This window comes from Ursus americanus, chromosome 24 (assembly GCF_024610735.1).
Source record: "Ursus americanus isolate L20-20 chromosome 24, mUrsAme1.1.p, whole genome shotgun sequence".
NCBI classification, from domain to species: Eukaryota; Metazoa; Chordata; class Mammalia; order Carnivora; family Ursidae; genus Ursus; species Ursus americanus.
Genome location: NC_142150.1, coordinates 46091286 through 46226780, shown reverse-complemented (window position 1 = coordinate 46226780; position 135495 = coordinate 46091286). Strand labels below are relative to the sequence as shown.

Genomic DNA, 135495 nt, shown 5'->3' with positions numbered 1-135495 from the left:
GGTGAGGCTCATGAAGGCTTTAAGGGGCGAGAAGGATGGGGATGGGATGGAAGGACAGCTTGAGCCAGACCAGCGGGAGCAAAGCCCCGTGCGTGCAGGGAGGTGGCCAGGAGGCCATGCTGTCCCCACAGGAGTCACAAGCTGCGTCTGCACGGTGGCAGGAGGGAGCGTCCCACGGCACGTGCCTGGGACAGAGAGTCCACTTAGGAAGGACGCCCGGCTCCCTTTCCTGGGAAAAAAAGCCTTAACACTAGAGAGGGATTTCCCCGCTAGGCCACCCCAGACGGAGCAGGGGTGGACCCAGGAAGCTGTGGGCCGGAAGGCAGCCCTGGAGGCAGCCCCAGGCCAGGAGGGCTGCAGGAGCGTCCCAGGGCCTGGAGAGTCGCCCGGGGCTACCTGCCTGCTCCGGGTTCTCCGGTGTGCTTTCTGGCAGCTGGACTGCGGGCTGGGTCCTGTGGGGCTGGCGGCGCCACCTGGTGGCTGCGTGTCCGCCTGCACCTGCACCACCGCGGGGACCTGGAGGTCCCGAGGGACCCTGTGCCTACCCCCAGGCCTGCGGGGCCCCGCAGCGCTTGTGGCCGGCATCCCCAGCATCCTGTGGCCCTCCGGGGCCAGCCTCCAGACACGTCCTGTGGTCTCGGGGTCGGCCTTCTCTTGGATGGCCCGGAACTCTGCCAGGTCTGCAGCCCCAAACCCCCGCGACTCCGTGCCTGGCCCTGTCCCCGGCTGGGGGGCACACGCACGCACAGGCACACACACACATGCGCACACAGTTTCCGTTCTGACATTGCACCTGGAATTCTCAACCATAGAAAGTCTTCAATGATCGACTTCAATTCCAGCAGTCACACGGGCTCTGGCTTTCCAGAAAGTCAACGTTGACTTTCAGTTCCATGGGGGAGCAGGGGGCTCTGGGTTTGGCCTCCGGAGTCCGGCTCCAGGAACCCTGCAGGACCTCCAGGAGCCCTCAGGCCGTCCGCTGCCCCCGGGGTCCTCCGCCAGCCGGAGCCGGAGCAGGCCCGGAGCATCCTGCGGACAGAGGGCCTGGAGGCCTGTGGGCTCCCCTGAGCACCCGCACTCCGTGGCAGTGGCTCACCCAAAGGGAACCCCCCAGAATCGGCTCCGTAATTTGCAGGGCCCATGCAGAAAGCGTGCAGCCTTTGGTTCAAAATGGTTAGAATTTCAAGACAGCAATGGTGGGCGTTCTGCCAGGCCCGGGGCCCTTCCCTCTGAGTGCTTTCCTCCCGGGTGGGGGCCCACCTCCTCATCCCTTCTTGTTGCTGCGGCTCCCTGGCCCTCTGCTTCTCTCTCAGCTGTCACCGTCTCATCTGCACAAGGCCCCACAGGCACAGTGCACACTCAGTCCCTTGATGGTGACACAGCCGGCCTGGGAGGCGGGACACTGGGGCCTGGGCGCTCCCTGAGCGGAAACTCCCTCCACGGAACTCTGAAGGGTCAGGATGGTTCTGGGAGCGGGGAGGCCTCTGCCCAGCCTGCTGGGGAGGGGGCATCGGGGCCGTGCACGTGGGTGTCATCTGTGGAATCAGGCTGGGTCTCCTTTCTGTCTCTCCCCATGCGGGGTGCAGAAGGGAGGGGATCCCGCCCCGCTGCCTGGTTATTCCTGGAGGGAGTGGCCTGGACCGAGCCCCTGGGTCAAGGGGTAGCAGGCTTTTGTGGAGGAAGAGGAGGAGCCCCTGGCTGGAGGAACCGTGACTCTGGGTGCCAGTGCTCCCCAGAGGAGGGGAGGCCAGGAGGAGCTGAGCCACGGGAGTGCCCGTGGGTCTGGGGTCCCAGCGTGCCCCACTGTGGTATCCGGCCCTCTGCTCTGAATCCCCAGTCCCTGATGTGGGTGGGAGCAGCCAGCCCGGGCTGGCCAGGTGTGCTCCCGCCCCGGGCCCCAGGCAGGTAGGCTGCGCCAGGCCCACCTTCCCTCCCACCAGCAAGAAGGGTGGCAAGTCGGCAGGTGGGCAGGTCTGGGCAGCGGCTGCTGAGTCAGTCTACAAGGAATGTTCGGGCCGCTCCCAGCTTCACCCTGTCCCTGCCTGCCCCCACCTCGCCCTGCTCCCCAGGCGCTGCTGGCATGGCGCCCATGCCGGGAACGCATCCTCAGCCCAGGCTTGCTTGGACAAGCTCCCCCCAGCAGCCGACCCCCACTCCTCCCCCTGAGTGCCCCCATGACCCCGGCAGAGCCCCCATCTCCACGGTCCCCGATCGCTCCCGGGCTGGCCTACGTGTGTGAACAGGGCTCCACCTGTGTGACCGACAAACCAGGGAGGGCCTAAGGTCAGGGCCAGGGATGAGTCGGGACCCCAACAACAGCCCCCAGGCGGGGCCCAGAGCCCAGGGGAGAGAGGCCTGGAAGGAGGGGGCTTCCTGGAAGAGGAGGCTGCGTACGAGGAGGCCTGGCCTGCTTGGCTGGGGCTGGGGCTGGGGGCTGGGGAGGTGGCCAGGAGGCTGGGCCTGTGGCAGCCAAGCCGGCACTTCGGCCAGAGCCCAGCGCCTCCCTCCCCTTGGCTCCACTCAGAGCCCTCGCCCCTGGCCACCCCAGGAGGCCTCCCTGCCCAGGCAGACCCTGGGCCCGCTGCTGCTGGGCAGGTGGGGCAGTGGGCCGGGGACGGAGGGGTCATCCCCAGAGGTGAGCCGGCCATCCCAGCTGTCTGCTCCCAGCCAGCAGGGAGGGAAGATGGGGCACCCCCCGGAGCCCCACAGTGCCCCGGCCCTGGCGGGCACCACAGCTGTGCCTGGGCTCATTCCGGACCTCATCCCCAGGATCCCCTGTGAGTTGTGGGACCCTGGGAGGGGCGTGGGGACGGCGGGCCCGATGGGGGCAGCTGCTGTCCACGGAGGCATCTCACCTCCGTTTCTGCGCCCACCCCCAGGGCCCTGCTGGGCGATTGTCACTATTGCTGTGGCTGCTGGCGTGCTCACGGTTTCCTGACTCCTCTGTGCTCTCTGCTGCTGCCTCCGCTGTCACCATGGCCGTAGGAGGAAGCCCAGGGACAGGGAGGCTCTGGGCCTGGGTGATTCTCAAGGGACCACCACCAGCACCCACCTGGTGAGGAGCGGGCAGCAGCGCTCCCCGGGGCCCAGCTCTGGCTGGGCCGTCCCCGAGGTCAGCTCATGCCCAGCGTCAGCCCCCCACGATGGTCTCGTCGGCCTGGAGCAGAGGCAGGGAGGGCCCTCCTGGCAGGGAAGTGAGGAGCAAAGGTGAGAGGGAGGCAGTAGACAGGGAGGCAGGTGGGACTCAGGCCTGGAGGCGCTGCGTGCCAGCCACAGAGCTTGGTCCACGGGTCACGGGAGCCGCAGGCGTTCTTGAGGAAGGCAGCGGTGCTGGAGATGTGCTTGGGGGAGACGTGTCAGGTCAGCCCCGTCTCACAGAGCTGAGCTGAGGATGTGAGCCCTTGTGTGGCCGCCCGGGCGTCCCAGCAGCACCTATCACCTTTCCCTACCTACCCCTGGTACAACCGGACATGGATAACTCAGACAAGGCCCCGGGGGGGCCCCAGCACTGGGGGCGCCTGCAGCTCTCCCTGGAGTATGACTTTGGAAGGCAGGAGGTGCGGGGCCCCCTTTGCAGGCCCAGAAGGTCTGTGGGTTCAGGGAGGGGTTGGGTGCCGGGCAGGCCCTGTGCGCGGGGCTGACCAGGGAGGGCCTGGGGCTGAGCCAGCCCTGACTCCCAGATCAAGGTGGGCCTCAAGCAGGCTGTGGACCTGAGGGCCTGTGGCCCGGGCGGCACGGCAGACCCCTACGCCCGCGTCAGCCTCTCCGCCCAGGCAGGGTGCAGGCACGAGATGAAGGTGCACCGCGGCACACTCTGCCCCACGTTCCAGGAGACCTGCTACTTCCACGTGCATCTGGGCTGGGTGGGCCGGGGGCCCAGCCCGGGTGCGGGTGAAGCCCAGCTCACACCCTTGCCCGCAGGTGCCGCAGGAAGCGCTGCCTCGGACCGCCCTGCAGGTGTGCGTGCTGGGCTTCGAGCGCTTCTCTGCCCACGAGCCGTTGGCCGAGCTCCACCTGCCGCTGGGCGCCGTCAACCGGCAGCACGTCCTGGAGCAGTGGTACCAGCTGGGCCCGCCGGGCACCGTGGAGGTGAGGCCGCGTACTGCCGGGCTCCAGCCTGGCCCTGCTCTGGGTGTCGCAGGGGAGGCCGAGGGCCCTCTCACTGCCTGCAGGCCGAGCTGGCAGGAGAGCTGTGTTTCTCGCTCCGGTACGTACCCAGCTCGGGCTGGCTGACCGTGGTCGTGCTGGAGGCGCGAGGCCTGAGCCTGGGCCTGGCAGGTGAGAGCCGTACCTGCCCCTCTGCATGGCCCTGTGCTCGGCCCTCAGACCTGGGACACCTCTGATCCCTTTCGCCTGCCCAGACCCCCACGTGAAGGTCCAGCTCATGCTGAACCAGAGAAAGTGGAGGAAGAGAAAGATGTCCACTCGGAAGGGCACAGCCTCCCCCTACTTCAACAAGGCCTCCACCTTCCTCGAGCCGTTCAGACAGATCCAGGTGGGCTGCCTGGAGGAAGGGGTGGGCGGGACCACCCCTGGGGCCAAACCAACCTCTGTCTTTCTCTTCCCCCATGCACCTCCGCCTGTCTCCGCCCAGAACGTGGATCTGGTGCTGGCTGTCTGGGCCCCGGGGCCCACAGTTTCGGGCTGAGCCCATGGGCAAGGTGCTGTTCGGCGCCCGGGCCTCTGGTCAGCCCCTGCAGCACTGGGCAGACATGCTGGCCCATGCCCGGCGGCCTGTTGCCCAGTGGCATCACCTGCGGCCTGCCAGGGAGGTGGACCGAGCTCTGGCCCTGAAGCCCCACCTGCGCATGCCCTAGCCCGGCCTGGGAAAGCATCCCCGTGCCTCGGGCTCCCGGGACTGAGGTGTGGCTGCTGTTCAGGCTGCCCTGGGTGACCACTGCAGTAAATGCCTCCTCTTATTGTGGCTCAGTGTCTTTCCTGAGCCCGTGGGGACACGGTGGGGTCAGGGGCTCCCCCATCCCTGCTGTGGGGAGAGGACTCTCTCCAGGCTCCACCGGGCCCTGAAGCCTCTGGCCAGTGGTTGGCCCCTCAGCAGGTGAAGGGGTCCCCTCCAGGCCCGACAGTGTGGAGAGGTAGGCGGCCCTCCCTGTCCGTGAGGCTGCAGGGTCGGGGAGGGAGGCTGCTGCCGGTCCCATGGGGACACGGGGTCATCAGGAGGCATTTGGGGGGTGGTGACAGTGGAAGGAAAGGACCCCAACCCAAGGGGCCGCTTTAGCCCTCCCCCCGTCATTTTCCAACGGCGGCTGCGGCGGGACGTCCTCTTCGAGACGGCAGGGGGCAGTAGATGTCTTCGGAAGCGAACCGGGGCCTAGGGGGCTCAGCCCTGGCCAGGAATGTGGCTCTAATCCCCACACATCTGGACGGCTTTAGCTCCCCCTGACCCTCCCCACGGCCCTGTGAGGCCGGCAGGGCTGGGGCCACGCACCCCCAGCTCAGAGGGTGCCAAGTCATGGTCCTCCGGATGTCTCTGCGGGGTGGGGACCCGGGCGGGGGGCGCAGGCCCGGGGCCAGGGTGAGAAGGGCAGCAGTGCGGGCCTGCCCAGGCAGCCAGGCGGGCCCCAGGCCCCTCGGGTCAGGGAGAGTTTCCCAGGCGGGTGGTGCCACCATCCTTGGGTTGAAGGACGAGTTCTGAGTGAGCCAGGAACCGCCCCAGGGCAGGGCATTCCGGCCCGCTGCACGTCCAGGCGCCCTCCCTCCTGATCCCAGAGGACAGGATCCAGCAGAGCGGGGGGGCAGGAGCCCCCACTCAGAGGGCCCGGGCCATTGCCGTGGGCCACATTTGGGGATCCAGGCCTTGCCCCCGAGCTGGAGCCAGCCCGGAGGAAGAAGGGATGTGGCCGGCTCATGCCTGGGTGCCTGGGACACCTGGCCCAGCTCAAAGGCCGCGGTGAGCTGCAGGGGAGCTGCTCCACCCCAGGAAGCCGGCCCCCTTGGGGAAGCAGAGGGGAAACCGAGGTGTGGACCCTGGCTTAGGACCGGAGTGACCCCTCAGCTGACCCCTCAGCTGTGCCCTGCGGTGACCCAACAAAGCCACGTACAGCTGACCAGAGGCTCCTTGCAAGAACAAGGGAGGCTTCTCGAACTTGTCACTGAGCTCTAAATAGAGCAACCCAACCTCGGCATCCCCCCCTCCACCCACACCAAGACTTCTTGGACTGGACGACAACACGCGGCTGGGCCGGGCCAGGCGGCCTGGGCAGGTGGGGAGGCCCCTGTGCCCCCATTGGTCTGAGGAGGGCTCCATGCCCTTTCTGAGCAGGGGCCCAGCCTGGGGGAGGCCATTTATACCCCTCCCCCTGGGCCCACCAGCCCAACTTGCCGCTACCAGCCTGACCTCGCTCCCGGCGCTGCTGCCCAGACGCTAGGTGAGGCCAGCCCGGCCAGCTCAGGCCGAGGACAGGCACTTCTTGAGCTAGCTTGCAGGACAACGTCCCAGGGTGGGGGTCCTGGGGGCTGGGGGCCGCCTCCAGCAGCCCTCTCTGGGGGGCTTCCATGGAGCTGGGAGCCAGACAGAGATAAATTGGGAGGCGGCTGGGGGCAGGGGTCGTGGACAGCCCCCTGATCACAGGGCCTCACTTCTGGGTGGGACACAAGGAGGAGATTCGACGGGCCAAGGGACCCCAGGCTGAGGTGGGGAGCCGTTTCTTGCATGCACTTGGGCCCGAAGCCGAAGGAACAGAACTAAAAATAGCTGGATGGCTCTGGTGGCCACCTGTGCTGGCCTATCCCCCCCCCCCCCCGGGACAGCTGCACCAACCCAGGCCCTGCCCGGGACATTTCAGGAACACTTTCTCCTCTTCTCACCCTGGGAATCTCAAGACAGTGCCTCCAAGGAGCTCCAAGGAGGTTGGAGCTGGGGGCAGGTCAACAGGGGGCAGGGTTGGTGTGAGGGCTGCCCCCCCAACCTGGGTGGCTGGTGTCACGGCAGAACGGGGACCGTGGCCCTCATGCCCAGGCCTTTTCTCTCCCGCAGGCTCTAAGCCCAGGACTTCAGGATGGGGGAGTAAGTGGAGCCCCCAGCCCAGGCCCCTGACACTCCCACCCTCCCCCACCAGGGTGGGGGTCTCTGCAGCTCCCCAGCCTGCTCTGGTCACCTCCCGCCCCCACCCACCCCATCACACTGCCCCATCCATGTCCCTAACCTCTCTCTTCTCTCCCCACTACCCCACCTGCCCCCTCCCTGGGACAGTGAGGAGGTGAGTACCTGCTTGGGGTGGGAGGGGGCCTGGGGGCATGAAACACAGAGGGGACAGGACCCCCTCTTGGGATAGGTCAGAGGTCGGAGCTCAAGGGAAGCTGGCCAGCCCTCCCCTGTGACAGTGCCCCACCCAGACACCGAGAGACACTGACGAAACAGAGGAAGTGGCCTCCGAGCCCCACGGGGCAGGGGAAGTGGGGCTGTGGGCAGGTCACCAGAATCGCTTCTTCTTTCCGACTGCTCCCCCCACCTCCTGGGCCCTGCCGGGATCCCCCGCCCCTCCCACTGCCCCTGAGGCACGGCCCCTTCCCCACACCCCTGAGCCTTCAGACCTCACCTGCCAGCTGGGCACGGGTATCCTGGGCCCGGCCCCCCAGCAGGGCCTCAGGAGCCCCAGGTCCAGCTGCCCCCCAGGCAGGGCCCACTGGCCTGGGTGGGAGAACGTGGAGGGATGTGGGGGTCCCGGGGACCCAGATGGGCCCTGACTCTGCTTGCTCCCCCCAACCCCGCAGAAACGCAACAGAGCCATCACGGCCCGGAGACAACACCTGAAGGTAGGTGCTGCCCCCGAGGTGGCCGTCCTGGGGTGTGTGCGGGGCTACGCGCCCACCATCCCTCACTGGCCCGCCCCCCGCCCCCACAGAGCGTCATGCTCCAGATCGCCGCCACGGAGCTGGAGAAGGATAAGAGTCGCCGTGAGTCGGAGAAGCAGAACTACCTGTCCGAGCACTGCCCCCCACTGCACCTGCCTGGCTCCATGTCTGAAGTGCAGGTACCCTCCCCAAGCCACGCTCCTGCCCGCTGCCTCATGTCCCCATTGGTGAAGAAGGTGGTCAGGGCAGGCGGAGGGCAGGCGGACCGCTGCCCACCCCCCACCTCTTGCCCCCACCCCCAGGAGCTCTGCAAACAGCTTCACGCCAAGATCGACGCGGCCGAGGAGGAGAAGTATGACATGGAAGTGAGGGTCCAGAAGAGCACCAAGGAGGTGAGCGGGCGAGGGGCGGGACCAGGGGTGCGGCGAGGGGCGCTCCGAGCCGGCGGGGGGCCCGGCCACGGCTGGCCCCCACCCAGCGCACGCCCCCCCCCACACAGCTGGAGGACATGAACCAGAAGCTGTTCGACCTGAGAGGCAAGTTCAAGAGGCCCCCGCTGAGAAGGGTGCGCATGTCGGCCGACGCCATGCTCAAGGCGCTGCTGGGCTCCAAGCACAAGGTGTGCATGGACCTCCGGGCCAACCTGAAGCAGGTCAAGAAGGAGGACACAGAGAAGGTAGGCCGTGGTCCCGTCCGCCTCGCAGGGCCACCCAGCACCACCGGCCAGCTCCTCCCTCTGGAGGGGGGGAAACTGAGGCTGGGGTGGTCTGCAGCCTCTTCCTAAGCTCTGCACCACCCTGTCCCCAGGAACGGGACCTGCGCGACGTGGGCGACTGGCGGAAGAACATCGAGGAGAAGTCTGGCATGGAGGGTAGGAAGAAGATGTTTGAGACCGAGTCCTAGGCCGCCCGCCACCCCCGCGCCCAGCCTGGTGCCCCCCCGCCCAGAGTGAGAGGGGACACGGCTCCCTCAGTGGTCAATAAAGGATTCCAATCCCCATGACTCGTCTGGTCTGGTCCTGCCCAGCCTCACTGCCCGCAGACTGCCTCCGGGCACCCCGCAAACTGCCACAGGCCGGGGAAGCCCGGGACGGCCCTCGGACAGCGCGCACAGCAGGCGGAGCTGGGGCTGGGGCGCTTGCCGGGCTGGAATCCACCCAGCCTGCACCCTGGGGCTGTGCGGTGTGGTCACCCCCGGGTGTTCCCCAGGCTTGCCCTGGACACGCCCGACCCGCGGGCCTGGAGGTGGCTGGCCTGAGTCCCGCCTGCGCCAGAGCTAAGACGGAGCATTTGCACACTGCACGGTCATCCCGAGGGGACCCGCCTGGCCCAGAGACCCTATCCACGCGGCATGATTCCCGCCCGGGGGCCACGCAGGCATGCCCTCCCCATGAAACGTGGGCAGCCCCCATTCCTCCCCTGGGGCACACGGCCCAGTCCGCAGTCAGACGGCTCTCAGGGTGGCTTGTGCCCGCAGAGCAGGGACACACCGAGCTGCGGTCCTCACTCCCGCCTGGGGACCAATGACAGGCCACCCTGGCCCCACAGCAGGCCCAGGGGGAGGGCTTACATTGCCTTCTGCTCTTCCCCAAGGCCATGGCCCTCCTCACACATGAAGGGACGATGTCCCAGACAGGCCCTGACAAGGACCGTCACAGCAAGGCCACCTCTGTCCCACCTCCTATGTGGGGAATGACACGGTGACCCGCCAAGGTCCCTGCACTCAGATCTTTGGAGGGGTGCCCAGGGAGGCCAGGCTGCCCGCTGTGCCCTTGCCCTCTGGACATCCCAGCGGCTGGACACGGGAAGGGTATGCCGTCGGCCTTGGGCCACCTCAAGGGACCACGTCAGCTGCCCTGTGGCCTTGCCTGAGCTCTGCTGCCGGGCCCCACAGCAGCCCAGGAATCCGGCCGTCCTTCGAGGGGCTCCCTGAAGGCCCTCCTTGCAGATCCTGCAGCTTGGGACCCAGTCTAGTCGACCCCGGGGCCCATGCGCCCGCAGGTGGGGTGGGGAGGACCCCGGTGTGTTCTGAGCATCCACGTAGAGCTGAGCGTGGGGATTCAAGGAGCGGGTTTTGGTGGCTGGAGAGACAACAGAGGCAGTGCCCCACCACCGACCAACAGAGTGACCCGGGCAGCCGCCCAGGGGCCGTGCCTGCCAGGAGAGGGAGGCAGGGACACTGGGGACCCGGCTCCCACAAGACTCAGGTCCCTGGGTTTGGGAAGACTCACTGTGTGGTGAAATGAGTTTTTTTTAAAGTCAAGGAAATGTGAAAACAAAGTTCTGGGTAACGATCCCCCCAGGGCGAGGGTCCGAGACAGGACAGATAGAAGGGAAGCACCTCGATCCCGGTAGGTTTGGGGGAATGTTGGAAGTCTTGGACTGGGAAGTGGATCTGCGGGTGTTTGTTACACTCTCTAATGACCACGTGAGTGAGTGAATGAGGCAGGGAGGACACGGCAAACCAGACCAACAAGCAAACGTCAAGACTGGCTCTGCACTGGCCTTCCGTGCCTCCCTGCCCCCCCTCCCCCGGCTGTCCTGGTGCCCAGGGCAAAGGGCCTGCAGACACATGGCCTCGGGCGGGATTTCTGCCAAGCGTGTGACCCAGCACCTAGCATGTGGGGAGGGCTCTGCACTGTAGAAAGATCTCCAGGGGGTAGAAAACAGGGGCTGGAGTGGCAGAGGGTGTAGGAACCACGGCCACCTCCTGGGAGGGCAGGGGCCCATGGGGAGATACATAAGAGGCAGAGTCCCTGGACTTGGTGGAGAAGGCAGGTGGGATGGCAGGCCCGTGCTGAGGAGAATGGCTGGGGGCTGCTCTCCAGGGAGGGGTTCAGAATAGGTGGAGGGGCCGGCTCTCGGCTGTGGGTTTGCTGGATGCAGGGGTCTGGCCTGGAGATGGGGGTCTGCGCGTCCTCAGAAGTGAGGGCCAGGGGATGCCCCGATGATGGGCAGGCAGGGGAGGGGAGGAGAACGCTGCTCCTGGAGGTCCGAGCCACACGCTGCCCAGGAAGGGCCCCCGAAGGGCAGAGGAGGGCAGCAAAGGTGCAGGTGACACAGCCTGCCCCGTGGGGGACGCTGGAGGTCAGGGTGGACTCGCAGCCCCAGGAAGCCCCGGGGGGACCTGAGCTGGGCTGTGGCCGGGAAGGGTGAGCTGTCTGGAATGGAAGTGCTGGAGGTCAAGGACAGGAGGGCCTGGGTGGGCGAGGTTGGCCTGTGTGCAGGTGGGCAAAGGTGCCCCTGTGTGGGGCGGGTTTGTGCCCACAGCCCTTCCCTGTCTGCCGGCCATGAGGCTGAGAGGCAAGGAGCACCCCAGTGCCCAGGACTTGGTCCCCAGCAGCATCCTGCACACAAGGCCTCGGGGAGGAGGGGCTGAGCGCTGAGCTGGGGGAGCAGTGACCTAAGTGAGGAAGCCGGTGACAAGGACACGGTGCGGCAGGTGCAACGGAAGTGGGGTTTTGTGCTGAAAGGACTGCACCCAGGTCTGCGCCGTGGGCGGGCAGGACACCTACGCCTGGTCTCCAGGCAGCAGGCCATGCAGACCTCGGGCGCCGAGGAGCCAGGGCGGACGGGAAGGCAGCCGGGTGAGTCAGGTAGGTGATGTGCTGGTCTTCTCTGCATTCTTCTTCTTTCTAAAAATATTTTATTTATTTGTCAGACAGAGAGTGTGAGCACAAGCAGGGGGTGCGGCAGGCAGAGGGAGAAGCAGGCTCCCCGCGGAGCAGGGACCCTGATGCTGGACTCGATCCCGGGACCCGGGATCATGACCTGAGCGGAAGGCAGACGCCTCACCGACTGGGCCTCCCAGGCGCCCCTTCTTCGTCTTATTCTTACTCTTGAAACTTTTCTGTAAATTTGAAATAATGTCTCCGATGTGAAACTTTTCTTTGCCCACTGAAACACTGAAATTCTTGAGCAACGATGAAAACAGGTGATGTGGGACGTGGGAACGTGGGTGTGGCCAGGCCAGGCAAGCACCGGGGGAGGACCACAGGGCCGGCAGGCAGAGACTCCGCACCCCTCCCTGGAAGAGGTGGCGGGGAGGGGGTTGAGTGGAGGCGGGCCCAGGAGGCAGGGCAGGGGGGCCAGGCCACCTTGGAGCTGGGAGGACTGGAGTGGGCGCGGCACAGGGACTTCCCAGTACAGGGCAGGACTCAGAGGGGCTTCCCCACCCCCCTCACCTCCACCCCTGCCAGCCCAGGGGAAGTCCGAGTGGGGCCCTGGAGCCAGAGGTCCCCTGTGAGCAAGCATCCGCCTACCACTGCCCAGCCCTCTCCCCAGCCAGCCTCACCCCTGCAACCTGTCCTCTCCTTGGTCCCTGAGCACTGCTCTGTCTGGGCCCAGACCTGCCTTTGCCCCTCATAGGGCCTCCCTGTCCCCCACTGTCTCCCGGTCCTGTTTCTGCCTCTCTGACTCCTCCTGACGGGCTGCTGGGTCTCAGTTTCCCCCACCACGAAACTGGAGAATGGAGCATCTGCCTCACTGGGTGGCCAGGTGGGGGAACCGGAGGCTCACCCCCAGCCTCACAGATGCCACACCTGCCTCAGCACTGGGCCCGGAAGCATCTCTGAGCGTTCCCTTGGCCACCCCCACCCCACCTTCGATGTCATCCCCTCCAAGAAGGCTTCCATGAGCCCTCAGCCCCGAGGGCCTGGAGGACCAACACTGGAAGGGAGGTAGGCCCTCTGGTGGGGCAGGAGTCTGGGCGTCCACTGTCCAAGCAGGCTTCCAGGGGTTACGCACATCTGCTCACCTGGCTCCAGTCCCCGACAGTCACATGGGCCACCTGCCTCCCCCCAGCTCCCAACCACCCCCATCACCAGCATCCTTGCTGGACGCAAAGCCTTTGTCCTGGGAGGAGGCCCAGCTCACAGGAAGACCCTCCAGACAGCTTCTGCCCCCGTGCCCACCCACGGTCCCCTGGGACCCTCTACCTCTGAGTCTCTCAAGGCCAGCCTTGGGGAGGGGCCCTCCTGCCCTGCTCCGGAGGGGATTTCTGGCACCTCCAGGCACAGACAGGTACCAGCCCACCCCCCTGCTGACCCCTATGTCCGCCCCAGCAGGCCCCTCTAGGACCCTTTCACGCACCAGTGACCTGAGCCCACGTCCTCCAAATCAGAGGCCACAGAGCAGACCCTGACACCTGCCACCCCTTCCCACAAGCGCCCACACCCCAGGAGCCGCACCCCAGGGACCCTCCTCTGCTCGGCGGTCTCTTCCATGCTCACCTGGCCCCAGGGGCTCCAGCCGTGGGCTCTCACCTCCCCTGACTGGCCCTCCCCAACTGTAAAATGGAGGAAGAGAACACGTGCCTCCCTGAACGACCAGGCGAGGGGGGACATCCGCTCGGCGTCCCCAACCTGTCCGTCCCTGGCTCCCTGTCAGGATTCCTGTCCCCAGCCATCCCCTGGCCTCCTCCTCACGCTCCTCACACCCGACTCCAGGACCCAGCTGTCAGTGATGGAGGGAGGGGGCCAGAGCTGCCCCAGCTACCCCACAGCAAACCCGCCAAGTGTCTGTGGATGCCTGCGGAGTGATCGGCCCCCAGGACGCTGGAGCGGGGGAAAGACGTCCTCTCCACCCCTGCCTGTGGGAGCTCAGCTCGTCCACACCACCGCCCCTGGACACCTTGGCTTTCCCTTGTGCCTCCAGCCTGGGATATCCTCGTCTGGAATCATCTCCCACCCAGACATTCCCTGCTTCGTGCCTGAGCTTGCTGACCGCACCTCCTGGACCCCCAGTGCACCCTGGGCACCCTGACTTCTCGTTGCTTCCCCCCGTGTCTCATAGGGGCTGAGGCCCGAGCTGGCTGGCTGGCTCCGCTGCTGCCCTCTCCCTCCCGGGCCCGTGCCTGGGGGGCCACTGAGGCCTGGACCCTGAGCTCTCACTGGTGTGTGTGTCCAGGCTGGCCCCTGGACCCCCCAGCCTTCCTCACGGTCTCCCTGTCCCTCCTCTGCTAGCTGGGGACTCTGAGGTCCTCAGGAAGCAGAAGCCTGGGGTCCTAGAACAGTGGCAGAGCCCCCTCCCCACCCACAGCGGCCCCAGGGTTGGACTGGAGTGAGGACGGAGCCCCCGAGCTCCCCCTTCCCTGAGTAACAGATCCCAGCGTCAGTGCCCTGGGGCGGTGTAAGGAAGGACCACAGACCGGGTGGCTCAAACTCAGACGCTCCCTATCCCCCGGTCCTGGAGCCTGGAAGCCCGATGTCCAGGCACGGGCAGGGTGAGCTCCTCCTGAGGCCTCTCTCCTCGTGTGTGGATGGCTCTGCTCTCCCTGTGTCCTCGCGGGGTCGTCTGTGTGTGTCTGTGTCCTGATTCCTTCTTCTTATAAGGAACCCGGTCCCATGGGATCAGGGCGCAGGGACCCCATGTTACCTCAATCACCTGCAAAGCCCCCAGCTCCCGTGCGGCCAGCTGTGCCCCCCAGCCCTGAACTCGTGGGGGCACAGCTGAGCCCCCGACACTCCGCACACGGTCATCTTTCTTCCCATGCTCAGTGCTCTCTCCTGAACCCTCAGAACTCCCTTCCTGTTGCCCCACGCTCCCACCGTGGTGCCCCACTCGCCCCCGATCCCACTGCCCAGCCTTTCCAGATGGCCCGTGGTGGGACTTCAGCACGCCCCCAGCCCTGGACGCTGGCACGTGCTGACGCTCCCTCCACCTGTGGCAGCTTGAGCTCAGGTGTCCTCGGGCCTCGTCACGCCCCCGTGCTCTGCCAAGTCACCGACTCTGACCCACCTGTCATCCTTCTCTGGTCTGACCTGTTCTGTGTATTGACCACTTCCCCGTTCTTGACCTCCCATCACTCACTCTGTCCACCCTCCCTCCCCCTCCCTACTGAGCGCATGGTCCTAACACCTCCTTCCCTGGGGAGCCCATCCCACTTGGGCCTTAGAGGCCACCTTGCCCATGGACCCAGCTGCCCCTGGATAGTGGCCTTGGTGACCCCCAACAGCGTGGAGTCAGTGCACCCAGTCCTTCTGCGCTGCCCGTCCCGCACAGACCTCCTCCCAGCCCGGCTCTCAGAGCCCCGCGCCCCTCGGCTCCACAGAAGCCCCCCTGGAGCCCACTGGCCGCTGGCAGAGCTCGCTCCGGCCTGGCCGTGGATCACCTGCGGCTTCATCGACCCCTCACTGCGTCCCCAGACGTCACACCAGGCTTGGAGGGTTTGGAGGCGTGGGGACAGGCAAGACGAGGCCTCTGCCCTCTTCACGCCACCCTCTTGTGCTTTGAACGATGCCAAGGGGACAAGTGATGGAGTGTCTCTGTCTCGGGCAGACTCCCCAGAAGAGGGTGCGGGCGGTCCTGCCGTCTGGATGGATGCTGGTCCCCTGGGATGCTGCTCGCCACGTCCACGCCTGACGGTCCCGGCCGAGTGGAGACGAGGGACAGGGCAGCCTGTGAAGGGAGGTGCGGGACACACAGCGGCCAGAGCCAGATGGCCCGGGGCATTCTCGGCTTTCTTTTTTTAAAGCCTGGGGAGATCTGAGTGTGTGTCTGTGACAGGGCGCTGGCCGGGGAAGAGGGTGGAGGGCAGCAGGATGACCCGGGGGCCGGGCGGCTGCTGAGCAGGGGGCAGAGCAGACAGAGCTTGGGGCCGGAGCTGGAGCTCGGGATGCTGGGCCAGCTGGGATGCACTGACTTCCATGTCCTCTGAGAAGTGGTGCGGTGACAAGGAGGGAGGCCCAGGTGACCCTGGGGAGGTGGGGGGGGTGGTGGCAGCATCTGAGCCCCTCCCTTCCAGACGCCTCACTGGATGGCCAGGTGCACCCTGTGTCCCCCCAGGCCCCGCAGAGCGTCCTTGGGTTTTGTGGCCCCACCTGGCACCCCCGGAGAAAGGTCCTACCTCCTGCCCTTTGGGCCCAGCAGGTGTTGGGGAGGCAGGGGGTGGGCGGCTCTCACAGAGTCCCCCACCAGAGCAGCTTAGACAGCAGAAATGCATTGTCCCTCCCAGTCCCGGAGGCTGGAAGGCCCAGCTCCAGGGGTGGGCAGGGGGGTCCCTGCTGAGGCTGGGAGGGAGAGTCCGTTCTGGGTCCACCCCCCCTGCTGCTGGTGGTTTCCTGCCTTCTTTGAAGTTCCCTGGCTTGTAGACACCCCCGCCCCCGCTGGCCTCCGCCTCTGTGCGAGTCCGACTCAAGTTTCCCCTTTTCATAAGGATACAGTCACATCAGATGAGGGGCCTACCCTAATGACCTCACCTGCTAGGGCCCTGTCCCCAAATCGGGTCCTGTTCTGAGGTCCTGGGGGTCAGGGAGTCCCCCTAGGGATCTGGAGGGGACACAGTTTAACCCCCACCAGGAGGGATAGGGCTGCCGCTGGGCCTTTGGGGCTGGGGGTAGGCAGAGGGGGAGGGCAGCGCAGTCCAGAGGGCCCTGGGGTCTGGGGAACACAGGTGCCAGGTTCTGAGAGGAGATTAAACAGGTGGGCCAGGCAGGTCAGGCCAGGCCTGGGAGGCTGATCAAGGCAGAGCTGGCCTCGTGGGCCTGGGGGGAGGGGGGGCTGCACTTGGTTTCAAGCACCACTGTTTCCCTTTTGAGATTCTTAATAGTTTTTGACTCAGAGGCCCCGCATTTTCTCTTCGCCCCGGGCCCCTCGCGTCAGGGCACCGGCCCAGCCTTCAGGCAGCAAACAGCACAGTAGGGCTGCCGTGCGTCAGGGGCGCCCGGGCTCCATCTGCCCTCACCCATCCTGGCAAGACCCCTACAGTTAACAGCCGTGATGTTGGGCCCAACCTCACTGCAGGCCAGAGGAAGGGGCCCCAATGGTGGGTTGACCCAGGGTCACAGCCACTGACAAGGTGCTGGAGTGGCCTGTGCCTCTGGGGATGCTGGGGCCCAGCCCCCACTCGGATGGATGCCCAGCCCCCGAATCCTTGTCCGGAGTTGGACAGCGAGTGACCACAGGAAACCACAGAGGGGACAGGAGAAGCCTCAGGCTGAGGGGTCCCCGGGGACCCTGTGGGTTCCCAGTGCAGCCCTGGGCCTGGCCTTGCTCAGGCCCTGCCCCATAACCCCTAGTGCGGGACCCCTTCCTGCGTCACGGCGTTTAAGTGCGGGCTCGTGGCCTCCCCATCGGCTTGTCCCTCGGGTGGGCCCCACCTCTGGCTGAGCACTCTGGGGGCCCTGTCACCGACCTGCCTCTCTCGGCCTTGGGGTCCTCTATGGGTCCTCCCCAGCTGGGTTTCTCAGGCCCACGGCTGCCCAGGGTGTGGCAAGATGGCCGGGCACTCCCTCCTTCCCTCCTCGGGGCCCGGGGCTCAGCCTAGCTTGCCAGGGAAGCCGCGAATGCCTCCAGGCCAATTCTGGGTCTGGCCCCCACAGCTACCCTCCACCCCTCACTGATTTCTGAGTCCCTGGTCTGGCGACTCCCAGCAGCCAAGGACCATGAAAGGTGGATGTGGCCTCAGTCCATCCCCTTGTCCTGCCAGTGCCTCCCGGGGGAGCCCCTGAGCCCCCTGCCTCCAGAGCCTGGTGGCACTGACCAGGTGTGGTCAGCTCCAAACTCCCTGAGTATGGGGGTGAAGGGGCCGTGGGAAGGGCAGCACAGAGAGTGGGGAGCCCAGCAGTTCAGGAAAGTAAAGGAGGTGCAGGAAGATGTGGGGTGTGCAGCAGGGGGCATTTCCTGCAGGGCCCCAGCTGTCAGCCGCCTCAAGAGCTCAGGCCGGTCAGCGGGCCTCGGAGCAGGGCCTTGAGGCTCGAGGCCCGTGGCTCAGAGGACAGGCGCACCCGTGCTCCGCTCTGTGAGCAGCCAGGAGGGTTCCACCTAGAGAGGCCAGGATGCTTCACCTGGAGGCCCGGGGTGCTCCCGGAGGGCCAGCCAAGAACAAAGAGACTTCGAGGCCAGGACTGCGGGGGATTCACGAGGAGCATGGGGGGCTCCTGGGCAGGCGTGCGGACGCTGTCCCAGCCCCCACACCCACCGCCACCTTCCCAGGGCCCCTCTCTGTCACCCCTGCCCTTGCAACTTGCTTAACACTTCCTGATGGCTGGTTTTTTCTCTCCTCTTGCATCAACAGATTCAAAAACAACACCCCAACCCCAGCCCCAATATGTTTCAAACCTCAACCTGCAGCGGAAGGGGGAAGTGAAACCTGGCTGGGGGTGGGGGCTCTGGGGCCAGCCGTCTGAGGAAGCACCCAGAGCCACAGCACAGACGCACGGCCTGGAGCGGCCCAAGCCAGCCCGATGGCGGAGGCTCCCAGCCCCCCCAGCTCCGAGGAGCAGGAAGGGCTGCTGGCGGAAAAAGATGCCGGGTAAGGGCGTGTTCGAGCGCGCACGGGTCTCTGCACTTACACGGGGGTGGGGGGCGGCGGTGCTTAACCTGGGGGTGGACAGTGCCATGGGGGCCTTGGGGCAGCACCGGGCGGCAGGGCGCTTTCCTGGGACCCCGTCTCACCCCTCGGCGCGTGGACGCCTCGCTAGCTGGGCTTCGGGGGGCGAGGTGGACACCTGATGCAGGGACTCAGACGCGGCCCAGACAGCCTGGGAGTAGAGGGGCCTGGGACGGGCGGGCCAGAGCTTGGAGGGCAGGAGGTGGGGGTGGGGGTGGGGGTGGCGGCGGGGAGGGGCCTGGGCCAGCACTGACCTAGAGGGGCTGTGTGGCCTCAAGGCCTGTGCGTGAGGCCAGGCTGAGCCCCCACCCCCGGGCTGCCCCCCGGCCTCGCGGTGATGGAGGAGGCCGAGGATGCTGGCTGGTGCCCGTTCTGAGGTTGGAGATGGGACATGAGGGGGACATGTGTAAAAAGATCCCCCGCACCACCACAGCCAGAGCCGGGCAGAGAGCCCGCGGAGCTGCTGGGTGCCAGCCCGCGTGGGGAGAAAGGGGCAGGGCTGTCGGGGGCAGGCCTCCGGGCTGAGCCGGGCTGTGGGGACTGACGGGTCCAGGGCACAGACACCGGCAGAAACGAGAGTCAGGGCTTCGGGGATGCTGGGCCTTCCAGGGGCAGACCCATGTTCTGACAGGCCAGGGAGGGACAGCCATTGGGCACGGAGGCCCCTGGCGCAGGAGGAGGACCGTGGGTGGGGGCTGCTGCCCTGTCGAGTGGAAGGGAAGGAGCAGGTGCCCCAGGCCAGAGGGTGAGGCGGCGAGACACCCAGAGCCACAAGCACGGAGACCAGGGCGTCGCCAGGGCCACGGTCACCGGCCCCAGAGCAGCTGCTGGGTGGGGCTGGGCGAGGCCCCCAGACCCAGGCCTCAGCAGCCCCAGGGCCGACTTGCCAAGTGGATTCTGATGCCTGCTCTCCTCCTGGAGGCTGGCGGCTGGACACCTGATCCTGTGACAATGCCTTTATTCATAATGAGGGAGATGAGCAAAATGTCTGCCATGAGTGTGTGCGCACGTGTGCCTGCATGAGGGAGGGGGAGGTCGCCTTCTCCTTGCACCGTCCTACCGGGGGCCTTAGTTCGGGGGCTTCGGGGACCACAGCACTGGGCCAAGGTGGGAGGCTGAGCAGCGTCTGGAAAGAGCGGTCAGGGAGAAGGTGCACGTGCCAGGCTGGGGCTGTGGGGGCCACACTGCCCCTCGAAGGTCTCTAGGGGACCCTGTCGCCAGGGGTGGGGCAGTGTCCTTCCACCCTGAGGCGACCGGCAAACAGCTGTGTCCCGCTCAGAAATGGCTCCTCGCGTCAGCGCTGTCCCCATGTTCCTCCGGCCCCCGCATGACCATAGAAGGGCACAGCTCGAGCAGCCTGGCCGCAGCACCCCCGCCTCCCTCCTTGGCCCCATCCTTGGCCCCCCCTCCCAGCTGTCCCTCAGCAGAGGAAAGGGAGGACAGCCGGGACCGGACGAGGCCTGGGCGGGCAGGAGGCGGGGCCGCACCTGTGCCGCAGGAGCTCCGGCGGGAGAACGGGCTGGCCGCCCCCTGCCCCTAGAGACTGGGATCCCCCCCCAAGGTGGTGTCAGAATGAAACCGAGACCCAGCGTGAGGCAGGGTTCTCATTTCACAAGGTGACTAAGAGAACTGGGGATCTTCCTGTCCGGGGTGATGAGAAGTCCTGGCGCCCAGGCTAGGGATGTGTGGCCCGGGAAGCCCCCACACGGGAGCCCCCAGGAGGGCCAAGCCTGGGCAGGGTCTGCTGGGGCTGGGGCACTGCAGACAAGACCTGCCTCCAGGCCCCCCCCGCCCCCCACTGCCTGCACCAGGACACCATTCCTCCTGCCCGGCCAGGTCAGGCCGCACCCCTCCAACTGGGCAATAGACTGCCTCCTCAGATGCTCCAGGACGGGGCCACCCTCCTCTCAGACTGTCCCAGGATGGGGACACCCCCACTCAGATGCCCCAGGATGGGGCCACCCCCCTCGGATGCCCCAGGATGGACCCCCCACTCAGAACCTCACTGGGGCCCAGGACTGGGTTGATGCCAGTAGCAAGCCCAGGCAGGGCGTTGGCCCCTCCTCTGTCTCACCTGTAGTCCAGGTCAAGGTGCTCTCTCCTTGCTCTGGCTGCTCAGCTGTGGGGTCCCACGGAGCTGGCCAGCACCTCGGGGCTTTAGCGTGGCTCTGCGGGGCCTCCCTGGTGAGGCTGAGGTATGGCCATGTACCCCGCCCTGTGGGGAGTGAGAGACCCGGGACCCTGAGGAAGACAGGCCTGGGGCCTCCTTACAGGTGCCTGGAGAGAGGGCTTTCGGTTTGACAAGTCCAAATCCTGGAACCCCGACCCCTTGGAGGCCCTGTGTGCACCCCAAACTTCCCCAGGGCCATGCTGTACTGGGTCCTCCTGTGTCCACATGGCAGAAGAGCTGACCCCTCCCTGCAGACAGGCCTCACCCCTGCCACAGCCCAGCCCACTCCCCAGCTTGGCAAGGTGCCCTTTCCTGGTGGTTTCCAGGCCTTTGTCCACCACGCTCTTTCTCCACGAAGCCACTGGACCCCACGTGTGGAACCGTTCACCACGGGGCAGCAAACTCCATGCCTCTGGGCAGCCACAGCAGGCCTTCCCCGGTCACGCCGCCCTCACTTCCCCTCCAAGGTCTGGCACTCCCAGCACTTCCCAGTTCCAATAGGTGCCAGATCATTGCTGGCTTTGCGTGGTTCCTTCCTAGCGCTACCAGGCGGTCCGGCCCCCTCTCCGGCTTTGCAATGCTCGTCCGGCTCACCTCCATGACCACGGCCCCAGGTTCCTGACGTCTGCCATTGCCTGTGGTTGGGGCCAGCTGGGAGCCCTGGTCTTGCCAGGAGCCCTGGTTCTGTTCTGGGAACCCTGGTTCTGTCCTGGGAACGCTTCTGTTCTGGGAACCCTGGTTCTGTCCCAGGAGCCCTGGCTCTGTTCCGGGAACCCTGGTTCTCTCCTGGGAACCCTGGTTCTGTTCCGGGAACCCTGGTTCTGTTCTGGGAGCCCTGGTTCTGTCCCAGGAGCCCTGGTTGTGTCCTAGGAGCCCTGGTTCCGTCCTGGGAGCCCTGGTCCTGCCAGGAGCCCTGGTTCTGTTCTGGGAACCCTGGTTCTGTCCTGGGAACCCTGGTTCTGTTCTGGGAACCCTGGTTCTCTCCTGGGAACCCTGGTTCTCTCCTGGGAGTCCTGGTTCTGTCCTGGGAACCCTGGTCCTGCCTGGGAGCCCTATTCTGACCTCCCCACGCCCGAGGCTTGCTGCGCTGCCTGGACGACCCTGATGGGGGCAGCAATTGGGTGAACAGTTGTCTCCCTACCTCCTAGGCTTCTGACCCCCACTGCCCTTTGGGCAAGTCCCAGCTCCTGGTCCCAGGTGATTCTGGAGTGCTGCCTCCTTCACTTCTCCCTGCGCCGACCTAAGAGGAGGCAGAGGGCAGACACCACCTTCACGGCCACCCTGGGCAGAGCCCCTTTCCGGACTATCTGTCCCTGCAGGCTCTTTTGGCCTTTACCTCTGGGCTCCGGGGTCTTCAAGAGAGAGGCCACAGGTGCCCTCTGAGCTACAGGTGGCCGCAGCTGCGGGAAAGGGTTGAGCTGGCCTGGAGGCCAGGAATACCCTGGACTTCATCTTCCTGTCCAGCTCATGGAGCCAGGGTGGGAGGGGGCCTGTGGCATCGGAGGGTCAGGACCCCACAGGTCAGATCCCCTCATGTGGCCAGACACGCCGGTGGCCCTTCCACCCACTTGCCCTCCCAGGGAGGCTGGATACCCCTTGGTAGAGCCAAGATGCTTGGCTCTGGAGCAGCAGGCAGCGCCAAAGGCCACTAAGGAGGGCGGGTGGGACCATGATCTGCCTTGGTGGCAAGCTGAAGGGTGGGTGAATTGGGGGTGGCACCCTGGGGCTCCTTCCCCAGCCCTGACCAGGGTCCGGACCAGAGGATGGCAGTCAGAGCTAGGTCAGGTCAGGCCTAGGGACGCCCAGATGGGCCTCCTTTCCTCCTCCCTCCGGGACAGGGGTCTCAGGAGCCTGGAAGTTTCCTGGGGAGGGGGAGGCTGAGCTCAGCCCAGATGATGGATGCCTCCTCCTGTTGCGGGGTTGGCGGAGGTCACTGGCTTCCTCCTGCTTTCCATCTGGGCCCTGTCACATTCCTTCCCTAGGTGGGGGACAGGGAGAGGACACCATACCATACTTGGGGACATTGCAGGCCCCCAGCCCTGCTGATTCAGGAAGCCGGAAATCCTCCCCTGCATCCTGGCCCCCTCCCCTGGTCCCCCATCTGCCTTCTCATAAAAACAACCCTGGAGCCACATGGGGGCAGTGCCAAGAGGGTCTCAGGGAGCAGAATGGGGCAGCCCCAGATGGGGTGGCACTGCGGACCCCACCGGCCTAACCCTGCCTCAGTTTCCCTGGGAGGGTGTCAGAGCAGCAGGTGAGCCCTCGGTCAGAAGATGAAAGTTCCAGCGCCTTGGCCGAGAGCTTGGGCTCTGCTCTCCTGGGGTCTGAGTTCCCAGTGCCCGGGGGGGGGGGGGCGGGGGAGAACGGGCACAGGGTCCCAGAGGCATCTCCAGCACCTCTTTCTGGAACCAGTAAGCCTCGCCCCCTAAGGCCTTAGTTTCCCATGTGCCAACCTCCATAAAGCTCTTCAAACATTTCATGGCTAGTGAGGTACTTCACAGGGAGAAACCAAGGCTTAAAAGGACTGAGAGTGTTGTCAAGAGATATTGTCCGGAACCTGGAGGGACACCGGCTGGTCCTAGCCTGGAGGCATGGATGCTGCCTGACAGGGACCCTCTCTGGGGAGCCTGTGCCCCCTGCGGGCTCACGGTTGGGATGCTGGGGACCTGACAAGACCTCAGGGGACCCAGGGTGTCTGGGTTGCCCCTTGGAGGCGCTTGCTAACCCCGTGCAGCACTGCCGGATGGCTCTGCACCTGCAGGTTCCCGTCGGGGCGAGGGTGGTGCTTCCTGGGGCCCATCCAGAATAGGGCATAGCTAAGAATACATGACCAGAGACCTCCCCAAAGGCAAAAATGGGATGCGGCACTGTCAGAACAAGCTGATTCTTTCTAGAGGCATTTCTCCCAGGACCCAGCCTACCAAAGTCTTTCTAGGAGCTTCTAATACCTTCTTGGAGATTGGGGATCCAGGGCAACCAGCAAAGGGAGTTCTTAAACCTCTCCTAGTGGGTGGGAGTACACAGCCACAGGCCCCCAGCCCCTGCCCCTGCCCCACACCCACAAGGCTGGAGAGAGGGGCTGGGGGCCTGTATGGGGTATGGGGTGGCCAGGACATTAAGGAATTGAAGAAATCAGACCTCCTAACTCTGCTGGCCAGCACAGTCCTGTGGTGCCAGCCACAGGCAGATAAGGCAGGTGGGGAAGGCAAGAGGTGGGGAAGAAAGCCCCTTGCCCTTTCCTGGGGCCAGGCCAGTCCTGCCCAAATTCCATCTGCTAACTGCCTCTAGGCTGGGAAGTTGGGAGTTGGGGGGTGGGGAGAGACCACTATCTGGTCCTACCAGCTGGCAGGGAGGGGCTGTCTGGGAACCCAGAGCCCATCTATGATCCCCTACGGAGAGCCCACCTTCCCCGAGCAGGAGTGGGAGAGACTTGGGCCTTGGAGCCTGCAGCAGTGTGGATGTGCAGAAGGCAGCAGGGGTGTGGGGTGTGACAGTAGTGGGGGGTGGGAGGGGCAGGTTCTGCACCCATTCCCCCCCCCCCAGGAGCCTCAGCTTCCTCAGCTGCACACGGGCTGTGTGGGAGGATGGGGAAGGGTCACTGCCCTGCTCTGTGCCTGGCAGGAGGGATCTCAGATGCTGCTCCTTCACTGCTTCCCACAGGTGTCTGTACCCCTCCCTGAACGTAACTGGCTATTTTGATGGTTTTGCTTCTGAGGCAACCCAAAGCTATCTTCTTCTCCTCCTCCCCCAGCTACCTCCCCTCAAAAGAGAAATGGGACTCAGGACAGATGGATCTAGCCAGTTGATTCTGGAGGAACCTAGGAAGGAACCTTCAGTCTTCATCTTGGTCCCATCCCCAAACCAATCCCAGCTTCCTCACGACACCCACACACCCCACCTTGGCCCCTCTCCCTTCGCTGGGCTGACCCACATGAGACAGATAAGGGCTCAGGACATTTGGAGGCTGCCTTCTCTGTAAGTCAGAACATTTCTCTATCCAGGGTCACCCAGGAGCCATGGAGGTCACCCCTTTACCCCTTCTCCCCACCCTCACCTGGGACCCACTGCCTGTTGCACATTTCATTGGAATACCACTCTGTGAGTGCATGCGTGCATGCATGTGTGGGTGTATGTGTTGAGAATGTTTGAACAAGAGGACAGATTCCTACTTCTCCAGCCCCTATTTAGGTTCTGCTGTAATGCTCAGCCTACTGGGCCATGAGGGTCTTCTCTTTTATCTTCTTGAGCGACAAGCTTACAAACCATGAAGAAAGGAAAGACTAAAGACTTAAAAGGAAACTAAAAGACTTAATGAGGGAGAAAAGTATGAATGAAAGAAAAGTGAATGAAGAAATGTAGGAAACAGGAACAGCCAGATGGATGGATGATGGATGGATGATGGATGGATGGATGGATGAGTGGATGGATGAGTGATGGATGGAGAGATAGATAAATGGGTGGATGGGTAGATGGGTGGATGAATGGATAGATGGATGATGAATAGATGGATGGATGTGTGGATGGATGGGTAGAGATGGATGAATGGGTGGGTGGGCTGATGGGTGGATGAATGGATAGATTATTGATGGATGGGTAGGTGTGTGGATGGATGGATGTGTGGTTGGATGGATGGTTGGAAATATGGATGGATGATGGATGAATGGGTGGGTGTGTAGATGGATAGATGTGTGGATGGATGGGTGTGTGGATGGATGGTGGATGTATGGATGGATGAGTATGTATGTATGTATGGACTGGTGAATGGACACATGGAATGGAAGTATGGGCAGGTTGATGGGCTAATGAATGGAATGCTGACAGATAAATGATTGGATAGACTAATAGAAGGTTATCAAGACATATGGATAGATATGGATAATGGCTTGATTTTTAGATGGACAGATTGGGAAATATAGGAAGTGATAGATGAATGGAAAGATAGATAGTGCATGAATAGACATATGGTTGATGCTGGATAAACTATCAAAGATAGACTGATGAACCAAAGCACCTAAGTAAGGAAATTTGCACTCACTGTTTTCTTTCTAGAACACTTTTTCCCACCAATGTATGTAGCCATCTCTAATCTTTCTCAAGTCTCTTTTCAAATAAGGAAAAGATCATTCCTTCCTCGGAGGTTTTCTTTGACTATAATATATAAAATATCAATTTCCTCCAAGACTCCATATCCTCCCACCCTGAATTTTATTTTCTATAGCATTTACCACCGTTTGATATATTACAGTATATACTTACTGTTTATTTTTGTTGTTGTTGCTCCAGCTAAAATGTCAGCCTTGTGAGAACATGGGCTTTGTTAATGCCAAATCCCCAGTACCTAAAAAGTGGATACAGTAAGTGTTTAATAAGTTTGTGGGAAAATATATGGATAGATGAACAAATAGCTGAGGATAAATGGAGTTATGAATAAATCAATCGTTGGTTGGATGAGACATGGATGACTGGATGTACGGATGAAAAGAGTAGCCTTTATGGAATGTTTACCAGGTTGCAGCAACTATTTTAAGTTTTAACTCACTTGGATGGCTTAATGGGCAAAGTAATGGGCAAATACGTATATGGAGATATAAACATGTACTTACTTATGTACATATGCATGGCTTACTAGATGGGAATATGGGTGAACATATTGGACAGATATATACATGAATGGGTGTATAAATGAGATTGATCAATAGTAAAATGTTTGGAGAGATGAATGAAAGTAAGAACAGAAAATATTTGGAGAGATCAAAGGATGTATTAAAGAATGAACAGACAGCTCACCAGTTGGGTAGCTGGTCAAATAGATATTCAAACTGATGGTTGAGGATATACATAATAGTAATTAACATATATTGAGTGGCTATTACATTCCAAGTGGATGGATGGCTAGCTGAGTATTTCTTCTAAGTGTTTTATATGTATTATGACATTTAGATAAATGGTTGGATGGGTGGGTGTTGGGGGCAGAGGGATGAATGGAGGGATGGATGAGTGTGTGGATGGATAGATGAATGGATGCTTGCTCAATAAAGAAATGTAAAGAGAGATGAATAGACACAGATATATATATATATATATATATATATATATATATATATATATATATATATTGATAAATGCTTGAATGGATCAATGGAAGGATATATTGTGTTTATACGGATAATTGAATGGATAGATATCCTTAGAAGTTGATGGATTGATAATGATGCATGGAAAGACAGAAAACTATATAAAGACGATGGATGGATGAATGGATGGATGGATGGATGGGTGGATGGGTGGAAGGGTGGGTGGATGGATGGGTGAATGGATGGGTGGATGGATGGATAGATGGATGGATGGATGGATGATGGATGGGTGGGTGGATGGATGGGTGGGCGGATGGGTGGATGAATGGATAGATGGAGGATAGATGGATGATGGATGGATGGGTGGTTAATGGGTGGATGGATGGGTGAATATTTGGATGGGTGAATGGGTAGATGGATGGATGGTGGGTGGACAGATGGATGGATGAGTGGATAGATGGGTGGATAGATGGATGGGTGGATGGGTGAATGAGTGGAAGTTTGGATGTATGGGTGAATGGGTGGATGGGTGGATGTATAGATGGATGATCGAGGGATGATGGATGGATGGGTGGTTATTGGGTGGCTGGATGGATGGGTGAATGGGTGGATGGATGGATATGGATGGATGGATGGATGGATGGATGGATGGATGGATGGATGATGAATGGGTGAATGGATGGATAGATGGGCTGATGGGTGGGTGGAGGGATAGATGAATGGATGATAGATGGTTGATGGATGGATGGGTGGTTAATGGGTGGATGGATGGATGAATGGACGGATGTGGATGGATGATGGATAGGTCAAGGATAGATGATAGGTCAAGGATAGATGATGAATCATTGAATGAATGGATGGATGGATGGATGGTTGGATAGATGATAGATGGGTGATGGATGGATGGGTCATTGATGGGTGGGTGGATGGACGTGTGAATGGGTGGATGGGTGGATGTGGATGGATGGATGAATGGATGGTTCGATAGATGATGAATGGGTGAATGGATGGATGGATCAGTGGATAGATGGGTGGATGGATGGATGAATGGATGATGGTTGATGGATGGATGGGTGGTTAATGGGTGGATGGGTGGCTAATTGGTGGGTGGATGGATGGGTGGATGGATGATGGATGGATGGGTGGTTAATGGGTAGATAGATGGTTGGATGGATGGTGGGTGGACAGATGGATGGATGGATGGACAGGTGGATGAGAGATGGATGATGGATGGATGGGTGAGTGAATGGATGGATGGATGGATACATGGTGGATGTGTGAATGAGTGAATGGATGGATGGATGGATGATAGATGGATGATGGATGGATGGGTGATTAATGGGTGGATGGACGGGTAGGTAGGTGGATGGATGGGTAGATGGATGGATGAATGGGTGGATGATAGATGGAAAATGGATGGGTGGATGGATGGGTGATCAATGGTAGAATGGATGAATAACAGATGAGTGGTGGATGGTTGAATGGATAAATGCATGGACAAATAACAGTAGAGTTGATGTCAAATACTCTGCCCTATCGTTCCTATTAGGACATGCCCTAGTAACTATGGATGTTGGCCACTGCATTAAAGATCTATTCTTGCCACCTCCCATCCATCAGCATTTCTGATAGATAATCAAGTAATCATATTTTAAGTTCTTAGTGACAAAGAACTCCTGCCATTCCAAGGCAGCCTTCTCCCCATGGGAGTATTTTTCCTTCTTTTGAACCAAAATATGTCTTGGCACATTTCCTTCCTGGCTCTCTGTGACTGGGATTCCAGAACCAAGAGCAGAAGGCAAGGGGGAGATGTGTAGGTTGAGGTGGAAATGAGGCACAGGCTCACGTCCCCTGGGCAATCTGGATCAACCCGAGGACCAACCCTGCTCCCCTTTCCCTCCTTCATGTTCCTCTAGAATCTTGAGGCATCTGCAGCTCTGGCTGGATGCTGGGGATGGATGGTGGGCACAGCTGCTTCTGGGGCACACCCCACATTCTCTGGCTCCCCCGGCATTGTGGGAGGGGAGAGCTGTGAGCTCCCTTCCAGGGCTGGCCACAGGACCCAGCCTGGTGTTGGTGGTGGTGGGGGGGGGACAAATCAGAGCCAGACTTTATGACACCCGCGAGGTCTGCACCTGCCAGCCACCACCTGAGTCACCGCAGACCAGAACAATGGGCTGTGTGGCTGCCACTCTGACACACAGGGCCTTCACAGTAACTTGCTCACATGTGCACCCCTCGCCGGTCTGATCTTAGCCGCACCCTTGTGCAGACTCGCATCCCCCAGGTGCTCTCGGCCCTGGCCCCCTGGCCCAGCCCGAGGCCAGGCTAGCTGGAGAAGTGAGAGGGACTGTTCCTCGGCACTGCGAGAACGGAGGGCAGCAGGGGCAGGCAGGCAGTACACTGGCTCGTGGTTCTGGCTCTGCTGGCCCCAGCTCTGCAATCTCGGATACCAGTCTGAGCCTCGGTTTCCCCATGTGGGCCCTGGGTGCAGTGGCCGTGAGGCTTGGCGAGCCAGGCAAGCTGCTAGATGTGACCGCTGGGCACTGAGCTGGGCTCGGTGACGCCCCGCGGACATCAGTCCAGTACCCGCCTTGTCCGGTCACTCGCCCGCGAGCGTTCTCAAGTGAGTCACGGCGACTAAGCCCAACCAGAGGAACAGTGGGCTGGGCTGCACCTCCCCAGGCCTTGGCCAGAGCACGGGGGGCAGGGGGCCCGCCGGCCAGGGCACCGCGCTGACCTTGTGCCCACCGGCCACCCTGGGAGCGTGCTCTCTGCTACCAAGCGGGGCGGGCCGTGTTTGTCTCTGCCTCGGGGTCTCCCTGCTCTGACCTTCCAGGGCATGCGGTGGGTGCTGGGGAGGGCAGTAGCCTCCCCATTTGGGGAGCAGAGAGGATTCCCCCTCGAGGTGATAAGTGGAGCAGAGAGCTGGGCATAAACAAGGGGAAAACTGGAGAACCAGGAGGGAGGGGAGGGAGGGAGGGGGAGGGAGGGAGGGGAGAGAGGGAGAAGAGGAAGGGAGGGGAGAGGAAGGGAGGGGGAGGGAGGGGGAGGGAGGGGAACAGAGATAGGGGCAGAGAGAGACACAGAGGGAGAGGAGAGGAGACAGGGTCTGAGTGTGGGAGCAGGGAGGGCTGGGGGCTGGCGGGGAAGGAGCAGAGGGCCCAGGCCGGGAGGGGGCAGGGCAGGGGAGAGGGGCAGGGCAGGGGGGCTTGACCCAAGAGATGAGCACAAGAGGAGGGCCAGAGGGTTGGCCAGGCCAGGCCCAGGGCGAGGGGAGAGGCACGGAGGGATGGAGAGGCAGTTGGGGGGGCTGGTTGCCCCACGAGTGGTGAGGATGAGCTGGAGGAGAGCAGAGTGTGGCTGGAGTGGCCGCCAAGGTGGCCGAGGGGAGACCATGCCCATCCCAGGCCGCTGAGGTCCTGCTGAGCCCCAGGGCTGCTGGGCTGGAGGGTTTTCTCTCTGACATTTTTACTAGTCTCGGAAGGAGGGGGAGGGGGAGGAGGCCGAGGGGGGAGAAGGGGGCTGGGGGGAACAAAAGGGAAGCAGCTGCTTAACGTCCTGAAGGAGAGACCCACAGAGTCCGTGAGGCCGCACAGACGGGGACAGACAGACGGGCACCCAGATGCCTGGGGGCAGCTAGCGGGGAGCTGGTCCAGGAGACCCCCAGGGCCAGAGGGCCCAGGGCGGACAGACACAGGCCACAGACAAGGAGACAGGGCGAGCAGACGGGGACGGGGTGTCAGGGCCAGAGAGCCCAGACGGCCAGCCAGACAGCGAGACAGCTCGGATTGAGGGACAGGGACAAGGGAGGGAAGGAGGGGACGGGAGAAAGAAAGGAGAGAGGAGGGGGGCGAGGGATCCAAGTGGCAGGAGGAGGAGCGGGGGAGGGCAGCAGACAGAGGCCAGCGGCCTTTGAAGAAGGAGCAGCAGCGTCCCCAGGGCTGGGGTCAGGCCAGGTCGCCGGCCCGCGGGGCGGCCGCCAACAGCATGAGCAGCTCGTCCCTCCTGAGGAGGACTTCCAGCAAACGGGGCCTGGACAAGCTGGTGAGGTAGGTGCCCCCCGGCCCAGGCTGGGGCAGGGTGGGCATGGCTGGGCAGCTGGGCTAGGAGCCCGGGCACCCAGGGTGGGGTGAGGGCTGCGCACGTGCACCGGGTGTGTGCACATGGCTGCTTCCTCCTCTCGGCCGCGGCTGTGCGGGCTCTTCCTCACCTGCACGCCCGCTTGGCCTTGGCAGGACCGCGCTCTTTCCAGACACCTTCCCCCAGCCCTGGGGCCTCTGGCCCGGCCTGCTGCTCCCAGTGCGAAAAGGGTATCCTCGGTGCGCTTCCAAGGCCTCGCCTGTGCTCCTGCTGGCCCCTGGGGACCACCCTGTCACCCTTGCTTTACAGATGATGAAGCTGGAATGTGCGACCACACTCACCAACCCCCCCTAGCGCACCAGCCCTGCGTGGGAGGTGCCACAGGGCCTTGGTGAGTGCCTGGGCCTCAGTTTCCTCCTTTGTAAAGTAGTGGCACGGTGTCACCGACCTCAAAGAGGAGGAGAGAGAGAGCAGAACCAAAGGGCCGGAGGTGGACCCAGAGCCAGCACTCCATACCGCGGGCTGCTCGTCACTTTACTCTGAGCCGCCTGCAATGCCCTTCCTCCTCCTCTACCCTTCCAGGCATCTAAGGATATGCTGAAATGCTGCCTCCTCCATGCAGCCTGCTTTGGCTTCTCCTTCGGTGGTGTGGAGTGTGCTGGGCAGACCGCAAACTCCTGGAGGGAGGGACAGGCATCTCAGCGCCCTAGCTCCACCCGCGCCTTGACTCTAGGAGAGAGGAGACGTGGTGTATAGGTTGGGCCCTCAGACACTGACTGATGGCTCTCTCCCGTCCCACCCAGATATGGCCCAGGGGCCACCGCTCAGGGTCAGGACCAGCAACGGGGTTTGAGGGGGTCCCTGCTGGCCGTGGCCCCCCGCAGCCCCTCCCCGTGCACTCATAAGGTAGACCCCGTTCCTGGGCGTCACACCAGCTCTTTCCTGGCTCTGCCAGGCCTGCTTGGTGCTGCTGACCAGGGCATCCCTGGGCAGCACTCCTCCTCCCTGCTCAGCCGGGATGTGTCTCCCTCCAGAAAGCTCTGTGGCTCGAGCACTAACGGATGCCCAGAGTCAATCCCTGAGGCTCACCCGCGCTGCTTAACAAATGGGGAAACTGAGGCCCAAGAGGGCAATCATACGCTCCCCTGGAGAATGACAGGAAGGGTCCCAGGTGGGCTGGACTCACATCCCTCATCACAGGAGGACCCAGGTCAGAAACATCGGTCAACAGTGGCCTTGACTCTGCTCTCCAAGCCCGCATTAGGCCGCTGCCCTGGGTGAGCAGAGGGCACAGCGGAGGCTCCGACTGGGCATCGAACCTGCCCCTCCAGCTCCCGCTGAGCTGAGGGTGGGGGGCAGGCCGGGAGCGAGCCCCGAGCCCCTGGGGGACCTGCAGAGGCCAGTGGGCCAGGGACAGGAGGACGCGTCCCTTTGACCTCCACCGCTGTCCTGCCGCGGGGGGCTGGGTGGGGAGCAGGGAGAGTCTGTCCAAGAGAACAGCACCAGGGGGTCCGTATCCAGCTTCAGCAAGCAAATTGCACGGCTCACATGGAGACGCTCGCAGGTGTGTGGCCGGCACAGGCCCCAGAGCCAGCCGTGGGCCAGGCGCCCCGCACCCGCCCATGGACTCTAGGGGCCCGGCAGCTGGTGGCATTCCCGCCACCCTCACCGACACTAGCACCTGTCTCACCTCTCACAGGCTTCCCTTTCTGAAGCCCAGGCAGACGGCCCCTTGTCCCTGTTGGAGAGACAGAGAACCAGGCTCAGAGAAGCTAGTGACTTGCCCTGGGTCACCCTGGGAGGGGGGAGCCTGGCAGCTGCAGCCACCGCATCACCCTCATCCTTCGCCAGGGACGCCTGGGTGCGGGGTGGGGCCCTCTCTGTGACAAGCTCGGTGGAGGCATGCAGGAAGCCAGCAGGGCTGGGTGTGAAGTGAATCCAGTTTAAGTAGATTAAAAATGGGCCCAGGAGGGGGGACTTGTCCCCGTGCCCACCCATACCCGTGTCTCAGCTCGGCTCCGTCCCCATGGCCGCCATGAGGGTCCTCGCCAGCGGTCACGGCCTGGGAGGCTTCAGGTGGCATTACTGGCCACGCGGACTCCTGCTGTCATGCCCCCAGGCCAGGCTCAGTCCCTCCCCAGGTGGTTGTCTCCATTGTCCCTGGTGACCTAAAGCTGGGCCGGGCAACCCTGGGCCAGGCCAGTGCCAGGGGTGAGCGGGGCACAGCACCCCATTCCACAGGCCCCCTGGGTTCTCCCTGCCTGCCTGGTCTCATGGTCTCTGGGGGCCTGGCTTTGTGAAGCGGGGGCTCGGCTGGCACAGAACAAAGGCCCTGGCTGGGTCACCCTGCTGGTGTCTCTCCTGGCATTCGGGCTCCCGATCCCGCCGGGGAGGCTCTGGGAGCTGGCGGAGCCCTGAGGCAAGCTCCTCTCCCCCTGCGCTGGGCACACGTCCACCATAGGCATGCCGGCAAGCTTCGTGCCCGGCTTCCCACCCTGGGCAGCCAGGTCTGCGAGGCCTCCGGGGACCCCGGTGTGGCCAGCAGGGCCAGGGATGGGCCGGCCCAAGGAGGCAGGGGGGAAGCCAGGCCTCTAAACCAGTGTCCAAAGGGGTGTGGCCACCTCGGGCCCACCCAGGGCCCAGATGGGAGGGGGCTGGCCCTGGCCCTGGCACAGCCTGGCTGTCTGGTGGGTGGTGCTGCCCTGGGAGCAGGCGGCCTGCCGGCCAGAGCTGCCCCAGGAGCCCAGCGAGCTGGCACGGCGGGGGTGCAAGAACTGAGTGGCCCAGCTCCCTGGGCAGGGCGTCAGGGCCGGAGCCCAGAACACCGAGGTTCAGGCCCGGGTCCCATCCCGTGAACTAGAGCAGGACAGAGAGGCGAGCAAGCAGCAGCTCGGGTGCACTGGGCACCTGGGGGCTCGCCCCCCACGCCCCTGCCGGAGCCTCGAGAGGGCACACCGCGGCCCCTGGGCCCTGAGGGGTGGCTAGAGTGGGCAGGGCTCCCAGGAACACCTCGTTGAGCTCGGAGTGGCTCAGCACAGGTTGGTGGCCCAGGGCCAACTCACACAGGTGTCCAGGGGCAGGTGGGAGCTGGGGGTGGGGGAAGCCCTCGGAGGCCCCTAGGGGTAGTGAGAGTGTGGGATCAGACTGCTGGCTGCCCCGGAAAGCGAGAACATGGCTAGGAGAGGTGCTGGGAAGGGAGAGGTCCCGAGGTGGGCTTGAGGTGAGGCCGGGGTCCAGGGGTCGTGTGCCCAGTGGGCTGTGAGGCTCTCCCAAAATGTGTCCTACCAGGTATGGGGGGAGGCAGAGATGAAAAGAGAGAAAGGAAGTGAGTGAAAGTGAAGGAGGATAACGAGGAGGGGGCAAGGTGCGGGAGGTCTCCATGAAGACAGAAAGAGGGCATGCAGGGATGGAGAAGGGGTGGGGACGGGGACAGGGACAGGATTGGGACAGGATGGGGTCAGGAAAAGGATGGGGACAGGGCAGGGACAGGATAGGATGGAATGGGGATAGAGCAGGGGCAGGACAGGGACAGGTCAGGATGGGGTGGGGATGGGACCAGGATGGGGACAGGGAAAGGACAGGACAGGATAGGATGGGGATAGGACAGAGACAGGATGGGGACAGGGCAGGATGGGATGGGGATAGGACAGGGACAGGATAGGGACAGGACAGGATGGGGACAAGGGCAGGATGGAGACAGGACAGGGCAGGATGGGATGGGGATAGGACAGAGATGAGGACAGGGACAGGATGGAGACAGGGCAGGATGCCATTGGGATGGGACAGGGATGGGGACAGGGAAGGGACAGGGACAGGATGGGGACAGGGCAGGAACAGGACAGGATGGGATTGGGGTAGGACAGGGACAGTGATGGGGACAAAATGGGTATAGGATAGATAGGGTGGGTATAGGATAGGGACAGGACAAGACAGGAGGGGACAGGACAGGGATAAGACAGGAATAGGACAGGACAGGGATGGGAATTGGACAGAAACAGGACAAGACAGGGATGGGGACTGGGCAGGGACAGAACAAGATGGGATGGGTCAGGGACAGGATAGGACAGATGGACAGTACAGGATAGGGACGGCGACTGGACAGAGACAGGATGGGGACAGGGACAAGGATAGAACGGGGATAGGACAGGGCCAGGACAGGGATAGGGACTGGACAGAGATGACACAAGACAGGACAGGATGGGGACAGGAGGGGGACAGGGACAAGAATAGGATGGGGATGGAATGAGACAAGAAACAGGACAGGGATGGGATGAAGGCAGGGACAAGATGGGACAGAGACAGGACAGGATGGGACAAGGGAATGGGATGGGACAGGATGGTGGCCAAGAGGAGGGAGAGGTCGAGTGAAAACAACAAAGAGAAGGGATGGATGCGACAGGGCACGGGGATGCTCCAGAGTGATTGGGTGCCACGGAGGCTCCTTAGTCCCTCCCACGCTGTCCCTCCCACGCTGTCCCCTCCCACGCTGTCCATCCCATGTTATCCCCTCCCACACTGTCCATCCCATGTTGTCCCCTCCCACGCTGTCCCCTCCCACGCTGTCCATCCCACACTGTGTGTTCCATGCTGTCCCCTCCCATGTGTTTCCTCCCACATGTCCCCTCCCATGCTGTCCATCCCACACTGTCAATCCTATGCTGTGCCCTCCCACACCATCCTCTCCCACGCTGTCCACCCACACCGCCTGTCCTACGCTGTTCCCAGCAGCGGAGGGAAGGAGGCCCCGAGGGCCAGGTGGTGTGGGTGCTGAGTGTGGGAGGTGAGGCGGCCCCGTCTATGGCCCACCCCTGGCTCACCAGGGAGGTGGGAGGAGGCTGCAGAGGACTGGCAAGAAAGGAGGGAGGGAAGGCCAGTGAGGCCAAGAGAGGGCAGAGAGGAGGAGAGAAACCCCCATAGGGAAGAAGGATGGGTAAGGGGACTGAGGATGGGATGCCTATGTCTAGACTGGGGTGCCCTCATGCGGCCCAGGCTCTCCCGCCCCTGACCCTCCTGCTGTCCTGCACTGGCCTGCAGGAGCTGTGGGGCGGGACCCCCGGCATGCCTTCCGTGGGGGCTGGAGGGAGGCCCAGGTCGGACGCCTCACCGCTAAGTTCAGCTTCCTCTCCCGTAACAGGGTGACGAGCCACATGCTGGCTGTGGAGGGGTCACTTAGTCCCCAGCTCCCCGCAGCGCCCTTGGGGACAGAGACTGGGGCAGGTCCCACCCGACCCCAGCTGGCAGACCATCCCAAGGCTGGCCCAGCGAACCCATTTGTGTGCGTAAGGACGCTGAGGCTCAGGGAGATTCGAGGCCTGGCGGGCGGGCAGCGGGAGTCTGCAGAATTAGAGGACGCACGGCCAGGGCGTGGCATGGCCCCACCTCCTTCTCTTCTGCCAAGCCCCCTGCGCACCCCTGGGGTCTGCACAGAGGGGCTGGGGATCGAGGAGCACCTCAGAGAGGGGCCGGCGGGGGGCAAGCAGGGCACCCAGGGCTCCGGCGGCAGAGACAGGGTGGCGGCGTGAGGCAGAGGGTCAAGATGCTCCATGCACGTGGGGGCCTGGGACTGTCCAGGAGGGCGGAGCTGGGAGCCGCACACAGGGGTTGGACGCCAGGCTGCGGCTCCCGGCCACGTGGGCAGCCAGGTTTGGAGACCCCGAGATCGGCCCAAGGAGGAGAGCTGTGCGCAGGACCCCTGGGCTGTGGGGAAAACCTCCCCTCCCCCCACCTCTGGGCAGGACGAGAGGGGAGATGGATGGCAGAGGCTGCAGCCGGTGCCAGCCGCCAGTCGCCAGTCGCGTGTCACGGAATGTGCCGAAGCCCGGCCCCGTGAGCGTGGCGAGAGCCTGCCAGGCAGCCCCAGCCCGACTTGGGAGTGACGGGTTCCCCTGGAGGGCCGTCCGGAGCCAAGAGGAGCCTGGGCCTGGCCCGGAGGTGAGGCGGGGCTGCCAGGCAGCCGGGGCACCCCGTGGTCAGTCCCTCCTGCCGTCCCGGAGGTGGGCCCGAGGGCTGCGCAGGCGTGGCTGTGGGCGGGGTGGCTGGGCAGTCTCCTGGGTGGAGGCGACACTTGGCCCAGACCCCTGCAGCACTGTGGTCAGGGACTCAGAGACGGGATCGCACAGTGAGCACGGCGAGCAGGGCAGAGGAGGGAACACAGCAAGCTCAGGGCTGGGGCAGGTCACAGACAGGCGAACCTGGAGAGGGTGGGGACTTGACCTCTAACCCCAGGCCCAGAAGTGCCCGGGCAAGGAGGCTTACCAGGGAGCACATCACAGGAGGTAGGTCTCCCAGAAACAGGGAGGGGATGGGCCCTCCAGCAGGACTTCAAACTTGGTTCTGGATCCCACTCTGGGGCAGAAGTGGACGGTCCCCGACCCAGCCTCTGTGCACCAGGGGAGGCCTGGGAGAGAGGGGCCTTAGGGCCCAAAGCTCTTCATGCGCCCACGGGTCGGGGCTCTGTGGATCCAGGCTGTAAAGGGGACGCCTGAACAGGCAAAGCCCCACTAGGAAGGTTTTGAGGGCACAGACGCCCTCTCCCTCAGGCTGGAGCCGTCTGCCAGCAAGGGGGCTCCTGGACAGCAGGGACTTGCTGCATGGCACTCTCTCCGTCGGGCCTCTTGAGCAGACGATGAGGGTCCGCCCGTCCGGCCTGGACGCCCTCGGGGCCAGTGGTGTGATGGGCAGGCCTGGGCTGGGGTTGCCCTGACCGACCTTCGGAGGCCGGTCCCCCCAGAGCCTTCGTGGGTCCGGGAAGCCAGGACGCCACAGGTCTGGGGCGACGGTTGTGGCAGGAACTGGGGGCCGGGCACTGCACAGGGGCTACCAAGGGAGGGACCCATCCGGCCCGAAGCCCTACGGCATGGGCAGCTCACATCCACGTGGACGGCGGGCGGGCCACGCCAGAGACCAGCAGAGCAGCTCAGCGGGGCGTGGGGCAGGTTTGGAACGCAGGATTCCCCAGGGACTGACGCCCTCCACACCACTCTCTCCCTGAGGGGCGCGTGCGTGAGATGTGCCGGGACCATGGGTCACCCAGGAGGGAACGATGGGGGAGAGAGGACAGTGCCCCATCCTCTCTGACGGGCGTCTGCCCACCACGTCTCGGGTCCTTCCAGGCTGGGTACGAGCACAGGCGCCCCTCCCCTGAGGGACTTCCTGCAGGCTCCCTCCTACCCCCCAGCTTTGAATAGGGGCCCTCTCCTGGGGTCCCTGAGCCTCACCTCAAGGACAGCACGGGCTTTCCTGGCAGCCCCTGAGGTCCCTAAGTTCAGGACCTCGCTGTGGGCCCCTAGCTCCAGGCTGGCCGGCTAGCCGGCTGGAGCGGAGGGGAGGAGCCTGGGCCTGAGGGGAGGGTGGAGTTAGGGGACAGGCCAGCCCCGCCTGTGAGCAGAGGGCTGGGACACACACCTGGGCCCGCCAGGAGGTCGTGGAGCAGGTAGCAGATGTGGGGGTGTCGTCGAGGGGGATGGGGAGCGGGAGCCCAGCTCAGGGAGGGAGGCTGGGGACAGTGGCAGCTGTGGCTGTGGTCTCCTGCCTCCCCCTTCCCAGGGGGAGACCTCCCTACCTCCCTCTTCAGCTGTAAACTGGGGGGACTGAATGGGGTGAGAACCAGGTGGCATTTTGACCAGTGGGGGGGCCATCTCGGGCTGAGCAGGGCCTGGTGCCAGTGCCCCTGAGCGGTCCCTGGCGACCTGAGGCCGGAGGCAGGGGCTACCCTCGCCAGTCTGCCCCTGGGGCCGGCCAGCAAAGAGGGGCAGAAGGGGGACTCCTTGGCTTTGGGGGCTGTGTGGGGCAGCTAGGGGGTTCTCCCCAACAAGAGGGGCCCGAGGGCTGCCGCACTGTGAAGACGAGGTGGGCTGGACAAAGAGGCTGGGCGAGGGCCCTACAGAGATGACACTGTGGTGAAGGAGGTGCTGGCCGCAGCTGCGGGGGACCGCGGCTGGGGGGGGGCAGCCCGGGCAGCAGGTGGTCCTGGCTGGGGGCTCAGGGCTCACGTGCATGGAAAGGTGCCAGTAGACAGGCTGCTTTGGCCTTTCCCACCCAAGTCAGGGCTCAGAGGGTCCAGAGCCCCTGCCCAGGCCACGCGGCCTGTTCCCCTGCCGGGGGCTGGGAAGGAGCTAGAGTCGTGGGTGGGCCACTCTAGCATGGCCTGGCCTGGGGCACGCGGCTCCTAGAACACAAGGCAGGACTGGCCTCTGTCCAGCCAGCCGTGGGCTCCCCGAGGCTGCAGCTGCGCCCCATCTCCCCCAGCCCCAGCCCGGGGGTGCTGGCCCCTTGGGGCCTCACCCCCCCACATACACCTCAGGGCCGCCTATGCCCCCAGCCTGTGCCTTTTGGGGAGCCAGCCTCTCTTTGGTAGTGGGGAAGCCAGCTTTGCAGGCAGATGTCCCCTCCTCTGGGGAGGCTTCTCAGATGAGACCGGCCCACCAGGGCCAGGAGGGAGGGGGTGTAGGGTGCAGGCCAGGCCTGCCCCGTGGTGCTTCAGCTTCCTCTTGGGGGCCCGGGTCAGCCAAGAGCACCAGCCAGGAGGAAGCAGGAGCTGCGGGGTCTTGGTGTGCACCCTGCTGAGTGAGGTCTGTGCCCCTTTTCACAGCTGGGGAGCTGAGGCTGGGCCGGGGTCTCACCCCGGGAAGGGGGTCAGAGAGACCAAAGCCACAGCCCTGCCCTGGCCCCAGCCCCAGCCCCAGCCCTTCCTCCTGGGTTGACCTCCTGTGGTTCCCTCCACTCAGAACCCCATCCTCCTCGCCCCAGGGAGAGCAACACGTTCCTCCACCTCACGTCCCCTCCAACTGCCTTCCACTGAGCTCCTCCCTGCTCAGAACCTTCCAGAGCCCCCAGGGTCCCCAGCTGCTCTGCCCTGGGTCTTCCAGAGACCTAACACCACTGCCAGGCCCCTGGGCACTGCCCCATTTGTGCTGCCTTTTCTGGGAGGGACCACAAAGGGGACGGTCAGGAAGGGCCCACCCCAGCGCTCAGCAGGGACACTGAGGCCCCGGGGCTGCGTGAAGGCCCAGGCTGTCCCCGCCCCCCCTGCAGCTCTAGCCCCTATGAGGCGCCCAGCATGGAGGAGGAGGGAGGGAGACAGGAAGGGGGCCTAGGGTCTTGGCACTTCAGGCCTTTCCTTGCGCCCCCGGCCGCTCTCTGCTCCTTGTCACCCCGGAACCCCAGTGTCCCACTACTGCCCCTCAGCTCCCTTAGGGGCAACTCATCCCCAGGGCTCCACCAGGTTGGCCTGGGTCCCTCCTCACTGGCAGTCCCTCCTGACCATCTCCCCGGGAGTCCCCATGCACCCCACGCTCTGCTCGCCCAAGCTCAACTTGGGGCCCCCCCAGCCCACCCACCCATGGGTGCCCCCTTTCCTTCTGGGCTGCAGGGAATCCTGGAGGCTGCTGTCCCTTTGACCATGCCACCTCCCTGGCCAGTAGCTCCCCCTCCCAGTCCTCTTGTGCCCCACAGGGGCTCAGAGACCCTCCTGTCCGCCTCCCCACAGCTGCCCTTTCCTGGCCAAGGCTGCACTGAGCGCACTGGCCTTCTTGGCTCTCCTCTTGCTGTACGCTCTCCCTGGCGCATGAACCCCAGCTCATCTTCCAGACCCGAGTTCGCCTCCTGGGCTCCCCGGGGCAGTGGGGTTGGGCTTGCCCAAGGGGGTGTCTACCTGGCCCACTGACTGGCTGTGCCTTTGAGGAAAGGGGTCCTCTCTCCCCACGCCCAGCAGGGCACAGCACACCCATAAAGGTGCTGCTGGAAGAGGGACGGCCGGGAGGGTGGGCTGGACCCTCGCCAGGGCAGGTGCGCGGGGTGTGGGGGAGCCAGGTTCCGGCAGCTGCAAGCCCCCATGCCTACACCCCCCGCCTGGGGCAGCAGTGTGCACCCCCTGCTGCCCCCCTCCTGCCACCCCCCCCGCTGTCCCCCTCTTGCCACCCTGTCTCCTGCTGCCCTGTCTCCTGCCACACCCCCCCGCTGTCCCCCTCCTTCTACCCCCCCGCTGCCCCCCGCCTGCCACCCCCCCCGCTGCCCCCCTCTGCCACCCCCCCGCTGTCCCCCTCTTGCCACCCTGTCTCCTGCTGCCCAGTCTCCTGCCACGCCCCCTCCTGCTGCACCCCCCCACCCCCCCCCCGCCACCCCCCCACTCTCCGGCTTCTTTAGGGCTGCCTTCGCACTCCTGGCTCACCCCCCGCAGGCGCACCCCCCCCCCCCGCCTCTCTGCCAGGAGGAGTGACAGCCAGCACCCTGGCCATGCCACACCAGCAGACCCCTCCCCATATGGCGTGGGGTAGGACCCTGCCTGGCCTAAGCAGGGAGGGGCACCCCCCCCGAGTTGCCCAGGTGCCATTGCCCTCCCCTGAACTTCCCGACAGGGCCACCGACCTCTGCCCTTGGGGGCTTGCTCTCTGGTAGTTGGGGACCCCCAGAAGCCAACGCTAAGAAGGCCTCTCTGTGGGCTCGTTCTCCCCCACTCTGTCCCTTCACTCATGGGCTCTATGGTCACTTGAGGGGACCAGTCGCTCTGCAAGTGTCCACCCCAGTGAACAGTGTTGGGGACCCTGGGGAGGCAGGGCATGGAGTGGACAGAGACCTTGGTGGTTTGCAGGGAGACTTGTGCTCCCTGCTCCCGGCGGGGTGGCCAGATCCACTCCCCAGGCCTCTTGGGCAGCTCCCACCGGCTGTGTCCGGGACCCCTGTAGCCAAGAGGGTCCCCTGCAAGCCTAAAGGAAGAATTCTCCTACCCCCGGTCTGGCTCTGCCTGGCCGTGCTCCCTTTTGGCCCCTGCCCCAAGCCCAGCCCCCAAGCCCAGCCCCCAATCTCTCCCCATGACTCTGAGCCAGCCTTTGGGGACCAGAGACAGGTGGGGTGGCCCACAAGCCGCCTGCAGGGGGCAGAGTCAAGCTGGGACCAAACCCACGCAGGCGGGGGAGGGGCGGAGAGGGGACAGCTGGAGCGGCCAGGCTGGCTCAGGAGCGTGTCCTCTATCCTCAGATCCTGATGGGGGGACCAGGGGGGCTGCAGAAGGGGGGACTGGCAGGCAGTGGACATGGCCAGCAGGGGCAGCCCCCTGACTTGGGGACCCCCACCTGGAACGGGGAGCTGTGAGCCTGCCTGGGGCCCGTGGGCTCTGTGCACCTGGGAGGAGCGAGGCCCCGTGGCAGCTTCTGGTGCCGGGGGTGGGGAGCCCCGCGCGGCAGCCCCTGGGGCTGAGGCCTTGGCCACGCACAGAGGCAGAGCAGACACAGGAAACAGCTAATCGCATTTGCTAAGGAACACCAAATCCCTCACAGCTGCGCGCCGCTGAGCCAGGGGCCACGCGGCGGGGAGGGGGCGGCCATCGCCGGGGCCCTGACAGCTCCGCAGAGCTTGCCAAGGGGTCTGGGCTGCTGGCCGGGGAAGAGGGGTGCCTTTCCCAGGCCAGAGGCCCCCACCCCACCCCAGGAGAGCCACCCCCTCTCAGTTCCCAGAACGCAGCCCAGCTGTGGAACAGTGAGGGGTGAGGTCACGGGAGGGGCCGGGAGGGCTGCATTACTCACACCCTGGGGCTGGCGGGAGCGGGGAGGCGAGTGGGGAGGGCTCCTTGTCCTTAGGCCTCTGGGTCTCCCAGCATGGGGCTTTGGGGAGACAGCAGGAGACCCCTGCCCCACACCCCTCCTCTGTCCCCACCGCAAGCTCCTGCCCGTGGGGGTCAGGGGGCCACATGCAGATGGTGGGTCACGAAGGGTTACCCTCGGAGGGGCTGGCTCCTTGGGGATGCTGCTCTCAGAAACCACGCCTCAGTCTCCCTCCTGGGCCGCTGTCAGGGTGATGGCAAGGACGTCAGGAACTAGGGTTCCGGGGTGGGGAGACTGGACCTGCCATTTCGTGCCTCACCTTGTTCCCACCTCTGAGTCTGTGTGGACACCTGCGTGTGCGCACGTGTGTGCGTGCTGGGCGGCGTTTGGGACCACGTGTGCAGGGCAGGCGTGTGGGTGCAGAGCCCATGGAGGAAGTGTACACACACTTGTGTGAGGGGGGCCTGGCCATGCACTGTGTGTCCCTGTGTAGGGCTCTGCCGAGTGTGGCCCGCGCAAGGCTCTTATGTCCTGTCTCCATACGGCCGACCCCGGCACGTCTGTCTTTGGCATGACCAGACACACTGTGGGCTCAGCACTCAGACCTGGGTGGAAGGGTGTGGGCAGCAGGAGCAGCAGCCTCGGGGGAGAGAGGCCCCCATGGGGGCTCCTGAGAGCAGGCCTGAGGGGACCTGAGGCTCGGCTCCAGCCTCGGATGCAAGCACGCCTCCCAGGCCACCCACGCCCCACCTGGGCGCACGCACTCACACCCGTGCACCACGCATGGGCCGAGACACCGCTAGCACCCCACGCAAACATGCCCGCAGGCCTGTGCGGCTTGGACGTGGGAGCAAGGGGAACCAGATGGCCGGTCCCATCAGGAATGGCCAGGAATCCCTCCTGGGGTGCCCCCCAGGGGCTGCCCCACAAGAGGGCTGCTGGGCCCACATTCTACCCCACAGCCGGGGACCCAGAACCAAGCCCCCACTGCATCCACCTGCCCCCACCCTCCATTAGGAGGGCCTGCAGGTGTGAATGGTGGGGGAAGGACCCCAGACCCCAGGTCCCCAACAGCCCGAGAGCACCCTAGGCTCGACCTCCCCAGAAAACAGGACCCTGCAGCTTCCGAGCCGAGCTTCTGGAGCAGGCTAGGAGCTGGGTGTGGGGCAGGAAGGGCTCCCTGGGGCCCTGGGGGTGGGAGCCAAAGCACTGCTGAGGAGTGAGGGCGGACGACTCGGGGTGCTGAGGTCTGAGCACGGCTGGGGTCCCAGGGGGCCACAGCGGGGGGGAGCGGGCCCAGAGCCGGGGCTGCGGACGGGCCTGGCTTTTGTCTGGAAGGCTCCGGGAGGACTGAGGAGAGATTAGATCATGGCTGGCAGGGCTGCCGAGACCATGGAGCCGGCCATCCTGGCCAAGGGTTGGAGGCCCAGAAGGAGTGGGCTGCGGGGTTAGGCAGCGGACACCGGCAGGAAGGGACTGAGACCCTGGCTTGGGGCGGTGAGACCCCTGCAGAAGCAGAGACCACGACTCCCCTCATGGGGTCCAGAGGAGCTGGGGGAGGCAGGGCCGTGTCGGTGGCCAAGGCCTGGAGTGCCCCCCGGACACCAATAGTCTGAGACCTGCTAGGCCGGGGCCAGGGGAACCAGGCTGTGGACCCCTGGTCCCAGGCCCAGCTTGTGTGGCCCCAAGTGAGGGACCCCAAGAAGCTGCGGGGTCAGCATGCACGGAGGGAGGAAGCTCTCCGAGGCTGGCTCTGCAGTGGGCCTCAGTTTCCTCATCTGTGACATAGCCCAGAGAGAGGTCAGGCTCAGGCTGGACACAGCCTCTTCTGCGGGCCTTGGGCCCTCTTGGGGGGCCACCTTCTTCCAACACGCCGGGCCCTTGGGGCGCAGGAGGGAGCACCCCAGCGGGGGTGCATCAGCTGGGGAGGTGGCTGCCTGGGCCGCTCTGCCCCTGGCCAGACCCCAGCCCGGCCTGGCAGTGCCTGATGGGCCAAGGCTGAGCCTCCCGCTTCAGGTAAGTGTGCCCTCCAGCAGCCTCTGCCCGTGCCCACTGCGGCTTCTCCGGCCCCGTTCTGATTAGGCCAAGGGGGCCTGGCTGGTGGAGGGGACACAGGGTCTTCGTACTGGGGTCGCTCGCGACCGGCTCACATGACCTCTGCTCTATAGACGAGGAAACTGAGGCCTGGACAGGAGGCCCATTTGGACCAGAGTGCCAGGGCGTGGGCTGTGGTGTAACTGTCTCTCGGTGTCCCCCAGGCTCACCACTCAGTGGAGTGTGGAAGATGAGGAGGAGGCCGCCAGGGAGCGGCGCCGCCGGGAGAGGGACCGGCAGCTGCGGGACCAGGACGAGGACGGCGGTGGCCAGTGCCCCGAGCTGCCCGAGCAGGAGACCCTGTAAGCTTCCCCCGCCCCCACCAGCTTGCCCGGCCCCGCACACTTGGGCAGAGGGGGATGCTGGGGGTGGGGCTCTGGGCTAGGGGTCCCAGAGCAGGTGAGACCATGGAGGAGCTCATTCCAGGAGCAGGGGGAGTGGGGAGAGTTCTCAGGGTGAGGGTCCCCAAGCTCCCGGCCCCAACAGAGCCTGCTGGCCGGCCGGCCGGATGGACTCATGTGCGGCCACCCCTCCCAACCAGCCTCCCAGAGCGCTGACTCAGGCTCTGGCCGCCCTGCGCGCTCCTGGCCCCTGCTTGGACCGACACTGACCCCAGCTGCGTGGCCCTGGCCCCGGAGCCTCCCGCCCAAGCTCCCCGCTGCCGGTGACTCATGGAGGCCACGTCCAACTTGGCGGGCCGCAGGCCGGCTCGTTTCCTCCCTGGGCCCAGGAGGCCTCCGCGGCCGGGCTGGGCTGTTTTTACAATAATGCCCCCCTTCCTCCCGCCGCTATTTTGTTCCATTTTCTCCGAGTCAGCAGCTCTGGGCGGGGTGGGGTGCCGCAGCGGTCATGGCCCCTCAGGCCGGGTCCTCAGTCTAGGTGGCAGGGGCTGGGGGCAAAGGGGGAGCCCACCAGAGCCAGATCCCAGCCCTGCCATGCGGGAACAGGGTGCTGGGGCTTCCAGGGGAAGGAGTACGTCACCAGAGCCCTGGGGGCTCAGCCAAGGGGGCAGAGGAGGACACAACTCCACACACGGGGACCCCAGGGTGACAGAAGAGGCATAGCCCAGCAATCAGAGACCCTAGACTGAGGGGGGAGTACAGCCCAGCTCACAGAGACCCTAGACTGAGGGGCGAGTACAGCCCTGCTCTCAGAAGACCCTAGACTGATGGGGGAGGCATAACTCAGCTTTTGGGGGATCCTAGACTGATGGGGAAGGTACAGCCCAGCTCTCAAGAGACCCTAGACTGATGGGGGAGGCATAACCCAGCTCTTGGGGGACCCTAGATTGATGGGGGAAGCACAGCCCAGCTCTCAAGAGACCCTAGACTGATGGGGGAGGAATAACCCAGTTCTCAGAAGGCCCTAGACTGATGGGGGAGGATAGCCCAACTCTCAGGGGACCCTAGACTGATGGGGGAGGCATAACCCAGTTCTCAGAAGGCCCTAGACTGATGGGGGAGGATAGCTCAACTCTCAGGGGACCCTAGACTGATGAGGGAGGCATAACCCAGTTTTCAGAAGGTCCTAGACTGATGGGGGAGGATGGCCCAACTCTCAAGGGACCCTAGACTGATGGGGGAGACATAACCCAGTTCTTGGGGGACCCTAGATTGATGGGGGAAGCACAGCCCAGCTCTCCAGAGATACTAGACTGATGGGGGAGGCATAGCCCAGTTCTCAGAAGGCCCTAGACTGATGGGGGAGGATAACCCAACTCTCAGGGGTCCCTAGACTGATGGGGGAGGCATAACCCAGTTTTTAGAAGGTCCTAGACTGATGGGGGAGGATGGCCCAACTCTCAAGGGACCCTAGACTGATGGGAGAAACATAACCCAGCTCTTAGGGGACCCTAGACTGATGGGAGAGGACAGCCCAGTTCTTGGGGAGCCCTGAACTGATGGAGGAAGCATAGCCCAGCTCTCAGGGAACCCTAGACTGATGAGGGAGGCATAGCCCAGCTCTTAGGGAACACTAGACTGATGGGAGAGGCATAGCCCAGCTCTTAGGGAACACTAGACTGATGGGAGAGGCATAGCCCAGCCCTTGAGAGGCCCTAGATTGATGGGCAAGGCATAGCCCAGTCCTCAGAAGGACCTAGACTGATGGGGGAGAACAACCTAGCTCTTGGGGAGCCCTGAACTGATGGGGGAGGCATAGCCCAGCCCTCAGGGAAACCTAGACTGATGGAGGAAGCACAGCCCAGCTCTGAAGGGACCCTAGACTAATGGTAGAAGCACAGCCCAGATTCTGGGGGACAATGGGGGAGGCACAGCCCAGCTCTCAAGAGACCCTAGACTGATGGGGGAGGCATAGCTCAGTTCTCAGAAGACCCTAGACTGATGGGGGAGAACAACCCAGCTCTTGGGGAGCCCTAAAAAGAAGGGGGAAGCATAGCCCAGCTTTCAGGGAAACGTAGACTGATGGAGGAAGCATAGCCCAGCTCTGAAGGTACCCTAGACTGATGGTAGAGGCACAGCCCAGATTCTGGGGAGCCCTGGACAATGGGAGAGGCACAGCCCAGCTCTCAGGGACCCTAGACTGATGGGGGAGGCACAGCCCAGCTTTTTGGGAACCTTAGACTCATGAGGGAGATAGAGCCCTGTTCTTGGGGGACCCTGGCTTAACAGGGTGAGACACAACCTTGGCCTCCGGCAGCTCCAGACTATGGGCAAGACACAGTCCTGCTCACAGCGACTCTCTGACAATGGGGAGACAGCCCAGCCATGGGGTGCTGCTTCTGGCAGACAGGGTCTCCCACCGCTGGAGCCCAGGGTCTGAGAATGGGAGGAGGTGTGGGTGGTGTGCGTATGGCCCCTCATGGCCTGGCCCAGCTCTGAGCACCCTGTGCGTTCTTTCAGCCTCAGCCTGAAGCCCTCAGAGGCTCCTGAACTGGACGAAGATGAGGGTTTCAGCGACTGGTCCCAGAAGCCAGAGCAGCGGCGACAGCACTGGGGGGCCGGGGAGACCTCCAACTGCGGGGAGCCCCCATGGGGCGAGAGTCCGGAGGGGCAGCAGGAGGAGGACAGGCAAGTGGGGGTTGATGTCTGGAGGCAGGGCCGCCAGGCAGGGTTCTCTCCAAGCCCCCAACCTGTGCCTGAGAACCGGCCACCAGCCCCTCAAAATGCCCTGGAGCTGGGAGCAGGGGGAAGGGAGGAAGAGAGCTAGACGGCGGGGCTGCGGGCCGAGGGGCTGTGGGGAGGGTTGGGGAGGAAATCTCATTCCTGGGCTCCCCAGGGCCCCTGGGCCCCGTCCAGACCAGCTGCGGCCCGGGCTGGGGTGTTGCCACATCAGCACACATCTGCAGCTCACTTACGTAATGGGGGCTCTGCGCCCCTGCCGCCCGCCCGCCCCTTCCTCCCTCGGGGCTGGCTGATCTCCATTCCCACGGAGGGGAGCAGGTATTTCCAGATGTGCGGGCCTGTGAGCCGGCCTGGAGGGACAAGCTTTCCAGATGTGCAGACGTGTTTGCTGGTCTGAACGGGGCAGGCGGGGGTGGGGGCCGAAGCGCCCCTGGGGCCCAGGGATGGGATGGGGGGCTGCTCCCGGAGCCTCACCCCCACCCCAATTCAGGGATCTGAGTGCTCCCCACACCCTGCAGGCATGCTCAAGGCCCCTGACTGTGGACAGGGTCCGAGCTCTGGTCAGGAGCTTCAGGCTTGGGGGCCAGGGTCCCCCCCATTGCCTGAGTGTCACCAGACTCATGTCTCTCCCCACCCTGGGCTACCTCCCAGCCCTTCGAGACCCCTCAGGAGCCTCGAGCTCTAGCTAAGACACCCCCAACGTCCCACCACCCTTTCTCCACCCTACAAGCACCTCTCACACCCCAGGAGCCAGCTGCCTCGCCGGGGCCTTGGTGCTGGCCAGGCCCCTGACCACCAGTGCCCCCTCCGGGGCTCAGTTTCCCCCACCCGCCTTTGGGAGTCAGTGCACACTCTGCATTTCTAAAATGGGTCTGGGGTCAGCAAGGATGGCCCGCACACTGGTGGAGGGTGGCTTCGCCCTGCCGGCTCTCTCCTCTCTCCAGCCGGCCACAGGCCACAGCTGTTCCGACAGCAGGGGGCACTTTGGCTCTTCAGTGGAACCCTCCTGCTCTCAAGCAGGCCTCCTCCCCGCCCCACACCTGCCTAGTCCCCGTACCCACTGCAGCTGAATGGGCCCTCTGTGTGCCTGCAGCTGGCTGGGACGGACCCACCTTGGGCGGTGGGTCTGGGTCTTGGCTGGCACCAACACCAAGGGGCATGAAATCATGGAAAATTCGAGAATTTCCCATCTTACCCAGGTTCAGTCCTGCTCATACGCAGAACCACTCTGGCTGACAGCAGGCAGCCCCTCTTTTCAGGGGCACGATGCTCGCTGTGACCTCTGCCCTTGCCTTGTCCTCCAGCTGACCAGCCCCCAAACCACTCACAGACCCTGCCCACTCCTATGCAAAGCTCCTTCTTAGGCTGCTTGCCTCCCTCCCAGAGCAGGGCAGGAGCAAGTGGGGGCCGAAGCCAGCAGGGTGGACACGGACAATTACGACCTGGGCTGGAGCTTGTCCAGAGAGCCTGGAGACTGGGTCTAGCCTCAGAGTGTGGGTGGCCACCAGTCAAGAAAGGATCCTGCACGGCAGAGCTGGGGCATGGGCACTGCTCAGCACAGGGCCCAAGGGACGGAGGGCTGGCTCTGAGGTCTTTGGACCCATTTCCCCAATGAGGCTGGGGTCTCAAGATTCCTTGGCACTCAACTGGCCTGACTGTCCCCATCTTTCAGATGGAGAAATGGAGGTTTGGACACAGGAAGGGCCTTGAGGCAAGAAAGTGAATAGCCTTCTATGGGATGGCCTTCCTCTTCCTCCCCAGGCCCCACCAGCACGCCCGTGAGAACCGGGACGGTGATGAGCAGAGCCCAGCCGGAGTCTGCCTGGAGGCACTGCATCTGAGCCCCAGCTCAGAGCCCCAGGAGGGGCCAGGGACAGAGGAGACAGAGCCCAAGAGCCCAGAGGGGACCATCCGGGGCAGCCTGGGACCCGCAGAAGCCGGGGAGGCCGCTGAGCAGGTGGTGGTGCCCCCCCTGGGGCGTATGCACTCCAACCCCTGGGCTGGGACGGTGTCTGCTAACTGCATTTCTGCGAGCCTTGCTCGGCTGGCCTAAAGAGGGATCCGCCCCCAACCCCAGTCTCTAGCACCCGCATTCTCGGAGGGTGGAGGGGCTTGCTGACCCTGGGATCAAGTGAGAATTGCAGAGAATTTGAGAACAGAGCATGTCAGGGCTGGAAAAGGCCTCAGGCCCAGGGAGGGGAAAATGTTTGCTCCAACAAGTCCTGGATGGGGCAGGAGGGGTGCAAAAGGGGTGCTCAGCATATAACCTCGGATGTTCTGTTTCTAGCACCAGAAACTCCAGCAGCCCAGGACACCCAGCCCCCTGGTCTTGGAGGGCACCACTGAACCAGATTCGCCTCCCCTGAGCCCCAGCACCAAAGTAGGTCAAGCCCCAGAGCCTGCTGCCTTTTCCTCTTTCCCAGAATCACGACTAAATGACAGCCCCAGAGAGGCAGCCACACGTCACCTCCAGGAATAGGGAGCACATCCTGCTCTTTCTCTGCTATTCCCTCAAGCCCAGCACTCAGCCCAACCCTGAGAAACAAATCAGTGGAAGGCTGGATTGGTGGACCGGAGCCACTGGGGCAATGGGGGGGGCGGCGTGGGCTCTGGCTGAAGGCTCACATCTCTTCTTGCTCTCTGCAGCTCATCGACAGAACCGAGTCTCTGAACCGCTCCATCAAGAAGAGGTGTGCCTGCTGTTTTCCAGACTAGGACTCGGGGTTCCCCAAGAGAATGTTGAAGATAGGGGTCTAGGGGCAAGAGATTCAGGGGCCTTGGGGAGCTCAGGTAGGGGTTTGGGGTGGGGTGTACAAGCAAGTGAGGGAGCATGGGGCGTGACCCTTCTTTTATCTTCCAGTAACAGTGTGAAGAAGTCCCAGCCAGCCCTGCCCATATCCAAGATTGATGAGCGGCTGGAGCAGTACACCCAGGCCATTGAGGTATGCTAAGGCCTCTCCTCTTCTGCTGGGTCCCTCTTACATTCATGTACCCATTGTCCATCCAAACAAGACCTCTCCATCCAACCAAGTCCTCTCCAACCAACCGAGACGTCTCCATCCAACCAAGATCCCTCCATCTAACCAAGACCCCTCCACCCAACCAATACCCCTCCCTCCAACCTACCCCCTCCATCCAACCAATACCCTTCCATCCAACCAAGACCCCTCCATCCAACCAAGACCCTTCCGTCCAACCAAGACCCTTCCATCCAACCAAGACCCCTCCATCCAAGCAATACCCTTCCCTTCAACCTACCCCCTCCATCCAACCAATACCCTTCCATCCAACCAAGACCCCTCCATCTAACCAAGACCCCTCCACCCAACCAATACCCCTCCCTCCAACCTACCCCCTCCATCCAACCAATACCCTTCCATCCAACCAAGACCCTTCCATCCAACCAAGACCCCTCCATCTAATCAATGCCCCTTCATCGAATCAATACCCCTCATTCAACCAAGACCCCTCCATCCAACCAAGACCTCTCCACCCAACCAATACCCTTCCATCCAACCTACACCCTCCATCCAACCAATACCCTTCCATCCAACAAAGACCCCCTCCATCCAACCAAGACCCCTCCATCTAATCAATGCCCCTCCCTCCAACCTACACCTCCATCCAACCAAGACCCCTCCATCCAACCAAGTCCTCTCCAACCAACTGAGACCTCTCCATCCAACCAAGACCCCTCCATCTAACCAAGACCCCTCCACCCAACTAATACCCCTCCCTCCAACCTACCCCCTCCATCCAACCAATACCCTTCCATCCAACCAAGACCCTTTCATCCAACCAAGACCCCTCCATCCAACCAAGACCCTTCCATCCAACCAAGACCCCTCCATCCAACCAAGACCCCTCCATCTAACCAAGACCGATCCATCCAATCAATACCCCTTCATCCAACCAATACCTCTCCATTCAACCAATACTCCTCCATCCAAACAAGATCATGCCATCTAGTCAATACCTTTCCATCCAACCAACACCCCTCCATCCAACAAATGCTGCTCCATCCAACCAACACCCTTCTATCTAACCAATGCTCTTCCATTCAACCAGTGTCCTTCCATACAAATAACACTCCTCTATCCAACCACCACTCATCCAAACCTACACCCCTCCATTCAACCAACCCATCTCCATTCTCCCAGTGCCCTTCACTCCAACCAATACCCCTCCATTCAACCAATATCCTCTCATCTAACCTATATTCTTTTTTAAAAAAGATTTTATTGATTTATTTGGGGGAGAGAGAGAGAAAGGGCACATGAGTGGGGGGAGGGGCAGAGGGAAAAGGAGAAACAGACTCCCTGCGGAGTAGGGAGCCCAAGTGGGACTCAATCCCAGGACCCTGAGACCATGACCTGAGCTGAAGGCAGACACTTACCTGACTGAGCGACCCAGGACCCCTAACCTATATTCTTATATCCAACAATCACCCCTCCATCCAACCACCACTTATTCCAACCTACATTCCTCCATGCAACCAACACCCCTCCATCCTACCAATACCTCTCTCTCCAACCAACACCCCTCCATTCAACCCATGCTATTCCAGCCCTGTGCCATGAGCAGCATGACACACCATATCTGTCTCTGACCCCACAGAGTCACCTGTGTTTTCGGATTAAGAGGGTGTTTCACAAGTACACCAAAAGGAAGAACATGCATTTTTTTCAGGGTGCCCTGCTCTAGCCTTTCACTGGGAAAGTGCTCCTATGGAAATAAGAAGATACAGAGGAAATCGTCTGTGTGTTGGAAGGTCTCACACTGGCCTCTCTGACATGTCCCATGTGGCTGTCCACTAAAGTGGGCTCTTTCTCCTCTGCAGACTGCTGGCCGGACCTCCAAGTTAGCCCGCCAGCCCTCCATTGAGCTGCCCAGCATGGCCGTGGCAAGCACCAAGAGCCGGTGGGAAACAGGAGAGGTGCAGGCTCAGTCCACTGCCAAGGCCCCCTCCTGCAAGGTAGGACTCACCCCGGGGTGAGGTGGGGTTCCCTTGGTAAGGCAAGTATGAGACCATCCAGGCTGAAGCGTGGGTAGACGGAGCACTGGGACATTTGGGGGGTGGCTTTCACCAGGCTGGCCCCCAGAGTGGAAGGTCATGTGGGGTAACTGGTTGGCCTAGGGCAGGTAGATGGTGCCATCTTCCCTTTCCTACCTCTGCCCCGGGCTCTCACATAAGGAGGAAGGTGGGCAGGCCTAGGCCCCAGTCAGGTAAGGCCAGGCAGGAGAGAGAGGACCAGCACTTCGAGTCCCCCATAGTCGAGGGTCTATACCTGTGACCTGTCCTTCCTCTGCCTCCAGGATATTGTAGCTGGAGACATGAGCAAGAAAAGCCTCTGGGAGCAGAAAGGAGGCTCCAAGACATCATCAACAATTAAGGTGGAGTGTAAATGTGGTTGATGTGGGGAGGGCAGGTCCAGAGTAAGGACGGGCCATCCTCAGTGCATCTGGGAGGTCTTCCCAGAGGCAGCATCATGTCCCTTCTGCTGCTCTCACCTTTGCTCTTGGTCTCCTTCCCCAGCAGAGTACCCCATCTGGAAAGAGGTACAAGTTTGTGGCCACTGGACACGGGAAGTATGAGAAGGTGCTCGTGGATGAGAGCTAGGCGCCCTAGCCAGCCCTTCCTGGTGAGTCCAGGGCAGTGGCCAGAGCATGAGATGTTGTGTGGTGGGAACAAGGTGGTGTGGACAGGGCCTGCTTGTAACAAGCTGCCAGGTGGCCTGCAGGGGCCGAATGCCCAGCCTTGGAGCTGGCCAGAACCTAGGCTTGGCTCCGTCTCCCCCGCTACAGACACCCCCGACCAAGCCCTGTCTTACACTGAATGTGAATGCTTTTTTCCCATGGCTGGCTTCAGCTTTATACGGCTCTACTCCACAGGGCAGCTCCAACCTCCCTCTGGGAGGCGGGTGAGCTCATTCTGGCTACTGCAGGGCTTGCATCAGAGGAAGTGGACAGGAGGGAGTCCTGGGAGCTCGGGTCCGGGTCTTGGTCTTGCTCTTCCAGTGGGGGTCCACTCCAGTTTCCACCTCCCTGCCCATCACAGTGAAGAAACATGGTCCGCTGCTGTGGTTCGACACACTTTATTAGTGGCCTGGGTCCCAGGATCCATTTATAGCACCCATTATGCCCTGGGTGACCCAGCTGGCCGCCTACTGGCTGCTTCTTCCCTCCTGCGTCCTGCTCCCAGGTGCCCCAATGTCCCTCTCCTGTTGCTGCTGACCCCTTCAGAGCCCCGACCCTTGCCCTAGTCAGACCCCAGCTGGCTGCAGACTGCGGACCCCAAAGCTGCATGCAACCTGGGGTCCCCTTCACTGCCTCACCTGCCCCACTGGGCTGCTGTCCTGCCCCAGGACTGAGGACATCCTCATCACCTGGCCACTGAAGATGGGTCCTGACTGATGGCGAGACCCTCCCCCTATCTCCTAGCTGTGAGGCCCCCTCAAGCTTTGCCCCCTAGGCGAGGGACTCTGAGGTGGGCAACAGAAGGGACAGGACCTGGGGTCCAGCTCCCCGAAATGTCAGTCAAACCACTGGTGTAGCTACTGGTGCTGACTGACAGCCGAGTCACCCTGAGCAGTCCCACTCTCACAGCAAACTAAATCTGTCCCCAGTCTTTCACGGCAGGCGGGGGCATTGCAGAGCCCAGCCCCAGAATCCTCCCCACCCTGTCGAGCCTCACAGCTCATGTCATGCTCAGAGGCCCCCCTTCCTGCCTGCAGCCCCTCAGGAGCCCCGGGCGTACCCCTGTACCTCTTTGCCCCAGGTCCCAAGCCGAGGGCTGGCCGTGCGAGGTCAGCTCATCTTCCCCTCTCATAGCTGTGGTGTGTGCCTTTCTTCTCACGCAAGCCTTTACCCCGTCAGCCCCCGCATTCTACCCCAGTGCAGACCCCACCTCTGGAATCTGGCCTCCTCCACCTCCTGCCCCCACCTGCCCCCAGCCTCCTCCCACCTCCATTGCAGCCCTTCATGCTGCCTCCCCCCGACTGCCCCCTCCTGGCCGCCCAGCATCCGTCCAGCCCTGGTGTCCTCTTCAGCGGCCATGGCTTCCCAGCTGGACCCCCTGTCCCTCTTCCGTCCACACTACGGTCCTGGGCCCTGGTGCCACCACGGCCTTCACTGGAGCCTCCAGCCGGCTGCCGTCCGGTTGAAGTTCTTGGGCTTGGGGTTCAGGTCCAGGACGGAGTGGACCATGGGCGGGGGCCGGGTGGCCGCCTCCTGCAGCTTCCGGGCATTGAATCGCGGCCTGCACAGGAAGGGCAGGCGGCCCAGGCCAGCCAGGGTACAAGTTCCATCCCTGGCCCCGGCCGGGCTGCTCTGGGACTTGGCCACCGACATGCGATACAGCACTGCGTCCCACAACCTGGAGACCCGGGAGGCTGGGGGTCGGGGCACTGGGCCCGCGGGGGCCGTCCCCTCCTGCTCCCCGCGCTCTGGGGTCTGCTCTGGCCCCGGGAATGGGGACACTTCCGCCTCCTCCATCAGCTGCTTCTTCAGGCGCGTCCAGCCACTGAGCTGGGGCTTGTGCGCGACTTTGGGGACAGGGCATGGGTGCAGGCCTGACAGTGGGCCAGGGGATGAGGCCCCACAGGGTCTGGAGACCAGCTCAGCCTCCGTGGCGGGGCCAGACACAGGGGGCGCCTCCAAGTGCTTCGCTTCAGGGCCCTCAGAGGTTGGCCCATGAGGTGAGGGTCCCGGTGAGCAGTAGGTGGGGGCCTCTCTGGGCACCGAGACCTCAGAGCCTGGGGGCACCTCAGGCCAGGGACTGGCAGCCTGGGCCTCAGTGGGCAGTGGGCGGATGTGGGCTGCGGGGACTAGGGTCTGGGCCCCAGGAGGGCACGGGGCTGTGTCTCGGTCCTGCCCCCTGGGCCCCCCATCTGGGGCCGTCTGCCGGGGCCCAGGGGTCCTGGCCTGTGGGGATGGCACTAGCCGAATGTGCACCTGGCTGACGTGGGCGACCCCCGCTGTGGGGGCTGAGACCTGTGTGGAGCCACTGGGGGACCGGGCGGGGTCTGGGGCCGGGGTCGCGAGCTGGGGCCCTGTGGCCTTGAAGTGAGTGGCGAGGCTCCTGCGCTGGGTGAAGCTGAAGGGGAATGCAGTCTTCTGCAGAGGTGACGCCACGTGCTGGGTGACGGAGCTGCGGGGGGAGCGGAGCAGGGCGGCCACGGGGCGCGCGGCCTCCGTGGGACGTGGGGCCTCCGAGGGACGTGGGGCCTCTGCGGGGTGCAGGGCTGTGAGTTCCTGGTCGTGGCTGGCCTCGCTCACGGGGGACAGGGAGGTGCGGAAAGCCCCCAGCGGCACAGGGGGCCCGCCCCCGGTCATCTTCTTCCGGGCGGCCTTCCTCAGAAGTTTCTGCAGACGCGCGTTGTCCTTCCCTGGCTTGGGCAGCAGGGGCGGTGGGGGTCCAGAGGGCCCCTGGGGGCAGAGGCCAGCCACGATGAGCATCGTTGCACCCTGGGGAGGAGAGGGACAGCCACCAGGTTAGCCCTCCTCACTGCCAGCACCCCTCCCGCGAGGGGCACGTGGTTCCCCCATGATGTGGGAGGCCCTGAGGCCGAGGAGTCACCGCCTGACCTTCAGAAGCCTGCTTCCTAAGCACTCGGCACCTGCCGGGTGCATCCCTAGCAAACCTGTCTGCGTCGGCAGCTCTGCGGGGCAGCTCCACCGCCGGCTGGCTTAGCAAGGAGCCCAAAGAGGCCGAGTCACTCGCTGGGTGACGAACGAGGATGCCACCCGGGTGCACGGCCTGGGCTGTGAGACCCGCGGGAGAGCTCCAAGGGGGAGGCACGCGCTGGGCCGGCGGCCCGCCAGGGCAGGAAGAGCGCCTGCCCGCAGACGCGTGAGGGGCGCCGCGCCGCCGCCAGTCCGACCACAGGCTCGTCCACTGTGAGCCAGCCGTGAGGGTGGCGGCCAGAGGCTCAGGAAAGCTGAGGCTGCATCATCAGAGGTAGATTGGCCGGGAGGTGGGAGCAATTTTCGCTGAGCTACGCTAAATGGGATATTCCCGCAGACATCCTGGCTGGGGTGGTCCTGGCCAAGCCGCCCGCCCTGGTTTCTGGGCGCCACGTGCTTGCAAGGACGTTGACAAATGGCGTCTGGGCCAAGCCAGGGGCTGGCCGGTTTGTGGGAGGAAGGAGGCCTGGAGCTGCCGCCCCATGGGGACTAGCTCTGTCAGGCAGGAGCGGATCTGCTGGCGGGGCGGCGAGGGGTCTGCCCGGGGCTCGTTCTTGGCTGTGCCTGCTTCTGGGGGCCCAGGACCCCAGGAACCGCGGGAACACTGGGTCTGGCTCCGGGGCTGCCAGGCTAGCGGGCAAGCAGGCGATGGGCAGAGCTCCCTCCACCTTGGGTCCCGCAAAGGCCCAGGGCCCCAGGGCCCAGTGTCGGGAAAGCGAGCTCCCAAAGTAGAAGTAGACACAGGGTTTCGGCGGCTAGAACAGGGGGGCTGCCCCCGGAGGGAGGGGGGAGTCTAAGTAGGGTCAGGGTGGTAGCCGTTGGAGACAGGCTGGAGGCATAGAGGGCAGGACAGCAAGCCCCGCCCCAGACCACAGCCTCATGCTTCCACCCCTGCCTGTGTTTCAGCTCACCTGAGACGACAGGTGCCTCTGGCAGCAACCTCCACGCTCAAGGGGGAGAGTCCAGCCTGACGCTCACCCTGGCCCTGCCACGGAGCCGCTGCCATGGCCGCTTGGTCTGCCCGCACCCCTCTCTCACCCAGCTCAGTCCCACCTCTCTGTTCCTCCACCCCCTGACCTCTCCCCCCTCTCACTCTCTGACCCCCACTCTGCCTCTCATGGCGGGGACGGGAAAGAGATGATCACTGGTGATTGACCCAAGGGGCCACCCCTGCAGAGGCCGAGGGTTCCCGAGCAAGGCCCAGGCTGGGCAGAGAGAGAGCACCTTCTGGGGGACCTCCGGGTCAAGAGACAGCGACTCCTGCAGCACGTTCTCAGGCCCTGCAGCACCGCCCCAACCCTGCTTGCAGCCTCCTCCTTCTAGTGCAATAAAGCTCCGTGTGTGTTCCAAACGCTCGCTCTCTGTTCACTAATTGGGGAGCTCCAGGGAGCAGTGCCAGCCCAGTTGGAAAGTCCTCCCCGCCCACCCTGGACGGTGGTAGCATCCAGGCTTCTGGCCTCCAGATTCAGACCCTCTGTCTTGTCCCATGGCCTTCCGCAGTGTTAGACTCTGGGACTGGAGGTATGTGGTGACTTAAGTCGGGCTGCACATGATGGGTGAGGTCCAGTCCTCCTCTTCCAGAACACCTGTGATGCTTCCCCTCTTGACTGACCTGATTAAAATTTATGGCACTTGAAAGAGTGTGCATTTCTGGTCTTTGCCCCTAGACTGTGGCCCCCCTGAAAACATCACCCACCTTGGGGTTATCCCCCATCCTAGCACTTGGGAGATGCTCAGTGAAGATTTGGTGGATGGACAGATGTAGACGGTGGATGATGGATGAAGGGGTGAAGGGATGGGTGGGTGGACAGATGGACGGATGGAAGGAAGAATGGGTGGAGGGATGGATGGGTGGATGGATGATGGATGATGGGTGGGTGGACAGATGGATGGATGGGTGGAGGGGTGGGTGAGTAGATGGTGGAGGGATGATAGATGGGAGTGGTGGGTAGATGGATGGGTGAATGGATGGATGGGTAGGTGGACTGATGTATAAATAGAAAGATGGGTGGATGAATCTTGGGTAATGGATGGACAGGTAGGTAAAGAATAGATGGATGGGTATGTGGGTGGATGTACAGAAGGTAGATGGACAGGAAAATCATTGTGAGGGCAGTAGATGGGAGAAGAGGTGGAGAGGCAGTCGGATCAGTGTGTGTGGCATGGACAGTGGGTGGCTGGGTGGCTGGGTAGGTGTGCTGGTGGATAGCTGGACACTGGTTGGATGGACAGTGGGAGGGAGGAAGGAAGCTAGTGAATATGAGAATGGATGTATGGGAACAAATGTGTGGGTGAGTGACAGAGCAGACCAGAGTGAAGGGGGAGACACGCTGGAGGCCATGCTCCCGAGCCCTGGGCCCAGCTGCCTTCATGGTCTGGGGAACCCCTTTGAAGAGCAGGACTGCTGGACCTCTGGAGGTCTAGCCTGGCTCTGCTCTGAATGTCACAATCTGCCTGCCTCCCCAAGTATGGAGTATACGTGGACAAGTCAGGCGTGGTAAAACTCCATGAAGCCAAGCTATCTCCTCTCACCCACGGCCCACCTCGGAGACTGCATCCAGGGCCATGCTCCGCCCGCTGGGGAGCACCTCGCAGGGACACACCTCTCTCCCTTCCCGCCCAGCTGGATGGGACGTCCGCCAAGGGCAGCAGCAGGGGTGGCCACGCAAGGTCCATGGCTGGGTGCCGAGCTGGGACCAGAGTGGATGGCACGGTGGGATGTGAGGTGGGTGGGGTGGACGGTGCCAGGCAGGCATCCAGCCATGCTGCCCTGACCCACCAGGACCCTTTCAGGATGCTCGGCACCCCGGCCCAGCCTCGGGGATGAGGACCCAGGGTTTGATTCCTCTGAGTACCGCTGACCCCGCTGTTGCCGTGATGTCAAGCCCCCACCTCTCAGAGCCTTCGGGTCAGGGCCTGTGCCCCCAAGGGTCCAGAGGATCGGAAGGGCCACTGCCCGAGGGGTACCTGGCTGGGGATGCTTAGGGCCCTCCACCGGCTGTCCTGCCTGCCTGCGAGCCCCGTCCACCCCACTGCCCCCTGCCCCCGGCACCGGACGCCAGCCCCACACGCAGGAGCAAACCAGCCATCTCCCAACGGTGCAGAGGCGCCTGCGGCGTGTGTGATGGCAGGTGCTCAGGGTGGGGGAAGGGTTGTCCCTGCAGTGCTGCATCAGCAGCTTCTATCTGGGGCCTGGCAGAGCCCAAGCCCGTGGGGCTGGCACCAGCGTGGGCGCCCAGGACCCGCTCAAGGTCCCTTGGGCCCCACCAACCCCGTCCATGCAAATTGGGACCAGGACCCAGCCTGAGGGGCCCCCACTCTTCCTCCCCCAAACCTAGGGTCACCCCTGAAGAGCTGGGGCCACGATGTTTGGGGGGCTTCCTCTCCCTCTCACAGCTTCCTCCCTGGTCTGTGGCCTCACTCAGCTTTGCTGGCTTCAGAAGCCCACCCCCCACCGTCCCTGGGCTGAGCTGTCCCTGAGGTCCCCCAAAGCCAACCCCTTTCTGGGGTTGAGATCAGTCCTCCACCCCAACCAGGGCTGGGCCACCCCTATCTCCTCCCTCTGCCCCAGGTCCCCAGACCCCTTCCGGCCCCCAGGGCAGGCTCTGGCCCTGCCCCTCTCCTCCCATCCCAGCAGGGCCAGGCCAGGTGGACCCGGGGTGTGGATTACCTGCCGAAGGCTCTCAGAGGCCTGCGGCCTGTCCAGCAGTGCCGGCTCAATACTGTCCCGCCGACCACGGGCCTGCTGCCCCGAGGAGGAGGTCACGGACACCCAAAATAAAACCTGTGGGATTCCTGACCTCAGCGCCTGCTCTCTGGCTCAGCCCGTTCACGGGACAGCACCTGCCAGAGGCCGAGGCCACTGAGCGGGCAGCCACCCTCCTCTGCTGGCCGAGCAGGGCCACTGCAGGGCCCGTGGCATGCCCGTCTGCAGGGGCAGCTCCCGGGAGCCGGGCACCCGCGTCTGAGCAGGGCTGGGTGTGCACGGGGCTTCCCGGGCCAAACTCCAGCATGGCCTACAGACAAGGCCAGATGTTTCTGAATGTGCTGTCCCCACGTGTGTGCCCACATCTGTCCGTGTGTTTATGTTGGGGGTGTCCTCAGGTCTCTGAGAGCAGAGCTAGAAGAGCCAGCCTGTGAAGGCCCACGTGGGGAGGAGGCAGTCGCGATGGGCCCCCAGGAGCCACTCGGGGGCCTTCCCTGGAAGGGACGCCTCAGGTGGTCCCACTGGGCGGAGTCAGCCAAGGGTCAGCAGCATGTGGCCCTCCAAGCCCTTGCCCATCCGAAGACCTGGACAGGTGGAGGGAACAGCATTCAGACAGGAGGGCAAGGCCGTCCCTAGCAGCTCCGGCCTCAGGGCGGTGGGCAGGAGGGTCCCTGCGTCCCCTCGGTGTGTGGCTGTGGGCGTGCCTCTCCTGTCTTGGGTCCCGGTGGCCTTATCTCCAACCTGGAGGGACTGAGCGAGGTGCCAGTGGAAGCCTTCCAGGAGCCTCGGAGGACCCAGAGCCAGCATGGAGCCACATGGAGCTGGGATTGGGGCGTGTGAGTCTCCTGCTGGTCACGGTGTCGTCCCTGACTCGAAGCCTCCAGACGGCAGACGTCTGCGTCTCCCAGGGCTCACCCCTGTCCCGTGTGCTGGCCCACCAGCTGTTGCCCTGGGCCAAGCTGTCCCACGGACCCCACTGTCGGTGCTTGGGTCCGGAAGGAGGTGCCCGGCGGCCCCGACCCCTCTTCGTGTCTCGGTCTCCCTAATCTGAGGGTCAAGCAAGGGGACCATCAGAGGCCCGGGCGAGATGCTGCCCCCTGGAGTCCCGTGGACAGAAGGGCTGGGCTGCACTGGCGCAGGGCAGAGCGAGCTGTGAGCCGCACACAGAGCCCGGCCATGGCGGGGGGGGGGGGGGGGAGGCCCCAGATCCCGGGCAGATGGCAGAAGTGCGGCACTGGACTTGGGGAGGGCCAGCCACTGGGGCAATGTGGACCCTCCGCCGTCGAGATCCTGCTTGGGCTGGCACTTCCCTGGCCTGTTTGTCTCGTGTGCCCCAGGCCTGGTCACTAAGCTGGGCTCTGAAGTGACAGACTCCTGGCAGAGGACCCGCAGAGCCCTCCACTCCCTGGGGGCTCTGGGACCTCGGGCCACGTGCAGTGACTGTGGAGGCAGGTGCACCGGCGGCGAAGGACTTGTGCCCCAGACACCACGGACAGAGGGCGGCTGGGCTGGGGGAGTCGGGGTCCCAGGCTGGGGACCCCATAGCAACCAGCCCAGGGAGCGCCTTGGGCTGCACCCCCCGGACCACCCAGTCCGTCCTGTCCGCCCTCCTCAGCCCGTCAGGAATGTCCCTGGCCGGGGGAGGGGGAGCAGGGGGGTTAAAAATAGAAGCTGACACTTCCTTGTCTCCTTCTCCAGACACGTCCCCCCATCCTCACCTCCTTGGGCCTCCTCCTCGGCTGTTCCTATACTTGGTAAGGGGCCTGCATGGGCACAGCCCCTTCCTGCCTGCCCCACGCGCCTGGCCACCCAGGCCCTGGCCAATGGGCTGCCAGGCAAGATCGAATGTCACTATAACATGAGGACGTGAGCCGAGCGGGCAGTGCCTGAGCCGGTCCTGTCCACAGGGAGCTCCAGCCCTTCTCTCCAGACTCAGCCACAGGTCGGTATGGCCCAGGGCTGGGCAGGGCTGGCCTGACATTCGAGGCACATCTGGGGTCCCGGGGTGCTGAGGGTCTAGGACGCCAAGTTTCCACATGTCTCCGCTCTGAGCATGGCAGCTTGGAGAACCCATGGAGCCACCCAGGGTCCCAAGGGTGTTGGCATAGAGGGAGATGTTGGGAAAGCCGTTCCAAACCACAGCCCGGCAGCCGGGGAGGCCCGAGGAGGCAGGTGGGGGCTCCCTGGAGGGAAGCAGGGCACAGGGCTGGGGGAGGTGCAGGTGTGGAGATGAAGAGCCCAGGAAGGCCACTGCCCACAGCTCTGAGGGCCGCCCGGTGCAGGTCCTGGCTCACCCCTGGGGCCATTTGGGCCTTTCTGTGGGGCTCCAGTAAGCTCAGGGGCTGAGGCCAGCTCCCCTCGGAAGCTGGGGGCTCTTGGCCTCAAGCGGTCATTGCCTCCAACCCCGCCATTTGTAGAGACAAACACGAGGGGTCTTGTATAATTCACCCCAGGAGTGGTTCCATGAGGCGAGGTGGCGGGGGGGGGGGAGGGGGGCTCGGGGACAGCTCCCAGAGGTCAAGGACAGGAGCGAACAGGCCCAGGCCAGGGGCAGAGTGGGGACCTGGGATCCGTCCCGCTGCTCTGGACATATCCCACATCTGCCCACGGAGGAGGAGCACGTGCCCCAGAGGTCCCCCCCATGCTCCTTGCTGTCCTGCCCTCCCCGCTCCTCTTGCATGCTCTTGGCCATCTTGGGGGTATCCGGGCAAGGAGACCCTGCAGGGTAGAATGGGGGCCGAGGCTGTGTGGGGTGACGCAGCCAGGGGCCCACAGGCAGGGCCTCCCCCCCCATCTTGCTCCCCTCCCCCAGGAAGGAGGGAGGGTGGTTGTGTGTCTCCAAGGAGCTCTGACCTCAGGGGCTATTTTCACTCTACACCCCCCCCCCCCACTCATGCTGAGGGCAGAGCACGAAATGGACAACTGACTTCCTTCCCAGCTGTCAAAATGCTGTCCCCTGCCCTCCGGCACACCCCACCCTGGCCCCTCCCCGACAGACAGCGAGCTGGGGGGACGGAGCCCCCCTGTGGGGTGGTCTTTGGGACTCCATTGGGCAGAGGGGCGGGATCCTGGAGAAGCCTCAGCTTCCCCCGGGTCAGTGAGGCCTTGCTGCCCCAACGCACAAGGAAGGGGCTTCCAGGCACCCTGCCTGGTGCCCCCTTGGACTCCAGCCCAGAAGGCAGGAGAGCAAGATGCAGGAGCTCAGGCGGGCCTGGGACACCTGCGGGGACCAGAGCCGGGGGCTGCCCTCACAGCCCCCCTCCCCGCGTCTTGGGTTTCTGGGCAGATGTGTCTTGGCTAATTTTGGTGCCTCTTTCTGGATGCCTCAGCTGCCACTGGCTTCTTAAAAATAACCAGCCCTGGGCTCAGGCCACCACCTCCCCCTCTTGAGGCCGCCGACAGGTGTAGGGCCCTGCCCAGGCCCTCGCTGACCCGCCCACCCTGGAGAGTGGCTGGGGGGGTGGTGCTGGGCCCACCAGGAGGCTGAGGCCCCCGCTGCACACAGGCAGGAAGCTCTAACTTGAGGGGCAGCAGAGTCCTCTTTCAGGGAAGAGCCGTGTCTCGGCCGGGGTGCGGGGAGCAGAGATCTGTGGGTTAATTTTGCATGGAGCTTAAACTGCTCTGGGAATACGAACTTTCTTGCCGGGGGCTTCAGAAAGCTGTTCACACCTTAGCATGGGACGTGCACCCATCTTTAGACAGCGAGCTTGTGTTTTTCTTCTGCGGAGCTCCCTGGGGCGGGGGCCGCAGTGATTGTCTCCCACTAAGCTGCCATCTGTTGTCATGAACTCTGTGTTTTAAGCCCCGGGCCAACATTCGGATGCAGCTGCTCCGAGGGTTCCCAGGCCCCGGGCCTCCTCCGGCGTGTGCGGTGGCCAGCTCAAGGAGCGAGGGTCCCTGAGTGCTGGCCTGGTGCCGGCCACACCTGCACACGTGCGGCCGGGCCCGGGCAGAGAGCTTCCCTGCAGACGTTGACAAATTCAAGAGCGTCCACGGGGCCTGGGAAAGCAGGCTGACGGGGGCCGGCCAGATGGGGCTGTCCGCTCAGTTCCCACTCAGGGCCCCGGGCTGGGGGACGCACAGAGAAACAGCCCAGACCCCGGCCCCAGGAGCTCGGGGCCCAATCTGCTCTGTGAGGGGGCGGGGGTGGGGGGAGACAAGGAGAATGGCTCACGCACCCTTGTGACTTTGGGAGAGAGGACGGCACAGGGGCTATGGGGGGCGCCCAGGGCACCCCTGTAGGAGACTGTGGTGTCCCCGCAGGAAAACATCAGTTGGGGAAGGGAGCTCTGGGCTCACACCAGGAGGGACTGTCAGGGGGACGGTGAGGCATGAAGACCCAGGAAGGTTCAGCACACCCCACTGGGGAAGCGGGGCTCTGTCATCTAGGGGTTCCTAGGGAACCCCCCAACCACCTCGGCCCAAAGGCAGAGACCATCAAGAAGGGGGTTTTGAGCCACACCAGCAGGACTTGTCTGCTGTCCAAAGCAGCGTGGACAAGCACTGTCCTCGGGGAATGCTACAGAGAGGATGTCTGCCCTGGGTGGGGGTGGACACCACGACCTTCCAACATCCCGTCCGGCCCCGGGATTCCGAGCTCCAGGCTGGAGCCAGGCCAGGAAGGGGGGCGGGGTGGGATCAGAGTCTGGGGAGAAGGGCTGGGGGCGGTGGCTGAGGAGGAGGCCCGCCCAAGGCCGGAGAGCTGGCCTCCACCCTGTCCTTGGATGTCCCCTCACACCCCCAGCCCTAGGAGCCCAACGCTCACCCCTTCCAGCACTTCTAGACCAAGGCCGTTCTGACTCTGGTCCTGTTCCTTCCCCCACAGAGAAAGCCCCACCACCATGTCGGACGAGGAAGTGTGAGTACCAGTCCCAGCAGCCACCCACCCTGCGTGGGCCCCCTGGACCTGGGCTATGTGCGGAGGTCAGAGGACCCGCGGCTCTTAGCAGACACTTAGTGAAAGCCCAGCTTACCCGTTCTCTCTCTCTCTCTCTCTCTCTCTTCCTGCCCGTCCCCCACCCTTGGTCCCCAACAGTGAACAGGTCGAGGGTAAGTGTCAAACGATTCTCCCTCTGCATCCACCCCTGGTGGACAAGTGACACGTGGACAGGCCCGTCCAACCGTTGACAGCACACTTCTCCTTGGGAACCCCTGGTGGGAAGCCCAAGCTTTGCCACGTTGGCCGTGGTGGGCGCTAGACCGACCCCCTCTGAACACGGGCTCCCCACTCCCACCCCCGCACCTGGGGCCCCCTCTTCTTCCCAGGACACATCCCGAGACATGGTCCCATCTGAACCCAGCTCCTGTACGCCCAGCCTGCCCTGCAGAGCTGTCCAGGGCCACGTCCGGGCTGGGAACTCCAGGGCTGGCAGCCCCACCACACTCTCCCAGGGGGACCTGGGTGTCTAGACGCAGGCACCTCGTCCCCCACCCCAGCAGGATTCTAAAGGTGTCCAGAGCCCAAGGCCCCTTAGACCCCATCCTCGGTGGTTTGGGGTGGGGCAGCTGGCTCCCGGGGCCGCCTGCTAACACAGCTCCCGTGTTCTATCCCCTTGCAGAGCAGTACGAGGAAGAAGGTAATCCTGGCGGCCCCGCACGCCCCCCACACACACACTCCCCACCTTGACCCAGGCCACCCCGCTTTGCTCAGGACACGGCCTCACCCCCACTGGGCTTCTCGGGCTCCTGGACCCCATTCGTCGGTTAACTGCCTGTCCTCCTCATCGTTAATGACCGCTTGCTGTCACCGCTGATCTCCCACGTCTTCACCCGCTGATAGACACACACTCATTAATCGTTCATTAATACCCACCCTGGTAGTGCCGTGTGGACAGAGCTGACCTGTGCTTTACGACTCACCCTCACTAATACCAAGGCCCGGGTTGGGTGGACCCCGCTGCTCTCTTCCTCTCTCTGTCTCTGCGCCCCCACGTCTCTCCGCTTCCCCACCTTGGGGCCATAACCCCAGGCTCATCTAGAGACCCCTCCCTCGCGCGGCCTGGCGGCTGTGGAGCCTCCCGGTCGTGCCCGGGCAGGTGAGGGGTGCAGGGGCGCCGCCGCACCTGGGAACCACGCGGAGAGGCGGTTCTCAAGGCTGGGTGGGAGCTCCTCGGAAACCCCTGGCAGGCACTCACCAGGCAGGGCTCAGCTGTGAGGCGCGCTGGGTGCTATGTTTTGAAAATATTTTGAAAACACTTGGCTACCCTAACAACGTGAGCAAAACATTTCTTTTTGTGCTGAAAAGGTGGAAAGACTCATTTCTGAGCGAGCTACGTGGTCCTCGGAGCCGTGGGCAGGAAGGGTCCCCTGCCCCCGTTCCCTCTAAGACCGTCAGTGTCCACATCACCTCGGACATGCACAGAGACCACATCACCCGCCCAGACCTTCCCGGGCTTTTCTTACCACAGTGGATTTCATCCCCTGTCCTCACTTCCGTCACCCGCAGAGCAGGACTTGGCTAGAGCCCCCTGCAAAGACACCACCATGCTGGGGCTGGCAGGCAGGCGGCGGGGTCCCAAGGCCCATCGGGGGTGCCTAGGCCCCAAGGAGGGAGCAAGAGCCCAGAGCCCCGGGGTCTCAGAGGTGGTCACAGGACAGAGGCAGGGTTTAGGCCCAGGGCTCCGGGGCTCGCCACCTCCAGCTCAGAGAGCCAGCTGCCCCTTCTCCTGGGGGCTGGCCTCCTTCCCCGCCACCCCGGAGGCACCCCTAAATGACTGTCCTTGTTTCCTCTCTCCCTCCCGCTCCCGCTGCTCCCACCTCAGAGGAGGCCCAGGAGGAAGGTAAGCGGGGTCCAGGACCCCGGCCCCCACAAGTACCCTCAGTCCTTCTGTGCCCCCCACTGTGACCCCCCCCCAAGGACATGCAGTGTGCTCTTGGTCTGACCTCTCCTCTCTCCTCCCGCCGCCTGCCACCCGGTGCCCTCCATTTACAGAAGTCCATGAACCAGGTATGAGGACACAGGACTTCTGGTCCCCATGTGGGGCCCAGAGTCTGGCTGGAGCCCACGCGGCGGGGGGGGGGGGCAGGGAGGCAGTGCGGTGCCAGCCAGCAAAGGACTCCCACATGTGGCCCTAATATCACCCACTAACCGTGGCCAATGCTTGACGAGAGTGGGGTGGTCCCCAAGAGCTAGGCACTCCCCGACTCAGGCTGGGCTGCAGATGGGGCTCATGCCCCCAGCGTAGGGACACCGGGTCGGTGGCGGGACTGCTGGACGGGCCTGGCCTCAGTGGCCCTGAAGCTATGCCTCTGGCCCAGGATGGGGAACTGAGAGCCCACAGCCGAATCTGACCCCTTGAGCAGGTCAGGGCCCCAGGCCAGAGGGCTTGTGAGCACAGGGTACTGGAGGAACAGCCCATCAGCCCGGGCAGGGACATTCCCCAGCCATCCCCCCCCGCTGACCTGCCCCGGGGCCAGTCCTTGGGATCCAGGGGGACAATGAGAGGGTTGGGAGCCTGTGCTTGGATCAGTGGTCAGAGCAGCTGAAGCTGGTGCCCACGTCTGTGTGCCCTCGGAGGCCAGAACAAGAAGGGCAGTGGGGGCAGGAAGTGGGGTGCCCTCTGGGCCTGATTCCCTGGGCAGTGGGCCCTGTCCTGCCGGCTCCTACGCCCCCTTCCCAGGCTGCAGCCAGAGCCTGTCAGCCCCTGCCAGTCCCTGCTGGGGGTGGACAGGCGGGGACCCCAGTGTCCCTCACAGATCCACCCTTGAACCCTGGCTCCCCATCAGGTCAGCGAGGCAGGGACAGGATTTGGGGGCGGCGATGCCCACCAACACTGACCGTGTCTCACTGGCTTCCCGCATGCTCCCTGCCCCTTGTCTTCCGCCACTGACCCTCCCGAATGTCGACCGGTGTTTCCATTAACCTCGGATCCTTCCTCCTTTGACCTCTTGTTCTGTGGCCCTCCCTCCCCCATGAAGTCCATGAACCAGGTATGTGCCATGACTTCAGTCCCGTGTGGGTGCCCGTGCACACGAGTGACCGCGTGTGAGTGTGAGCGGGAGCCCAGGCCCCGGCAGGAGCAAGAGGGGTGTGTAACCTACTCACGGTGTGGTCCCGCTCAGGCCCCGCTGCCTCTGCCCCTCTCGCCGCCCCTGCCTCAGCCTTTGCCTCGGCTCACGGCTGATTTTCTCTCTCCCCCACCCCACGGTGCTGTTCCTGCAGAGGAGGTCCAAGAAGGTACGTCCCTGCCCCTGTGCACATCCTGCACACCTCCCCTCTCCCTCGCTCCCTGCCTGACTCCCGCCACCTTCCCATGGGCTGGGGACACGGTGGGAAAGGTTGGGCCTGGGTGCAGGCTTCCTCCTGGCGCCCCAGCACACACCATTCGGGGGTGTGGGGATGAGACCCTTCCGGGGCCACCAGCAGGAAGGTGGGGGCGGCCAGCCCTGAGACTGAGTGCAGAGAACATGGTCCGAGAGGGTGCTGGCCTTGGGAGGAGGGTGCTGAGGTCCACTAGGACCCTCTGGACCACAAAGGGTCGGGTGGAGAAGAGCAGAGGAGGAGAGGCAGGACGGGCGCCTCCACCCTGCCCCAGATAACGCGTCAGAGAGGGGGAGTCAGGAGGGGTGAGGTTGAAGGGAGGGTGGAGGGCCAAGTGGGGTGAAGCAGAAAGTCAGGCTGAGGCCCGAGGCAGGACGGAAGCGACCTGGAACAGCCAGGGGCCTTGCGTGCAAAGGAGCAATCTGTCAGGTCCCGTATCCCACCCACCACCTGGGCCACAGCCAGACACACCCTGGTGTGAGGAGGCCCCTGGGTGGGCCGTGCCTGGGTGGAGGCCGGGGAGACGCAGGTTCAAGTCAGGGGCCCGAGTCAGGGAGCTCTCCTTGGCCCCTCCACTCAGTGGGGCCATGGGGGCCTCCAGGCTGGGCTGAACCGTGAGCACAACCCTGAGAGTGTGTTCCCTTCCCTGTCCCCAGAGAGGCCGCCTGCACGATGAAGGGGCGTGCTGGCCCCGGCGTGGGGCGGCAGACGCCCGGCTGTGCAGGTAGAGGCGTCCGGGGACTGCAGGCCTATAGGGACACAGGGTCAGCAGGCACCCTGGAAGCCACCCCGAGGCCGAGAGTCAGGCAGACAAGAGGGGGGTGCCAGGCTGCCCCCCGCTAGCCACTGTTGTAGGAGCTCTGCTGCCCGGCTCCTCTCCTGCCAGCTCTCGGCCTGCCCCCACAACCCCCCTGCACCCGGGGGCCGCTCCAGCTAGGCCCCTAGAGAAGGCGAGCACACCTCTGGGGCACCCATCTGCCCCACCAAGCCTTCCTTCTGCCCTTCCGTCAGGTTCCTTCTCCCAAAGCACCCCCTTTTCTGGCTCCGTTTCCCCAAGTTCACAGCCCCCCCCCCCAAGATGCGGGGAGAGAGTGACTTCAAGCCCAGGTGCTAAATGGCCGAGGTGCTGTCTGTGGGCATGTGGCGGGCTCCTAAGCTCCCAGGGAACCAGAGCTGAGGGGGCACAAGGGGGACACACCGAGTGCACGTGCAGCTGGCCCCCCAGCCCCCGGCCTGGGCTGCCACGGGCAGAGGAGGGAGGGCAGGAGAGCAAACACAAGCTCTCAGCCAAGCCTCCTTGGGTTCAGCTAGGCCGAGAGCCTGGAGCAGAGACGGAGGGATGAGGGCAAGACCCTGCTTGGCTGTGCGGACCCCAGGCTGTGACCCGGCCAGGCAGGAACTCCCCGAAGCCTGGGGGTGGGGGTGATCAGAGGAAGCAGCTCCACCTGTGGGCAGCCAGGCCCACGCAGACAGGTGGGAGCTCGTCCCAGGCCTGGGGGCCCACATGGATGGCCACACAGCAGGCCCCAGGAGGTAGCAGAGGGAGAGCTGGGGGGCCCCATCCAGCCTCAGGAAGAGAAGCCTCTTAAGGTTCCCGAGGGAGGTCAGGAATCCCTTCACCCTGGGGAGCGATCCGGCCTGGGCCCCACGGCCCGCTGTGGGGGGCTCGACCTGAGAGCTCACCTTGGGCCCTTTGCTTTGGGCTGGGACTAGCAAGGCTTCCACGGCCTGAGGCACCAAAGGCCTTCATCACCCTGGTTGTTCCAGACCTGCCGGCTTACCCACCGAAACCCAGGAGTCTGGCCCCACGGACCACACACCCCAGCTCCAAGGCTGCAACGTTAGGGAGGGTCTCCGCTTTCCAGGGTGGGCTCTGGCAGCCCCCCGTGGAAACTCTCAAGACAGCCAGCTCCTCCGCCTGGTCCCCACACAGCAGGGCACTGACGGGGTCCAGGCCAGGGCATACCCAGGGAAGAGGGGTCCAGGTGCTGCCCCGGCTGGCGCCGGCCCCCATGGCCCACACCCCGTGGCCACCGCTTGTGCCCCTGCAGCCTGCTGGCTCCTCTCCTGTGGTGCGTGTCTGCCCGCTGAAGGAGCAGAGGGAGGACGAGGAAGGTGAGGGCAGCGGGTCTGCTGGCCTCAGCACTTCCATGCTGTGCTGGACAGACTCTGAGATGGAGAGGAGCCACTGGTTCTCCACCCACCCTCGCCCACCTGTCTGTCCTCCTCTTCTCTTTTCCTGGGGTTGGGCCTGGCTGTCCCGCAGGGCGTCCTCCATGGGGCTCTGCGGCCCAGGTCTGACACGTGCCGCCCTACTCCCCAGCTTCTGCCCCGCACAGAAGTGGGGTGGTCAGTGAGGACTGGCCAGCAGACCAGGGGCCTGGACCGGGGCTGCATCCTCCCCTCCCCCCTCAGCCCCTATTTCTGCCCCCTCCCATCAGACCACCTTCCTTCCTCCTTCCTCCTGCCCTGCCTGGCCCCTGAGGACTCCGTGGCTCTGGGTCCCAATCCCTCCTTCCTCCCGCATTCCCCCTCCTGGGCCACGTCCTGGTGCATGCACCCTGAGCTCTCCTGCTGGGACCCTACAGGGACCTTCTCTTACTGCTGGCAGGACAGGAGCATGGGTGGTAGGCTCAGCTGGAGAGGGAGAAGCAGGTGGGCGTCCAGGCAGGAGCCCCCAATCCCTAGGTGGGGGCGCCCTCAGGGGCCTGTGGGCAGGAGCAGGCCACCTCACACCCCACTCACTGGGTTTCTCTTCCTTCTCCCCATGCCGGCGCCGTGGTGGCCAGAGGAGAAGCCAAGACCCAGGTGAGTGTGGTCCCCAGGCAGGGCCGGACGCCGAGGGGTGGGGGCAGGGGGAGGCCTGGAGGACTAGGACCAAGGTCACCTGGGAAACTGGGGTCCCACGGAAGACAGTGCATTTGCACTCTGTGGGGGATGTACCCCAAACCCATGAAAGAAAGTGGCCGCGTCTTTGCTCCTTGATTTGGTGTTTAAAGCTCTAGGTGTCTGGTGAAGGCCCCTGATGAAAATGGGATATTTGGGACAGCTGGTGCCCTCCCCCAACAGGTGGGGAGCGGAGTTCACCTGGGTGCTTCTTCCCCAGCAAGGAGCAGAGATGAACTCTGGGGGTCCAGGGGGTGTGTCTGTGTCCTGGCTGTCCAGTGTGGGCAAGGAGGACTCCCTGCAGGAGGAGGCAGGGGGCCCAGGAAGAACGGGGGGCAGGGGGCTGGGGGAGACGGGGCAGAGAGAGGGCGACAACGCGGAGCTCCCTCCTGGGCTCCCTGGACCCCGCGACTGCTGGCCTGCCGTGGGGTCCCCCCAGGCCCTGGTGGAGAGGCAGCCCTGAGAAGCAGTGGAGGGAGGGTCTTGTCCCCACGGCCCCTTCAGAACAGAGCCGCCAGGGGACCTGCCATCTTTCCCTGCCCTGGGGCCTCTGGGGAGCCATCGCCCTCAGCTGGAGGGTCTTTCCCTCGTTTTACCCACTTGCGAGCATTTCAGAGATTTTGTTTTTTAAACCAACGATTCTAACTTTTCTGTGTCCGATGAGCACTTTCAAGACCGCGATGCGTGGCTCACCCGCCTGGTCCCGCTCCATGTCCTGCCTGCGCTCTGCCCTGCGGGGCCGGACCTGCAGCACACACCCAGCAGCGCGTCCGGGCTGTGCTCCCGCGTGGGGCGCCCTCGGGGGTCTGCGGGCACCGCGGCGTGTCAGGGGCTCGGCCAGCACGCTTCCATCCCCTGCACTTTATTTTTCAGCAATTTTAAATAACGCTGCTGGGTCCCAGATATTTTCTAGTTTTAAAAAAATGTTTGTGTTTTCATTATGAAAATAAAACACCTCATTAAAGAAAATTTGGAAAATACGTAGAAGTCCAATGAAGAAAAAAAAATCGTCTATAACTCTCCCGGCCCGCCAGCCAGACTGCGGGAAGGCACAGGGGGGGAATAAAAGCCCTGCTTCTTCCTCCTCTTTCCGTGCGTAGGGCTCGGAAAAAAAAATTTAAACTCTGAGCTGTTTTTCAAACATCGTACTGTCCATACAACCTTCAATTCTGCTTTTTTAAAATTTAGCACTATTCATAAGTATTTTTCCGTGTTTTTACATAGTCTTCTTAAATATTTTGAATGGCCACATAATATTCCATCATTTGGACAAACCATAAGTTTTCTAACCGTTCCTCTTCTGCGGGACATTAAGGCTTTCCCCAATATTTTACTATCATAAATAATGCTGGGTGGAAAGCATTTTCCGTCTTTCGGGTTATTTCCCTAGGCCACATTCCCAGAACTGGAATTACTGGGTCAAAGAGTATGAACGGTCTTCAGGCTTTTGACGTTCGCTGCCAAATTGCTTTCCATGGGGGCCGTGCCAGCGCGGGCTCTGCCGTGGACGTGAGCAGGTCTGCCCCGCGCTGCTGCTGCGCCCGGGGACACTGATGGATGAGGGGGGCCTCTCAGGGCCGCTTTTGTTCGCACGCCTCCGATGGCTCCAGGAGCGCCGTCCTGCGCGCTTGCTAACTGGCCACCTCTCTTCCCGAGACTTGGCAGCACGCGCCTCCTGCCCCTTTATCTAACGGCAGAGACGTCTCCACGTGTTCTCAGCCATCGGCTTGCACAAGGATATAAGTCTTCTCTGTGCTTGCTGAAAATATTTTTCTAGTCTGGGTTGGGGTTTTTTTTTTCCCCTTTCAATTTTTGCTTTTTTTTTTTTTTCACATACATAAGTTTTTCATTTGCGTGGAGTCGTCTGGCTATCTTTCCCCTACCGGGAACTTCTGGTGCTTCTGAGCTTAGGAAAGCCTCTCCCGTTCCAGCATTTGGGTCCATACTCAGTTCCTCGTTCTTCTGTGGCTTGTTTTGAAAAACCGTGTTGTTTTAACTCTTTGCTCCATCTGGAATGTACGGGGGCCAGGCCCGGGGCAGACAGCAGGTTACAGCCGGCTGGATCCGGGGGTCTCATTTCTTCCCCAAACTGCTTTCTGCCCAGCCCCCTTCCTTTCGCTCCCCAGAAAGAAAGATTCAAGAGGGGTCAGAGACCTGCAAAGGGTCATGACAGCCATTCCTGACCACAGAGGCCAACACCCCTTGGGGGCCTGCAGTAACCAGTCTGCCTCTGGCCTGCCCTAGCTGCATTTCTTTATTTGTTTGAGAAAGAAAGCAAGAGTGCCCTTCCTGGACAGGCTGGGGGTGAAGCAGCCCTTTCGATGTCCAGATGTTGCCAAAACAGAGGGACATCAAGAGACTGAAACGTTCTCAAAGGGGTCAGGCCACTCTGGGGATGGTGGATTATACATCTGACCAGAGTAAAGGTCAGGCAGTGTGTCCTCAGCTGGGTGCATGGGCGAGAGGGCAGGAGGGCCAGTCCCCTGGTAGGGTCTCCACCTGCCCCTGCTCACGAGCCTCTCTCTTCTTCAGACTCACTGCTCCTAAGATCCCGGAAGGGGAGAAAGTAGACTTCGATGTAAGTTTATGGGACCTGGGACCCGGATCAACATGGCCTCCGCCCTCCAAACCCTAGCCTTCAGGCTCCAGACCTATGAATGTCATCTGCTCTCAAGCAGCCAGAGCTAGCACTTTCTGGTTGCAGGCAATTAATTTATTTCTGGACCAGAGGAAACTCCCACATATCAGACATCTGTCTTCCCTCCTCTCCCACCCATGCATCCATCCATCATCCATCCATCATCCATCCACCCACCTATCCATCCATCATCCATCCATCCATCCATCCACCCACCTATCCATCCATCATCCATCCATCATCCATCCACCCACCTATCCATCCATCATCCATCCATCCATCCATCCACCCACCTATCCATCCATCATCCATCCATCCATCCATCATCCATCCATCCATCCATCCATCCATCATCCATCCATCCATCCATCCATCCATCTATATCCATCCATCATCCATCCATCCATCCATCCACCCACCTATCCATCCATCATCCATCCATCCATCCATCATCCATCCATCCATCCATCATCCATCCATCCATCCATCCATCCATCCATTTATATCCATCCATCATCCATCCATCCATCCATCCATCCATCCATCTATATCCATCCATCATCCATCCATCATCCATCCATCCATCCATCCATCCATCCATCCATCCATCCATCCATCTATATCCATCCATCATCCATCCATCCATCCATCCACCCACCTATCCATCCATCATCCATCCATCCATCCATCCACCCACCTATCCATCCATCATCCATCCATCCATCCATCATCCATCCATCCATCATCCATCCATCCATCCATCCACCCACCTATCCATCCATCATCCATCCATCCATCATCCAGCCAGCCAGCCAGCCATCCACCCACCCATCTATCCATCAACCATTCATCATCCACCCATCCACCCATCCATCTATTTAACAAACTACCTCATTCACCAGTTTCCTCTCTGTCTGGCCCATGCAGAATATCTCTGGGGATGACCAAAGAGCCAAGTCAGAGCCAGTCCATCCCAGGGTGCTGATGACCTCAGGGCTGTGCAGGGCCTGGACTCACCCACAGGGAGGGTACCATTGCTACCCTGGAGCTAAGGTATCAGGCAGCCTCTGGCCCCCAGGAGGGCAGCAGCCATGGGGACATGGTGAGGGCAAAAGGTCCCTTGCCACCCTCAGCTTTCATGGTGGCCAGAGGAGCCAGGGCGTCCCTGCTGGAGCACAGGAAGGGACCGCCTGCCACACGGTGGGCCAGGCAGGATGAGGTTTGAGAGAAGGGACCTCTTCTGCCCGCAGGACATCCAGAAGAAGCGCCAGAACAAGGACCTCATGGAGCTACAGGCTCTCATCGACAGCCACTTTGAAGCGCGCAAGAAGGAGGAAGAGGAGCTGATTGCCCTCAAAGAGCGGATTGTGAGTACGGCAGTTCTAGGTGGAGGTGGGGGTGCCAGGCGCCCTGGGGAGGGGCCCTGGGGTCGGCGGGCCTGGGCCGACCCGCTCCTCTGGCCGCAGGAGAAGCGCCGTGCGGAGAGGGCTGAGCAGCAGAGAATCCGCGCTGAGAAGGAGAGGGAGCGTCAGAACAGACTGGCGGTGAGGCCCAGGGCCCCTCTCCCTCCGCAGACCCCAAACCTATGACCAGAGAAAGTTTCCTTGTCCTCCTCCTGAGCGTCCCCCTGACGCCGTCAGGGACCGGAGATACTACCTAAGTTGCCCACGTCCCGCAGAACTTGCAGAAAGTGCTAAGCCCAGGGTGGGGCCTTGAAGCCTGCCCGGTGGGGGGAGAGCTGGCCCGGCCCAGCACTGAGGCCTTGGGGACGGGGTCTCCGCAGGAAGAGAAAGCCCGGAGGGAGGAGGAGGATGCCAAGAGGAGAGCCGAGGACGACTTGAAGAAGAAGAAGGCCCTGTCCTCCATGGGCGCCAACTACAGCAGTTACCTGGCCAAGGTGAGCACGGGCCTCCGTCTGCACCCCAGCCACTGCCAGGGAGCCGTGCGATGCTCCCTCCTGAGGCCAGGCCCCTCCGCCCTGTCCCCTCAGGCCGACCAGAAGAGAGGCAAGAAGCAGACTGCCCGGGAGATGAAGAAGAAGGTTCTGGCAGAGAGACGCAAGCCGCTCAACATTGACCACCTCGGCGAGGACAAGCTGAGGTAGGGCCGGGTGTCACGGCCCTGGGGCAGCGGCTGGCGCATCCCAAGCCCGCCAGCCTCAGAGGTTCCTGGGAGAACCTGGGCTGGCTCTCCGTGGCGGCTGGAGGGGGACAGCGGGTGGCCTGGGCCCCAGGGCTTACCCAGCCAAGCCGCACCTTTGCCACTCTCCCAGGGACAAGGCCAAGGAGCTCTGGGAGACCCTCTACCAACTGGAGATCGACAAGTTCGAGTTTGGGGAGAAGCTGAAGCGCCAGAAATACGATGTGAGTGCAGACACTCTGCAGTTCGGGCCCCACGGGCTCAGCTGCCCCCCTGCGTCCCCACAGCCTTGCGCCCTGAGAAGCCCAGGCTGGCCATCCCTGTGGACCCTGGCTGGGGCCACTCTCTTGCCGGAGACTGTGGCTGGGGTGCCCTCTGAGCCCCCGTCCATGCCCCAGGCAATCGGCCCTGCTCCGAGGGCCACAAGAGAGAGCAGAGGGCTCAGCGGCCTCGGGGTCCAGTTTCCGAGTCGCCTGGGACTTGCGGAAAGCCCACCCCAGTAGCAGTAGGTTTCTTGGGCACAGGGGTGGCCTCCCTCACAGCCTTCTCTGCAAAGCCAGTCCCAGCCGTGCCCGCCAGAGACATCTGCTTCCTCCAAGCCCCTCGGGGGCCCGGGCTCGGTCCCCGAACTGTCACCTTGTCGGGTCAGAGCAGGCAGAAGGGCGTCTCACGCCCCCGTCTGGCAGCTGGGAAAGGGGTCTGGGACTGAGCCATCTGGGGGGTGGCTGCCCAGAGTTGCCCGGGAGGGGCTCACAACCAGAACAACAGTCCTGTGCAGTTACCGTCCCCTCGGAAGCCCTTCGGGCCCTGGGGAGAGGGTGCCGTCCTGGCAACCAACATGCTCCGTGCAAACCCAGACACCTCCAACTTCCCCATCGGAGGCACAGTCCCTGGCCTCAGTGTCCTCCAGGGTCCCTGGTGGGAGACAATTCACCCCGGAGGGGCGTCTCCCATGGCCGTCTCTACAGGCCACCATGATAGAGTGTGTCCAGTGCCTGGTGACTCCTGACTCCTCAGGAGCCGTGCCCTGGGGCAATTCACCTGGTCCTTCTGTGCCTCAGTTTGCTCACCTCCACCCGGAAGAGCACCCTCGTAGCGGCCCTGGGGCTTCCCCCGGGAGCACACGCTTCCCTGAGGTTCCAGCGTCCAGGATTGGGGACAGCCCTGCCCTCTCCCAATGGTCCCCTGGGAGGGTTGTCTTGCAGAAGCAGGCGTCCCCTGCACACAGCCCCACTCTGGGTCCATGGGGCTGAGTCAGAGACCCACTGCCTTCTGACACGTGTGCACGGCCCACGGTGGGTCCCTGGGGGGCTGGAAGGGCCATGAGGGCCCGGGTGTAGGCTAGCCCAGCACACAGCAAGGCCCCGAAGCCTCAGCCACCCACCCAGCCCGCTAACCGTCTTGGTCTTTCTAGATCATGAACATGAGGGCCAGAGTGGAGATGCTGGCCAAGTTGTAAGTAGCCAGAGTCCCCCCGGACCAGGCTCGTGGTGTGCGATGCACGGTGAGCCTCTCGCATGGCAAAGCCGGTTCGTTGCGGATGGCGGCGGCGGGCACGGAGATGATGGAGGCTGGCCTCCCGCCCCACCTCCTCCCCACCCCTGCAGCAGTGGCTGACCTGCTGCCCTTGCTGGCAGGTGGGGGAAGGGCTTTGCCTTCCCCTGAGCCTCTCCTCCGGGCGGTCAGGAGGAGGGAGCCGTTGGGCGAAGGAGCCAGTGGGCCATAGGGCTGGCCACTCAGTAGCCACCAGAGTCAGGGGCTCTGCCAACCTCGCCTCCCTCCCCGTGCCCCCGCCCCACATCCAGCCGCAGCCCGCAGGTAAGTGGCCAGCTCCGGAGCTGCTGTGTGTCTTGGCCCGGGTCTGCAGTGCGGGCCACCAAAAGTAAGTCAGAGGCAAGAGTCGCAAGGGCCAAGGGCCGGTGTCTTCGCCCGGCGGAGCCGGGACACAGTAAGGGAGTGAGCGGTGCCGGCGTGGCCGCGGGGCTCGGCTGAAGAAGGGCACGCTGGCCGCAACCGGCCTGGCCCCGCTCCGACCTGCCAGGTAAGTCACCTGTGTTGTTCACAGATCACCAACCTCAGGAGCCGCATCGATCAGGCCCAGAAGCAGTGAGTAGCCCTCCTGCCCGGTGCTCTGTGCCGGGCGTGTGGCCCCACGGGGCTGGCCGCCGCCGCCCAAACCTGGGCCCAGCGATTTCGGCCGGTCCCGGGGCGGCCGACCCCCAGCAGAGCAGTAACCAGCCTAACCAGCGGCCACGGGAGTCCGCACGTCTGGGCCCTGCACCCCCGGACCTGCAGCCTCCTTCGGCTCCCTCCTCACCCCAGAGCCTAGGAGGAGGCCGACTGTGGGGAGGGTCAGCCGTGGGCCCCGGGGACATGGTGGTCCTGGGCCACCTCCCCAGCAGCCCGGCAAAGGCAGACGGGGCTCCTGGACATCCCAGCACAGTGCCCCCTCAGAGGGGAGCTGGCACGGGCCATCAGAAGCCCGGGCTTTGTCACGGGTCTCCCTGCAGCCTCGGCGGAGCCTCTGGCTCCTCGGGACTGTGAACCTTCTGTCCGTAAGGTGACCCCGGGGTCTGCGGCACCCCTGAGCACAGCTGCTGGGCAAGGCCTGGAGAAGCCCGCCTGTTGCTCGCCCCCGAGGGCCTGTGCTCCGTGGCCACCTGCCCTGGGCTGCTGCCTCCCAGCCTGGCCGCTGAGCCGGTTCCCAGCCCACACAGTGCAGTGTCCCCGGGACTGCTTCCACGGGGGTTTCCCTCCCTCCTCCACTGGCCCCTGCCCCCTTGCCGCTCCCAGGGCTGGGCTCCTCCACCCCGGGGGGGCCCTGTGAAGGTGACCCCCTCCTCCCTGGGCTCTGTTGGGTGCGGCTGATGCGGGCCTTGTGAGAGCCCTTCCGTGTGTGTGCATGTGTGTGCATGTGTGTAAGGGTTCTTGGGCTGACCCCTGCAGGACATGGGCCATGGGCACGGCCACCGGTGCCAGGGCTTCTCCCAAAGCCAGCCTTGGGAACTGCATGGCCTTCTCCAGCCAGAAGTCGTCCCAAAGGGTTGGCTTCTGGTCCCCACACACCCTGTTCCCACCCGTGGCACCCTGACCCAGCACCCAGCCCCCTCCTGGCTCCCTGGTGTGCAAAGGGCCTCAGACAGACAGGGAAGGCTCTAAGGACGGCCACCCTGCAGGGTGCTGACCTCTTACCCAGCTCCCTCCTCTGTTGTCAGCTCTAACAACTGACTGGAGGGCCGGGGCAGAGGCCTCCCAGGCCCTGCGTCTACCAGGCCTGGCTTGCCGGCCCAGAGTCAGGGACCGAGGTTGCTGACTGTCCAGAGCCTCTCCTGCCCCAGGAGGCGATGAGCCAGGAGGCTCTGTCCAAGCCACAGGAACTGGGACGATGAGAGCCGTCTGCAGAGACGGCTTCCCTAGCAGGCCTGGGGTCTGCCCGAGGTGGTGCCCAGGAGCCCAAGCTTCTGGCAGGGATTGGGGGGTGTCCTGTGCTAGCTGGTGCCTCCACTAACCACACTAACTGTCCCGGCACAAGGCGCCCAGGCCCAGCCAGGCCAGGTACAGGTGAGTCACCGGTGCTTGGAATGTGTGCCCGGGGCTTCGAGGCCAGACTGGGCACTTCACCCTGATCGCAGCCTGGGCGGGCAGAGCTGTCAGGGTGTCAGAGCAGTCATGGGCGGGTCTGCGGGAGGCCGAAGAAGGGCTGGGCGGGGGGCCCAAACACCCAGCTGCTGAAGATCAACTTGCTTCCATCTGCAGTAGCAAGAAGGCCGGAGCCCCGGCCAAGGGCAAAGTCGGAGGGCGCTGGAAGTGAAGCAGCCGAAGAGGTTCCCAGAGGCAGAGACCCTCGGCCCGCGCAGCCCGTGCGGCAGCATCCAGCCCCCAGGCCTGGGGGCGGAGGGCCCGGCCCCGAGCACCCCCCTTGTCTCTGTCCTGGCCGCCCCCATCTCCCGGGGTCTGTGAATAAAGCTGGCAGACTCCCCTCCACCAAGTGTGTGCTGGCTCTTGGACAGGGGCGCTGGGGGCGTGGACAGGAGGAGGGGGCCAAGCAGACAGGCAGGGAGGACAGAAGCACAGATTGGGGCCCAAGGGACACTGGGAGCTCCCTTTAGGAGTCAGGGCACATGGCCCCATGGGGTCTGGGACTCCCCACCCGGCTCTGCCAGTGGCTTCCACATCTGCCCCCACTTCCCTGCAAGCCCCGGGGACCCTCAGTTCCCCACCGCAGCCCGGGTCTTTGCCCCCCGTGAGCAGCCCCCCACCGCCGAGTCTGCTCTGAAGCCGGCTTGGGCTAGAAGAGCTTTGCCTTTGGAGAGCCTGGGGGAGGGGAGCGGGAACACACTGGGAGACCTTACACCCGTCCCCCGGAAATGTGGGGGCAGAAGCAGGGTCCAGAACAAGGGGGCGCACACAGCCTGAGGGGCCTTTCGCCCCCAGAGGAAAGGAGCAGGAAAGCACGTGTCCAGAGAGCAGACTCAGCAAACACAGACCGTTCTTTCTATATTATAAGAGAACACAGTGCACAACTGTGTAATAAATTTGAAAATCCTGACCAAACAGAATTATGGAAAATATAAATCACAAAAATTGGATGAAGACGTAGAGCCTTGCACAGCGGAGTATTCATGGAGGAAGCTTTCAGAGTCCGGAGCCGCCCCTCCGGAGAGGCTCTGCAGAGTGGAGGGAAAGAGGGAGTGCACCCTGGGGTCTGCCACGGGTGGCGGGACCCCAACAACAAGGGCGAGCCCCCAGAGAGCACATGCACACGTGTGCCCACCCCAACACACATCCCGCGTGGGGGCACACCCCCTACATATGCCTTCCATTCACCAGCACACGCTTGCCCCACCGACGTGCACCCCCAGCTCCACGCGCCACACCTATACGCAGACACGCTAACCGCTAACGGCCAATGAGCTTTGCTGCGGTAATGCAGAGGTGAACACCGTAACGGAGCAGCAGGTGGGGTCCACGGAGCCCGCGTCACCATCCCCCCGCACCCACCGCTGCGTTCTGAGGGGCTGTCCTAGGGAGCCGGGCAGCACAGGGACAGGAGGGCCAGCCCCCCACCCCCAAGTCACCCGCTGGCCACAGGGAACGCAAACAAGTCTGGGGTCTGAGTGGGAGGTTTTAAAGCACATCTCAGGGGCTGGCAGGCCGGGAGGACCAGAGCGATGGGGTGGGTTTGGACCAGTCAGGCGGGAGAGACGGGCCTTGGGGGAAGGCCGCTCCTGCAGACGGGGAGCACGTGTGACGCTTTCCAGGAGCTGCCTCGACCAGACCAGCGACCAGCACGCAGAGCCCGTGGCCAGCGCTCTGTGCCCACATCCCACCCTGTGGCGCGTAACTTATTAGCATGTGTTTAGAAATGTGAAAACACCTGGGGAGGCTGGGCTCTGCTGAGCTGCAGGACGAGCTGGGACCTGAAGGGGGCGGCTGGAAAAGCCTGGGGAGGGACCCCAAATGCGAATGTGAAGCATCTAATTCAAGAAATTGGAAAATGAGCCAGAAACCAAAAGCAAGGGGAAGAGAAACATGGGAATGATGAGGAAAGGGAAGATAACGGGAATTCCAAGTGACTGCACAGCCCAAGGGCCAAAACTGGGCTCTGCAAAAGGGCTGGTGACATGGGCCCGCATCAGCCTCACGGGCCAGCGGGAGGGAGGAGGCCCAGATGAGGGGGATTAGGATAAGTCCCCGAACAAAACAACAGCTGTGGCAGAGGCAGGGCTCCTGGGGCGAGCTCATCAGAAACCGCTTCCGGATGGTGTTCTTGAAAACCGCATAAAATGGCCAGTTTCCAGGGGAAATCAGACTTGCGGCGTGGACTCCAGGTGAAGAGCAAAACGTGAACAGACTGATTTCGTTTTAAAGAGGCTGAGCCACCAAATGACATCATCCTCTCTGGTGCGGAGATCATTCTAGGTCAGCAAGCCGCCATGAGCTGACTCTTGAGTCGTTAGCGGAGCAGAGGCTCGGGGAGGCCTCGGCGGGAACAGAACGCAGGTCGTGAAGAAAATTCTCAGCCGATTAAGAATAGAAGACAGTTTCCTCAGCCCAAGGAAGGTGTCTTCTGAACACCGACAGCAAGCGCCACGCTCCACGGGGACAGGCTGCCAGAGTCAGGCAGGAAGGTCCACTCCGCGGCTTCCTCCTCCCTGCCCAGGTGCCCCAGCCAGAGCTTTGGGTCCAGAAAAAGAAACTTCCCCCAAAACAAAAAAGAGGACAGGAGGGGCACCTGGAGGGCACAATCGGTTAAGCATCTGACTTTTGGTTTCAGTTCAGGTCATGATCTCAGGGTCATGGGATCGAGTCCCACATCGGGCTGCACGCTCGGCGCGGAGTCTGCTTGGATTCTCTCTCTCCCTCTCATGCCCTCTCTCTCTGTCAAATAAATAAAATCTTTTTTTAAGAAAAGGAGACAAGAGGGAAAGGAAAACAGTATTTTGTCCTACTTATTTGTGCCTTAAAAAATTGCCCCTATTCCCAAACAATTATATACAAAAAAAGAAAACAAGCAAGAACATCTGCAATTCTGAATTATTAGAATTAAGAGTTCTGAGTGGTACACGAGAGCGTAAGATAGAAAGATTGAGAGTTAGGGGACAGTGTTTAAAAATACCATTTACAACACAAATGTAAAAACATACGATAATAAGGATAAATCTAGCAAAACTTGTGCAAGACAACCAGAGAGAGAATAAAATCACTTTTTTGAAAATATCTAAAAAGCACCAATACCTGGAGATTGTTCCCTAAGAGGAAGCAGTAATATCTTAAAACTGTTCATTCTCCCTAAATTAATCTATGAATTCAGAGCAACTCAATCATGTTCCCACAGGGACTTATGTAAATTCACACTGATTCTAACATGTGTGGGGAAAGAAAGGGGGCTGTGGACAGCCCAGACCATGTGAGGGGAGAAGCCGGCTCCCAGATGGACACGGACATGGACACAGACACGGACACAGACATGGACACAGACACAGACATGGACTTGGACACAGACATGGACATGGACGTGGGCACGGACAGGGGCATGGACATGGACACGGGCATGGACACAGGCATAGGCATGGACATGGACACGGGCATGGACACAGGCACAGGCATGGACATGGACACGGGCATGGACACAGGCATAGGCATGGACATGGACACGGACATGGGCATAGACATGAGCACGGACATGGATGCAGACATGGGCACAGGCACAGACACATACACTGACACGGACATGGATATGGACACAGACACAGATACAGGCATGGACACAGGCACAGGCATGGACACGGACACTGACACGGACATGGACACAGACACGGATACAGACACGGACACAGGCACAGGCACAGACACGGACACGGACATGGACACTGAGGACAGGCCCAGGGGCAGGGCCACGGGCACGCCTGCTGTGTTGGGGGGGGTGGTTGCGGTGGCAGATGGACCAACACCAAGAATAAGTGAAACAGGGCACCACGCACCACCTCCTCACGCCGGCCACGAAAATGAGCCCCCACACCCCCAGCCCTGTCTGAAGAACTATGTCTGAGAAGGAGAACATTCCAACGTTTAGGAAGCTGCTATAGGAGAGCGTCGGAAAGCTGTTGGAACAGGGGAATTTCTTAAACCAGGTGTCCAACCTCCAAACCATAAAACAAGAGTTTGATAAATTCCACAGGCATAAAGAAAGTTTTGAGAACATGAATGTCTCTGGGTAAGAAAACAGGGTCCAAGTGAGCGAGCTCTAAAGGCCTCAATGCCTTCATGTGGGGACTCTGGACTCAGCACCAAGGGGCCCCGGCGAGCAAAGCACGAGGCCGCACCGGGAGAGGGGCTGGGGTGTGGTGGGGTGGCCTCTGCTGCCTGGGGGTACGTGGGGCTCTGTCAGCTGCCGCCTCACCTCTGCCCACCCGGTGTTCCCAGGAGGATGCAGCTGGGTCACTATTAAGTCTCGGTTTGGTGGCATGGGCTCCAGACAAAGGACTCTGTCTGGGGCCTTAGTCTCTTCTCTCATCTGTGCCCAAAGATGCTGTGAGCCCAGTGGACCACAAGCCACGTGTTGGGAGTGGGTATTTGTAGCACGTCCTGGTGCAGGTCAGTGTTGCATATACATAAGGAACTTCAGGACACCATCAGGGGAAAGGCAAGCCATTGAATAGAAAAACGAGCGAAGGGGGTACGGAGTTCGCAGCGAAGAACCCGGGATGGTCAGTGAATGTGTGGGAAGTGGGAAGCAGGAGACCACATTTACGCTGCCACAAAATGCCAGTCCACACACGAGGGAGGCGAAGGACAGATGTTGGTTAGGGGAAGGAGGGGCTCGTGTTTCCAGGAGCATGCCAGCTGCCACAGGCAGATGACAAGGGACAGGGTGGGAAAGGCTCCCCTTTGCAGCCATGGGCGCGATAGTTGGGGAGCAAGGGTCAGGCCAGGGTGGGGAAATGATCACGCGGCCGTGAACGGCGCACCCGATCCAATCTCCAGGCGGTGAATGGAGCCCCCCCCCCCCCGATTACTTGTAAAGCGCAAAGTACCTTGAAAATGGAGAAGCAGGTGGACAGCACGTTAGCCGAGTGGTAACCCCCGGCAAGGGGTTGCGCTGAGGACACGCCACCTGAGTGATATTCTAGCCCAAAAGTTCAACCTGATTCGCATCGTGAAGAAACCGCCCCACAAATCTGATTGTGGGACCCCCTTCAAGGCAACTGGCCCAGACTTGTCACTGTCACTGACGTAAAAGCCCCCAGCCCCCAAAAAGAAAATTAAAAAAGAAGGAAGGGGCATGACAGTCAATACGGCGCATCAGCCTTGATCGCATGGCACATCCAAAGCCCAAAGCGACAGGACATCTTGCGACCCTTGTGTTGGTGGTGCGGTGGTGGACGGGTGGTCGTGGAGGAGGAGGGGGGTCCTTGCTCTGAGGGCTCAGGGCTCAGAGGGGGAGGGAGTGGGAAGCAGGTGCAGCGGAACCGGGTCTGAAAGCAGCCAGCACTGGCACGGTGGCGGGCACGGGCGCTTGGGGGGAGGTGCGCGAAGACAACGCGCCGCACCCGGTCAGCTCGAGGAGGCGCCCGGTTCCTCTCCTGGCACAGAGCGCTGTGGGCAGTTACGGAAAGTTCGAGCCTTCCTGCAGAGCACAGCAGCTAGCCACAAACGGACCACGCGCAGTTAGAAGAAAGGACCTACCGCTAAATGCAGCCGCCGGCAAAGTTGTGAAAACACAACATGAGTAAGCTGCAGAAGGAAAAATGGCTTACGTAACATTTTTTAAAATATGAAGACAAATGATCTGTGCTTCGATGGGAGGGGCACCCATGGCCAATGAAGCGTCCCCTCCAGGCAGGGGAAGGGGATTTTATCGTGAAGGGGCGACCCGGAGCGCTGAGACAGGGTTCAACACGTTTTATTTCTTAAGCCAAGAGGTGGGTGGGTAGATACAGGCTCTTCCTATTTTTATTTCTACCTTCTGGTGTATCTTAAATAGTTCATAATTGTTAAACATCGGGGGGAGGGCACTTGCCAAAAATCAATCCTTATTTCTGAGAACAAAACAAAGGCTCGAGAAACTCTAGAAAACTATAAATAAGCACTTCCTTTATCTACGCTTGCTGGTGGAGCACGAAGCATTTCAGTCCAAGACAGGAACCAAACGAGGATGCCTGCTTTTACCATTACTCCTCAGCCCTGGCCTGGAAACTGAAGACAATGAGAAAGATGTTAAACGGAAATAGGACGTATAACTTCTGGAGAGGAGGAAACCAAACCACCACATTCCTGGGAGCCCCGAGAGAGTCAGCGGAAGAGCTTTCAGGATAAATGAGAGAACTCAGGAAAGCAGCCAGATGCAAAATACATATTTTAAATAGACATTTTTTATTATTTTGTAACAACATTCAACAAGAAGATAAAGTGGAATAAAAATATTATTCTCAAGCAAAACAAAACAAAGAGTGTAAAATACTTAGCAGTAACCCTCTTAGGAATGTCCAGGGTCTGTAGGAAGAGAAGGACAAAGTTTAATGAGAAACATAAAAAGGAACTTTGAAAAAAAAAATGAGAGAGAGAGAAAAACACAACTTGGTCTTGAGTAGGAAGTTTATAAAAATCAGTTCTTCCCAAATTAATGTATAGGTTTGCCAGATTTTCAACCAAAATTCGAATAGGATTTACTTGGGAGAGAGGGGTGAGCCGGGGGTGGGAGGTGGTTGGCAAGATGAATCTCAGATTCATAGAGGAGGAAAAATAGGAACAGCTAAGAAAAATGTGAAAATTAAGAGTAGATTTCTAAAGTGGAGGTATTACAGCTGGTCCGTGCCGAGTGCTTCCTGCGGACCCGCGGCCCGGCGAAGCATCTTTTGCTTCGCCTCATGCAACATTCGCAGTAGACCAAAGAGGCAAATATTCTCATCATTTGCATTTTCCAGAAGAGCAAGCCGAAGCTCAGAACCGATTACGCCAAGTCCCAAGGTCACACAGCCACTAACCGTAGACCGTGAACTACAGCTCCACACCCTCCGCTCTTGACAGTTGTAAAATTTCTTCCAATTCTACAGTATTTATCGGCACGACACCACGTACATGTAAGCATCTCGATCAATGAAAGGGGGATGGTAAGATACTTAATAAAGGAAGTTGAGAAAATCAGATGTGCGTGCGAAGAAGAAAAGGCAAAGACTTTCACTCCACGCCAAATACCAAAATACGTACCAGGAGAATTAGAGAGTTCAGTATGAAGAAACAAATTATTGAAACTAAAACTAGTGAGAAATGTAGGTGCATGTTGGTCTGCTTTTTTTTTTTTTTAAGATTTTATTTATTTATTCGACAGAGATAGAGACAGCCAGCGAGAGAGGGAACACAAGCAGGGGGAGTGGGAGAGGAAGAAGCAGGCTCCCAGCAGAGGAGCCTGATGTGGGACTCGATCCCAGATCGCCGGGATCACGCCCTGAGCCGAAGGCAGATGCTTAACCGCTGTGCCACCCAGGCGCCCCCATGTTGGTCTGCTTTTATGCTGGGGAAAATTTTCTAAGCTCACAAGCAATGGAAGCATCAAGGAAGCAAAGGAAAAGCTCAGTAAATTTCATTACTTGAAAAGTTTAAGTTTCTGTATATCAAAAAATGTTATCAAAAGACAGACACCTACTTCTAGCCAAGATGGAGTAACAGGGGCCAGATTCATCTTCCTGTCTGAAACAATCCTCCCCCCAAAAAGGACAAAAATACATAAAACAATGTTTTTCATGACTGTGGACATTAGGCAGTGAACACCAGTGGTCCCAGGAGGTGGAAAACAGTCAGGTTGGGTCCTACAATTGCCCAGCTTGCTTTCTCGAGAAAGTTTCCAGGCCTCAGTGCAGGAAGGAGGACCTGAGGGGTGCCCAGGGAGAGAACCCTCGAGACATGCAGAGGGGTCCTCCAGCATTCAGCAGGGTGCAGGGCACAGGTCTGGACAGAAAGTGTCCAAGGCTGGGAAGAGAGCCACTGGAAAGGATCGGAGAGACCAATGCCTGCTCACACAGGGGTGGAAAGAGGGTCTGTGCCCAGCAAACGGACTGGAAAAGTGAATAATTCATGAGGCATTGGGTACTCAGAAATGTCTTGTCTCAGTAGCAGGGATAATTAACCCTGGATAAATAATGGAGCAGTTGCTCCAGATCTGCCTTACAATCAGAACAAGCAGACGAGAAAGGATTAAACTGGTGAAGCACTTCAGAACAAAGCTTGAGAATATTTGCAGAAAGAGAAAAATAGGGGCTCCTGGGTGGCACAGCAGTTAAGCGCCTGCCTTCGGCTCAGGGCGTGATCCCGGCGTTCCGGGATCGAGTCCCACATCAGGCTCCTCCGCTATGAGCCTGCTTCTTCCTCTCCCACTCCCCCTGCTTGTGTTCCCTCTCTCGCTGGCTGTCTCTCTCTGTCAAATAAGTAAATAAAATCTTTTAAAAAAAGAAAGAGAAAAATATCTCACACCCACCGAGGAAAAATGCAGAATGTCTGGCATCCTTATAAAAAATGATTAAACAGACCAGGAAATAGGAGAATGTGACCCATAAGGAGGAGAAAATCAACCAAAACCAACTGTGATAAGTTAACACTGTAAACTAAAACTCCTAAAGCAACCACTAAAATAATAAAACAAGTAGTCACAGCTAAAAAACCAAAAGAGGAGATAAAAGGGAGTAAATAAGACTTGATGAATGCGAAGGGAGGCAGAAGAAGAGGAAAGGAGTAGAAAGAATGAGTGAGACAGATACAAAGCAAGTAACAAGATGATTAATTCACATCCAGCCACACCGATGAGTCCATTGAGTGTAAGTGGTCTACACACCCCAATTAAGAGGCAGAGATGGTCAGATTGGATTTAAAAAGCAATACCTCACTGTGTGCTGCCTACAAGAAACTCATTTTATGGTATTTTATTTAAATTCAATTAGTTCACATACAGTGTAGTATTAGTTTCAGAGGTAGAGGTCAGTGATTCATCGGTTGTATACAACACCCAGTGCTCATCACATCACGTGCCCTCCTTAATGCCCATCACCCAGTTACCCCATCCCCTATCCCCTTCCCCTCCAGCAACCCTCAGTTTGAAGAAACTCTTTTTAACAAACAAACAAACACACCAACTGGTTACAAGGAATGACAGAGTTACGTGAAGCAACAATCAATAGAACTGAAAGGAAACGGACAAATCCTTGGTCCTGGTCAAAGATTTCAACACCCTCCCTCGACAGTTAATCGGACAAGCGGGCACAAAACCAGCAAGGACATAGGAGACTTGAACAATACTGCCAACCAACCTGACTTGCTTGACATTTATAGAACACTCCTCTCAAATACACATCATTTACCAGTGCAGACCATGTTCTGGGCCATAAAACAAAACTTAATTAGTTGAGAAGGATTCAAGTCACATAAATTATATTCTTTGACCATAGTGGAATTAAGCTAGAAATTAATAACAGAAAGATCCTTGGAAAATTCTCAAATGTTTGGAATCTAAATAACACACTACTAAATAATTCATGAGTCAAAGAAAAATAAAAAAGTTAATTAGGAAGTGTTGTCAACTGAATGAAAATGAAAATGCAGCATAAGGGAACTCATGGAATGCCATTAAAGCAGTCCTGAGGGCGACATTTATACCACCCCGTGACTATCGTAGAAAATAAGAAAGGTCTCAAGTCAATGACCTCAGCTTCCGCCTCAAGGAAAATTGAAAAATAAATGCAAATTAAACTCAAAGTAAGCACAAGGAAGGAAATAACAGAGATCAAGTGAAAGTCTGAAATAGAAAACAGAAAAAAATTTTAAAAATCAAATCAAAACTTGGTTTTTTGAGAACATCGATAAAGATTGACAAAACTCTAATCAATTTAGTCAGGAAAGAGAGAGAAAACAGGAATTACGAAAATCAGGAATGAGGAAGGTGACATCACTACAGATTGAACAGATGTTAAAAGATAAACGAATAATAAGGAAATATTATGAGCGACTTCATGCCCATCAATCTGACCGTTAGATGAAATGGACACATTTCTTGAAATCAAATCTGACTCAAGAAGAAGTAGACAAACCAAGGAACCTTGTATTGATTAAAGAATTGAAAACACAGTTCAAACCTTTCCCACAAAGAAAGCTCCAGGCCCAGACGGCTTCACTATTGGATTCTGCCAAACATTTAAGGAAGTAATAATAGCAATTACATACAAGTTCTTTAAAAAAAAAAATTGAAGAGGAGGGAACACTTTCCAACTCATTCTATGAGGCCAGCATTCTCCTGATACCAAAACCAAAGACAATACCAGAAAACTGCAGACCACTATCCCTCACAAACGTGGATGCAAAAATAAAATTTTAGCAGGTGGAATTCAACAACATATAAAATGGGTTACATATCAAGTGTGGTTTCTCCCAGGAATGTAAGGTTTGTGTAACATTCAAAAATCAATCAGAGTAATTCACCATTTTAACCAAAAAAAAAAAAAAAGCCATCTCAATAGTTGCAGAGGAAACATTTGACAAAATTCAACCCCCATTCCTGATTTAAAAAAAGAAAAGAAAAGTTCTCAGCAAACCAGGAACAGAAGGAACTCCCTCAACCTAATAACTGCCATCTCACGGAGAAGGACAAAGTTTTCTCACTAAAGACAGAACAAGACAAGGACGTCTGCTCACCACTTCCTTTCACATTGTTCTGGAGGTTCTCGCTGGTGCAATTAGGCAAGAAAACGTCACGCAGACTGTAGAGGAAAAGGGAAAACTTTTATCCGCAGACAACCGGATCATCGAATCCAATGGGTTCTACAGGAAAAGCTGCAAGAACTAAGTGAGTTCACCGAGGTTTCGGGACACGAGGTCGCCATACAAAGTCAGTTGTACTTCTGTAAAACAGCAGTGAATGACCAGGTATCGACACTTCCTGATAGTATCAAAAAAATAGGGATAAATGCGAAAAAGGGCGTGGAAGAGTTACGTGTTGAAAATATGAAACATTGCTGAGAAGTTAAAGACCTAGATGAACAGAGGCAGGAACTCATTCATGGATTGGAAGGCTTATTCAACACTGTTAAGATGCCAGGTCTCCCTAAATTTAACCCAGGGATTTAATGCAGCCCCAACCAAAATCCCAGCAGGTTTTTTTATGTAGAAATTTACAAGCCTGTTCTACAATTCATATGGAAATGCAAAGGACCCAAAGTAGCCAAAACAACCCTGAAAAAGAAGAATAAAGTCAGGCTAACATTCTGAGAATTAGGATCAGTCTAGAGTAACCAAAACAGGGTGGTATTGGTGTAAAGATATTCAAATAGATTAAGAGAATAAAATAGACCCACACATATGCAGAAATGATAGCTCTCCCAATAAATCATGCTAGAACAGGTGGATATCCACCTGCAGAGAGAAAGAGAGAGAGAGAGAGAAAGGAGGGAAGGAAGGAAGGGAGGAAGGAAGGGAGGGAGGAAGGAAGGGAGGGAGGAAGGAAGGGAGGAAGGAAGGGAGGAAGGAAGGGAGGGAGGGAGGAAGGAAGGGAGGAAGGAAGGGAGGGAGGAAGGGAGGGAGGAAGGAAGGAAGGGAGAAAGGAAGGGAGGGAGGAAGGGAGGGAGGAAGGGAGGGAGGAAGGAAGGGAGGAAGGAAGGAAGGAAGGAAGGGAGGAAGGGAGGGAGGAAGGAAGGGAGGGAGGGAGGGAGGGAGGGAGGGAGGGAGGAAGGGAGAAAGAGAGAAAGAAAGGAAAAAAAGGAAGGAGGACTGTTACTTGAATACAAAAATTAACTCAAAATGGATTATAGACCTAAATAACTATAAAAACATGGGGAAATCTTTACGAATATGGATCAGCAAAGATTTCCCAGACTTAATACCAAAAGCACAATCCCCCCCTCACCAAGATCGGCAAATAGAAATTCATCAAAAACATTTAAAATTTGCTCTTCAAATTTCATTGTATTTCACTGTAAAGAGAATGCAAACATAAGACACCAGCTGGGAGAAAACCTTAGCAAAACACATATTTCATAAAGGGCCGATCCAGAAAACAGAAAGAACTCTCACAGCTCAATAATAAGAAAGCAAACAACCCAACTTTTAAAAAACAGGCCAGAGATTAGAATGGGCACCTCACTAAACAGGATGGATGAATGGCAAAAAAAAAAGCTCGTGACTGGATGCACAGCTGTCTTTGGGGAACAGCAAGATAAAATCATAGGATACCACTCCATAAGAACGGCTAAGATTGAAAAGCCCTAACATAACAAATGCCGGGCACAATGCGGAGGGACCTCCCATGGCTGGTGGAAATGTTAAACGACACAGTGTGGCAGTATCTGTTTTCTCAAAAAGTTAAACATACACCTGCCATGTGATGTGGTCATTACGTCCAGGCATTTCCCCACGAGAAAAGGAAACGTCTGTCCTCACAAAGACTTTCACATGAATGTAAATAGCAGCTTTATTTTTAATAGTCAAAAACTGGAAACAGCCCAAACGTCCATCAGCACACGAGTGCGTAAACAAGTTGTGGCCCATCCATAGCATAGCGACTGGAGGAATGCAGGGTTGAGGCACGCAACAGCACGGATGAATCCCAAAATAGTCACGCTGGGAGAAAGAAACCAGACAGAAAAGAGGACAAGCTATATGCTTCCATTTATAGAAAACTCCAGAAAATGCAAGCTACCCAGGTCATTGGTTGCTTGACTGGGAATGGGGAGGGGCGCAGGGAGGGATGAGAGAAGGGGTGGTGAGGGTCCAGGGATGCTTTGGGGGGTGATGGTCCTCCTGAGGCCTCTCTCCTTGCGTGCAGATGGCCGTGCTCTTCCTGTGTGTTCACGGGGTTGTCCCTCCACGCGTATCTGTGTCCTGATCCTCTTTACCTATAAGGAGCCGGGTTGCATTGGATTAGGGCCACCCCGGTGACCCCGTGTTCCCTCCAACACCTCTATAAAGTCCCCATCTCCAGATGCAGCCACATCTTGGGGGCTGGGGGTCAGGACTCCAACATAGGACCTTGGATGGGACACAATTCAGCCCAGAACATAGCACACCCTCACAGGGAAAAGATGAGCAAAAGACAGAAACAGACAAGTGCAGAATCGGAAATGCAAATGAGCGATGAATGAGGAATGTAGGGAGGAGGACAGACACTTGTCACCAGAAAGCAGAAATGCAAACACGGAAGACACGGCATTTTACGCCTGGTGGACGAAGGTTACTAAGCTTTGTTATTATGTGCCGGTCTGGCTGAGAGGCACCTGCGGGAAGGAGTGCCAAGGGGAAGCCAGGGAAGCCAGACGCAGATACCGAGCAGGTGCAGGAGCTCCTGGGGAGGGAACTGTGGGCTCACGGGGCAGTCTCAGAGCCGGCCACGAAGGCAGGGGCGTCCTGCGGTGGGACCCATTCTCCTGGTCAGGTGAGCTGGGCTCTGGGGAGTGTGGCCTGCTTGGAGCCCTAAAGCCAGGACCAGGATCCAGTGAGGGGCAGGGGAGGGGCCAGCAGATGCCCCACCATGCGGCCCTAGCCCGGGCTGTCCCGCCTAAGCCAGCATCAGCCCAGCCAATCTGACCATCAGCAAGCAGGGCTACCTCGCCCTCTCGGAGCCTTCAAACGGAGGGAACCACCCCAACCACACAGGAGGACCTGAGGCAGCGCTGTTTCCAGTGAAACTCGGCGTCACAGGAATGCAGGGCCCTGCTGGACGGTTCACTGCCTGAGTCCCCTAGATCGAGGAAGCCAGGGGGCCCACTGTACGGAGGGGCATGCCTGACAGTTGGTGTCTCTCTTGGTACAAGACCAGGCTGCGAGACTATGATTTACAGCAAACAGATATTGGGTCGTTCAGATGAACCCAGTATATTTCTCACAGATATTTGGTCCTTGTCCACGGCTCCTGGCTCACAGCTCAGCTCCAAAACCCTTGGGATTCCTAAGGATGATGGGAGCATCTTTTGTTACCATGTTGGTCTCTTGTCCTCAGTTCCCGAAGAGCCACGAAGGTGAACTGCCCCAGCCCCTCCCCACCACGGCTGGGTGTATGTTCACGAGCGGGCTTTTGGGAAGGCCCTAAGGATGTGGGCTGCGTGCCGGGGGAGGGGAGGTTGGAATTTTCAGTCCTGCCCGCTGACCGCCAGGGAGGCAAGAGGGGCTGGAGGTGGAATCAATCACCAAAGGCCAATGATCTCATGAGTCAGGCCTGCGTAATGAAGCCTCCATGAAACCCCCAGGGAAGGGGCTCAGAGAGCTCCCGGGCTGGCGAATGCATGGAGACTCGGGGACAGTGGCGCCCTCAGAGAGCACCGAGGCTCCACGGCCTCCCCCACACCTCACCCTGTGTGCCTCTTCCACCTGGCTGCTCCAATCACGTGCTCTTATAGCGAACTGGGGATGTAGCAACAGCACCCAAGGAGGGGCCGTGGGAACCTCCAGTGCACAGCCCAGGCTCAGAGGCACAGGTGACAACCTGGATTTGCCATTGGCATCAGGAGAGGAGGGTCTTCGGGGTGGAGAAGGTCGGATTTGCACGGAATCATAGGACACCCCAGCTAGTGTCCGAGACTGACACACGCACCCAGCCTCACACACACACGCACACACACACACACATGTGAGTCTGATGATCAGATCCTTACACAGGCCAGGAGAAGGCCTGTCCCCTTCCAGAATGTTCTTTGTTTCCTACAGTCTCTCATAGGTTTCAGTTGAGGAGGCAGGTTTTCAAGCCAGCAAGCTTCTACCTGTGTCACCGTGTCGCTTCGTGCCTGTGCAGAGGGCGCGTCCGCTGTCTCCGCAGCAGGCGTACCGTGCTGGCCTTTGGAGCCCAGTGCGGACTAAAGTCAAACCCGGTCGCCAGGTGACCACCGTGCCCGCTCTACGAAGCAGTTCAGAATCAGCTGTGGTTGTCAATAAAGACAGAGTTGGGGGGTGACGTCTCAATCACCACCTGCCCCCCCGGGCCCTCCGCTCCTCTTTCCTTTCCCACCAGGCTCCCCTGCTCCCCAGGGTTACCTAGAGATGGTCTGTGGGCAGCTCCCTTCCCAGAACCCTGCTTCCAGGGAGCAGGACCTCCTCCCTTCAGAAGCCTTCTCAACCCCATCCCTGCCCACTGTTCCTGCCCTCAGGGAGCCCTACCCTGAAGATGGGACGACAGAGGACTAAGTTTCCTTCACTCAGGTGACGAGGGGCCTCTGAGGACCAAGGGCTTACACATGCCACCACCAGGCCTTTGCACATGCTGTCCCCTCCCACCTCCTGTTACCTTTCCCTCCATGCTTCCCCAAGAGCATCTGATGTATCTCGCTGGTTTACCTCTCACTTGGGGGACATGAACCACGGAGGCAACGGATTCATCGGTTTAGTGCTCTGTGCAGGGCTGTGTCCTCAACCCCTGGATGGACCCTGGACACATACTAGGTTCCCAGCAAATATGGGTAAAGTGAATGAATGAGCGTGTGAAAGAGTGAGTGCACACATGGCCTCTCTCCTGCCTCCTACCCTCTTGGTCTTCAGCCTGAAGTCACCTCCAAGCTCACTTTGTCCTTCCCTCTAGCCCAGGGTCTCCTGCTGCCCTCTGAAAGGAGCCCCAGCTCCCCAGCCTGGCCTGGGGAGCTCAGTGTGTAAGCTGCCCTCAGAGCATGACTCCCGCCTGGGCCCGCTCCTGGTCTGCCCACTGGGGACTCCTCCTCCCCTGGACCAGCTGCGTCACTCCTGGGGCTTCCCCAGCACCGGGCCCTGGGGGGCCCCAGGTGGGGGTGTCAGACGTCAGCCAGTGAAAATACATGTGAAGACAGAAGAGGTATGTTCCTTCACGCCCATCAGACTAGCCAACGTCCAGAACACCGACAACACGAAATGCTGGTGGGGATGAGGAGCAGTGGGAATGCTCTCTCACTGCTGGCGGGAATGCAGAACAGGACAGCCCCTCTGGAAGGTAGTTTGGCATCTTCTTGCAAAACTAAACATACTCTTACCGTGCGATCTAGCAATTGTGCTCCATAGTGTGTACCCGAAGGAGCTGGAAACTCCTGTCCGCCCAAAGCAGACGCGCCACAGGTGTCTATAGCAGCTCCACTCATAACCGGCAGGGCTTCAGCAGGTGGGTGGATGAGCTGTGATCCATTCACACAGGAAAATATTAGCAATACTAAATAGCAATACTAAAAAGAAATGAGCTATCAAGCCATGAAAAGACACAAGACACGGAGGAACCTTAACTGGATCTTACCGAGTGAAAGAACCCAATCTGAAATGGCAAGACCCTGTGGGATTCCAACAATGTGACATTCTGGAAAAGGCAAAACGATGGCGAGAGCAAAGAGATCAGGGGTTGCCGGGGGTTAGAGGGATGGACAGGAGGGACACAGGGGATTAGGGCCATGAAACTACTTTGCATGATCCCGTAACGGTGGATTTATGTCTTTATACGTTTGTCTAAACCCACAGAATGTCCAGTATCAAGAGTGAATCCTAAGGTCAAGGTGGTAGACTTCAGCTGGTAATAATGTATCATTATCAGTCCATGAACCGTAACAAAGGTTCCAGCTCCTGCAGGCTGTTAACAATAGGGCAATTTGCTGGGGACAGGAAGGGTAGCTACTAGAATTTCTTGGTACTTTCTGTGCAATTTTTCTGTAAACCTGAAATTGCTTTAAAAATAATGTCTAGTACAGGCACCTGGGTGGCTTAGTCAGTGAAGCATCTGCCTTCAGCTCGGGTCATGATCTCAGGGTCCTGGGATCGAGTCCCACATGGGGCTCTCTGCTCAGCGGGGAGCCTGCTTCTCCCTCTGCCCCTCCCCCCTGCTTGTGCGCTCTCTCTCTCTCTCTCTCTCTGTTTGTCAAATAAATAAATAAAAATTTTAAAAAATAATAAAAAAATAATGTCTATTTAAAACAAAAACAAACAAAAAAACTTATCGGAGCTTCAAATTTAATGGAGCTCCCTCCGCGTGACCTGGCAGCCCTAGCCCAGGGAAGCCATGCTGTTGGTGGTAGGGCGGATCCAATGAGACCAGAGGAGGAGGAAGAGAGAGGGTGCTCACAGATGCCCCAGGCTCTAACACCAGGCTCTGCACTCAGAAATCCCAGGCCTGCTGGGGAGGAACCCCGCTGACTGAGAATCAAAGGGGTGGGGACTGAGTGTCGAGGGGTCTGCCCCGTGGAGACCCCATCCCTGCCAGCACCCTCCTTGAGGACCTCAGCTCCCTGTTTAGATGTGACTCCCTCTTGAGTAGCAGCCCCCCTCAACCCATACAGAGTCCACTGACTGCCACCCCCCGCCCCCCCGAGCCACACACAACTCTGAGCCCAGCGTCCAGCCACACCTCCGAAGGCCCTTCCCATGAAACATCATGCCTTGGAGTTCAAATATGGCCAGAGTCAGCGCTTCCTAAAAAGAAGCCTCCTGGCCCCAGGGACACCGATGCTCCAGCTCTGTCCCTCTCCCTGCCACCCAGTGTGCCTCCTCCCCAATGACTTCTTCCTACACAGGGTTCCAGGGCCCCACCATGCATCCCCCAGCAGCAGGCTGAACCCCACTGTCTCAGCTAACCCATCCCTAGTGCCCACTCCTCATTTAGTACTTTCATCCTAGATGAACCTACTTATGCCTGACACAGGGAGAAGGAGGGCACTCCAGGCCCTTTCCATGACCCAATCCCTCCTCTTCTAGACCCAGGGCAGCCAACAGCTCCTCAGCCTCCCTGCTGCCTTCCCCATGGTCCATCCCCACCCTGGAGGTGAGACCCTTTCCCTGCTTCCTGGGGGTCTCTTCTCTCCCTGCAGATTGCCTGACACTCCTCTCATGCCCTTCCGGCTCTGAAAAGCAGCTCTGAAGTTGCTGATGGTGCAGAGAGAAGAGGCCAGTCTGGTGGCGGAGAAGCAGCTAAAGGGATTGAGGAATCCAGAAGCCATGGAGCCCAGGAAACTGGTCAAGAGTGGGGCCTCAGGGCCAGAGAAAGGAGGCTGCAGCCTGGTCCTCCCCACAGGTCGTCATGCTGTTGGGGGGGAGGGGGCAGTGGGGCCCAGATGTGCCCCACAGAGTGGGGGTCCCCCAAGTGAGGGCTGTGTGGGAAGCTGTAGGGGGAAGGGGTCCCAAGGGATGGGGAGAGGGGCCTAGGACTGGCCAGAAGGGCTGTGAGGGGCCTTGGAGCCCCAGATCAGGGCGGGGATGAAGCCACCTGGCCAGGTGGAGAGATGGGCCTCAATGAGGGCCACCCACCTGCCCCTTCCCCACTTTCCCATCTCCCACCTCTGCCAGCAGCTGGAAGGGTGGCTGGCCATGGTCTACAGTTGCTGTGGGCACCAGGGCACAGCATGTGCGGTAGTGTGGGGGTGCAGAGGGGTGTGGGGGGGCCATGCGGACTAAGGGGGTGCTGTAGGGCATGGGCAGGGTGTGAGGGGCAGGGAGTGGATGGGGCCTGGGTAGGGTGAGGGGACTGGGCAAGATGGGTTCTGGACACTTGAAGGGTGTGCGGGGCTAGGGAGAGACCCAGGGGCATGAGGGATTTGGGGCTCTTCACAGGGCGTGCAGGTCAAGGGTGTGGCTCAGATGTGCAGGCCCAGTAGGGGCCAGGTGCGTGGAGCAGGGGCGTGAGGTGGCGACGTGGATTGGGGCGATGAGACAAGAAGGTGGGGCAGAATGAGACAGGTGCAGCGAGTGCGGCAGGTGCGTAGGCAGGGCGGTGGGGTAGGTGTGCAAGTGAGGGCCAGTGGGCGGAGCGGTGTGGGCAGGTGCGCTGGCCAGGGCGAGGGCGGTGGGCGGGGCAGTGGGTCAGGTGAACGGGGGGCGGAGCGGCGGCGGTGGGAGAAGCAGTGGGAGGGGCGGTGGGGGCAGGTGCGCGGGGCGGGGCGATGGGGCAGGTACAGGGGGCGGGGCCGAGGCAATGGGCGGGGTGGTGGGGGCAGGTGCGCGGGGCGGGGCCGGGGCGGGGCGGTGGGCGGGGCGCCGCGGGCCCTCCCGGAAGCCAGGGGGCGCTGTGACAGGTCCACGAGGGCCGTGCGCGCCCCTCCTTCCGCCCGCGGCCCGGAAGCCGGCGATGGCGCGGAATGTGCTGTGAGCGGCCGGGGGCAGGGGACCGGGGGCGCGGGCCTGGCGGGGGAGCGGGGAGGGGCGCGGTGCCGGTCAGGGGGCTGCGGACGCGGCGCGGACCTCGAGCCCCCCCTCCCCGGGAGGACTGCCCCCGCCCGCGTCGCCGGGACCCCCGCGGCCCGCCCCCCACAGTTGAGGCTGACGCAGTAGTGTCCCCGGCGAGCGCGACCGGCCCCCTGAATGAATGAGTGATCGCATGCACGCATGCGCGTTGGCCCCGGGTGGGTCCGCGGCCAGCGACCCTGTGTTGGGGGGCCGGGTGCGCCCCGGCAGGTGCAGGGGCCGAGGGGCCGGCGCGGGTTTGGGGAGCAGGCAGAGCAGCGGGCTTGGCCTCGGGGTCGGCGGGTCTACGCAGCGGTCGGGGAGGCTCGGGAGGGGAGCCGGCAGGGCCTGCTGGTGGGTGGGGGCGAGGGGGAGGGTGGGATCGCGGGTGAGTCACCCTCGGGGCCACAGGGAGGTAGGGCTGGTGGCAGCCGGCCAGGTCGCTGTGTTGGGAGCAGGCAGGAGAGATTCGGAGCTGCACTAGAGCCATGCAGAGTGTCAGGCTTGTGAAATCCGCGGGAGGGTCAGGCGGGCGGGGGCAGTGGGTAGGCCCACAGGTGGTGCGGCGGGCATGGGAGGCCAGGAGGAGGGGGCTCAGCAGCGCTCAGGCAGGCCCTTGGGATTGTTCCTGGCCCTCCGTGGGTGGGGAAGGACAGGAAGTTTTCGAGGCCCTGGACGCTTGGGGAGACTCATGTCCTGCCCACCTGGGGCCTCTGACCTCTGACCCTCACACTGGGCCTCCCTCCAACCCCAGCCGAGGGCACCCCTCGGTCCCCAAGCCCAGGGACCTGGAGAGATGGAGGGTCTGAACCCCTGCGTCCCCACCTGCACAGCTCCCAGAGGGCCTGCCCTTGCCCCCCCTGCAGTGCCGCAGCTGGTCGCCAGGGGGAATAGGTGAGCCCCTTGGGTGGCCAGGCATTGGCCCAAACTCCACAAAGGAGGGTAAAACAAGGCAGGCCTGGTGTTCCTGTGGCCCTGAGAGGGCGAGGCCTGCACCCTTTAGAAGCCGCCCTTCCAGCCTCTCGCCAGGGCTCACCCTGCCGTGGAGACTGCCCAGGGTGCTGCCGGGCAGCTGCCACGCACTGACTTGGTCACTGGCAGATCTCAGGTAGATGGCGCTTGGCCAGTCAGTCCTGCAGGTGCCCTGGCCTCCCAGAGCCCCCGCACCGTCCACATGCCCCAGGTCCCCGCACAACCCAGAGGCTCACCCTTGTCCTCTCACCCCTGGCCCTCCTCATCCTGCCCAGCATAGAATCTGGCCTCCCTGAGCCCCCCTTTCAGGGTGCTGGTGGTGCCCCAAGCTCAGGGGCCATGGGCAGTGCTGCAGAGTGGCCACCAGGGTTACCGGTGAGACCCGTGATGACGCCAGGTCCCTGCGTGCCCACCCCAGGCCCGGCCCTCTGCTGTGGGGTGAGCCGGGGCTGGGCGCGGCTCCACGGCCGCCTGCCTGCCTGTGGGACCATCCCTTTGAACAAATATGGTCTCCAAGTCTGGCCCCCAGTGTCTTTGGGGGGCCATGGCGGGCATGGGCTTATTTCTTGAGTCACTCGATAGCCCTTTCCAGAGGCCGGCCCTGAGCCCACACGTGTCGACGGGCACCAGGGTTCTCAGGGCCCACGCTGGACAGAACCGTGCAGTGAGCAAAGGGGGCCCTGGGGCACTGGCCTGCGGAAAGCTGCCGCCCTCTGCTTCCCACTCCTGTTGCGATGGGTAAACAAATGGAGGTCTGCTGGGGACGACCCCAGGGTCCTGTGCTCTGTGTTTGATGTGGACAAACCCCCCTCTCAGGTACCCTCTGTACCAGCTGGGCAACCCCCAGCTCCGCGTCTTCCGGACAAACTTCTTCATTCAGCTGGTGCGGCCCGGCACGGCCCAGCCCGAGGACACCGTGCAGTTCCGGATCCCCATGGAGTAAGCCCCTCAGGAATTCGGGCTGGGGAGCGCCCCCGCGGGCTGGCAGTCCTGCTGCTGTCACAGAACCTAGCTCCTACGTGTGGCTTCTCCCCTCTGTAAAAACACCACAGGCGGCTCTCCGAGCTGCTCTGCAAATATTGACCGAGGGCCTGCTGTTTGCAGAGCCCCGGTGAGGCTGGGCTGCCCCCACGCCCTCCCCTCCCCCCCACTCCCCTTCCCCGGGAAGCCCAACGGAGGGCCCAGCGCTTCAACTGCATTGAGCTCCAAGCTCTCCCCAGGTGGCTGGGCCCAGGCTCTTGGAGCTTCTTGCCGCAGCTTCCAAAACCTAGTTTCCGGGTGGTTCCCTCGCAGAAGCCCCAGGCACTGTCCCCCGGGCTGCAGGCTGCTGCTCTGAGGCCTCAGGATGTGACCTTCCCGGCGCGTGGGCCTGGGGCAGCTTGAGCTCGAGTGGCAGGAGTGGTAAAGGGCCACATTGATGATGCCACTTCAAGTGGAAAGGGGAGGGGGCCTAACCCACCAATGCCGTGGCCACCGTTTCTAGAAAAGGATCTCGTAGTCGGACAGCAGCTGCACACAGGACCAGCCCTGGTCGGCTGGGTTCCTGGCAGCCTGGGGGCACCCCCACATTTTCTCTTCCCTGGGGAGAGCTCTGCCTGGGGGCCTGGCCCCTCGTGAGCACAATCCCCCTGTGGCCCCCACTCATATGTGGGGGACAGGAGAGTGCCGGGTAGGGTCGGGTGGCTGCTTTTCATCTCAGCCTGGCGTGGACCTACTTTTCTTCTGTCTCTACCCCAGGATGACCAGGGTGGACCTCAGGAATTACCTCGAGCGTATCTACAATGTGCCCGTGGCTGCCGTGCGGACTAGGGTGCAGCACGGTGCGTGCTGCGCCCCTGCTGCCCTCTGGGGGGGTGGGCACGGCCTCGGAGCTCGTGAGGCCTCATCCCAGCCACTGCGGGGGGCTGTTTCTGGCTGGGGAACTGAGGTGCTCGGCGGCCACAGCAGCTGCCAATAGGGCAGAGCTGGGGCTGGAACGCGGGTGGGCCACCCCACTCCTGCTCCAAGCTATGCCCTCAACCACCTAGGAAGCGGGATCAGGGCACTTTCCTCTTGGTTCTCTGATCCCCTCGTTCCTCCACTATGGGCCCTGACCGCCCCCTGCACCCCGAGTTAAATACGGAACCCTCCTGTGCAGTGTTGCTGAGCTGATGAAGGGGGAAGTGGGTCTCCTGACCTCTTTAAGGCATTTGGGTGTTTAACGGAGCAGAGGTCTGCGGTGGTGTGGCGCTGGGTCCTGCAGCGCAGCGTGTCCCCGCGAACCAGTCACGTTCGGGTGTGATGCCCTGTCCTCTGTGGGAGGCCAGCCAATTCTTCCACGTTTGCCTCTTTCTAGAAAGTGGGTTCCTGGATGAGTCGGACTGAAAATCTCGTGCTTGGGAGTAAAGTGTGTCCCCCCCTCCCGGACAGGTTCCAACAGGAAGAGGGATTACAGAAACGCCAGGGTGAAGAAACCAGACTACAAGGTGGCCTACGTGCAGCTGGTGAGTGGGCTTCGGCAGAGTCCCAAGTCCTGGGCGTGACTTACCACGACTGTGACCTCGGCGTGGGGGACGTGTTTGTGCAGCGGCCCCTGCCTGGGGCCCAGGGAGGCCCTGAGAGGCAGGATCTCAAGGCCCGTGGCGGGCGCTGGGCAGAGTCTGCACTTCGCCCTAATCCCCAGCAAAGCCCCAGGCGTGCTCAGAGCGCATTCAGCCCGTGGGAGGAGACGGCGCGGGGCATTTTGGAACTTCTCTGGGGCCAGCCATGTCGTGCCCTTGGACTTTGAACGTGCTGTGGGCTCGGGCAGGCCCACTCAGGCCCGGGGGGGCTTGGGCTCAGATGGAAACCAAAGCTCCTGCCCCTGGAGAGTGGTCCTCAGAGGGACAGGCCCCCGGGGGTGGCTGGGGGGGGCAGTTGATGGCCTGGGAGAAAAGCTGCTGCATGGGCCTGGGTCTCAGAGCTGGACCTGTTTGGTGTGCCCTGGGGTCTTGGCTGAGCCCCCTCCCCTCCGGACTGGGTTGTGGGGCTCCGGCACATTCTGTCAGATTCTCTTGACCGTGTTGCCTGCCTGGCCTGGGGCGTGGGGAGAGGGTCCAGTGCCCCATCTCTGTCCAGCGGAGAGGAAGGCCCATAGCTGTAGAGCCCCTGCTCAGGCTTTCCCCTTCCAGCCGGAGGGGACCCAAGACATGCTTCTGCAGATGAGCCCTCCAGAGGACGGCAGGGCCCCCCCCCACCTCCATGCCAACCTGCCAGGGACGGCCCTGCTTCAGGGTCCATCGGCTGCCCCCACTGTTGGAAACCCCCACGGGTGAGGGGGGAGGGGCTTCTAGATTCTTCCGTAGGGGGCTGAACAGCCAGAGTGGTGCCCGCAGCGGGAGGCGGCCGGCCATGGTCGCTAGATGGCAGTAGCGCTATTGGGAAAAGCTCCCCGGGGCCTGCAGACCTCTTTTGGGTGAGAGGAGGCAGTTCGTTAAGAGACGAGTTAGCATGGCAGCTTTTCTGAAAAACAGTCACAGTTGTTCTAAACAGGGGCCCCCGTAATTATTTGGCCTAATATTTGCTGTGCATAAAATCAGCCAATCCAGGTGGAGAGAGCGCCCGTTGGCCGTATAAAGGCGCCTGTGTCCTGTGTGTGAAATCGGGCCATCTGTCTCTGTCACGGCGTGCGGGCTGACACCCCCGTGCCGGCATTCGCCACCAGGCCTTCCGCGGGCCAACAGCGGTTGCAAGTGGCTTCTGAGTCACCCGAGCCCTCGCGTTCTCCCCGGGCCCCACCTCGGCCCACTTCGATCTGTGTGTGCAGCTGCTGCGGGGCCGCGCCTCTCTTCCCCTGTGAAGCCGGCCGCGCGGCTGGGGGCGGAGTCCTCGCTGGGCTCGGCTCCTGCAGGCCCACAGCGGCCCACAGTGACATTCGTAGTGGGCCCCCCGCCCCCCAGTCCCGCAGGCCTCTGGTCCGGCCTGCAGACGGGCAGGAAGCTCGGGCCCTTGCCCTCTGAAGGGGTCCCTTCTCTGCCCCCATCTGCCGGGCCGAGCTCTCCGGCATGTCCCTATGGGCCCCGCTCTGGGGCTTCTAAAAACAGAGCTAATTGTAAAGCACACAGAGGGTCAATCACGAGCACAAATTAAGTTTCCGAATCTATTTTGAGTTGACTGCTACGGAAGAGCCGGTCCGGCGGGGCGGGGGCCCCACGTCTCCCCCGACAACCCGATACGCATCTCTGTGGGCCTGCGCCCCCCGGCAGGAGCCCTCTGGGGCCCAGGCGGTGGCCCCGGGGGCGCTTGGGGCCGCCAGCCCGGGGCCGGTTCCCACACTGCTGCTCGCTCTGCGCCGTGGCGGGATTGAGGGTTTACTTTTGAAAGTACAAGGTGAAGTTCCCCGGAGAGGGGCGCCCACAAGTGGCTCTTGTTTCTGGTGAGAAGTGAAGAATTTCTCTCACCGGCCCGTCCGTTTTTCCGGAGCTCTTGCAAATTGGCATCTTTGAATTTATATTTTAAAATGTCATTTTGGGTTTCCCCCACCTCAGAAAACTAGCAAAATCACCTCGATATATTAAACATAAATCCCCGTTCTGGGCAATCAGCCCTGCGTGTAAACTATTGCCCTTTGGTATTTTAAAGAAGAAAAAAAAGCGTTGAGCTGTGTAAGCTAACCCCGCTGCAGGCTGGCCACCGAGCGCACACAGCCCTGCTTTCTTCGCTCGGGCCCGCGCTCCGCACCATGTGATCAGAATTTATAAACCTTCCCTTCTCGGGTGGGGCCTGTGGGCTGTTTCAGATCCTACTTGGCCGCCTGCCCAAAGCCAAATTTCTTTACAAAACAAGGGTCTCCAAGAACCAGCGCACTTTACTGATTTTACTTATTAAAATTTTCCAGATACAGATGCCGTCCTCCATCCTTCTTTGCCCGTCTGGAACAGCGCTGCCCTGGTGCGCGCCCCCTCTCCCCCGCACCCTGATCTTGGGGGGCCGCTCCATGAGCCGATGCAAACTGAAAGGGCACCTCACAGTTGCCGGGCCCCCTCCTCCGCACCCGCGGGGGCCAGTGCCCCGCACCCGTGCGCGGGGTCCGGGCTAGGGCTTGGCCGGCACCGGCACATTCTGAACTGTTAGTGAAAGACGTAAAACCAGTTAATTTGCAAAGCCGGTCTTGATTTACAGACTGCTGCATATGTACATTTCTTTGTACGTTATGTGCGTTTTATTTGCCAAGCTCCGAGCCAGGAGAAGGGGAGTCTTTAATGTGGGTAAAGGCCTGTAGGTATTTTGGATGGAAAGTTTCAGCGCGGCCCCAGACGTTATTCGTGCCGTGTGTGCCTGCGCCTCGCGCCTGCCCCCCGGTCCGCCCGCGCTGCCCCCGCGCCGTGAATGGGCGCTTTGCTGGGCTGCTTTTAATGAGGCTCCAGCCGCGGCAGACACCACTCCGTAAAGAGATAATGCCGATGAAAAGGGGCATTGTCCGGAGCCGTGGCTGCCCGCTGGTAGAGGAGAGCCAGCGGCCAGCGGCCATGCTCGCGTTCCCAGCAGGGACATCGCCCCCGACATGCAGGCCGCGTGTCCATGCTGGGGGCTTGGGGCAGGAGGGTCCCCTCCGCCTGTCCCCTGCGTGGAGGCTCCCGGGACCGGCGCCGCGTCCGGAGCCGCAGCTCTGAGCTGGACTGCTCGTCTCTTCCGCAGGCGCACGGACAGACCTTCACGTTCCCCGATCTGTTTCCTGAGAAAGAGCAGAGCCCTGATGGCAGCCCCGGCGACGAGGACATCCAGGACAAGCTCCTGGAGGAGCAGCAGCGGAGACAGAGCCGGGACCCCCGGCGCGGCGGCGTTCCCGACTGGTTCGGCCTGTGACGGCCCCAGCGTGGGCGCAGCGCTGACGGTCCAAATAAAGTCCCGTGTGTGGAGCAAAGCTCCAGGCTCCGTGTCCTCTGTGCGCAGCATCCCCTGCAGGGCTGTGCCCCGCACCCCACAGCGCACCCGGCCCCTTCCTGCAGCCAGGCAGCAGGGCCTGTGTGACCCATTCTGGCCCCGTGAGCCCAAGGCAAGCTGGGGTCCCCATGAGAAGGGTCTTCGTGAAAAAGGTCGTGAGGAGGGGTGGGGTAAGCGCCACGGACAGGGAGCCCGTCCTGCTGAGGGTCCAAGGCAGCACCACTTGGCGGCTCTTGAGTGGGGAGGGGTCCACGGCAGGACCAGAGGACGCGGTCTTGAACAGATGGCCCCCCTAATGCAGAACAGGGCGCGGAGGGCAGGAGGTGGGAAACGGAGGGTGGGGTGGGAGGGTGGGGTGGGAAGGATCGTCGGCCTGAAGGCCCGAGGGCAGGATGGCATGGTCAGTGGCCATCGGTACCCTGGGGTGGAGGGTTGGGAAGGAGACAGCGCCTGGGGACCTGCAGGGTGTAGGTCGAGGGCCCGCGGCCCCGAGGTGTCCAGGCAGCCAAGCTGGCCAGTGGCTCTGTTGGTCTGCGGGCCATGTGGTGGGTGCCCCGTGAGCCCTGGGTGCTGTGCCCCAAATGTGGGTGGCCGGAACAGGGCCGAGCCTGCCCAGCCTGCTGACCTGGGACCGTCGGGGTGGGTGTGTCCGCATGTGGGTTTCATGCAGACAGCTCGGGCGGGCCTAGGGATTTGGGAGCAAACCAGAAAGCACTGGGGTGTTCGGGACAGTTGCCACACTGCCCCTGGGTAGGACGCCGATGCCACCAGGCCTGGGAAGCTCCGTCCTGCAGCACTGCCCTCCTGTGACCTGAGGAGGGCCCTGGCTCTTCTCGGGGGGCCTTGCAGGGGCCGGGGGGAAACGGGGGCTGGGCTGTCCCCGCAATCTCTCCGCCCTGAGGGACACCCAGACCGGGGACGGCGGCGTCACGTGGGCCTCGCAGCTCCCTCCATTTGGAGGGTGAAGGTCCGGGCAAACGCCGCCCTTCAGCATTGATTTAAAGTGATGGGGAAGGTCCGGAAGGCGACCGGAGAGCAGAGTCAACGGTATTCTCCTTAGAGAAATAATTCATGGGGCCCCGCGGCCCCGAGGACCCCAACTCAAGGCTGGGAGAGGAATCCTGTCCTTCATCCAAGCACGTCCACCACGGGCCGCCACGCACACCCCAGATGCAACCCAGCGCCGCCGCCGGCTGGCCTCCTCGTTGATGCCCCGCTCTGCAGCCTCCCCAAGACCCCTGTGTCCCCCCCACCCCACTCCACCCCCAGAGGCACGGTCATCTTTCTGCAGGGGGAGGTGGAAGGGGCCGGAGAGCAGCCATGTCCTTGGTCTCCCCTGCACCCCCAGGGCCTGCAGAGCCTCTTCCCTGTCTGGGGCCCAGCGAGGGGCCCATGGGAACGAGGGTGGAGGGGAGGACAGCAGTGGGGGTTGCTTGCAGGTCACCAGGAATCCAGGAAGTGGGCCTGCAGCTGGGGGGCTGCTCCACCCTACCCTCAGGCTCAGGGTCTCAAGGAGGAGCCGGCTGGACACCCCTTCCCCTCCAGGCTGCTCCCTGGCTGGAGGCTGGGGAAGGAGAGGACATGTGCCCTGCGAGGTCCGTCTCTGCCCCTAAGACTGGCCCCATGGTTGTCTTGGCTGTGACTCAGTGTCCCCTTGTTCTGCATAGCAGGAGAGGAGCTCCAGATCTCTGCATGGGCACCAGAGAGGGTCTCCCACACTGTGAACAAACACCAGCGGGCCCACCTTGGCTGGACACCTCTCACGGGGCTGCACGCTTGACCTGAAGGGTCTGGGTGTCCCTTCCCGTGGGGACAGTCCTGCAGGGAGCACGCAGGGCACCAGGTCGTGGGGGAAGTCTGTGGACAGAGGGAACAAGCGAGAGCCCCCAGTGCTTCCCCCACCCCCCACGAGCCCCCCATCTTCTGCGATGTTCGTGTGTTGCCATGTGGGAGGTCTGTTTACTTTGCAAGAGGGAATGAGAGACGGGGGGACGTCAGGTTACAGCAGGCAGAGGCCGGCAGGACCGAGGGGGCTGGGGCCGGGGCTGGGAAGGGCCCTGGGGACTGCCGCGGGTTCTGCTCAGTTCCTGGTCTGTGCCGATGAGTTATAGCTGCAGCGGGCAGGCCCCAGGCCCCCAGGGATGCATCCCAGACCCCCCCCCAGCAGCTCCAGGTGAGGCCCAGCCGCCCAGGGCCGCCAGGACGGAGCGGAAACCCATCTGGCCACAGTCTCTCCGTCAGCGGCTGGTTTTCCTCTTCTAGGGCCGACGAGTCCTCCCCAGGGCTGCAGCCCACTGTCTCCCCAGCTCCTAAGACATAGCTTAGGTCTCTGACTGACTGCAGATAACGGCGGGATGCTGGGGCAGGGCCCCCACCCCACCCGCCCGCCTGCCAGGCCTCGGGGCCCTCTGCAGGGACAGTGCCCACACAGCGCCTGCAGCCCAGAGCCCCATGTCGGGTGGGCTCCCCGCCTTCTGGCCCCCTTGTGCACCCCCTCCCCAGGAGCCCCCTTCCCGTGGGCCCCCACTCTCCAGCAGGGACCCAGGCCCAGGGACGCCGCACTTCCTCTCATTCCCCACCCCCGGGGCCTCTTGGAAGGCACCTCGGGAGTGACTGTACCCCCCCACTTCCTGGCTTTCATGTGACCCTAAATTCTGCTGGTTTGTGCGGGAGCATAACTGGGGAACGGCCAAGCCCAGTGAGCCCACCGAGCCAGACGTGCTGGCCCCGTGTCCCACCCCGGGAGCTGGGAACTGGGTGAGGCGTGGGTGGGTGCTGGGTGGTGAGCCTAGGGCCCCGGGTCCCCACTCCGCCTGACCCCGGGCCTCCCTCCCGGCACGCAGGGCAGGGCACGCACGTCCTCTTCTGTCTCCAGACGGCTTTATGGAGACATAGTTCACATACCCTGCCACCCGCCCACTGCAAGTATGTCGTGAGACGCCAGGGTGTTCGCAGAGCGGGGTCTCTGTCACACTCTGACCCGTTTTAAAAACATGTTTGTGTTGTCCAGAAGGAGCCCTGCACCCTGTGGCCGGCCCTCCTCGCCCCCCTCGCCCGGCCCCCGCCAGCCACAGCGCCGCTCTCCGTATTTCCCATCTCTCCGTGGGCTAGCCTGTCCCGGGCACGTCGCCCACACGGGACCCTGCCCTGTGTGCGCTGGTGGTCGCAGGTGCCCCCGGCCCGTCCGTGCCGCAGCCCACCTCAGGACATGCTTTTGAAGGCCACGTCGCGCTCCGTGGTGTCTGCGTCCACGTCAGCAAATCGACTCTCGGTGGCAGACACTGGGGTTGCTTCCGCCTCTGGGCCCACGATTCTGGGGGCGCACATTTTGCGTTGCCCCGGGGAGGACTGGGTGCTTGTCCTGGGCTGTTCCAGGCGAGCCCGGGGCAGCCGACGCCATGGAAGGGCGTTTCTCTGACCCTAAACGTCCGTGGAAGCGGCACACAGATGGGCCATGTCCACCGCCGGCCCCACCACCAAGGCCTGCACGGGGCGAGCACCCGGAAGAGGGGCTCTGCCGGGGTCCGACAGGAGCCAGGGCGGGGGGCAGGGAGCCTCCCGTCCGGCGGGGCTGGCCCTGGGAGGGGTCTTGGCCCTGGGGACCGCAGCCACCGTGTTGCTCCTGCCCTGAAGGCTGCACCTGGGGCCCCCCTCCCCTCGCACGCCACCCCACCCTCACCCTCAGGAATCCTTGTTTGCCCAGGTGTGGGGCGGCCGGCAGAGTGTGGGCTGCTCCCCGCACGTCCGGGGGCCCGGGCCGAGCCCTGGTCTCATGCGTGCAGCTGCCTGTCCCATCTTTGCAACTGACTCGAAGTCCCTTCAGGGCAAAGAAGGAGCCCGCCGTTTCCCACTGCCCCACCGCGCCGCACCAGGACGCCCTTCGTGGCAGACCCCAAGCCACGCGGCCCGGAGGCCCCTCTTCCTGCCACTGCCCACCCCACTTCGAGGGCGAAGGGGCCCGGCCTCCTTCCACCAGCTCGGCCCAGAGGGAGCGGCAGCCACGGTGCAAGGCCCCGCTGCCTGCCTGCCCGCGGGAACCCCAGGACTGGGAGACCGGTTTAGCATCTGGGTTTGCTCCTTCCTGACTGAGGTCATCCCAGCACAATCCCCCAAATCACTTCATTATTTCTTGGTAAATAGGGCTTTTCCTAGTCAAAATCATCAGCATTTTTGTGTTGCCCCCACATCTGGCTTTGATTGGCCCCGGCCTCGGATGGATGCTGGAGCCCTGACGTTATGGCGAGGGAGGAGAGGCCGGCCTGCTTCCCTTCCCCGCTCAAGGCCGGGCCAGGGGAGGGGCGGCTGGGGGAGGGAGACCCCAGGCCTCTGCCTGTGTCTGCACTCCCTGCCTGGGCCCAGGCTCTGCAGGGGGAGCCCCGGGCTCTGTCTCCCGTGGCCGTGTTCTCTGCCCTCCCTGCGCAGAGTTCCTGGCCCCAGCCTTCACCTCCTGGTGTCCCCCACACCCCAGGACAGTGAGAGCATTTCATCCCAATCCCCCCCCACAAACACCAAGATCTCTGCCACCCCCCCTCCAGGGACGTATGACAGGCAAGATCCCCTGACCACCCCCGCCCTACAGCTCCTATGCACAGAGTTCCGAGAAAGTCCAGCGAGGAGGGTCCCCTCTCTGCCTGGCCCCTGAGAGGACAGGAGTCTGCAGGTCTGAGGCCGGGCAGCCCTCACGCCTTAGGGCAGCAGGAGGCTAGGAGAGGGTTGCCAGCTGGTTCCACCAGGAACCGCATCCACGCGTGGGCACCATAGCTGTACAGCTCTCTGGGTACCCGCGAGCATCCCCGTGGCAAGCCCTGGTCCTGTGACGTTCCCTACGTGCTGGGGCAGCCTTTAGACGACCCCCGAGCTGGTGTCCTGGCAGCTGAGTGACAGACACCGCTGGCAGGCCCAGAGCGGCGGGCACGGAGGCGGCAGGACGGCCTCTGTCTGTGCGCCCACTGCCCACCCGGGAGGGGAACCTCGAAAATCCTCGGAAGGGAGCTGGGGAGACCACCAGGGGGACTCAGTGCCCCCAGGCCCCTCCCCTCGCTGCTGCAGCCTTTTGCTCCCTGCTGCGGGGGAGGTGCCTCCCAGAAGCCTTTGCGGTGGGCCCAGGGCAGGGGTGACGCGCCCCCTTAAACAGAACAAGGTGCTGGCCTTTCATACCTTCGCTTTACGAAGTGCCCGGAATTCCGACGGCCCAAACAGCTGGACGCTCCTCGCCGGGTTCTCCCGGGGACTTCACCGGCGGCCAGGGCCCTAAATAATTCTTATAAAAACCATGTCAGCCCCCAACTGTGTGATATCTGATTTGTAGCACTAATAAAACCCCACGTCTGCTGCCGGAGGGGGGGGAGCCATGTGAGCCCGGCGCTGAAGACGCCTTGTTTCCCGCTGGTGCGTGCGTGCACACGTGTGCACGCGTGTGTGCACACCTGTGTGAATGAGTGACTGAGCGCGGGGAGCCCCGTGGGAGGCTCCTGCCTCGCTCCCTGGCCCGCTGAGCCGCACATGCCCTCCGCCCCGCATGCCCACCGCCTGCCTTGTTCACCAAAGAGCTGTGGCTGGTCGGGCGGATATTCTCAGCAGAGGGGCTGGTGGAGGGTACAACCCCTTCCCGCTGCACAGCCTTAGGGAATGGGCCTGGAGGCCGGGTAGCCAGGAGCTGCCATCCAGCTCAGAGAACGCAGTGCCTGGAGGAGCACGCAAGCCCCAAACCGTGCTCACAGAGTGTCTGGCTCCCCAGGCCCAGTGGGCAGGGTCAGGTGCAGCCCCCTCCCCCCGCCCTCAGAGCTGGGGCCACACCTTGGGTTTCTCTCAACCTGGAGCCAGCCCTGAGTGGTGAACGACGTGGGGCTCCCTCCCTCCAGGTGCTCTTTTCCCCCAGCAGCAGGCCAGGGAGGTCCCAGGTGACCCTGGGCCCAGAGCACCACTAAAAATGTGCTCTTGACCCCTGAGTGTCATGAGAGCCCAGGAGCACCCAGCTCGGGGCCATCGGTTGGGGAGTCTAGATGATAAGCCCCCCCAGGGCACGGAGGGGGCACCAATGATGGCCCATCAGCAGGGATGGTCATTAAAAGTCAGATCAAAGGCTTCCAGAACACATGCTGGCTGGTTAGGGAGGCCGGCCAGGGCAGGGGCGAGTGTCTGCCTTACAGGTACCCACCCCTGCTGGAGCCACGTGCACCGGGCCTCAGCTGTCCCAGGGGGTGGCAGGGCAACTGGCAAGGTTCCTACCGCTGTGCCCTCCCAAGGCTGCCCTGCTCTCTGAGCTCACAGCACTGACAGCGGGGGATGGGGACCCTGTACATGAGGGGTCCATCCTAGTGTTCAGGGGGCCATGCGGGGCTGCCCGGGGGCCCGGGGCACCGGTTCCTGACACCTGGCTGCTAATGGCAGACAGACAACGGCCGCCCACCCGGGACAGGGTCCTCTCGCTGCTCTGGGCCCACCGATAGCATGTTGGGGCACAGAGCAGGCTTAGAGGCTTGTGACAGGGGTTGCCGGGGCCAGGTTCCTGGTCTCCCCTGGGGTTTGTGAGGCCCTGGGCTGTGGGCTCATCTTGGTTTATGTGAAATGTGGGAATGATGATGCCGGCCAGGGAGGAGCCAGAGGACCCTGCTCCCAGGACCCCCTGACCCTGATGTCAGGCTCTCCTCTCCCCCCACGTGTGTCCCGGTCCCGGGTGCCAGCCTGGTCTCTGTCCCATGGCTGTCTACCACCCTGGTGGCTTGCCACGTCTTGTGTCCCTGCTGGGCGTGGTGTGCGGGTCTGGGATGAGCTCCCTCGCACGGCCACGGTGTGGCAGAGCTCCCGAGGAGGGGCCCACAGGAGTCGAACGGTCATGTTGTGGGAAGGCTCATGGGGTGTCTAAACCCGCATGAGATTGTCCAGACCTAGGAGGCGGTGCCGGAAGTGGGCGCCACACACCCTGCTGTGAACCCATAGTCCCTGCCCCATGGGCCCCCAGTCACGCCACATCCTTGGAGACGCCATTGGTCCTGCTGGCCGAGGACAGAAACCTCCCTTCCTGCTGGCCCCTGACCCTGGGGTGACAGTGGCGTGGTCAGCAGGCCATGAGGTTGACCCGCCCCATCATGAGCCAGCCGGTTCACAGAGGAATTCCAGTGATTCCATGCTCCCAGGGTGTCAGGGTCTGGCAGGGGCCTTGAGCAATCTCACCCTTACCTAGGGGTCCCTAAGCCCCAGCCCCAAGGGCTGCCTCCTGCTGCCTGGCCAGGCCCTAGCATCTGTGGCGCCCCCTTCCTGCTCCCCTCCCTGTCTTTGGGGGACCATCCAGATCCCTTGCCCCGTTTCAGGAGGCCCACCAACTGGAGAGGCTTTGTGCCACTGCTGGGGTTTTTTCCCATTTAAGGAAACAAGCCGGTGGTTACCTGATTCCTTCCTGTGCCCCTCCTCCAGCCCCAGAGTGGGCATGTCCCTCCTCTGGGCTGGTGAATTTCTCCCTCCCACCCCTCGGGGGCTCCTGGGTGAGAGGTGTGTGAAGGAAGGGGTAGCCGCCACCTTGCCCCGCAGGCCGGGCCCTGAGGGGCTTCGGGAACGGAGGCTGGCCCCCTGCGCTGGGGTGCAGGTGTGGCTGGGTGTCCCGTGGGCGCACGGACTCAGAACTCCAGCACTGAGGCTACGGGCCACGTGTCCCCGGAGTGCTGGTAGCAGGCCCTGGGGACCCAGCCGCCCAGGTCAGCCCTGCACCCGGGGTCACCTGGCGCGTGACTGTGCTGAGCATGTCCCTGTGCCCCCAGGACGGGGCAGCACAAGTTCTAGAAGATGCCTCCTGAAAATAAGAAGCAAGCAAGAGGCCTTGTGGGGCTGGTCCTGAAGGAGGCCCAGTGGGATTAGGACCAGCTGTTGTCCCCATCCTGCCTGTCCTCACCTCCCAGAACAACCCCTGCCGGCCCGTACCCCGCCTCACCCTGGCTAAATCCGCCTTGGCCCCTCGGCTGGGACGGAATGGGAAAACTGCTCGGAGCCTCCTGTGGGGCTTAGGGGGTAAGTGGAGCCGACAGCTGCCCGAGGAGAGTGATGAGGGGCGCCAGGAATGCCCTTTATCTGGAAAGATCGTATTGCCCGACTGGATGCCGGGAAGCCCGGCCGGCCCTCCCCGACTCTGGCTCAGACAGGAATAGCTTCGGGAGGCGGGCGCAGCTGTCCGCGTCGCTCAAGACGGCGCCTGCTAGAGTGGCCTCTTCTGAGCCCCCTGACCTCGGCCTTTCCCAGGGGCTGCTGCCCAGGGGGCTCTCCAGACCCCCGCGGCCCCCCGGAGCAGTGGGGGACTGGGAAGGGGACACCCTGGTGGCTCCAAGACCCTAGTGACGTGCGGCCCCGGCCCCAGCCCCAGGTCCCGACACGGGCTTCTTTCTCCTGTGGTAGTCTCCTTGCCCCGGGGTCCCCCCACCGCGGGCCGGGGTGCCGGGTATGGGTCCTGGGCCGAAGCCCACAGTCCACCCCGCTGCCGCCCCCGGAATAGAGGGGTCAGTGATGGCGTGGCCCGCGGAGTGTGGCGTGCCGTGCAGGGCAGCCGGTGTGCGGGGCAGGAAGAGCGCTCGTCCCGCCGAGGGTCTGCTTGCACGGACCAGATAGAAACGCAGGAAGTGCAGGAAGCCTCTCGCACCAGGAAGCTGGGGCCTGACAGCCTCGAGGGAAAGAGCGCAGGCGGGTGGGTGGCAGTGCAGCCGGCAGGCTCCGGGCTGGGCCAGTGACGCCCGGGCGGGAGGGGAGCCGGCGCCGGCCCGGCGCGCTTGGCCTCGCATGCCGGGCCACATGCTTGCCCACGGGGCTCATGGAACATTCTTGCTGGGGGCCGGGGGCGGGGGGCCAAGGTGTGAGAGGCCCCGGAGGGCGCCGGGCGCTATAACGGGCGGCATGGCTCACTTAGTCACCTCTGAGGTATGGCTCCCAGCCGCACCCCATGTCATCGCCATGGCAACGCCGGGAGGGGCCGGCAAACAGCCCACAACAGAGTGGCCCCCTGACTCCTGGTCGTCCCCTCCAGGGGGTGGGACAGCCTCAGAGACACCGCCAAGTTTGGGAGAAGAAGCTCACGGGCTGGCTTTGCTCTAGCCGTGCCGAGACCTGTGTACCCCTGTCCTGCCCCTGCCCCGCCCAACCCCAAGCCAGGGCACCTCGCAGGGACCTGTGCCCTGGGGGCTGGAGGGGTGGGAGCTGGGGTGAGTGGCCAGGCACCCCCAGGGTTCAGGGTCCCCCAGCATGTTGGAATTTGTCAAGAGTGGAGCTCAGGCCACTGGAAACCCAAGTTCTGGGGGCCCTCGGGCCATCAGCTCACAGGACAAACGGCCCCCAATCCAGGTCTCCTTCCACTAAGGGGGGACCCAGACCCAGGGACCCTGCCACAGCTCCCCAGGCCTCAGCAAGTTAGGGTCTCAGGACCTTGCAGAGCAGGGCTGGGGAGGGTCGCTGGGACAGAGCCCCACGGGTAGCTGCCTGATGGAGGCAGTAGTGTCACACACTGAGAGACAACGGTCCACTTGCATTCTGCAGCCTGGGGACCCTGCCCCCACGCCAGGCCTGCCAGGCCCTGAGTTCAAGGTGCCTTCCAACCACTCCCTCCCTGGAATGTAGTCTCAGCACTTGGGGTCTAGCACCCATGCACCCAGGGGGCTCCCCCCTTCCAGATTTGCCTGTTCATCTTGTGCGGTGCCCCTGGTCAGGGGAGGCCTGGGGCCCGGGGTCTGACGAGGAGGAGGCTTTGCTCCCCGCAGGGATTGCTGGGGACCGCCTAAAAATGTTCCATCTGCATCACTGGGGAAAACCAGGCAAGCACAGATTGGGGCCCTTTGTTCACTTCCCCCTACGCCGAGCCAAGGCTGGCACCCAGGGCCAAGCCAGGCACTTTACAATGCCCAACGCCCACACCCGGGTTTGGCCGCCGGGGCTGAGAGCTGATAGGGAAGCAGCGCCGGGTCTGGGGTGGTGGGAGACAGTGTCCCCCAAGGGCGTGGACCTAGAAGCACAAATGTGCATGCTTCGTCTCCCCCAAGGGCGGCGCTGTTGGCCCGGAGCGAGAGGGACACTGCTTGGAGAGGTCGTGTGTGGCCATGGCCAAGCTGTCCTTCCTGCGTCAGCTGTCGGCAACCTGAGCCCTCCGGCCACACAGGCCAGGAGCCTCGAGGCCTAAATTAGGGTCTGAGGGAGAAGCCACGGGCATCACGGGGACACCTGAGCCGCCCCGACCTCAGACATGTCTCGTCCCAACGCCAGAGAGGCCAGTTCCCCTCAAGGCCCAAGGGGCGGGCAGGAGACCGGCATTTTCAGGAAGTTTGAGGTCACCCGCCATGGGGGTGCCCCTGGCCCAGCCCCCTGGTGTTTCTGCCCCTGTAGGGCCCACGCAAGCCCCCCGCCCGCCCCAGCCAGCCGCCACTCTCTGGGTTAGAGGAATCGGTTCTCCACTCCTCACGAGCCTGTGTCTTATCTCTGGGGAAGAGATTACAGGTTTCTGACATTAAATTTTCATGCCAAAAACTTCAGCATGTAGTTTGGGAGAAGATTTTTTTTTTCCCAAGTAACACCTGGAGGGGAGGGACAAGAAGGCTGTCGGAATCTGCTCGCATGAGGCTGAACCTCCAGGCAGGAGGGCGAGCTGTGGCCCGCTCCCCTCCCCACGGTGCTGATTCGGCCACAAGAGCCTCCGCGGGCTGCGCGGGCCCCTGGGCCGCGTGGCGGGCGCCCAGCAAGCACGGGCACGGGGTCACTCTGTGTCTGGTGCTGGGCCCTACACTGTTCTTTGTCCTGTGTGTGCGGCCAGCTCCAGGCGGCCCCGCTCACATCTGCTGGAGTGAGGTCAGCTCTGCCCCGGGAGGGGTGAGCCTCAAGGAGCCTCGGGCTGGGGGCTGCCCCGGCGTCCCAGGTAGTCCCAGGGCCCCGCAGTGCGGCCGTCCGGGGAAGCAGTCATCTAAGGGGCCTGGCCACTCCTGTCCCTGCCTCTGGGTGATTGAAGGGGCCCGCTCGGAAAATCCAGTGTCGGGCTCCTCTGCTGGGTCGTTGTGATTTGGGATTTCCAAACATCGGGGCCACGAGAGGTCACCCCGCTGACCCCGGCCTGCCTCATTATGTCACAGCCAGATTGCTGTGACACGTGATGGAATCCAGAAACCCTGCACGGGCGGGCGGTGGGCCGGAGGTGGGGGTGGGGTGGCCCACCTGTGCGGGGGGTTGCTGCGTGCCCCGGCTCACCCCAGTCCCACCCACACTGGCAAAGAGGGCCGCCCCAGCCCGGGCTGCCCTCGCCTGGAACCTTACACCCCAAAGCCTGTCGGGCCAGAGTCCTGCCGGCTCTGTTCCTCATCGTCAGCCAGGCCCGTGTGTGTCCTCGCGGAGGCTGCACGCTGCCCTGCCTCCTCTCCGTACCCCCCAGACAGTGGCCACTCCCGCTTTACTTCCCACCACCTACGGGACACAGCCCCCAAGCCGCGTGTCACCCTCCCACCCCCACTCGGGTAGGTCCACCCTCCAGCCCACAGAGCCCCGTGTGCCTCTGTGACCTTTCTCTGCCTGTCCCCATCCTGGCAGGAAGGACTGGGTCCCCGACACTGCCGGGCCCTGGCCAGCCCCTGTGTCCTACATCGATAGGACAGGCCGGTCCCGCTAGGGCCCCTCCCTCTGCCTCCCATCACACTTTTCTTGGGGGTTTTGAGTCTCAGGTCCAAGCCCCTTCCCCCTTGTGACCTGTCCAGGCCCACACGAGGTAGCACCCAGAAGTCACCCTGAGGTCCAGCACTCTGCCACACACCCCATTTCAGGATGACCTGGCCTGCCTCTGGCCCGTGACCCCTCCCAAACCCTCTTCCTTCCCTCGCTCAGGACCCCCAACAGACCCCTGAGCTTGGCCCTGTGGCACTTGACCTCACGTCATGGCATGGCCCACTCACTTGCCTGGGACCCCTAGGGAGTGACCAGCCAGGGCCAGAGAGGGCAGCTGGGGACACACGAAGCTCTCCCCACTGCCCACTAACCCCCTCTTCCTTAACAGACCCCGGGGTTTGCCTCTGGGCTGCTCTCCTGACTTCTTGGACACCCCTCCCTGCAGCCGTGGGCCCCCCAGCACTGCCCAGTGTGGCCCTTGTTGTCCAGGGCCTGGCAGGAGCTAGTTAGCCCTGAGGTCCAGCCTTCCTCCCTTGGGAGTGGGGTCCTGAGAGCTGGAGAGCAGAGGCAGCTCAGGGTGGGGGGGTGGGGTGCCTGGGAGGGGCCCCTGGGGCTAGGATGGGGTGGCACCCTCTGCTTTCCTCCTCAGGCTGGTCCCAAGGGAGAGGCACACCATTGTTGGGGGGTGGGGGGGCTTAGGAGGAGGCGATGGGGAGGGACCTGGACAGGGACACGAGACCAGGGTGGGTGTCCAACCGTCTCCCCAGGAACAGCCGACAGTCCTGCCGAGCAATCCGGCAAGCGCGTCCCCGGGCACAGGGCCGGCAGATTTGGTGGCTCTGGTGCCCTGGAAATGTAACGCCCATGTGGGGCAGCGAGCACCTTCCTGTCCCCTCTGCGCCTGGCTTCTGGGCTCGGCAGGTCAGCACTTTCTACAAACACCACACGCAGCAAACAGAGCCTGGCCAGGAGGTCCGTGGCACGCCTCCGGAGGGACGATCAGCCAGGACCCGCCGCATGCCAGGGGCACGGACATTGTCCCTCGTGCGTGCTCTCCACCATGCTGCCTGTCCTCCTTGAGACGCCTCCTCTCAGATCTTCTCCCTCTGTGAGCCCTTCCTGTCCTCCCCAGACCTCCCCAACTCTCAGCGGGGAGCAAAGTGGCCAAGGCATCCTCCCCTCCCCACCCCTCCGGCCTTGCCTCCTCTTCCAGCCAGCCACACTCCCGCTGCAGAGAGCAGTGGGAGAGCCCCAGGAGAGGGCGTCCCAGACCCGCTTGGAACCTGGTGGCCGGCCGCGGCCCCACAAGGCTGGATCCGGACGACTTGGGATGGGAAGCCCTGTTCAAGTAAGGCCTTGGCCATCTTGGCCTCCTAGTTGGGTTGTTTCTGGATCCCCACATGTCCAAGGGCCCCGAATCCAGTCCCACTGGGGATCCTTGAGGACTGCGCTGCGGCTCCAGGGTGGTCCTCAGGCCACAGTGGGGACCCTACGGTGACGCAGTGAGGGGCAGCAAGGCACGTTTGTGCAGCACTGCAACATGGCGGACTCCAGGCCAAGGCTGTGTGTGGTTCCCGTAGCAACCGGCACCCAGCGGCTCCGGGTCAGACCAGGAAGCGTAGGCCCGGATGGGGCAGCCACTTCCCTGCCCCAGCCAGACATGGCCCTGCCTGGCTCCAAAGGACAGAGCTCCCCCAGGCCCAGGGCAGGCTCTGGCCGTCCCTGGTGTGGATCTCCCGGCAACTGCTCCCAGAGAAAACAGCCTGTTCTCCTGGCCCCCGGCATACCCACCCACCTACCTGTGTGGCCACCCAATCCCGGGGCCTCCTTGGGAGCTGCTCGGCAACACCTCTGGGCCAGCACCTGCACCGCCCAACGTGCATCTGAGCCTGGTCTCACCTGCCCGCCCTCTGGCCACAGTGGGAGGCGGGACCAGCAAGGAGACGGAAGGTTCCAAGAATGGAGAGCACGGGACAGAGAGAAGGCTGTCGGTCAGATGAGGCGGGCAGGGCAGGTGGGAGAACTTGGGAAGGATGGAGGTTCTTCATGGGGACAACGTGTACATTTAGAAAAAGAGGAGGGGTGCTGGGGACGAGCAAGGAGGATGGACCATTGGTCCTGGGGAAGGGGCTCCATCACAAGCATGTCCCCATGGCCCGGTGCCGGGAGTATGGACCCAGCGAGTCCCAACGGCCACTCCTTGGGGGAGAGAGAGCTGTTGGGGTCAGGCAGGGGCTGCAGAGAGATGGAGCGGGACCCATTCGGCCAAACACCAGCGTCTTTCTTTCTTGCCAAGGGCAGCCAGACGGACTGCCATTTTGTAACGTCCGTGTGTGCCTGTGGGCACCTTTGAGCACCCCGTGGCCCGGAGCAGCCCCGGGCTGGGCAGCGGGCAGGTGGGCTGGCCGGAGTTCCCTCCAGCAGCAGACATTTGAACACACAGATGTATTTTGGGGGTTGATGGGGTGGGATGGTGAGCAGTGCGCAGGGCGTGTGGAGGGCTGCTGGTCCCAGGGCCCCGTTCTTCCCTTGGGGCTGCCCCACCAAGAGACTGGGGCATCTTTGGGCTGCACGGGGAGCAGGGAGGAGAAGGGGTCTGCAGAGACGGTTGTCTCCAGCACTGGCTGAGTGTTGGGGGCAGGGCCCTGGGGATTGGGGTCCAGGGCAGGTGCTCTGCTCTTGGCCAGAGGTGGGTGCCCCAGTGAAGGGGGCCTCATCCCACTGGGCCAAGAGGAAGCCCAGCCCTGCTAAAGTGGCATTGAGTAATTCAATCAGAAGAGATATGGAAGAACCTTCTAGAAAACCCAAGCTGCTCACTCGTCCTTGATCCATCCCCAGGACCCTCTCCTTGGGGTGAGGATGGCATGACCCCACGCAGGCCAGTGTGGACCACAACTCACTGGCCCCTCTCCTCTCCAGGCTTCTGTCCTCTTTTGTGAGAGGACAGCAGCCCTGTCACCCCTCCCCTGGGTTGGAACTGGGTGGCATCTGGAGGAGGTCCCAGAAAAATGCATCGTTGAGCTCAAGACCAGGTTGGGGGGTTGGGGTGCAGGACATGGTGGAGAGATGTGGACCAGGGTCCTGGTTACTCAGCCCACACTGATTGTTTGCTTAGGTCAAAGCTCCCAGCCCAATGGGGCTGGGGGCTGGGAATTAGGGCAGGGGGCACAGGGGCTCTCTCCTAATGAGGTCTGCTTCCCCAAAGCCAGTTAGACTGCAAGCGGGACCCACGGCAACAGCTTACTTGTCCGGTGGGAACTGGGGGCTTGCGTGCTTGTCTGCAAGGAGGGCACCCTCCTGGGACTCAAGGAGCCTCCGGGAGGGGCCGGGCTCTGTTCTCCATCTCCTGGGAAGCCAGGATGGAAGGAAATAGGCCAAAATTAGGTGGGATTGGGGACATTTCCTGCTTACAGTGGGAGGCGAGCTCCACCCTGGGCCGAGGCAGGATTCCGGGGGCTCCAGAGCCTGCTGGGGTGGGAGGGAAGGGCAGCCGTCTCCAGGTGGGGCTAGGTACTCTGCAGCCCAGAGCTGGAATCCGGGACCCTGAGGCCCTTCAAGGACTAGCTCCAGCCTAGACGTGTGGGGACTGACCTGTCCTGAGCTGGACGGCCAAGACGCAGCGGTGGCCGTGCTGGGCTCCGGCCCAGGGCGGTCTCCAGGTTGGTTGGTGCTGGGAGTTTGGGGGAGAGGGTTGCTTTTGTGGCTTGGCCGAGGGGACAGCAAAGATGTCTTCCATCCTGGCCCGAGCTCCTCCTTCCCCGACAGACATGGCCGCATGCCGGTCTCCATCATAGTCCATCCTTGACCATCTCACCAAGGCTCGAGGACCCACAGTGGCTGCTCCCACACCGGCCGGCTGGGAAAAGGCCCACGGTACAGGGTGCACGCCAGGGCGGCCAGGGATTGGTCACTGCCTGAATGTCCCCGGACGGATGCCCGTGTGCCCTTGGGCAGCCTTCCCCTCGGACAGGCTGTCCAGGCCGGGGAAACCCTAAGCCAAAGGGATTAAGAAGAAAGGACAGAATCGGCCGTTCCTTTGGCCGTGCTCGTTTGTGCCCCATTTAGTGTATATTTGTTCACTGGGTAAAAGCACGGAGGTGATGACGCCAAGGTCGGGATGTGCTCCCATCACTCAGGTCAGCTGCACGGAGGCCCGCCCCGCCCCACCCCACCCCTGCCTCTTCCCAGCAGCCATCTTGCACATTCCTGTGGTCAGCCAGGAGGGCCACGGTATCCTTCCCGAGATCTGGGATGACAGGATGGGGATGCATGTGTAACCCTCAGCACGGGCGTTCGAGCCAGCCTAGGGCCCCAGGGCTCTGCCCCGCTGTCTGCCCCTAACCCGAGCCCTGAGAATCTTCCCTCCAGGCTTCTGCTCCATGTGGGGCCGGAACCCTGAGCCTCACTCTGGCCTAAGCTAGGGGCCTAACCCCAGATGGGGACCCCTTCCTACACAGGCCCATTCGGCCCCCCCTAAGCTGAGGGTGTTTGCTGGAAGGCACCTTGCAGGGGTCCTTGGGGGCCTCAGAGCTCCCGTGGCTACAGAGCTGGGATCTCAGTCACCTTGGAGATGCCAGGCCATGGTGGACTTCTCCAGGGTCCCCTCGGCAACCTCCTGGCCCCATCATGTGCTGGACGGTTCCTGGGGGTGAGGGAAATGGGGGAGAGCCAGGAGGGTCCTACCCAGGATGGTGTTGGTGGGAAAGATGCTCTCATCTCTTCCATCTGTCAGCAATGGGGCATTGATGGTGGCCTTGGCCACACAACCCCAGGTCACCGTAGCAAAGGACAGAGAGACCCCACAGAATGGGGAAAGGACCAGGATCCGGCCCCCACCCCCATTCTTCCAGCCTATTCTGCTGCTGGGCTGAGTCTTCTGCAAACGCGCCTTCGGGCTCTGAGGGGAGCCCGGCTCAGCTCCACTCTGGCGAAGGTCCCGTGTGCTGGCTTGGAGGGGAGGGGGCGGACAGCCCTTTATCCCCTGCACCGTACTCAGACCCCAGTGCTTGAGGGTAATGAGGCCCAGGTGCCCTGCACGAGCCCCGACCCTCGCTGGCTGCAGGGCCCCCTCCCACCCAGGAGCAGCTAATGACAACCAGAGGCTGGGAGGTGACCCCCCCCTCTGCCGTCAGGGCTGCGCAGCCCACCCTCCGGGCGGCAGACAGGTGGCAGGCCTGGAGCCTCGTCCAGCCGACAGGCAGTCTTGGTTGCCTGTCTCAGGGACTCGGGCCTCTCTGCCACGTCCCCGCTCTGTCCACTCAGCGGGTGCCCTTCTGCCAATGCTCTCTGCGGGACTTTGGGGAGACTGGCTGGCCTTTCTGTGTCTCAGACGGCTCCTCTGTGACCTGGAGCTGCCTCCCTGGCCATCTGCCTACTGGTGTAAAGGCCAAGGAGTCTGGGCACGTCCCGGGAGCTTCCGCTCGGGGTGAGGAAGGCCCCTGGAGAAGCAGCAAGGGCATCACAGCAAGGGGAACATGCTTGGTGCCACGGCACTGTCCCCTTACAAATGGCGAGGGTGGCCGATGCTGTCACATGTCCTTTAGCACAATGAAACGGAAACCATGTAATGTGCTCTAGGGAGGGGCGAGCTCGGGGGCATCTGCAGTCACGGAGTCCCATCGTCCGTTCCCATCCACCAGGCAGCGTCCCCAGCTGAGACCCCAGGCGGGGAGGCATCCTCCTGCTGGCCAGACTCCAGGACCGCAGCACCTGCCTGCCCAGCCCCGGCCCCGCAAGGAGACTGTCTCCTCTCCCTGCACCCTGATCCCTTGCTGTCCCAGCCCATGACCTCTAGGGCCACCCCCTCGGCTGTGCAGAGCCGTGCCCCGGACCCAGGCTGTGGCTGCTGGGGTGAGATGCGGGGCACGAGGCATGGGGAGACACAGGGGCTCTGAGCACCTCGGCGTGTCTCCCTGGGACACGTGGAACACATCCTCCAGGAAAGCACTGGGCAGCCCTGGCGGGCCTGGAGGGTGCATAGCCAACAGAAGAAATGAGGGACGAGTTCAGAGACTGTCCATTTCACAAGGGCAGGGGTAGAAGACTCCTGAGCACAAGGCATGGGGAGGGCTTGGCAATGGCAGGGTGCACGTGCCCAGGAAGGAGGCCAGGGCCAGCTTCCGTCAACTAGGCTGGACAGCTGGGGCCACAGTGCTTTGGGGTTCCATGTCAGCCGGCAGGGAAAAGAATTCTGATTTTTGTCATGAAAAGAGGACAGGAAAACCAGAAGAGAAACTGTCTGCTGCAGGATGCCAAGGGAAAAGAGGAGAAGGAAGGCCTGACAGCAGGCCGGGGCAGGCCCACCAGCTTTGGGGAGGCCCAGCTCAAGCGCCAGGGAGGGCCGGCTGGCTGCACTCTCCAATCTGAGCATTGGTGGCACCCGGGCCACCATCCAGTGACAAAGGGCTGCATGGACCATTCTGAACTGACCGAGACCTGGGAAGCCCCAGGAGTGTCTGAGAGGAGCCCAGGGTGGGAGGTCCGCTATCCCTCCAGGCTCCGAGCAGGCAGAGTATCCGCAGGGAGTCTGCCCTCTGCGTGGCCGATCACCCTGTGGGCACTCGGGCTACTCCTGGCCGTTTCCAGCTGTGCCTGGGGATAGTCGGTCCTCTGGGCCTCCTGGACACGTCAAGCTGGGCTCAGGGGTCACAGCTCCTGCTGGGGCTGCCCTGTGCCCACCCAGCCAGGGCTGCCCCACCCTGGTCCTGCCATCAGGCCTGCACTCTGGCCCCTTCCCAGAGGAAAACCCTGTGGGAAGCCCCTCCCTCCCTGTGGACATCCTGGGCCCTCTCCGTGGAGCCCGCTGGCCAGCGTGTGGGGATTGGCTTGGCCCGTCCTATGTCCCAGGGAGCAGGTGTCGGGGCTGGATGAGCTGGGACGACGCTTGGAGCCAGGTACTCAGCCCGGGCAGATGGACTTTTCTGGCAGAGCCTGTGGCCAGCAGGATACAGTGGTCCCGGCTGGGAGCCCCATCTGCCTCTCTCCACAGAGGGAGCGGAACGGGGCTGCCAGCAGGAGGGGCTCTGGGTAGCATTCCCTTGCAGCTTTCCCATGACGCCCCCCTAATCTGGGCTCTCCTCCCTGGCACCCCCGCACCTCACAGCTGCCGGCCAGCCAGCTGCTCCTCCCCTGATCAGCCCAAGACAGAGCATGTGTGGGGACAGTGGCGGCCTTTTCCCATGGTGGGGATGGGGCGAGGGGCGAGGAATTTGAGGAGGAAGGAGCAGCGCCCGGGAATTTGGAAAATGCATCCAACCGCCCTGAGCATTGGGAAGAAGCCGGCGGTGGGATTAGGGGAATTGCGGGATGGACCCGGGGCCTGGGTGGGCCGTGACGGATGGGGCCTCCGGGGGCCCAGCACGACAAGGGAGCCCTGTCCGGTGGGGAGCGGGGCCTGCAGCTGTCCCCATCCATCAGCCCATCCCTCCTTCCCCAACGAGGCAAAGACCTTCGACCCCAGGCTGCTGGGGGCCAGGTCCAGCCCTCCCTGCACCCCAGCCTGTGTTGCCTGAGGCAGAAGGATGGGGGTCCAGGATGTACTGAGCCCGTGGGGCGGGGGCTCCTCTGGAGACCAAGGCTGGAGCCCGCAGCCTCTCGTGGCCTCTCCGGCTTCCGTGTCGCCCTCCACACTGGGGCCTGGTCCCTCTGTCCCCGCGGTTTGGGCCTTCCGTGGGGGCGCCCCTCAGAGGAGGGGGCAGAGGCTGCTGTCTGGTGGGTCTGGCCCCTGGGAACCCTTCGGAATAGCAGCTGTCCCTGCCGCTTGGAGCCGGCTGACAGGTCTGCCCCGGCCCCCTGGGCTAAGCCCTCCATGATTGATTATGGTGGACATTCACACCAGGCGGAATGGGCCCGGAGAAGCCAAGCAGCTGCTCGGAGGGGCCGAGGGGGGCTCCCCCACCCCCACGCTGCCCCTCCCTCCCACCCCTGCCTGCCCTGCACTGCAGCTCTGCCTTCCGGCCCCAGCGCCCCCTCCCCGCGCCCTCTCTGGGGTCTCAGGGCCTGCCCAAGGGAGGAGCCCCTCCCCCAAGTGGACCAAGCAGGGCCCCCAGGGCTTTGGTGACCTGAGGTAAACCGAGTCATGCCCGGCCCAGCCGAGGCGTGACTGGGGCTGACAAGATTACAGCTATCCCCATCAGGACCACTCTGGTCCACAGCAGGAAGGAGCAGAAAATCCTGCTGCCCACACAGGGGGGCCCTGATCCAAGGGGAGAGAGGTGTTCCCAGGATGCAGGGACAGTGCGAGGGGAGCTGTCCCATGGGGACGGGGAGGGGAGCGGTCTCCAGGAAAGCATGGAGTGGTCATTGGCTGGGCTGGGGTGCCCAGGGGGGTGTGGACGTGGTGCTGGAACCACTGGGCCCCCCGGAACATTAAGTCCTAAAGGGGGCAAATGGGGCGTTGGATTTTGACCGGGAAAACAGGCCTTGGCCAACATGGGAAGACAGGGGGCCGTGGGGGGGGCCGCCAATCGAATCTCCCCGACCCTTGGCTCCTGGCGTTTGCTCAGCCAGCTTTGCAGACGAGACACTGTGTGCAAAGACCCAAGAAGATAATCCCCTGGGTCATTGACTTCGGGGCCTCCTCCCTCTCCGCCCCCACCCGGGGCCCCAGGCCCACTCCCCCACACCATGCTTCCCTCCCTCCGGAGCCCCTCAGCGGGGCCTGCAGACTGTGGCAACCCCCGGCCCCGGCACTCCCACCTCCGAGCAGCTCTTTCCCCCCAGCCTGGGAGGGGGTGGGCAGCAGGGTCTGTGCGGCCGCCTTCACCCCCCACCCCATCCGCCACCTCATAGGACCCTCTAGGGGCCGAAGGCCCAGAAAGCTGGGGCTCCAGGTTCCTTGTCTGTAGATGTGTTGTGGGGGACTGGGTGCCCTTCAACGTGGCTGGGCGCCATCCGGGCCCCCGAGGGCACTGGGCCCAGCCGGCAGAGGGGCCTGGGGTGTGCTGGCCCTTGGTCTGCTCTCTTGGGGGGGGACCAAAATGGGGTCCACTTGGAGGGGCTTCTTTACGCCCCTACCTGGGCTTCCTGCTGTCCCCTGGGGGCGGGGGCAGAGGTGGGGGCCGGCTCCCTTCCGCCCCGGGTCTCGGGAGCCCTCCCAGCGCAGGCGTCATTGTGGGGAATGGAAGCCACATGCCTCTGCCTCCTTTACACTTAATTCAATACAATGAGCTTCCCGGGGCCTTTGATGTCCCAGGACCTGCCGGCCTTTAGTGTTTTGTGGGCTGCGAAACAGGAAGCCCCGGGGTTTCAGGGGCAGAGCTGTGGCGCCTCCTCCCCTCGCGGTGGCTGCCAGGGACCCCGGGCCTGTCCCCTCCGAGGGGGAAGGGGAGGCCCTCTGGCACCAGGTGCGTGGGCAGCGAGGGGGCCAACAGGCCAGGGAGAGGGCCAGGGTGGGTGTCGCTGCACGTCTTCTGGCAGTGGGCGCGGGAGGACCTCCTCCGGGAAGAGCAGGGACAAGGACACCGCAGGGGCAGGACAAGCCAGGACCAGCCTCAGCTTGCCCCCTGACTTCCTGCCACCCAGGCAGCCTGCTGACCAGCCACCAAGCTGTGGGTAGGGGGTCCCACAGAGAGGAGTAAGGGCAGGCACGTGGCAGGGGACAGGCGCTGGAAAGCAGTGGGGTGCTCCCCCAGTGACCCCCTAGGGGGACCTACTGATCCAGCCCCTGCCTGTGGGCAGGAAGGCGTGGACCCTCCCTGTGGGCAGCTGCCCCCCAGGAGCCGACCGGCTGAGATCCCTGGAGGGTTTCCTGGGGGTGGGGGCTCAGAGGAGGGCAGAGAAAGCAGCGGGCAGACCACAGGCCGAGGTGGACCCAGGCTGGGAGCATAGTGGGAGCAGAAGCATGGGGCTGCCATGTGGGAGCCACACGGGAGCAAATGTCCAAGAACTCTAAGGCAGGGGTGACCGGTCCAGCTGGCCAAGACAAGCCGTCCCTGCTGGGGCTGCCGGGGGGGGGGGGTGTTAGCGTCCTGCTGGGGACACAGCAAGACCAGGAACAGAGCCCAGATCCAGGACGCACGTCCTGACCACGTAGGGCCAGTGTCTCCCAGGGTCCCCCCCCCCCCGGCCCCCTGCCCACAACCAGGGAGCTGTGAAGGGTCTGGGGAGGGGACAGCTGTTTGCAGCTCCACATTCCAGACTCAGGGTCAAGCATTTGGGGGAGGCTGTTTTTCTTAAAAAATGTCATTTGAAAATAAACACTGTCGCCGGCACTTTTCTGCTGGCCCTGGATCCCCAGGGAGCAGCGGGCAGGCAGCGCCTGGGAGTCCAGGTGGCCGGGGGGCTTCCAGCCAGAGCAGCCTCTGACCTCCCTAGCGGGATGCACCACAGCCACGGGGCCGGAGACTCTGGAGGCTGGGTAGCCCTGTTGCCACCCCAGGTCGTGGAAAACTGCAGCCTGGCCAGCTAGCGGGCCTGGGAGGCGGCCTTCCTCCCGCAGGTGGCCCTGTCCCCAGGGCAGTACCAGTTCCAGCTAGGTCTCATCCCCGTGGATGTCTGGGGCTGTCTAGGGGCTCCCGGCCTGACCTCTCCCTGGTATTGTTCCTACATGCCTGGGGCTCTGGGGGGCCAAGGCCCCTCCTCCTTCCACCTCTGCTCTTTGCTTTGCAGGAAACGGGATGAGGGGCCCCACCCTCCCCGGCCCAGGCTGGGGGCTCTGGAACTGGCAGGCTCTGGGGCATCCTAGGGCCTCTTGTAGCCTCAGGCCCTGGCAGCCCCCTACAGCCTCTGCTGAGGCAACAGGGCCCTTTCTCCTCTTGGAACAAAGCCCAGCTGCACCCTTCCCAGGGGTCCCCTGCGCCTCGGCCTCCCATGGCCACTGTGGGGCCACCTGACCACGGACCCCTGCTCCCAGGCAGCTGCAGAACCTGAGGCTTCTAGCTCCCACAGAGCCCTGAGAAGCGTCTAGAATCAGGGATGACGTTGCCCTACCGGGTCCACACGCCCCTGCTCTTCCCCGGCCAGGCCTGGCTGGCTTGGAGGCACACCCCCGCCCCCCTGCTGCCAGACTCGACCCGGGAAGGTGCCCAGGGCAGCGTGCTTTATGGTGGATTCCGTAGCCCCCGAGCCACTTGGAGGCGGGGTACGTTGGACTCTGTGCCTGCCTCTGCCTGTCCCCTCGCCCAAGGCTCAGCAGGACACCCCCACCCCTGCACAGGGGATGGGAATCGGGGAACGAGTCCCCCCCCCAACCCCCGGCCGAGAAGGAAGGGATGGCAGGCTTCCACGAGCATCCCCTGCTCACCCTGTCCCTGGAAGGCCCTCAAGGGCCAGGTCACCCTCAGAGAGCAAGGCTCTTCCTGGGTGTGTCGACGGGACCCCCGACCCCTGTCCCCATGCCCAACATCTGCACCCCCATACTGTAAAGACAGGCCTGCGCTGGGGGTAGGCAGGCAGCAGGAGGAGCCCCCACCCCCAACCAAGGTGACCCTCAGGCTGAACACGGCTTGGAGGACTTGACTTGAAGTCGGTGAGGCCGGTGAGAGGCCACCTGCTCCCCCCAGGGGCAGGCACAGTGCCCTTTTCCCCACTTGCTGTGTGCTGACCCTGACCCCCAGGCCCCCAGGGGGACCCAGCCCCACCAGCTTGTTTGAGCTCGGAGGTCAGTGTCCCGGGACTTTGCCCCGGGGGTGCATCCCAGAGCCCACACAGGAGGCCCCTCTCTGCCTGGGCTGGGGGGTGGGCGTAGACAGAGAGGACGGCCCTCCTCTGTAGGTTCAGCGGGGGAAGGCTTTCACCTTCCAGAAAGTTCCTCCTGCCCCATAGTCCGACCCTCACACTCCAGGGCTGTCTTCTCGCTGGTGCACGACCCCCCTGGAGGGTGGGCTGTTCGGCCTTGGGGGGGCCTCTAGTCACCCCCGCAACACACAAGCACACACAGAGGAAGGCAGGGGGCAGTCGCCATGTAGGGTCTGAGCCGGGACCTGCACCCGGGCCCTGGGGGGCCCATGCACGCCCACGGTGACTCGGGGATGCCCCCCACCTCTCTGCTGCAGGACCGTCGTCCGCTTCCTCCCTCGTGGGTCGTCCCGAGGAGGAAGGCCCATCTGGGCGAGGTGCCCAGAGCCCCTGAGCAAACTGGTGGCTGAGGGGACCATGGGTGTCACCAGGACATCTCTTTTATTAGAGAGGTGTCTCTCTGAGTCCTCCTTGCCTAGAGGGGACCCCAAGGTCACAACACATGGGCCTCCTGGCAGCTGGAGGCCAGAGCGCCCCGCTCACGCCCCTTCAGGCCCAGGGTCACCCGGCAGCACCTCCTGGGGCACCCCCAGTCTGGAATGACCAGAGCCAGGCGGTATAGAGGACTCACGCTGGGCCAAATGGCCGCTCCCCCCGGGGTCTGGCTGTCCCCTCTCTTCCCCAGACGGTAGGTGGCTCGACGTTCCAATAAAACAGGGGGAATATGTGTGTGGTGGACGGCAGGGGCGCGGGGCCAAGGGGCAGAGGGAAGCACCAGCACCCAGACTGGCCTGCAGGTGGGCAGCCTCTGTCTCCCAGGGGCTGGGCCCACGGGGCCGAGGGTCAGCTGGAAGGTCTTTCCAGAGGAATCACTCTGCCCAGGACTTTCCACGCAGCCCCGAAGGTCTGTCCTTCCTTCAACCCCCTCTCTGTTTTCTCTGCGTGCAGGGTTCTCGGGGAAGCAGCCGTGCAGCCCCTCCCCACTGCTCCCTGTGGCTTGACCCGGGGGGTGGGGGAGGCAGGGCTTACAAGTCCTCTCAAGATGCACGCCTGCCCCCAGAGTCATGGGAACCCTGGCCATCCGTGGAGACCCTGCTGCCACCTTGGAAGTGATGGGCCATTTGCTGTTGGCCGTGATGGATTGGCCGCCTTCCCTTGAGCAGGGCAGAGCCCGCAGAGCGCTGGCTGGCCGGATCTGGGGGCACCCTTTCCTACATGCCCTGTGAGCACAGCCGGGGTGGCCAAGGAGGCTCCCGGAGCCAACCTGGGTCTTTGGGAAAAGTCACAACAGACGCAGACATGCCTGCGTGCCTCCTTATGTGCCCGGCAACAGAGCCGGGCTAGAAAGGAGGGCACAGCAGGGTGGTGGGGGCAGCAGGAATTGGGGACCGCTGGCCAGTGTGTGCAGACGGACCGAGGGTGTGCACAGGGAAGTCAGGGCCGGGGGAAGCCTGGAGCCTGCGTGGGGCCTACGCCAGAAGGAGTGAGCGTCTGGAGCACGTTCTTGGGTGACAGCTCCATGAAGGATGGTGGGGGAGCGGGGAGGTCTGGGGCCCGTCCTGACCCGGGGGATTGCGCTGGGCTGGGTGGCCTGTGGCCCTCCAGCCAGCCTCTTCCTACTCGACCCCAGGGAAGACCCCAGCAGGGCTGAACGTGGTATCCAGCAGCTTGGCGGGCCCAGCACCCAGCTCAGAACAGGAAGTCTGGGGGCCCCTCGGGCCGCCCCCACCATGCCCACGGTGGCCCGGGGTGGGCAGGCGTGGGACGTCTGAAGTCCCATTTCCTCCGGATCCCGTCCAGATGTCCTTCCCTTCCCACCCAGCCCCCTCAGCCCCCCCACCCTTCTCCCCACAAGCGTTTGCCCGTGACATGCATATAATGTAAGCCCTTAATCCTATTGTTCCAGGCTCCCTCCCTTGCCTGCCACCCTCTTTCCGCCTGTCACTGACATCCGTGAACTGTCTTCAGCTGCCAGCCCCTTTGGCAGGGGCCATGCCCACCCAAATCACAGGACCCATGAAATTTGGCCTTAATGAGGTTGTCTCATGACGGGATCCCACATGTGGGAGGCTAATACTCCGGGACCCTCTCAGGAAGGGGGGCTGCTGGGTCTGTCCGCCCACCACACAGTCCCAGAGGGGCTGCCGAGCACCGGGGGGCCTGGCTCGCAACTGTCCCCCACCCTTCCTCCCGGAACTCCATGCCGAGGGGATGGGGGGGCGGACAAACGGCCTGGTAGGGGACCCTGAGGCAGCGGGTCTGACCTTGACCCTGGGCTGCCCCTCGCCCCCCTGGCTCTGTGCCCACTGGGAAAACAGCAGCTTTATCTCTGCCACCTCCCGACCTGCAAACAGCCACGTGTCCCTTGGGGGCCACTCTTGGCACACATGCCCTCTGCCCCACGTCCTAGGGTGAGGTCATTCACCCTCGGGTGGGGGGCAACGGGGACTGGAGGCTCCAGGCCTGTGGCCCCAGGAGGGCAAGTTCACTGCCCCAGGGGGCTGGGGCTGACCTGCAGCAGCTCTGACGGGTGGGACCACCCGTGGGGGCCCGCGGATTGGCTGAACAGACAGGCAGAGGCTGGGGTCCGGGGGCTGGGCAAGGGGTCAGCCCCCAGAGGGCTGTGGGAGGGGGGAGGACACAGGCAGCCAAGGGCAGGGAGGCCCAGAGCGGTGGGATCCTCCTTCGTCACCCCCCTTCCTCAGTGACAGAGCTCGATGAACAGGAAGCTAGCAACGAAAAACAGGCCAAAGGGCAGCGGACCCCTCCCCCTTCTCCCCTTCCCTCCCTCCCGCTCTCCCCAGCCTCCAGCGCACAGGGACCCAAGGTCTCCAGAGCACCCTGACGATTGCCATGCCACCCTGGGGTCGCCTCCTGCCGGCAGACCCCCCTGCCAGGCCTCCTTTGCTGTTCTAAGCCGACTCATCCAGTCTGGGCCCCAGAAATCTCTTGGAAAGGGTCTGTGATCCAGGGAAGGACAGTAACTGAAAAGAAGAACCCCTTCCACCCCACCGGCGGGCCATGTGGAGGTGTGGCAGGGAGCGTGTTCCCCAGCTGGCCCTGTTGCGGGTGGGGGAGCCCATGCTGTCCACCCCGAAGTCCTGCCTGTCCCCAGCCCCAGGCCTCCAGCCTCCCGGCCTCACCAGGCTCTCTCTGGCCTGCTGGACACGGGGGTCCCTCTGCGGAGAGAGACCCCTCCTACGTCCCCATCACGCGTAGCACTTGTGGGGAGCAAGGATGTGGGGTTGCATCCTGCCTTGGCTGTGTCCCAGGCCCCCTAGCACCCTCCTGGAGATGGGGGCTGGTGGGGTTCTGGCTTCAGGGGGCAGGCCAACTCGGGAGGAGGCCCCAGGAGACCTGGCGGGAATGTCCCTGCTCCCAGGGGTGCCATTGGGCTAGGTGGGCAGGGGTCACCATGGTGGTCTTGCCGTCCACCCTCTGACCAGTGGCCTATGGTCCCAGGATGGTAGTCAGCCAGAGCCTGGGGTCAGGAAGGGAAGCCCCTCTGGCTTTTCTGAGGTCTTGGGGGGCTGGCCTATGTTTGGAGGGACCCACTGGTGTCCCCTCCACAGCGCTCAGCCTGAGACCCATCCCAGAGACTGTGCTGTGCCCTCCACCCCACGGCCAAGCCACGGGCCTGTGCCCCAGGGCCTCCAGGCCTCTCCCCGAGGGACCAGGAGGTACAGACCAGGCCCATGGCCCCACATGCTTTCTGGTAGGGATGTGGGGGGCTTGGGGGTGGATGGGGGAGCAGGCTGTGCCAGGACGCCATTGCACGGCCTCCAGCCCCAGACCCCAGAACAGTGGGCTAGTGTGTGGGCCGGGGGTGGTGCGCGGGGCGCGGGGCGGAGGCCGAGCAGGTCCGTCCTGCTTCATAAACCCCGAAGGACACTGTTGACACAGGGGTGATGTCACTGTTGGGAGCTCTGTGTGTGCTTCTCTTCGTGCTGTGGGCCCCGCCACGCACGGGGTGTGAGCTGAAAGCCACCTGAATAAACCCAAGGGGCCTCTGCTCTCCCCCTGGGCCCCGTCTCCTGCACGTCCCACCCAACCCACTGCCTGCACGTGAAAGGCAGGGGCCAGGAGGGGAGGGCAGGGCTGGGAGGAGGCATCGTGCCTGGGCTGTGCTCTCCCCCAGACGTGCGGTCCCCACGGTCCTGTCCCCCATCCCCCCTAAGCCCCAGAGCTATACCTCTGTCCTCCATGGCCCCTGGTGATCCTGGCTCTCCAAGGCCAGAGGGGGGCCCACTCCGGGGAGCATCTGTGCCCCTAGCCCTGCCTACAGCCCTACCTGAGATCCTCCAGTGCACACCTCACCTGGGGCCTGGGCTGGGCGCCCCTATGTCAGGGCTTCATCAGGCCCGGTAGCCATTTGCCCCAGGCCTCTGACTGTCTGTTCTTATCCCGCCCATCCCTGACCACAGAGTCCTTCCCCTCCTCCACCCCGCTCCCAACACTGCTGCCCACCCGTCACCCCCCAAACCCCTCGGGGCCTAGCTTCCTAGGAGGCTCGAGGCAAATGCTTTGTCAGGCTCCTTGCCCCCACCCCCCACATCCTTCCCATCAGGCACCAGCAACTCAGGCCCTCCTGCCAAGCCCTCCACCCCAGCAGATGGGTTTCTGCAAAGTGTGGGACCCCTGGGGGTCTGCACCGTGACCCCACACCTTCTCAGCTCTGCACCCACGGCCGCCTCCCGGCCCCGCGGGACAGGCATCCGTGGGGCCTTGGCACGTGCTAGTGTGTGCGAGCTCTGGGCAGAAGCAGGGACGGGGCCGCCCTGCGCTTGGCACCCATGTCTGCGTACTGGTCCAGCCCCAGGCCCGCACCGCCCCCCGAGGACCTGGCTGTCCGCCTGTGCCTGGCCCGGTGTTCGGTGCTGGAGCACGGGCCCCAGGGGGACAAGGGACTCAGTGTGGTTCTTCAGGCAGTGCTGACAAGGAGCAGAATATCCACAGTGATCGCTTCCAGGAAGTGGCTCGGGCGCTGGGGGCCGCCGAGGAGCAGGCCCCTTCCCAGCAAGCCGGCCTGCAGGTGGGCTTCCAGGAAGGGGCCCCTGCGGGGTCCCCTTACCCCTGGAAAAGGGCCAGTCGCGTCACCAGGTGCAGGCTGGGGAGAGATGCAGGGAAGGGAGGGAAAGAGTCCGCGAGGGAGAGATGGAGAGGTGGGGGCGGCCTAGTGTGGAGACCACAGCCTTGGGGGAGGCCACGCTGGCCACGCTCCTTCCAGAACTTTCCATCCCCCTCTTGCGGGTCACAGCATCTCTGCTTGGCTCTCTGGGGCTTCTCGGGGTATACGCACCCACAGATCCTGGTAACGGGAGCTTGGCAGAGAGCGGGCAGGACACCCTTCGGATTGGGTCCCCGCCACGACCAGTGGCTGAGCGTCCTGGCCCCCTTGGTGGTGAGGGCCACGCGGGGCCTCCGGCCAGGGCCCCCTGCCCCTCCGCTCTGGGAAGAGGGAAACCATTTGTCTTCCCTAGAGCCTGGGGTGGGAGCAAGGGGCCCAACCCCTGTGTTTTTTTTTTCTTTTAGACTTCCCAGGGTGTATTGTAGTGAGACCCCAAATGTCATGTTAGGCCTGTTCAAGAGTTAATTTCCTTTGTATTGTTAGAATTTTTTCTGCCCCCATTCAGTGGTATGACAAGTGTCTTGACTCCACCCCGCCCCCAGCTGTCCGTAATCCCTGCCTGAAAGTGGGCTCTTGGGTCATTAAACCCGTGCGGAGACACAAGCTTCACAGAGGCACAGGACACACACACAGCAGGGCTCAGATGTCCACCCTCCAGGGACACCGGCCCCCACATGAGGCTGGGCCACACAAAATCCAGCAGACCCCACAGAGGGCCCCAAAGAGGACAGGGCCCCCACCCATGCCTTCAGCGCCCCAGGCAGAGGCTCCCTTACAGCCACAGGGCTGTGGACACACACAGCCCAGGAGCATGCAGCTGGCTGCCTGAGCCCACGCATGCAGGGCCACGTGGGCCACGGGAGACGTACAGACACACGGACATGTGCCTGTGGACACGGGGATGGGGGGTCTGCAGGGACACCCTCTTACTGAGTAGTGTTCCCTGGAAGCTGGATGATTTGCTCCACTGGGGGAGAGTCCAGGTTGAAGACCCCCTCCCCCAGTTTCGTTTCCTGAGGGCCTCTAGCGGGGTTGGGGTGGAGGGCCGGCCAAAGCCCTGGGCTCAGTCTTCCCCAGACCTCCCCCGCACCTTTGCTGGGCCCCCACCCCCACGGCGCCCGTGTGGGGAAGGGGGGAGTGAAATCCAAGCCCCTGTTTGCTGGAGACACTTAACTCAGTGCAGGGGCATTTTGAAAGCGCCTCTGGGTGGTGGGGGCGCCAGGAGCCTGTCTGACAGCCTCTGGAGCCCCTTCTCTAAAAAGCAGGAAATCGGGTTGGGCCAAAGGTAAACACATTCCAACCTGGCTGTCCCTGCTCCATGGAGGGGCTCGTCAGGGCGGGGGCTGCCACCTCTGTTTTCCCAGTCCCTGAGCAAGGCGGGGGCTCACGACCTGTTTGCAGAGCCTTGGCCTGGGGCTCCTGCCCCAGCTGCTTTGGGCCAGCCCACGGGGACTGAGGACAGGCTGCCTCTCACCTCTCCTGCACTCTCCGGCCCCAGGGCCCTCCCCGCATGCTGTTCCCTCCTGGTCGTGCAGGCCCGGAGCCAGCCCCAGAGCAGAGAAAATGAAGGGCAGGCCCAGGGTGACCCCAGCCCTGTGCCTTCAGAGGGGACAAGGGGGCACAGACGTGGGCAGCCCTGGGGGGCAGAGGCAGGTCCCAGCACTAGGGGCCCCAGGCATTCTCCCCCAGGTGGGTGTGGAAAGGGGCGTCCCCACCCTCCCGCATTCCAGACCAGATGCACTCCGTTCCCAAGTAGGCCTCTGGGCCCCAGGTCAGGGTGGAAGTGTGGTTGTGACTCACGCAGGGGTGACAGAAGACCACAATACCCAGGCATTGGCCGCACTGACTTTGGGGGCTCAAACAATGGCCCACCCTTTCCTGGGGCCCACGATTCCCGTGGTCCCCAGGGTATCCCTCTGCCTTCTCCCGACCCCAGGGCGGCTGCAGCCACCTGCATGGCCACACCACTGCCCCCCCCACCACCCCAGGAAGCTGGCCCAGGTGAATGGAGCTGCAGCAGAGATGGGCGTTTATAATAATGGCCATTTACAGACCTCACTCAACACCTCAGGGACGGGCTCCTTCATCT

General features: G+C 62.3%; 6 protein-coding genes and 1 long non-coding RNA gene across 21 annotated transcripts; 5 read left to right on the top strand and 2 right to left on the bottom strand.

The window, feature by feature from the left end:
- Positions 1–2614: 2614 nt before the first annotated feature.
- Positions 2615–4817, top strand: SYT8 (synaptotagmin 8). The gene is given in 9 exon segments (XM_045770797.2): positions 2615–2777; positions 2880–3051; positions 3455–3557; positions 3681–3848; positions 3922–4089; positions 4173–4278; positions 4362–4495; positions 4595–4621; positions 4623–4817. Coding segments are annotated over 9 exon segments (1167 nt in total). The 5' UTR covers positions 2615–2683.
- Positions 4818–7613: 2796 nt separating this feature from the next.
- Positions 7614–8811, top strand: TNNI2 (troponin I2, fast skeletal type). Its single transcript, XM_045770804.2, has 5 exons — positions 7614–7773; positions 7863–7991; positions 8115–8204; positions 8312–8488; positions 8620–8811. The coding sequence occupies exons 2-5, from the start codon at positions 7869–7871 to the stop codon at positions 8713–8715; spliced, it is 486 nt and encodes a 161-aa protein (XP_045626760.2). The 5' UTR covers positions 7614–7773; positions 7863–7868; the 3' UTR covers positions 8716–8811.
- Positions 8812–17904: 9093 nt separating this feature from the next.
- On the top strand, positions 17905–57218 carry LSP1 (lymphocyte specific protein 1). 8 transcript variants are annotated; one of them, XM_045770709.2, is made up of 11 exons: positions 17905–18063; positions 44264–44401; positions 46961–47128; positions 48944–49142; positions 49470–49562; positions 49829–49872; positions 50043–50124; positions 52002–52157; positions 52499–52576; positions 52719–52824; positions 56774–57218. In XM_045770709.2, exons 1-10 carry the CDS (start codon positions 17996–17998, stop codon positions 52800–52802), a joined length of 1110 nt encoding a protein of 369 aa, XP_045626665.2. In that variant the 5' UTR covers positions 17905–17995; the 3' UTR covers positions 52803–52824; positions 56774–57218. The 8 variants fall into 8 exon arrangements, with proteins under 8 accessions (XP_045626665.2, XP_045626671.1, XP_087711266.1 ...); XM_045770715.2 differs by lacking the exon at positions 17905–18063 and adding an exon at positions 29897–30437; XM_087855140.1 differs by lacking the exon at positions 17905–18063 and adding an exon at positions 30777–30859 and having other exon boundaries at positions 48944–49139; positions 52023–52157; positions 52722–52824.
- PRR33 (proline rich 33) lies at positions 53262–59695 on the bottom strand. Its single transcript, XM_045770708.2, has 2 exons — positions 59538–59695; positions 53262–55648 (listed from the first exon to the last, which is right to left on the bottom strand). Exon 2 carries the CDS (start codon positions 55637–55639, stop codon positions 54311–54313), a length of 1329 nt encoding a protein of 442 aa, XP_045626664.2. The 5' UTR covers positions 55640–55648; positions 59538–59695; the 3' UTR covers positions 53262–54310.
- Positions 59696–61405: 1710 nt separating this feature from the next.
- Positions 61406–79480, top strand: TNNT3 (troponin T3, fast skeletal type). 5 transcript variants are annotated; one of them, XM_045770726.2, is made up of 17 exons: positions 61406–61515; positions 64399–64431; positions 64609–64622; positions 65132–65149; positions 66335–66352; positions 66505–66519; positions 67491–67502; positions 67735–67749; positions 70623–70641; positions 73252–73297; positions 74608–74724; positions 74824–74901; positions 75141–75254; positions 75348–75457; positions 75630–75720; positions 76911–76951; positions 79253–79480. In XM_045770726.2, the coding sequence occupies exons 2-17, from the start codon at positions 64415–64417 to the stop codon at positions 79305–79307; spliced, it is 780 nt and encodes a 259-aa protein (XP_045626682.1). In that variant the 5' UTR covers positions 61406–61515; positions 64399–64414; the 3' UTR covers positions 79308–79480. The 5 variants fall into 5 exon arrangements, with proteins under 5 accessions (XP_045626682.1, XP_045626685.1, XP_045626681.1 ...); XM_045770725.2 differs by lacking the exon at positions 76911–76951 and adding an exon at positions 77562–77602 and having other exon boundaries at positions 61407–61515; XM_045770727.2 differs by lacking the exons at positions 67491–67502; positions 76911–76951 and adding an exon at positions 77562–77602 and having other exon boundaries at positions 61407–61515.
- Positions 79481–91179: 11699 nt separating this feature from the next.
- On the bottom strand, positions 91180–120991 carry LOC148107904 (uncharacterized). 2 transcript variants are annotated; one of them, XR_015721483.1, is made up of 3 exons: positions 118402–120991; positions 94960–95097; positions 91180–91869 (listed from the first exon to the last, which is right to left on the bottom strand). It is a non-coding gene; the product is annotated as an uncharacterized LOC148107904 (long non-coding RNA). The 2 variants fall into 2 exon arrangements; XR_015721484.1 differs by having other exon boundaries at positions 91185–91869; positions 120194–120987.
- On the top strand, positions 97941–104972 carry MRPL23 (mitochondrial ribosomal protein L23). 3 transcript variants are annotated; one of them, XM_045770716.2, is made up of 6 exons: positions 98051–98298; positions 98953–99013; positions 99908–100030; positions 100829–100911; positions 101501–101574; positions 104747–104972. In XM_045770716.2, exons 1-6 carry the CDS (start codon positions 98262–98264, stop codon positions 104912–104914), a joined length of 546 nt encoding a protein of 181 aa, XP_045626672.1. In that variant the 5' UTR covers positions 98051–98261; the 3' UTR covers positions 104915–104972. The 3 variants fall into 3 exon arrangements, with proteins under 3 accessions (XP_045626674.1, XP_045626672.1, XP_045626673.1); XM_045770718.2 differs by lacking the exons at positions 98051–98298; positions 98953–99013 and adding an exon at positions 97941–98041; XM_045770717.2 differs by lacking the exon at positions 98953–99013 and having other exon boundaries at positions 98054–98298.
- Positions 120992–135495: the final 14504 nt, after the last annotated feature.

Excerpts from the sequence above, each read along its gene's own strand:
- TNNI2 (XM_045770804.2), top strand. The coding sequence starts at position 7,869 with ATGCTCCAGATCGCCGCCACGGAGCTGGAGAAGGATAAGAGTCGCCGT. Across the intron at positions 8,205-8,311 it reads TCCAGAAGAGCACCAAGGAG|CTGGAGGACATGAACCAGAA; the intron begins GTGAGCGGGCGA and ends CCCCCCACACAG. Across the intron at positions 8,489-8,619 it reads AGAAGGAGGACACAGAGAAG|GAACGGGACCTGCGCGACGT; the intron begins GTAGGCCGTGGT and ends CCCTGTCCCCAG.
- LSP1 (XM_045770709.2), top strand. The coding sequence starts at position 17,996 with ATGGCGGAGGCTCCCAGCCCCCCCAGCTCCGAGGAGCAGGAAGGGCTG. Across the intron at positions 50,125-52,001 it reads AGTACACCCAGGCCATTGAG|TGGGCTCTTTCTCCTCTGCA; the intron begins GTATGCTAAGGC and ends TGTCCACTAAAG. Across the intron at positions 52,577-52,718 it reads AGACATCATCAACAATTAAG|CAGAGTACCCCATCTGGAAA; the intron begins GTGGAGTGTAAA and ends CTCCTTCCCCAG.
- PRR33 (XM_045770708.2), bottom strand. The coding sequence starts at position 55,639 with ATGCTCATCGTGGCTGGCCTCTGCCCCCAGGGGCCCTCTGGACCCCCA.
- TNNT3 (XM_045770726.2), top strand. Across the intron at positions 74,725-74,823 it reads TTGCCCTCAAAGAGCGGATT|GAGAAGCGCCGTGCGGAGAG; the intron begins GTGAGTACGGCA and ends CTCTGGCCGCAG. Across the intron at positions 75,255-75,347 it reads ACAGCAGTTACCTGGCCAAG|GCCGACCAGAAGAGAGGCAA; the intron begins GTGAGCACGGGC and ends CTGTCCCCTCAG.
- MRPL23 (XM_045770716.2), top strand. The coding sequence starts at position 98,262 with ATGAGTGATCGCATGCACGCATGCGCGTTGGCCCCGG. Across the intron at positions 98,299-98,952 it reads CGCATGCGCGTTGGCCCCGG|CTCCCAGAGGGCCTGCCCTT; the intron begins GTGGGTCCGCGG and ends CCACCTGCACAG. Across the intron at positions 100,912-101,500 it reads GCGGACTAGGGTGCAGCACG|GTTCCAACAGGAAGAGGGAT; the intron begins GTGCGTGCTGCG and ends CCTCCCGGACAG.